The following is a 144,179-nucleotide window of genomic DNA, read 5'->3' as shown; positions in this document are numbered from 1 at the left end:
GAGAGAGAGAGAGAGAGAGAGAGAGAGAGAGGGAGAATACAATCGGAGATGATTGTGATGAGGAGAGGATATCCTCCCAATCAAAGCCTCTTTTGAAAATATTCTTAAGCAGTTACTTAAGAGTTCCTCTCCACTGAATCTGACAAAAGTGCAGCGTTTTTGTTTTTAAAATGTAATCAAAGGACTTTGAAGAGCTTTGATTGGCCGAGCATTAAAACCCACGCTGAGCCTCCTCTCTCTCTGTCAAAGCAGAAAGCGAACGTTAAACTGCATGAAAAGTACACCTTAAACTTCTCATCCAAAAGCAGCAGGAAAAGAGGAGAACTGATTTACATCTGAGCACATGTTCAATTATTTTTTTTGGGGGGGTTAGGGGGGTTATCATCATCATCATCATCATCTGAAAAGTTATAAATGAGGAGAGGAAGGAATACATTGACCAAGCTATTAGCAGCAGTTGTAAATCATTTTCCTGAACTCGTTAAATCTGACAGCAGCTCATCAGAGGATTACAGTAGACGACTTCGATTTGACCTCGATAAACTTAAAGGCAGGGTCGGTAATTTTCTCCAGATACGCTTTTTTAAGATTTAAGATTTTAGTAACTCATGTGCTCTGAAAAAATAACAAAGACAATCTTTCATCTGTAGCAGTTGTAAACCTGTTAAAACTTCGGCCAATAACTGCCACGAGGTACCAATCTGATGAACCAATCAGACGCCTCCCTGTCTCCCTGCTCGCTCTCTACCTCTTGCGTGCTCTAGCTCACACTCAAAGCTCGTCACCGATGACTTTAGGAGTTTATACTGAGAGTTTACTGACCGCTGAATGAGACATGAGACGACGTCGTTTCTACACAATGCAAGAGATGAGCTGAGGTCCGCTTCTGCATATAAGTGAGGGGGCGTGGCTTAAGAGGGAGTACAGAGGGGAGGGGGGTGGATGCAGACGGAGCACTGAGGGAATGCTACTTTCCAAAATCATGCTAGTTTTCAAACATTACCAACCCTGCTTTAATGGAGAGTGAATTAAAAGTGTTTGTGTGATCTCCCTTCAGAGCTCCAGTCACCAGCTAACAAACAGATCCAGTGCGCTGCCTGCTCGTATTTTATTTCCTGTCAGATCTGGAAGATCTGAGGATCTGGAAGGCAGATATGTTGGGCAAAAAAAAACTTTATTCCTCTCCTCTTTTCTCTTCGTCCTCTGTTTCACTTTCCTTTAATCCACTTTGGAATAAGATGCACAAAAGCAAAAAAAGTGTCATCTCTTTTGCGTCTTTGTTGTCGTAAATCTCCTCATTATTATGATGACAAAATGCCTGGACTCGCCCCTCATATGTTGGAAAATGATTCCCTTGAGATTAGGTATTATTAACCCAAACACGCTGATGACTATTTAGCTCTCGTTAGCTGCATCACTAAAAGCTGTAAACATCACTAAAGCAGGTCTGGGCTCTGTGCCATACGGCCCCTAAAACCTGTGACACACTGGCTGATATTTAGGATTTATTACATTCTCCTCTTAATGGAAGTAAATTAGCAGCATGAACAAGTGAGGAAGCAAAAAGCAGCCACAAACAGAAAGTTGTTTGTTGTGTGTAAACGAGGGCTCAGTGGGAGTAGAGGCGTAGATAATTCTTTCAGGTACAAGCTTTTTGGGTTCAGTATTTTTTATTTTTCCTCATTCAAATTCCAGACGAGACGCTCAGACTGTGTGAAATGTTTGATGATTACACAAAGAGCTGAGAGAGTCTCACTCATACAGCCAATGGGAATGTGAGCGAGACCAGTCCAGCTTTGATGATGGGAGGAATGGTCGGACGCAGACAACCCACAATCCTCTGCTCTGTTCCATTGAGCTGCAGTCAGCACTTGGCTGGCTTTCACATAAATACATAAACATCATTGAACCAAATCATTTAGTACTGGTCATTAATGTGTACACATGGAGAGGTTGAGGGGGGGGGGGGGGGGGGGGGGCTCAGTGCATCAAGAGAAGACCCCTGGCATTTTGAGCATATAGCAGGGTACAAATGAGGCCTTAACTAACTCCAACATCCAGGTCTACACTCCCTCCCGCCCAATGAAAGGCGTCTGATCCAACCTTCACAACAGGGCACTAAGTCTCTAACTAGACTCTTCTCCTCTGTCGCCCCCCGGTGGTGGAATAAACTACCAAACTCCATTCGATTTGCAGTTACTTTGCACCTTTAAGAACAAGCTTAATGCTGCATTCAGGTGCTGCTCGGGTGGTCCAAGTTTCCGGGTTTGGAACTCGTTCTTCCGACGTGATTTCAGTTCAGAAAGTCAGAATGATGTAACAACAACAACAAAAAAGCGTTGATGCTACGAAGAAGATCAGTGAAATGGAACTGTTAAAAGTTATTTTTGAGCAAAAAGTTGATGTGCAATACGTGAATTAATAAAAAGTATGTTAACATTAACAAAACATATTGCGCCCCTCATGTGATGACGATTCTGACGTCAAATCAGAAAGCCGGGCACCTAATTATCTTCCGAGTTTCCGAGTTGTTGTTCCCACTTGAGCAGGCGTTCATGAGCATTTTACATCTCGGAAACTAGTTTTTTTTTAACACCTTCGCGCTGAATGAAATTGAGGATGATAATGTTTTTGGGATGGTTTTGATGCTGATTAGAGCTCTCAAGAACAGCTGTCGATGTTGTGCTTTTCTTCTGGTCACTTCCTGTCAGCACCTGTGTGTCCAATCAGACTTAAAGATGTTCGTTTTCACATTGTCACATTGTCTCCTCTTTTCTAGATTTGTGCTTGTGTTGTACTTACTCTCTGATGTACGTTGCTTTGGATAAAAGCGTCTGCTAGTCAATTGTAGAATTGTAGATCTATGATTTAAAAAATGACTCTGTATAGTCGAGTCAGTTTTCAAAATACATGTCGGTATTGAAAGCTTGACTGGCATGACTTAAGTACAGGTTGAGAGGTGGATGGCTTTAAAATAAGAGCAACAACACCTTCTGAAAATGAAAACACTTCAACCAAGCCTGATGACTTGAATTAAAAAAAGGAAACTCTGCTCAAGGATACAAACTTGTGTTTTGCGTTTCTTGTATCCAAGAAGTTATTTGAGCCCTCTTTTCCTTGTTCGAATTAGCACATTGCTGCTTTCCTAGAGGCTCTGAGTTCATATGAGGCCAGAGTTAATTTTGAAATCACCTAAATTAGTTTCTAAGCACTCTGAACAGCCTCCATTTAATCACAATTTACATTTTAAAACTGCTAAATATCAACATAATAGTGTCAGGATCCATTTGTCTGATTAAGAGTGCACTATAAAAAAAAGAAAAAAGAAAAGAGGACAGTTTTTCTCTCGGGTTGTGTCGGGGCATTACGTTATTCTGCAGTGACGAAGAAGGAATTTTAAGCAGCTTATGTGAGTTGGCAGAACATAAATGAGAGGAATAAATGACCCGTCTTTTTAACACCTTTGAGGAGAATTAAAATGTGTCAGCAGGTCGACCTTCAGAGACAGACGGAGCAGATTAACATAGATAAGAAAAAAGAAAAGGAGCAGTTACACACCCGGTATGGTTTTATTTCATCTCCTCCTCCAATCAGAAATGAACCTTTGAATCATCTCCTTCTGTTTTTTTTTCTCTCTCTCAACACATTACCGTATTACCCCGTTATTTGCCTTCCTGGCCCTAAAGGAGAAATAGCCCATTAACCTTTTGAACCGGCAGCCACCGAAGCACAAACAGCTCCGCTCTGATTCAGTCGAGTCATTAGCGTCTCCATTAATTCCACAGATCCAGCAGACAGACAGTTTAAACAGCCTGTGGACTGAATAAGGAGGACTTCAGTTACAGAGAAGAAAAGTTCATCACAGCGCAGAGTATCAGTTACTTCTAAAATATTCAACTGAGAGAAAATGTCACAATTCAAATCTGGCTGTGCAGGTCAAACGTTTAGACACTGAACCAACAGATAGTCGGTGACATTTTGAAGGTGAGCGCCGAGACGGTCCTGAGCTCCCTCTGAGGAATGTTTCAGCTCGCAGATATGAAAAAAATGATAAATTGTCGTATGATTGCTCGACCTTTTCGTCGCCAAGTGCTGATGGGAAATGAGGTGTTTAACGTGTTCTGTGTCAGTCTCGGGATTAGTGACAGTTTGGATTGATTTGACCTTTTGACAGGACGGAACAAGGCTGAGAAATAAAACACGGCTGACAGATTTAAGTTCAGGTGTTGATGTTTAAAGGGCATCATGTTCTTCAATAGGAAAAGCTGCAGTGTGTGTTTTTTTTCAGCTGAACTGAAGGTTTCATTCAATCATTTAAGTTTGATGTCACTGCTGATGTGAAATATGTTTACGACAGAGAAACTAAAAGTTGACCCTGAAAAAGCAGCAGAGCCACAGATAAACTTTCATCTACTGGTACGATACATCAGATGTACTGCACCTCAAATTTTGCCATTTTTAGTCAAGTGAAATAAACAGACTAAGAGGAACGCAGAGGCATCTCAAAGACAAACAAACACTGGGGTATTATAAATCTAAAGAACCCATATTATTCTCATTTTCACCTTTCATGTTGTCAGTCTGTGATTGTGTTGAATTGAATCTTTATTTGTAAAGCGGCAATTTATAAAAAGTGTTATCTGGAGGCGCTTTACAAAAGAGCAGGTAAAATATCTTACTCTTTGTTAAGAGAGATGGGATAATATGCAGGGAGGATTTCTCCTTTGTATTCCTCGCGTTCCTGTTGTCCACACTTGTCTCTGAGGTGGAGGTCGGAGCAGGCCGTGCAGGGCGGTGGTTGTGGGGACATGTTGTAGTACTGGAAATCTTGGTCTCAAAACTGGTCTCAAGACCACTTTTTGAAGGTCTCTGTCTGGTCTCGGAATCAAAAACCATTTTTACTGTGTCTCGGCTCGGTCTCATACCACCAATGAAAAGCCAATTGTTCCATGTCATTACTGTGAGTGGAAGGTGGAAGTAAAAGATGACATTTTCAATTTATATTTATGTTTATGGTCTTTGTCTTGACTTGGTCTGGATCCCTAAATGTCTTGGTCTTGTCTCGGTCTCGGAGCACTCTGGTCTCAGGTATGTCTTGGTCTCAGTTTTGTGTAGTCTTGACTACAACACTATTCTGTGAAACCTAGAGAAGCTTTGCAGGATTTGCAGCTCAAAGAACTCATTGATCTTATACTGGCGTCTGTAAAAACCCTAATTTCAGCCTCTTCCTGTTTGTTTCAGTTGCTGTCTCTTTAAGGCCTGGTTTATCATGTGGGGATTTAGTATATGTCCAATGTATCTTATGTCCAAGGTCTGCATGCTTTTGCTTTGTTGTGTCATTCTGACTTCTTTTGGCAAACAAATCAAACTGAATTTTATTAAGGGTGTCTTTTTCTTATTTTTTTGGACTTCATGACATGGGTTATTAAAGCCTGCAGATAAATGTGATATCTCAATCAAATCAATAATGAAGATAAACTATTTGCTGTAAATTGTAATTCACTCGTGGAAAGCTGCTGTTGGAGCTCTGAGGTTTGTAATGGAAGCTGACTGCTGTACAGAGACGTCCTCACCTGTTGTTGAATTAAGGTCAAAGCTCTCACAGGGATGATTCTGTCAGTCAGTGCAACATTTCCTATTTCATCTTACCCCTCTCTCTCTCTCTCTCTCTCTCTCTCTCTCGGTGGTCAGTAATGGATGTTTACATGGGAGGAGAAATAGTTTGCTCAGATCAGGGCGGCCGCTGTCAGCAGGAGATTGGTGTCGGAGAAACAAGTGTCAGCTGTGACAGCAGGAAGACACCCCGGAGAGCAAAATGGTCGGCACTGACAGGAAGAAAGACGGAGCAGATGGAGAGAGAGGTTTAAACTCAGTGAGGCAGGGGGGCAAGCGGAGGAGGAAATAACATGTGTGAAAAAGAAAATTGATCTAAATGCAGAGTATAGCCGGAGGCAGCGCTAAATGCATTAAGAGTAAGTGAAGAGCAGGAAATGATGTTATTACGGAGCAGTGTGAAGCAGGTTATTAGAAATGAATAATTGTCCAAAACGTATATACGGCCAATGTCCTTTTTTATAGATTTAACCCTGAAACCAGAACAGCAAAGAAAATGAGTCCAACCAACAAACCAGTGATACAAAACCCTCTGCACAGTTATTTACCTGTCTCCAGATGGCAAAATCAGGATCTCTGACATTGGGATATAATGTTTACATGTACAGCTCAAAAACAGGATATATATAAAACACAACTCAAGTCCATTTAAGCGTGCTCGTACGTTCCTTAAATTAAGGAAAGAAACGCAATTAATTGATTGAGCATGTGGGCAGTACATAATTGGAATGTGCATATTTTTTTTAACGCTTTGACGAGTTCTTCATGTCCTATAGTGTTGTAGTATTCGGTCCAAGACCACTTTTTGATGGTCTCACTCTCGTCTAGTAATCAAAAGCATTTTTACTCTTGGTCTTGGTCAGAGTGATCTTGATTACAACACTAACCTGCTGACGATCTTCCCCTCTGTGGAGTTTTTGGGCCGTCAGTGCCTGAGTATTGCAAGATGAGACCTCCTGTCACTCATTTTGTTTTTCCAGATTTCTCTCAGTCGACAGAGCTGGAGCTTTTTCCTGCCTGGCTGTATTAATTAAATCCCTGCTTTCCTACCATCTTCTTTCCTTCGGCCTGCTATCCTCTTCTCTGCTCCAGGTGACTCTGACATCTCTGCTGCAGGGTTTATTTTAGACCTCTCCATGCAGCACGTTCATCTATGCAGCACATTAATTCTTTTATGAAAAAGCATTGAGTGTTGTGAAAATTACTGCTGTTTCTCACAAATTACAAAGCAATCAGCTCGGCCTGTGCAGGAGCTCCTCCAGAGAGAAAAGCCTATTATAATTTTTAATAAAGGAAACCGACAAAAAAAAAAAAAATCTGTTTGCATTAAAATGAAAATGGAATTACAAACCAGGGAGCATGAATTATGTGCTTCAACTTTATAACCTCCCCTAAAGTTGTAAACATTGGAAAAACAAACATTTACCACACAGTGAATGTAAATGCTTTTTGGAAACATGCCACAGTAATTTTTTCCTTTTCAAGGTGCCACTCTTTATTCAGGATTCCCACCTATTGCACGGCAAACACACGAGACATGGAATACCATCTGTCACAGCTTTCCTGCAGATAAATCTCCGTAGCAGCACAGTTGTTGTGTTTGACAGCTCAGATGGCAGCTCCAGGATCTCCTCGTTCGTTTTTTTCCCCCGCTCAAAGTCGCCTGAATTTCCGCTCAGGAACTCCTCAAAGATGTCTCTGCTGACGGTCTTTTAAGCGGCTGGAGTTAAAGAGTGCCGCAAGGTTTGGATGGCATCTGGCAACATGTTGCATCTCACAGTGAAGAGCAACTTTCACTCACACATTAAAAAAATGTGAGCCTCGGGTTCTTCAGTGGAGGATCAGGAGAGAACGTCTCTACCCTCAGGTGCTACAACGTCCTTTTGTGAAGACGCTGTGGAGGATTTAGAAAAACAGCAACATGCAACCCTGAGACATTTTGGCTTTCCGGCTGTTTCAGTAATTTTGCAGGATATTCAGTAACGGCATGTGTTACTCAAAACAACAATTAAAGCAAGTTATCAGTGTAGGATGGCTTGTGTCTATGCTGGTCATTTACAGCAGGAAGTATGTGTGCATTTCTGGGACAAAGTCTGATTATGTAATGCCAATGAAAGAGTTTAAAAAGGCATATCTGAACCCAAACTTGCAGTAGGTCCACAAAACAGGCCAACCATGGCTCTGAATAATCAACCTGTTGAGATGGAGATGTTATCAACTTGCTTCTCTGCACAGAGGTGTAGAATCCAAACTCTTGCTGCCCTTTAAGGGGGTCTCAGATGGGATGCAGTGGGCGCTGTCATTGTGGATGTGTTGTGCTGCTTAACTGAGCCGCACTGAGCTGACTGCAGAATGAGGTCTCCTCTCCTTTCACCAGAGTAAAGAAATGCATTTGTCATGTTTCTCTTAATCTACCTCACTTGAAGGCATTGTTCATTTAGTTAACAAAAAATATGATGATAATTCATTTTCAACGACCGGTTTTCCACACGTTGACTAGCTAAAGATAGATCTCTGATTTAAAAAAAAAAAGAAAGTCTGACGACACTTTTTCTTAATGAGACAAAATGGGACTAAAGTGTTAGTAGTGACTTTATAGAAACAGTGTTCTGGTTCCTGTATAAAGGCTAAATGAAATTACATGTTTTTATTTCAAACTAAAACTGGACTTAGATGTTTTGAGTTGTTGTGGACTAAAACTGTAAAGGGTAAACATGAATAAAATGTGACTAATATTAATATGCATTTTCTTCTAAATACACTGAGTAAATCTAAAAAAAAAAAAAGCCAAAATGAACACTGCTTGATAGATTACAGAACAAGGCCAAACGTATGAACTTACAGCATTGTGTCCGTCTGAATGTGGTCTTTGTTGAGAAGGTTTTTGAGAGACGCCTTTTGCTTCTTATGAACAGATCTTTCTATGGTTCTAATCTCTTCTGTCACATTACTGAAAGTCTCTCCTGGACTCCCTGCTGAACCGATCCACGTTGCTCAACAGGATGGCTTCAGGCTTTTGGAAAGGGCTTTGTATGTACACAAACTTTCTTTGCTTGCTTGCTTTTAAAAAGGCTGCCAACGATCTCGCAGACCAGCAAATCCAACACAGAGGCTTTGATTTCAGCTGTATTGATGTGTATGTTTAACATGTATAGCTACATGCTGCTGTTGAACAGTGAGAATCATTCTATATAGAAAAAAACATGTGTCTGACTTTGTTGTCAAATCACCTTCATCCATTCTAATTCAACTCAAGTTCAATCTTTTGAAGTAAAGTTCTGAAGTGTTCCTCGACTGAAAAGCTTTTCATCATCATCATGTTTATCTTCCTGCATCTGAGAGCTTGAAGCTGCGTCTCCGCCTGCGACTAATTAAACAGGAACAGCTGTCTTTAAAAATTAAGGACATGAAGGACACTCGAACATTTCACAACTTTTGGATGTGATGCTTCACTGTTGAAGTCTCAGATATCTGGCATTGGGTGTATTTCAACACTTCTCTAAGCAGCATATTCTGTTGGACAGTCAATCACAGTGCTGACATGTAGAGACAGACAACCAATCACATTCACACCTACAGACGAGTTAGAGTCACCAGTTAACCCAACCAGCATGTCTTTGGACTGTGTGAGGAAGCTGGAGTACGTGAAGGGAACCTACACATTCACAGGGAGAACATGCAGACTCCACACAGAGAGACTCCTGAAGGACGGGGATTTGAACCAGGAACCTCCTTGCTGTGAGGAAACAGTGCTAACCACTGCAAGTAATTTAGTCATTTACCTCATAACAGTCCTCATGAAAATCTTATGTCCAAAAATAACAAGCGGGGGAAAAGGAAGGCCTGGAATACACATTTTAAGTAAAAATAAAAGTTCCTTAAAATGCCTGCTGGAGGTCCAAGCTTGAGGAAGCAAAGAAATCACATCCTCTCCTTATTGAAAACAACTGAGAAAAGACACTGGCACTCAGGAAAAAAGACCCAGGTTGACACGGGGCCAAATACCTGAATAAATAAATGGAATACCCACATTGAGGGATTAGTGTTGCATTTCTAATACGTCGGACGCTGTGTCCAAACCTTTTCTCCTGATCTGAGATAAACAGTTATTGTATATCTTTCATATATCTGACAGAGCTTTAGAGGAGCTCTCTTATCTTAAAAGAGACCTCTGAGGCTGTTGGTATATCACAGACATAAAGCAAACAGCACTTTAAAGTTCAGACAGTATTTTGATGGGTATATTTTGCTGCTGTCTGACATGTGTGAATGAACTGATCCGAACAAGTGAATGGAGGTCTGAAGAACGACTATGATGAAGACAGAAAAGAACATTTCCATTTCTAAAGGCTGTTCAAATACTTCAGATACAATCCAAACTCATTTTTCTGCCTGTATTCAGATGTTTCGCTGCTGTGAACTCTGACTCGTGTGGATGGATTTAATAACCATTTAAGAAAAGAAAACCCTCCTGGAAGTTTGAGTCTTTCTTACAGTATAGTTTCTCTTTGTGTTTCATTGTTAGGATAGAAATGTAAAGACAAAATCAAGGGTCACAAGATGCACGAGTGATAATCTGTACCTGTGGGAGAACTGTGCAGACAGTGTTACAACCAGCCTAAGGGAAACCAGACATAGTATAAAAATTAAAAAAATCGGATATCGGACTGACGCATTTCCATTTGAAAACTTGCGGCATCATCTCTCGCCCAATCACGGACTGGCAGCACAAAGAGATACACGCACCACCAAGAAAACAGCACCAATCCCAGAGAGGCAGAGCAATCTAGTAATAATAACAGTAAAAAAATAAAAACGCAGACATTAACATCACAATAAAGTCGATATGAGTCACTGTCATAACATGCTGTTTTTAATCACTTAACCCCTGTGTGGTGTTTGGGTCTGTTGGAACTGATTTCAATGTTTACCAAAAGAAAAATGGTGCAGTTAATTATTTTTTCAATCACAAACTCATCGGCCTTGACTCATTTTCTGTATATTCAAAAGAACCAGTTTTCATTTACTGCACATTGGGTTATAAAAGTGTGGACATTTTGTGCACCTTGCAGGAGGAAAAATAAATATTTTGTCCTGGCAATATTGACTCCTCTGTTTGGGTCTAATTGCCCTACTATGGGACATTAAAACTTCTGGAGAACCAGATGAAGATGGTCCCTGAGTTTCAGCAGGTTTAATTAGTCTGCTCCTGGATTTTTTAGTTGAGTTTTAACTTAAAGCTCTGGATCAGCTGGTGCTGCAAGTCGTCCCTGGCATCATCCACTGCTTTATTCTCCCCCCTGCAGGCTGCCCCTGCAGTCACCCAGCTGCTCTGACAAAGCTAGTTAGTCACCTTGCTTCCTCATTATCCAGCTGCTCTGCTCTCCTCTCAAGTTAGCCTCTTTGTACTTTTTATTTCATGCATTTAAATTAGTGTCACAACGAGACCCCTGCAAACTGCATTCCAATAATAATTCTCCAGAATGATTAAATCTTCCCCTGACTCTGCTGGCTGACCATCAGTCCGTCCTTCGGTTTGTTTGGCTTTTTTTTATTTTTTTTTATCTTCCTGCCTCGTGACAACCCTTTCAGCCATCCAACCTTCAGAGAGCCGTTTGGAAACATCTTCTTCTTCTTCTTTTAATGAAGTGCACAATGCTAACTGTGACTTCAACGAGCAAACAGAAGCACATTCAACAGCATCACATGAACACAAAAAAAGACCCTCAAAGTGAATCCATATTAAACTGTCAGGCCTGAGTAATTCATGAACGTTATGATTAATTTCTTCACCAGGATTGGGCAGATGATTTGGACTCAAATTTCCTCTAAAAAAACATGTTTAATGAAGGAGGTGAATTAAAAATGCTATTTTCAGGTTTAATGAAACTTTTTTTTTTTCCCTTTAATGAGCCCATTAATGCACCAAAATATAAATACTCTAGTGGAATCCATTCACCCTCCAGGTACATACAGAGCTCTGATTGAGGAGTTAATATGTTACATTTCAGCAAGATTAAAAATACTTAAGATTAAAGGACTGAGCTCCCTGGACTTCCATATTTAGATTACAACCTAAATATAAAGACGGACATAAAAAAAATAAAAATAATTGGGGGGCTTTTTCTAACTTTATTTAGAGATAGGAACGTGGATAGAGTCAGAAATCAGAGAGAGAGAGTGGGGAACGACATGCGAGAAAGAAGCCACAGGTTGGATTCAAACCAAGGCCACCCGCTTGAAGGACTACAGCCTCCGTACATGCAGGCGTACGCACTAACCACAAGAATACAGCCACCCCAAGATGTACATTTTTAAGTTTATTTTCATCTGTGTTCCAGTAACCTGCACAGACATGATCAGTAGATTAGCAGAGAGGAGGAGCTCATCTTCCAGAAGGAGCGGTATGTGTGAACGCAAACAGACACGTTTTCCCCCCCGGAGTTTCTCCTGCCCGACCCCTTTTATCGCAGCAAGTCCAAGAGGGCTGATGTGAGAACACAGCAGGATATACTCCGGAGAATTCACCTCAAGCCAATGGGAGGTGGTGGTGACGTTTATATCCTGTAACTGGAGTCAGTGCATAGACTGTCTGCACGGGACCGCTAAGATCTCATCAGTATGTTGTTTTCCGCTCTTTTGTTGATAGTGTGAGTCTGTCGAACAACACAAAGCATTAATATGAAGGCAAATATACTCATTATAGCATCTTTTAGCGGACTCTGTTGCTTCATTTGCTACTTTTCTATCGTCCTTTTTATGTCACATCTTACCTCAGGAGACCCCCGCCTCCTGTCCCATCTGACAGGGATAGCTGTGAGGTGCTTATGTGAACATCCAGGTCATGATTAATGGGTCTCTAAAAATTGAATATAATACAGGCTTCAGTATTTGTTATTGCAGACTTTGCAACATTGAGGACAGTTTATTTGCTGCAGAATATTGACTTAATTACTCCTTTTCATTGAAACAATCTTGATGTTGAATTGATAAAATGTACTGTTTTATTGCTAAGACTTAATTTTCATTTAGCTGAGATATTCTGAAGTTTGTTGACCTTTTAGGGGGCAGCGTTTGTAGGGCACTTCTGCTGTGTGTGTTTCTGTGTAATCCAGCAGTAAGCTCGTTATTTTCTGGCATACTCGAGCTGCAGTGAACCAATGCATCGACGGTGTGAAGCTTCCAGGAGGCTGCTGCCAGTCTGATCTGCTTTGTTCTAAAACAACAACAAAAAACCCGAGTTTCCCTGCAGGAGAAACCAACAGGATTAGTAGGAGCTGCTGTCTGTAGCCGTCGAACATCCGCGTTTCAAGGATAAAAGCGAGGAAAAGTTCTGCTCGGCTAACTTTTAATGCCATTTGGATCTCCTTTGTTCTCTGACCTGCCTTCATAAATCCTGGATTATAAAACACCTTGAGGCTGTTTTGTAAGAGTTAGTGAGACAGTGGAGCTGTGTAAAACATTCATATTTATAGCATTAGAGAGGGGGGAGTAGCTACAAGGTGAGGGAAGGACGGCTAAGATAACTCATCTACACTCCAAGATCTGCTCAGGTTCACCTCCATCTAGTCATCTGATCCTGGGCACAAGAGTCTCTACGAAGGAATCACATCTTTTAATGGATGGAGGTTTATATCACAAATGTCCAAGGGGCAAAGAGGACAAAATATTTTGCACCAATATATGCTTATGATGCTGATTAATTTCAATGTAGTGAGTTATAAAGTCAAAGAGATCATATCACAGCAGCTCATCAATCCTGTGTGCTATTGCCCTTTTTTTTAAATACTACGAGGTTTACCAAACTCCTGCAAGCCAAAGATGTCCGCTTGAGGGAAACCCGGCTGCAGAGTGGTTCTGTTTCTTCCAGGGATTCTTTTTCCTTGTTCAGCTGTGTCAATGTCAAATTGAATCTCTGTCAAAACAAACAAAGGTTTTGGCTTCTTATGCCTTTATTTGAGATATAGAACAGTGCATAGAGTCAGAAATCAGTGTGTGTGTGTGTGTGTGTGTGTGTGTGAGAGAGAGAGAGAGAGAGAGAGAGTGGGGAATAATGTGGGAAAGGAGCCACATGTCTGATTTGAACCTGGGTTGCCCACTTGCAGGTCTATGGCCACCGCATGTGGGGCGTGTGCACTAACCACTAGGCTACCAGCGCCCCCAATCAAGTTAATTAAAGTTAATTCAACTTTTTTTCTTGTCCTATGTTTATGTTAGAAATGTGTGCAGAGAAAGCAGCAACCTGTGATGTTACAAAATGCAGAAGAACAAACAAACTGCAGTTCTCAGTGTGGCCACTTGAGGCCTAATCCGAAAACCAAGGAATCCCCTTTAGACTTCATATTAAAGTGTTCATTTTTGTTCACAGCGTGCATCATGAAATGGTTTTGTTCTCTACTAGCTCTTTTTTTCATTGGTAAAAACTGAACAATTTGTATTGAAATAAGGATAAGAGTTTTGCATAATTCTGAATAATGAGGGGCGAGGCTAATCTGACTGACAGATGGGCGTTTTGTAGCTGTCTACCAGGAGGTTTAAAGCCATCTCAGCTCCACCTTTGTCTGTTTCTTTATTGAAGGAAAGTTAGGTAGGTGGAGTTAGCATCTCCAATATAGCGACCCCAATCTTTGGGCTTCATAACACCTCTACAAAAAACCATTGGGTGGCATCACTGAGATTATGTTCATGTTTTATACAGACTATGGTGCAGAGGCAATATTGGCTGGATATATTTGATATTGCACATATTACTTTCTTATTTTCTTGTGTCCGGCTTTGCACAAACTTTTAAAAATGATTGTGAAATTCAGAATAGTACTTCACAAGGACTTTTTGCCACTGACTTCCTGTTTCACTCACCAACTGCAGCCAACTACCAAACAATTCAGATTGCCATCAATTTACCAACCCAGTGATCTGTGAATGACCGACTCTTTCTCCTGAGCCACAGCTGCAGCCTGAGCTTAAACAATAGAAAAAGTCAACTCAGGATACACCAGAAAAGTTACTCCTCAAATACTGGCTTCCAAATGTACAGATGTGACGAGGGGCCAGCAGTGATCAAGACTTGTAGCTACAGACAGACAAGAAGCTGTCAGCTTTACAAACCTCATGTCTCTCTTCTTCAAAATTGGATGAAGAGCAGCTCACCTGTAGTCCAGCCAGCAGGGACAGAAAGGGCCTCTCTGTGGAAACCCGCTGCTGTCTAATCACCTGACTGGCAGCCTGCAGGCGCTTCACACCATCTGTCAGGTAAGGATTAAACGGAGCAGAACTATCAGCACCGGAGGCTTTCTAACTCAGTCGAACAATCTCCATTTTTTACACGAAATAACAGCGTTCTGAGTCGAGTTTGCCGGGGAGTTTTATGCACTTGTTAAAGATTTCTGCTGCGTCATTAATTAATCAGAACTCTTCATTAAATCCAGACGGCAGAGGTAATTATACGAGTTGTTAAAGTGCGTGGCTCGTAGGTGTTTATGTCGATCCCTGATGAGTATTACACATTTTCAGATTTCATCTCTTCAGACAGATACTTGATTAATTAGGATCGCTTTGACCGGCATGAAGATGCTTCTAATGCAGGTTGATAAAAAAAAATTACTTTTCAATATCACTCTTTTAAACAATGCAAACGCTATTATTTAAATGAACATTCGGGGGAAAAAGAGGCTTAAAAATAGTTATAGTAGTTCTTATAACTATTCATATAATGTTTACATCAGCAGTGGACCAAACCACCGTGAGGGGAGGGGGAACCTGACATTGTTTTTCGTTAATATTTGGCTTTCAATGCAAATTCTTATACGACTCAAAATTCTATGTTTACAATGATATGAATACTTGGGGGGATAATTCTCTATTTCTCTATCATTTGGGGTCGGGGGGGGGGGGCGTTAATTCTGAATATGGTCAGATCTTAAACATGAATGAAAGAGAGAGAGCACTATCTAAAATGCACAAATCCATTGGCTGTGTTTCAGAACTGAAAAGTTGAAATATATCTGTGATATTTACAAGGTGTGCAGGAGTTTGCCTGGTCGAGTTTCGGTTGGAAAAAACAAGATGTTATCCCATAATAAGTGCCTAGGACTTGTGTTTTTGTTGCCGTGGCATCGAAACAGCTCTGGATATTATTTGTTGTTCACTAGAAACATAAGATAGATCTAGTGTGGGATCAGGTCTTAGAGTTTGTTTCATCACATCGTTTCTTTGGCTCTAATTGCACAATGTTAACAATTATGATTAGCTTATATCAAAGTTCAAAACCTTTGAGGTGATCGTAAGCTTGTCTTCTTTTGTCTATTTTAATTTATTTTATCTTATCATGATCTTACATTAATTCTTCTACATGAATCCAGCACAAATGGATATTTTGCTTATACTGCATGTTGTAACACCTGTGACCCATTTCTTAAACCCTCTGAGACCAACTCCACTTTTTTTCCCCTTATTTTCAGACACAGTGAACTAAAAATTGGCACAGGTTGAAAAGTTGAACAATACAACCAAGATCTTATTGCTGACCTTGTTTACTTGAAATGTAGATACAAGTTGTCCCTGTGAAACCTAAGAAACTCTTATTTGTAGAAGCCAGCAGAGAAAATGTAAAACATGAAATTCCCTCTGTAAACATTTTTTGTCAGCATATCATTCTTACGCTGTTGGTTGTTGCCACTGATACCTTGTTCCAATGAATTGATTAATGTGATATTATAAATCAGCTAACTTTTTAACACTTTTAGATTACTCACATTAGGCATGTTAGGCTCGTACCATTCCCGAGCACGATTGCTTCCCCCTCCCCTCTCCCCCCGCTGGTTTGAGTTCACAGTAGTTACATTGGTCCATATCCGAGTACACATGAGTTTGTACACAGTCCAAAACAGCAGGAGGCAGTATTCACATAATTGGTTTGCAAATCCGCCACACAGCAGAAAGAAGTTGCAACCATGGCAAACACTCGTGGGGTAAGTCCATCCTGCTAAGTGTGGATGTTTTTATTAATTCTGAGGCGCCAACTACGACCCTCTTTCTACTTCCACATGTACCGTGCAGCTCAGAAGACGAAATGGCCCCAAGCTGCGTGGATACAACGTTTTTGAAGCGACAGAAGCCGTTTAGAATTACGTCATCAACTTCCTTGTTTGAGCACGGTTGAATTCAACCACACCGGGACGGCTGTGGCTCAGTTGGTAGCGTTGGTTGTCTCTTAACCAAAAGGTTGGAGGTTTGATCCCCAGTTCTTGCAGCGACATGTCCGATGTGTCCTTGGGTAAGACGCTTAACCCCAAGTTGCTCCCTCTGCAATGTATGAATGTGTGGGATTAGTTAATTCTGATGGTGACTTTGCAAAGCAGCTTCTGACATCAGTGTGTGAATGTGTAGGTGAGACCTGCAGTGTAGAAGTGCTTTGTAGTGCTACACAAGCTCAAGTCCATTTACCAAGTCCAAATCCATTCATCTCCCACAGACTGTATTCAAGTACACATGAATCATGCCTGAAAAAAATAAATTTAAAGAGACATCAAACTGGAAACAGGAAACAAACTGTCCAAAGTGCCAACAGTTATATTTAGCTAAAATGGATCTTTAATGTACAGCAGACAGAAGGACAACCCTCTTTTCTTGACCTTTCTTGTTCCTTCCTTCAGTGTACAGTGTACTTCTTCCTAAAACTCATTGATTTCTCTCCCTGTTTCTGGCTTCCAGCAGCTTGATCTCTGCTCTCAAAGAAACTCTGAGTGTCTTTTCTGCTTCAGCCAACTGGCCGGCCGGCCGGTCGGGCAGCAGGCCTCCAACCGCCTGCAGCTGCTGCAGTGAATATAAAGCAGAGTCAGAATGCATCCATCACCAGCTCGCTCCATCTGTTCATTTACATAAAGTGTGAACAAAAAGAAGGAGCAGCAGCTCAGACACAAATCACATCATTCAGCAGCAAACTCACTCATATCAGAAACTTTGAGCCTTAAACGCTTCAGTTTCTCCATCATCTGCTAAAGCTCCACTGACAGGGTAATGTGACGTTCAACCCCTTACAGTAAATCGTTTCTGGATTGTTGTATTTCATTTCACTTCTTTTTTTTAGACTATTTATTGTCAGAGATGATTAGATAAAAGTGGATGATGCAAAACAGCGAAGAAGCTACAGAAACATTCTCAAATTGGGCAACAGAGTACACCTAAATTAGAGATTGGTATTTCCATCAGCCATCTCAGCTCAATTTTTAATTTCCAAAAGAAACAATTTACAACTGATGGCCAATAATTCTCCAGATGCTCTAACCCAGGGGTTCTCTACCTTTTTTTGGCTTGTCTACCCCCTTTCAGAATTTCTTTTAGCGAAAAACATTTTTCAGGAAATTATTTGGGAAAAGAATATGAATGAATCAATGTATGTAATGAATCTTCATACATTCATACATAATGCAAGCTATATTATAAATGAATATCCTCAAGTTGGAAATAGTGCCTTATTTGATGTTGCTTAGAGAACATATTCTGTTAAAAACGTTTTTTAACGACATTTGTCAGTTACCCCTTGCAGTACTCCCATGTACCCCTAGGGGCACACGTACCCCCATTTGAGTAACACTGCTCTAACCTACGAGAGCAACGTAACATTTTGACTGCTTCACTGACCAGGATGGCCGAGTGGTTAAGGCGTTGGACTTAAGATCCAATGGGCACAAGCCCTCGTGGGTTCGAACCCCACTCCTGGTAGAGTGGTACCTTTAATCAAAGAAAGATTCATTGATGTTTGTATGCAACATTATCAATGGTACATAAAGTTTGATTGTGTGTCACATGAGTTGCAGCCATCTTTCTGCTTTACCAAAATGCCTCAATGAAACTCTAACTTGCCGAATATTAATAAAATAGTAGTTATTTTCCCGACCTGAGTACAGCTACAGGGGAAATTGTCCAAACATAAAAGGAGCAGATTCATCTACCAGAGGAAATGTGCTCATATGTGATCCAAAGAAAATGTTTGTATTGATTTCTAGAATGTGAGTGAGTCTGCTGATGCTGTTAACTCCAATTGTTTTCATCATAATTTTTACAGTTTGAAATGATTCAATGGTTACTCTGCTTTCAGGATGATTATTAGGTGAATGGATGATCATGTGGCTAATGTAAAAACACCCTCAGTTTTGTTTGTTTTTTCACACCAAAGCAACACATCTCTCCTTCTCGGCTCACTCTCATGCTGCTCTCTTCTCTGTTTTTTTACAAGTCGAAGATGATTCGGTGCAGAAGTAACATGTTGCCTCCCCTCAGGGATCACTTCTTCAAAATATAATATCAACAGCTCTGACAGGCTAACATGGCAGGACAGAAATACCCCTGTGAACTGTTTTTGACAGAAGAGGGAAGATAGTTTAAAAGTGATGGACCCTCTGAGAGGCCATGGCTGACTGAGTGCTTAATCAAATAAAAAACCTGTTCCTGTGGAAGAATATCGACGACTAAACTTTTGAGAGAGATCAAAACAAATGTGAGAGCCACTCAGTCTGCAAGTGGACCTTTGAGTGCACAGGACACAGGATATGAGAGAGCAGAGTGAGATGAAACAATGATTTGAGTGTGAAAGGGAAAACCATAAACACATTTGAGGAAGCAGTGGGAATTTTCACGCTTGTGATTGTGATTTTCAAAGCTGCTCGCACTCATTTTTGGCAGTCTGTATCTTAAGTGTAAAGTTGAACCGAGAGCAGAGCTGCACCTGTTTAGAGCCCAGATCCGTGGGTTGCCAGATATTGTATTAAACCAGTCACCTGAACATATTCAAAATTGTCTGCTTGGTATTTTCTCAATCCTCTGCTGTGGAGAGGCAATAACTCTCCATGCCAGCAGGTGTCGGTAGTCTGTAATCGTCATTCCAAAAAGGACGAGGAAGAACGTGGATAAATAAACCAGGAATAATGTCTGATAAAAAGTTGAAAATGGCATTGGCGTTGTCATCCTTTGATCTTTTAATAGTGGAACAAGAATAGAAGAGGCACTGGCTCTCCTTTTTTCTCTTAGCTGAACAGCCAATAAGAGAGATTCCTACCCCCAACCGCGATGCAACATTTGAAATCGGCCAAAAAAAGGCAAACTGGGGCCAATGGGTAGCGACGGAGCTCGACACACCACAAAAACAAGGTCAACGGCCGCTCACCGACGGTCTCCTTGGTGTGTCAGGGCCTTAACAACTGCTACAGATGATGGATTTTCTACGTTCCTTTTTCAGAGCACTTGAGTTATTAATTTCTGTCAGGACCTAAAGACAATTTCAACCAAAATCTTTAAAAGTGTGTCTGGAGGAAATTACCAACCCTGCCTTTAAATTACACCGTTAAACAATCTGTTCAGTACTCAAGCATGACCAAGATCAGAACTGTTAAATGATGTCTTTTTAAGGGTCGTGTGGAAACTCGAACACTGAATGATCAGCTCATGTGACAGTGCCCATGTAGATTTTTAGCAGGTGTTGACATTGGATATTCAGGTGTGTCTTGTGTTTGGGAATGTCATTATGACAAAAAAATCAAACAAGGCTGACCGCCACTTTGACTCGTGGAAATATTTCCTCTGATGCTCCCAGACGACAGCACAGAAAAATCCAGGCTGTCATAAAAAATCTTTGGTTTGATTTCCCATCGCTGCCAAAAATCTTCAAACTGACAAGACAAGATGTTTTACTGTCCAATGAATTAGCTCCATCCCGACCGTCCAACTTCAGAAAGAGTAACTTTCTGTGAACAGAAGACAGTCTGTGCTCGTAAATGATGGATGCTGAGTGGGGACCATGAGTAAGTTCTTGGCCACATCTACTCTGTCATGCCGCCTTCAGCTCTACAGTTTTATTAATACAGTCTCTGTCTTCTTTCTTTAACTTGTGCAGTAAAAACCTGCTCATATTTTCTGAAATGTCTGCAAAGCACAAGTCATCCTACTCAGTTGTGGGGGCCATTTGGGGCCAAGTGGTCTCTCTAATTCTCACACAGCACATGCGTCGGCGTCTTCGCTCACTGGTGGGAAGCGCTACCAAAACTTTTTACTTTCTATCAAGTTTGAACTTGCACCTTGGTTTTACTTTTCTGGCTGTTTTTAAGTATTTATTTAACATAGTTCATCGTTTTTAGCTCTTGGGTGTTTGGATCTTATTGGTAATCACTGAAGCCTGCGACTGGAAGACTGCTGCTTGCTGAAACCGTCTGTAACATCTGGAGCTAGCCATGTCTGTGTGTAAGAACTGCAAACATCAGTACTCACAGTTAAAGGACGATATCCAACGCCTCAAGTCCAAACTTCAGAATAAACACCAGCTGGTTGAAGGCTTTGTTTCTGATGCCGCTGCAAATTCAAAATACTTATCTTATATCAAAGCATCAAAGCTGGTGTCGGCCTCTACCGCCACTCTTCCCTGGCTGACCTTGCACTTCAGCCTCGCATGGGCCTACCCAGAGAGCACCGGTAGCCCAAAGAAGCGGGCACTGGGGGAGAGCTCGGTGCAGGGGCCTCGGGCACCGATGACGCTGGGACAGAGGCTCTGGGCAGCGCACTCAACCATGCTGGACCAGGACGCCACAACACCGGCCCCGTCTGTGACTCTGAGGGCGCACTGGGAAAGAGTCGTTGAGCACATAGGCACAACGACTCTTTTATATAATGAGAATATTTGGAATTATATAAATGCTTTGGGTAGTTTGACACATGAACAATCAATCAATCAAACTTTATTTGAAAAGCACTTTTCATACAACAAATGTATCACAAAGTGCTTAACATCAACATAAATCAAACAGCAACATCATGACTCCCTCCCCCACCCCTATCCCACAATCCAAAAACTAAGGTAAAAATAACTACTACTGAGGAAACGCTATCATTTATTCTAAATGAGGAAACACACGAGGTTCAAAGTGTAATAAAACTAGATGAAATGAGATTCAGTTAAAAAGCTCCACTAAAAAGGTAGGTCTTGTGTTTACTTTTAAATATCAACAAAAAACTCCAGATTAAGTCAGAGTAAAAGAATTCAGCCTGTTTGCGTTCTGAAATTCAGCTCACCCCGATGTGTTCTTCTCTCAGGTTGTATTTTTTAAATCTTCTTTGCAACCAGAGACCTGCTGTTTCCTCTGCTGTGTTTTATGTAGCTCATGTTCACATTTAAATCTGTCACTCGTCTGATTTGAACATTAAACAGCCGGCTGGTGTCTCAGTGTGAGGTGTGTCCACGGGCCACAGGGGGTGTGTGACGCTCATGTTGGGAGCGTGCGTTGAGCTTTTTGTGATCCCTTGTTTCTCAGGGGCTCTGGCTTCAGTGTTATCTAATTCCCATGCTGTGTTTGCTCTTAACAGGTTTTTTATCTTCTGATTCCCCTGCTGCCTATCCTCTCTCTAGGTTTTCATTATCGGACTCCCCCACCGACTGTCTCTGCAGGCCTTCTCCTCTACTCTCTGTTTTCAGGCCTTTTTCTTGACCGTCTGTTGAATGCAGCTCTCTCTCTCTCTCTCTCTCTCTCTCTCTCTCTCTCTCTCTCTCTCTCTCTCTGAGACTCCTGCTGTGTATTGATTTGCTGCTGCTATAACCCACCTGTTGTAATGAAAAGCAGTGACACTTTCACTCTTTATTTGATCAAAGCCTCTCCTGAAATAGAGCACAGTTGTTTTTACATAATATAAAGACAGGGGAAAATAAACCTTTGCAGAAAAAGAGGGTGCGACTATATTACAATTTTTAATGTGAAACTTAATGAAAGCCCTAAATAGTCTGTGCTTTCCCTTAATAATAATAATGATCAGGAATGGTTATCATAAACAAAGCATTAACAAGCCCAACTTGTTAAAAATTCTTTGGTCCTATCTCAAAAAGACAACTGTGGCAAAAAACGTCAGCACTCGCAATAAAATTAAATCCCGTGGACCGAGAGGACCGCGCCCTTCGAAGGCTGCAGCCGCTGGAATGGGACACAGTTATATTGTCCTTCAATGAGGTTACCCTGGAGGTATAGCTTTATAATGTGACAGAAATGCTCATTTGTTTCACTTCACTAATCTGTTTAATTAGTGAAGAGCATTCAGTAATCGACTTTTTTTAATTGCTGATGATAACGAGAAGTAACAGCAGCTATTTGGAGGTGTAGCACGAGGCCACTCAGGAGGCTCTTTGACAGGAAGTATCCCAAGAGTCCGCTTTGTATTGGTTTATAAATATATTGAATCAGGTGATGCAGGATATCTGAAAACAACTAAAAAAAAAAAAAAAAAAATCCTTAGCTCGATTGGAGATTTATCAGTTTAATAAAGGGTGCTCACCCGTGTTATCATTACAAAACAACGCTTTAAATACATTTTTTTGGGAAATACAATGTATTTTAGTGTTCCTCTCTCGTGTCTTCATCTATACTTTCTTCTTGTCTGCTTCACCTTGCAGCATGTGATGTTCCTCAGACATTTATCTAAGAGAAAAAGGAGAGAGAAAGACATTCAGACAGATGGAAGAAAATGTACGTTTGTGTCATTAGGTCTAACATAAAATAGAACATATCAATAACAACATCACATTTCTTGCATGTTTATCATCTTTCCCATGAAGCAGACTAGCCTGAGCTTGAGAGGTTGCAAATGTTTCTTATCGATCATAGCTGGATGATAGCTGCATGATAAAGACATATATTCCCTTGGCTCCATAGTGGGCTCCTATATTATTAACCACAACACACACATTATCATTTTCAACTTACTCTGTGGGATGTCAGGAGTTTCCTTCATCATGTTGCATAACTCGATTTCTTTTAGCTTGATTGAGAGCTCACATATTTCTTCTGCGTTGCTGCATGAGGCCGATCGTGGACCTTCTGCAGTCCTGACAAAGACGTCCAGAGGTTGGTAATCTGGCGCAGCCAAACAGGCCAGTTTCTTCGATAGTCCTGTATCTTCAACATGCTGAGACGAAAAACTGTTTTGGAAAGCATCGAGTCTGCAGCCCTTTCCGGTAGAACTGCTGGTAAAAGACTCATACAGAGTCCAGATGTTCCTGTTTTCTGGTGAATTGTCGTGGATGGAGGGAAAATAGCCGACAGCTGCCATTTTGATCTGATTGTGCATCATTTTTGTTTGGATTCAAATTACATGTGCATCCTCACAACTCTGGAATGAGAACCAGGAAGGGTTGCAGGTCCATAGGGCTCAACAGTGTGGTTCCGGAAGTAAAAATCCCATTAATTTTCTCCATAGTGGATTTGATTATTAGCCGTAATGTCATAACCATCCGAGTAGACCACAAGCTACCCGAGTGTAAAACGATGGTTAACCTTGTCATGCCGCAGTTATATATATACTTTATATATATACTTTATATATATACTTTATATTTTCCTCAACACAAACTACATGATAGTACAACACTTGCATTAACAGTATAAACACTACACCAACAACAAAAGTTACTTTTAATGGATTGTGGGATGGGTAGTTCCTTAACTCCGGCCGAAAATTATGTCCACAGTCTTGTACCTTTGCCTTTTTTTCTGTTTAATAACGCTGCTTTGGTGCCGAATTAAATGTACTATGGTCACGAGTATTGGGGTAGCTGATTGTCTTGGTTCCAGTCACCAATCTCTTGATATAAGGATTTTGTGAAAAATCAAGGGAGGATTTGAATGGGCAAATGTACTTCTAAAACCAGAGCCAACAAAAAAGCGGGCGTTCACTGTTGAGCTCTATAGACCATGTGCCTACAACGGCCATGTTCCTGTGATGTCACTCTCAGTTTGGGAAGCCCAAATGTTGTTTTCATATCGCACTGTTGTGCTCCAGGTCTCAATCATGTTAACATTGTAAATCTTAGCTACTGTTTTCGCTTGAAAGCTTCCTGGTTGACAAGAAAGTATCCAGACAAATTGATCCTGAAAATCTGGAGACATAAAAAAGCCATTTTATGAGCATTTAGGCTCCTCGTGTTGAGCGTGATGACAAGACAACATGGCCCGTGGGAATAGCCTTTTCTCTATGGCAATATAGTCTGCTATGTATTAGCCATGTGATTGTTTCGCTGGAAAATCACCACTGCCATCTTTTTGATAAATAAGCACAAACATTAACCTATTATATTATCTTACGGTGGCTTAGCTAAGTTATTTTCGGCTGTGTGCGGTGACCTCCAGAAGCGTATCCCATTGCTGTTTTGTAATTTCAAACTTATGTATTTTGTAGAGTCTTTGTCTTTTTTAAATGGCACTAAAAAACAACTTCTTAGGTAAAAAAAGAAAGAAAGTAGTTCTCACTTAATATCTTCACCTTTACACTTTCAGGCGGATGATGTGTTGCTAGCTAGCTGACCCAACTGATTAATCTGATGTTAGCTCTTTGATACATTAACCTTTTTGAGTGAAAAGTAAAAAACATAAAGTGGATGATGGATATTATTTGGTGAAGTAGCCTCAAGATATATAAACTCGATACAAAAAGGTGTTTATTAGCAGCCTAATTTAAACCAGTATGATTTTGTATTTAATCTACAAAAGTAACGCATAGCCTGTAGGCGGCTAACTCCTATCACAAAACGACGCCACTTTAGCTTAAAGTCCCTGTCAAGTAAAATCAGCAATACATCTTCAAGCACGCTAAATATGTTGCAAGAAGATAGCTTTAAACATGAAGGCATCGTGTGAAAATAAACGCCATGTGTTTCCCATTAATTCTCAAACTTTATGAATATTACCCGCTCTAAAACACGTTTCCTCATCATGTCTGTTCTGCTTTAAATAACTTTCTTTTATTTTCCTTAAAACTGAATTGTTTTGAAGTTATGCCAGCTAGCCGAGCTTGTGATGCTACAATAACTATCAGTTCAATCAATCAATCAATCAATCAATCAATCAATCAATCAATCAATCAATCAATCAATTTTTATTTGTATAGCGTCAACTCATAAGAAGTATTATCTCGAGACACTTTACAAAAAGCAGGTAAAATACCTTACTTATTGTCTGCAGTTAACATAGCTAATTTATTTTGATTGGACAGTGCTTGAGATGTCGCCTAGCAACCAATCTACACACAAGACAGATTGACCAATAAGGTCTTAGCTTTAACAAGCTGTGGTTGGTGATAATTCAGAGCTTATTAATGCACTTTTCAACTTTTACTAAAGACTACTTGAAGGCTAAAACGAAGTAGGACTAATTAAATGTGAGGATTCAAATATTCTTTAGCATTCAACGCGTAAATCTGTGTTTGTTTGCGACTAGAGAACTGTGACCTGCAGTCTGCCTTTTGAGAATTTCCTGCCCTGTTTGTCTCTGTGAATGTGGTCAATAGGCCTTTAATTGTTGGCAGCACACGCAGTGGATGACGGGGAAACTGGAGGACCCAGTTTGGCATTGCAGAGGGTTTTGGAAAGCGCTTTTGTTGTGCACAGAGACTAAAGGGGAGCTTTGAGGAGAGGAGGAGGCGCAGTGAAGTTGGAGCTGTGACCGCGTAGTAAAACCAACCCTCTCTCCATCCTCTCTCTCTCCCTCTCTCCATCCTCTCTCTCTCCCTCTCTCTCTCTCTCTCTCTCTTACTCTCCCTCTCCTCTCTTCCTCCAGTCGTGTGTGGGGAGATCTCTCTTGGAGCTGGAGAGGAGAGGTCGGACGTCTCTCTCCTCCAGCAGCAGCAGCCGGGTGTCTCTGCTTTCAGCCTTTTCTCCGCTCCATCATGGATCTGTGGACTAAAAGTGTCGCTGGGATTATCGCTCAGGTCGCGCTGCTGCTTCTCTCCAGCTCGCACAGGACAACCGGAGAAGGTGAGCAGGCTGTGCGCTTTTTTTCCCCACTTTTCACTCCCCCGGAGGAGACGGAGTGAGTCCGGGCAGCGCAGACCCCCGAGGGGCTGCTTTAACGGGGCTTCATCCCTGTGTCATTCCTCAGGGGATACATGAAGAGCTTTGTTCTTGGAACGATATCCATGCATGTGTATAGTTTACCTAATTTACTTAGCCTAATATTTTGATCTGATAATGGCACGAGTTTTTTTTTTTTTTATTTAGTTGGATTTTGCGCGTGTCCGTTGCGCATCAGTGCTCGTTTGTAAAATGGATTTAATGACAGTTAAATTGAATGATCACATTTCACAATAAGAGTAATATCGTTGTAATAAGAGTAGCTTTTTGAAAGAACATGTCCTCTGCGCATTTCTAGAAGGCAACTTTTATGCGTATGTCCGTTTTTTCCTCCTTATTTGAACGAGGTGTTTTCTGGTTTTATCTCCATTTGACCACGTTCTGCAGAGAATGACTTTAAATTGTAACGCATAGAGCTGAATGTTTGGCAGGATCAAGGTCCCAGCTGTGATGAGTCGACTATAGGCTGAAAGGAGCATTGTTGCCCACTATTGGTCGCCTAGTCATCCACTGCTTGTGTGCATTAAACAATGTTTTTTGTTTTTCTTTCTGTTTAATTTGGTGCTCAGAGCAGCATGATGAGCACCTGGGGGACTGAGCCACTTTGTACGCAGCAGCCAGGGTGTGAAGGTGCATGAGTGTGTGAGAGGAAGAAGGTTGTTTTTTGGTGGGTTGGAGACTGAGCTGAGAGGCTGCTGGGTAGTTTATTTGGTTTCTGCAACAGGGGGGGATAGTACATCTCCATCCCCTTAAAGTTGCACATGCAGTAGAGTCTTTTTGGACACCAACAGTTTTCAGGGCTGAGGCTGTGTCAGTGTGTGAGTAAAGCGGGGCGTTGCTCTTATCCTTCACAACCTGAGAGAGACAAGTAGAGAGAGAGAGGAAAGGGAGGGAATTCCAGGAGGAGAGAAGCAGGTCGAGTGGAGGAGTGAGAGAGGGCGGTGATGTATGCCTCTGAGTAATCCAAACAGATGGTGAAAAAAGTCATCCATCCCTCCACTGTTTTTCTCTGCTCTTCCACAACACAATGATCTCTTCTCCTCCTGTTTCTTTCTTCTAATGCTCTACTCTTTCTCTGCTTTTCTTATCTATGCTGTTTAGTTTGACATTAACTCAAACGTTGTATGTTCCATACTGTTATCATCTCCTTCTTCCTTATCTACCTGGTTTCTTATCTCGTCCTTTACAGTTTCTAGTATGTCTTTCACTAATTCATATACCCCTCCTTACAACCAGCTGTGTTGTCATTTAGCTCCTTATCTCAACAGTAACTAAAGAGTCAAACTTTCTAAAACTATTCTAGGAAATCCAAAGTAACTTTATATTTAAAAAAAATGCTTATTTGAAAGTAAATTAAATAATATGTAAAACATATTTTCATTTAACAAGACGGGATTACCATAAAACATCTGTGGTTTACATACTTTGATAAAAAAGCTTCTGGAGAAAAACACGTACTGCACCATCCCTGGTGAACGCCCATCCTGTTTCCTGCCTATCTATATCTCCACCTCTATCAAAATAAAAGCATGAATAAATACTGAAATATCCTCAATATTAGCACTAATAACAACAAATAAATAAACGATTAAGTGCAAATGATCTAATCATACAAAACATTGTGAGTAGCTTGACGTTAAAGTTGTATCAAATTAAAATAGAGGGTAGAGTATTTAGTATTTTTTTTTTTTAAGTATTTAGAAATGACAATATTTAGCCAAATGAACATCTTAAAAATATCTGATAGATCTGAAATTCTGCTCTTTCATTCTTCAGTGTAATGTTTAAAAAGTTGGCTCTGAGAGAGAGATGATGAGAGGGACAGATATAGGCAGGAGAGAGGACAGATGAGGACAATATAGTTTGTTCTCTCTCACTTCTGTATTTTCACCAAAATAAAGATTTCCGCTCCCTATTCTGTTTTCTCTTCGTTCCCACTCGTCTCTCTGCTTCTTTTTGTCTTCGCTTCCTGTTGTTTCCCGTCAGCTTCTTTCTTCATCTTTGTCCTCGCAGCACATTTGTTCCGATTTCTTTTTTTAACCTGCTTGCCTTTATCTTTCTTTTTCTCCACCTGGATTACCGCTCACCTGCTGTAACTAAAAACTGTGAGCTGATTCTGTGTCACTCGCTCGTTCCTCTCCTTGTTCTCATCCCTTCATCTTCCTCTCTCTCTCTCTATTTGTGCTCTCTCTCCGGCTGAGTTCTCCTGTCTCACTGTAACTTTATTATTATGATCTGAGGGTTGATCATTTTTAATATAGTTCATGGTGTTTGACTCTTCTTTATGTATCAAACAAGGTGGAAGGTGGGTGGAGCTACATGAGGTCACCTGGTTTAAAGTATCTACAAGAATAATTGAGATGTTATTACTCCAATCATTGCACCTGCAACACGCCCAACATAGGATTCATGATTATGAAAACGAGGTAATTAGCAAATGTCAGTGTTTACTATTTAAATGATGATAACTGTGTTTGGAGGATGATGACTATTTGATCAAGGATTTAATGAACAGGATTATCACTCTGGCCAGAAATGTGAAAACAAGCTTCCAGTAAAAGCCATTTGTGGCATCTGTGTTTGATAAAATCCTCCTAATAGGAGTTTAATTAGATCCTTTTAATGCTGCTGATGTTGTCAGGATTTGGTTAACAAGTCCTTAAATGCATTGTTTGTCATGTCCTCTGGAACATCAAAATTATGTTTTTTTCTAATATGATTCCTTCAATTTGAGTCAACATTAAATATCTGCTCCTGCCAAAAATAAACCAACAAACTATAAGTACTTGTCTAAGCCTTGAGTACAATAAGGTCAAAGTTAACTCTTTTAGGGGGTTTCACAGGTGCTAGTTTTCTGGACAAGGTATCAATAATAACATTCTTGAATGAGTGGGTTTGTAACTTCCCGGGTTTTTGCAGCCGGACTCAAGCGGGCACTTAAAGAACTTCTGCACTGGCTTCATTTTGAACATCGATGGTTGCCATGTGGTGTATTTGCAGAATGATAACTCCGGCTTTAGTGCCAATTCACAACAAGTGTTATCTCGAGAAGCTTCACAAAAAGAGCATATGGAACGAGATGCAGGAAAGATTTCTCCTTTGTATTCCTCACGTTCCTGTTGTCCACACTTCCTTTCTGCTGAGGTGGAGGTCGGAGCAGGCCGTGCATGACTGAGGACGCCGGTGGTTGTATGGACGACACAGTCGGATGGTGGAGGCTGGTCGTCAGGTGTTGGTTGGGACGCCACAGTCTGAGGGTAGTAACTTAAAATGTTCTTATAGTTAAGTCCTGATTGATGCAGGTTTTTAGTGTATCCAACTTCACAGGAGAGGTCGACCTGTCAAACCTTTTCAACGACAGAAAAAAACAAATAGATGTATATTTTTTCTCATTCTGTTCTCATATAGTAATGTCATGCATATCTTATCTAAGTCGTATATTAGACTAATGTACCATTTGTCTTGTGGTGCAATCAATATTTTATCTTTGGCTTTGGTTTGTCTTTCTTTCCCTTGGTCTCTTTTCTCTCTCTCTCTCTCATTTTCCTCTCTCTCTCTGTATTTGTCTTTCCCTTTCTTTATCTCGCCTGATCTGCCCCAGTATCACACTCATCATGCACAGACCATAAACCACAGCAGCATAATAAGTTTAGACTGCAGAGATGGAGGGATGCCAGCTGCAGGATTCAGGGCTGAGCTGCACATCTCCCTGCACACCCCTTCAGGCAGTTCACCGTTCATTATGGGGGTGGCACTAAAATGACATCAGAGTACAAATACATATTTCCACAGCCACAGGTGGTGCCCTGATGACTTGTTAGCCGGAGCAGGAATCGATGTGTCACAAACGGTGAGATTCAAGGATGTCGGCGCGTGAAACGGCTGCCCTGCAGGGCCGTTAAGTCACTGTGCGTTTAATCGCCTTCCATTATATCAACATGAGACAGTCTCTGTGTGTTTAGCAGCTCAAAGACCGGCAACCGAACCACTTATATGTAACAAACGTGTGCCTCTGAGCCGCCTCAAACTGCAATTTGCTATTTAAATGATTTGTGCTGCAGGTTACAGTCGGTGTAAAAGTTAAAAAAGGAGATGTGTTTTTACACTTCTTTTCTTTCATTCAAAGGATGACTCTGGTTAAGATTGGAAGAAGTCGTTGTACACTTCAAATGTGTGTTAGGATCTTTTTCTGTGTCTAGCAGATACTTTATTGTGAGTGAGGTAAATTGAAGAATAAGCCTTTTAGCTGTAGGAAAAAACCATTAGTCATCATCTTTCACAAATTTTGAAGTGTCATTGAGCAAGACTGAACGTTCATTTGCCTCTAAAAAGTACAAGCACTTAACCAGGAGAATACAATATCCTGCAGAGTACAAAAATGTATTCTATTTATTTTATAGCTTCCCCTCTTAAAGGTAACTTAAAGGTGAGCGGACTCATATTTTCTTGGTTGAATTTCTGCACTTTGTCTTTCAACCGCAATATAATCCAAAGCGTAATGCAGGCAGCAGAAACAGTATGACAGTCTAAACTCAAAGTTGGGTTGCACTAATGACCCCTGAGTCTTCATTGTTGACTACATTTTTACAAAGAGCCAAATTATACAAAACTCTGAATAAAGCAGTCTCATGTCAAAAACACTTCAAGGGCCTCAGAGTCTACTCTCTCTGCAATCTCTTGCAATCTGTGTGTCATGATGTATGTCTACCCCCTGAATCTGAACCTGAACCTGCAACAAAGAGATGCTTCCTCTAACCTCTATGGTTTCTCTGATTACTTAAAATCCAAACATAGATTGCAAACTGAAATACTTCACCTGGCTAAATCACCTTTCAGAAGCGACAGTGACATGACTTTTAACACCTAAGAAAAAAGGCAGCATCTGTTGGTGTTGAAAAAATGAAGCCATTAAAAAAGTGAAGAAAAAACTGCAGTTCTTTGATTGTCCACTTGAGGCTGGCAACCAAGACAAGGAATCCCCATTAAGCCCAACATTAAAAGACCCTTTACATGTTGACAGCCTCGGACAAAAGGATTTTGGTGTCTACATGTCATTTCTTTATTTATGTTTAAAAACTGACAGAGGATGGGGGTTATATAAATCATCAGTTTTTATTATATTACAGCTAAGCGGTTTGTTTAATCGGCTTTATGGGCATGGCTGATGTTGTTGCCGTTTGCCAGGAGGCTAGGCTTCCACTCACTGATCTTAAACTGTTGGCTTTGTTGGTGTTGTTTTTGTCGTTTTGGAATATGCCAATATTCCAATCAGTAAGGTCTTACTGGTCAAACACAAGACTCCTGATATACACGGATAGATTAACGGTTGCAATTAGTTTCCACAAGTAGCACTTAGGGGGCGTTACAAGTTCGCCCACGTTGACTAAGCCATCGACTACAGCACCACAGGGGGATCTCATTACGGCCATGGACTCTGCTAGGTCCTAGCACAGACCCAACACGGTACGGGCAAGGAAGTAGGGGAAATTTGTGGTGGCTTCATCTGTAAGAATTATGTGTTGAACACACAGAGCTCCTTATTGAAAACCAAATCTGATCTGACTCGCACAATTCTGAGTCGTGGAAAGTCTGAGCTGTCCTTGGTGATGAAACATAGAGAGCACTCGTGTAGTCTACCGTTGTGGACATTATAAAAGTCTTCTGTCAGATGAACCCACTCATCTTAAAAAGTGAAATGTAATCTTTCCTGTCCTTTCCTGTTACACTTCCTGCCTGATTAACTACTCTCATTGTGCTTTTAAAACCAGCCTTGTGCCTCTAAATGTTTAAGAGATGTCGACAGATACGACCTGAAGTGTGGCATTGAATCAAAATCACTGCGGAAAAAGTTTTGAGCAAACCTTCCCTGAACAACAACACCAACACCACTTGAGGTTTTCTTTCATTCCTCTTTGCTCGGAGCCGAGGGAAGCTGGTAATGTTTCTTCTTTCTTTACTGTTTATTGGTTTGCTGCTCGGCTCTAATTGTGCCCACAGAAAGTTGTGTTTTCTCATGACTTGTTTTGTTTAGATTTATTTCACACTTCCTCTGAGCACTGCTGTACTTTATATGTTGCCCATTTTTAATTACTGGATGTAATTAGCATTGCTGTATTGGTAGCTGGAGTTTTCCTCTGATGCATTTAGAAATCCTCCATGGTCCTTTTATTAGTGTGTTTGTGTGGTTTTTGATTTGAACTGCTTCTGAAGTTACAAACTCTGTCAGGTCCAAACACGACTGCCTTGAGGATTTTTGTTGTTGAGTTGTTTTGAAAAGTTTGTGTTAATAAATGATTTCATTCTCTTCAATTACACCAGCGATCTACAATGGGAAAGATTATAGGTTCTGGAAATTAACATAACTCAGACTGACTGCCTGAAGTTGAATCTGATTGGTCAGATTTTGCTGATCGTCAAATGTCTTTTTTTTCCCCCACTCATTGATCCATATTCTCATTTGCAACACAAGATGTAAACCCTGTAATTGAACTTTTTGTCTTTTGGTTGATAAATATCTGAAATTCCGGTTGTAATTTTTCATGGCGGAGTTCATGGAGTCGAAGGCCAGACCAGATGAGAACCACTGGTCTTGCCTCAGGGCCCAACACCAACTCCTTCACTCTTAACATCTGATGCTCAAATTGGTCTACTTATGGAAATGGTAAATGGACTTCTGACTACTCAAAGTGCTTTTATACCGCAGGTCACACCTACACATTCACACACTGACGGTAGAGGCTGCTGTGTAGTGAGAACATCAGAAATAACTAATCCATTCATATGCCGCCGACGAAGCAACGGGACCAATACAGGGTTAAGCGTCTTGCCCAAGGACACATCGGACATGTTGCTGCAGGAGCTGGGGATCGAACCCTTGACCTCCCGGTTGAGAGACGACCAACTCTACCAACTGTAGAACAGAATCCTAAACACAGAAACATAACTCTTGCTATTTCCTCAAGGGCTCGATGATCAAATTACCAATTTTTCCTTTAAATTCTCTCTTCTAGATAAGAAAAGAACAGAATTACTTATGTTATATCAAATCCATCATCGAACATAAATTGTACAAGTGTTGAGTCAAAGGCCGTGCACTTCGTCTCCCAGAATTCCTCTGACAGATTAGTCTCAGCAGCTTGTTCTCTGGTGTACAGTTCCTGTGTGGGTGGATGGATTGACTGTGATGGAGTAATGAGCTTCCAGTGGAGACAAAGTGAGATTATAGAGGGCGAACATTGTCACAGCGAGCTGTCACAGCCGTTCAGAGTATAATAAGCCTTTTGAAGTGAAGAAATTGGTCTCCCACATCTATTGTAATGAATTTCTCAGTGTATGATTGCTGAATGTTGGTACAAAGTGGAGACTCTTAAAAGACGCTCATGCTGTTTAAATGTGCACAGCTGCAAAATAATGTGGCTTTAACTTTTTCGTTGATCACTCAGTAATCAGTTTTTTACAGAATTATAATCGAAGAAACTAAGAGAATAAATAAATAGAACACAGAAACAATAATTAGGACATGGGGCGTCTTTCCAATCAGATACAGCTAGAGGAGATAGAGGTGTGGCCTGCAGAGAGCGTGCACACCTGCAGGCAACAACTCTAGCTCCAATGGATGATTTCCTACTGGTTGTCCCCCACTGTGCTCCTTTCATCTGTTAAACTTCCTGATGAAGGCTTGGCTCAGTGGTAGAGTCGGTCCACTCTCAACCAGAAGGCCAGGGGTTCAATCCCCAGCTCCTGCAACCACATGTCTGATGTCTCCTTCAGCAAGACACTTCACCCCAAGTTGTTCCTGCTGCTTTGTCTGTGATGTATGAATGTGTATGAATGGGATTAGTTAATACTGATGGTCAGTGGTTACATAGCAACCTCAGTCAGTGTGTGAATGGAAATCTTTCTGTAGCCTTGCAGATGCTTCCACATTGCTCTCTCTATTCTGCCAGTGCCCATAAAATCGTCACTCAGTTAAATGGAGCAGTGACATTCAAGGATAGAGTTGTTGAAACAAAGGACATCACAAACTGAAACAAAACAGTAAAGTTGGAGGTCAGAACACTAGAATTTGAATAGAGCTGCAGGAGAGCTTTAGAAACATACATTTGTTTTTCTACAGGTTAGACCCTGTAATCAACTATTTTTGCATTACATAGATATTTAACATATATTTATATGCAATTATTTTTAGTTCAGGCTGCGGTGGTGCAGTGGTTGCCTCACAGCGAGGAGGTTCTTGTTTAAAATCTCTGTCTGACAGGAGCCTGTGTGGAGTCTGCATGTTCTCCCCGTGCATGTGTAGGTTCCCTTCAGGTACTCCTGCTTCCTCCCACAGTCCAAAGACATGCTCGTTAGGTTAACTCGTGACTCTAAGTTGCTCGTAGGTGTGAATGTGAGTGTGGCTGGTTGTCTGGTCTCTACATGTCAGCTCTGTGATTGACCGACTGAAAGTCCAGGGTGTACCCCGCCTCTCGCCCAATGACAGCTGGGATCTACTCCAGACTCCCAAAACCCCGAACTGGATGGGTGGATGGATAGATAGATAGATAGATAGATAGATAGATGGGTGGGTGGGTGGATGGATGGATGGATGGGTGGATGGATGGATAGATAGATGGGTGGGTGGGTGGATGGATGGATGGATGGATGGATGGGTGGGTGGATGGATGGATAGATAGATAGATAGATAGATAGATAGATAGATAGATAGATAGGTGGAGTTTTAGTTCAGCCTAAAACAAAACACTTCCTCTGCAGGCCTTCTTCTCAGAGGAGAAGAAAATAAAACAGGAAACATTTGATTTACTTCATCGATCTACACAGTGACGCCACGTTTATCAATAGACATTATTTCATGGTATCAACTTAAATTGGAGAGTTCAATACAGAGGTTACATTTGACCCTGTACGATTCGTATAAGCATCCTAAGGGTAATGTAATTAAAGAGCTGCACATAGAAACTGTAGCTGTTATTGACCAAGGAGGATTCAGGACGGATCGATTGGGAGACGGCTCGCGTGCTCCCCGAGAGAAAGAACGAAAGACGGAGATGAGAGAAAATGAAACTTTAATGGGGGATATGGGTCACTGCAGCTGGGAAAGGAAAACAAATCAACACAGAGACAGAATCTAATGGATAAAAATGTAACAAGTCCAAAAGATACTCCTCACTCATCCTTCACTCTTGAATTACTTGTATAAGAAGAGGAAGGACTGTGGGGGGGAAATGCTGCGTTGATCTTTGGGCTATTGCTGTCTTTATTGGACAGGACAGGTGAAGAGAGACAGGACATGTTGGGAGGAGAGAGTGAGGGAAGGTCCCAGGTTGAATTTGAACCCAAGGCTGCTGCAAAGAGAACGATAATCTCTATGCATTGGGCACAAGACTTAACCACTGGGCTATCCATGAATTGCAATTGAACATAATATTTTTGGAGAAGGAGCAGGGTCAGAAAAGCACTCAGTAGTGTTTAATGGTTGGGCTACTTTTACAGGCGGCTGAATTAAGGATGAATCGACAATAAGAGAAGTAGGAACCTCTTTGAAGTACAAGCCAATGAACAGACACTACAGATCAGTGTTTCTCAACTGGTGGGTCGGGAACCAAAAGTGGGTCGTGGAGCCCACTCGTGGAGTGTTTGCATGAAGCGTTTATGCGCTGAGAAGAAAAGCTCTGCACGTCTGTCCTGTCTCTATGACAACAGTCTGTTGACAACGGGCGCTGTATGACCGACACTGCTCTGTTACTTTTTACTGCATGTTTTATATTTGAGATCGTTTTTTGTGCCTGATCAGACAAAGAGCAAAGAGGTCGCTTTTTTTGAACAAGTTTGTTTTATTCAGTTTATTTGTTCTATCACGTTTTGTACTGCCTGAGGTCCAAACTGCACAATTTGTCTTTAAATAAATCTAATTGGTTAAAAAATATAAGAAATTTGGGTCATGATTTGTCATGAAGAAGTAGTTGGTAGGTCCTGAACCACTGCTCTAGATGATTGACAGAAGTTTGATAATGTGTAAAAAGCAATTACCGGTACTGTTTAGGGTTTTAGATTAAGAGAAAAAAGACTCTTCAGAGCCAAATTAAAACCTTGATAGAAAAGCCCTTGGGACCTTTGAGGGTATCTGCCATTTAAAAGCCAAAAATCAAACAAAAAGAGCTACGACTCCCTGAATCTATTAAGGCGTCCTTCAGCCGTTCATTCCCCAAAGAGCCCACCTATAGCACGTCGCTCACTTCATAATCACCCACAGCGACCGCTCCCTCCACATTTTCATTTGCTTCAGCACTCAGCCGCTGCCAACAGGCAAGGTCTGGCCCAAGCAGTTCATCAGAGGGAATTAACGGAGCTCAAATAAGTCCAGAGAGATGTGATATTTGTGTTTCTTCACTCACAATAATTCAGCCTTTTGAGTAGTGGGACTTGGTTACCTCTGTGGAGCTGCTTTTTATTCCTTTTTAATGAAGGAGTCACTTTATATTCTGCTGAAGTCCTCGTATTGAGTTTTTGTAATTTTAAGAAGCAATAAGGTAAGACTATTAAGGATGGGAGTCACCAGAGGCCCCCCGATACGATATTATAACGATACTTGAATCACGATACAATATTATTGTGATTTTAAACATTTTGCGATACAATATATTGCGATTAAGCTTTTTTTTAACTGTATATCATGTCCACAAAATTAAACTAAAACGAGAACTGTTTTGTCAAAAAAGAACAAAATTTTCAGTATATTCATTTCACTTCAGTCTCTTTTTATTTCTACCCAATGGGAGTCAAGCCCTCAGACTGATAAAAGTCAAACCCTGTTAAAGTCTGCACCTCACAATCTGAACTGTTGGTATTTCAGTCTAATCGAACTTGAATATGAATTTTTAACAGTGCAATTTGTTCAAAATGAATTGTGCAGCAATTAAAAAAATAAGCATATTTGCTATTGAAATAAAAAAAATATTGATACTTGCCGGCCATGAATCGTATGATATCATCACACAAAATATCACAATACTATGCTGAATCAATTTTTCCTCCTGCCTCTAAAAACCAGATACTAAAATGTCACTTTTTTTGTCGTATTTCTCTCCTATAGGCTTTTCCTGTGAAATAGATGTGCAAAAAACTTTTTCTACAATAGAGCACAGTCAGATATCTGAAAAATAATTATATTTAAATGAAACCCCAATATTCAAATTGGCCTTTTCCCAAAGTATTCTTTCTTTCTCTCTCCGTCTTGCCCCACAGGGTTTTTTTTTTTATCTCCCCTCTGCGTCGATTTAGAACCACTGGAGTGTGTATAATAACCATAGCCCTAATGACAGATAATCTGAAGAACACTAAATGATGTTAATCCTCATCTAATGACAGATAATACCGCCACATTCCTGCTGTGTGTTTGTGTGCTGATCCCTGGTGCTTTGAAATGATGTTGAATCTCTGGTTCCAATGAGTCACCGCGTTCCCACTGAAGCCTTCGGTTTGACATTCTTCGACTAATAACATCTGAACTTCAGGAGTCAGGAATCGAGTCCTGCCTGAAGGCCTTATTTGAGAAGCTGTTTTTCAGTCATAATCTGTTGAGGAAGGAGAGAGGTGATAATCATTGATATTCATTCAGTTTCTTCCCTGTGGTGCTGTGAAAAAGCCTCAACATGATTGACTGATAACCGTATTTACTCTGCCTTGACCTTGGCTACCAGTTGTCTCGGCTAATTAGTCTATAAAATTTGCATGGTGTGGTTATTCACATTCCTCGTTTTTGAAGGAAAGCTTTGATTATTCAGCTGCTGTGGGCTGTGGAGGGATTTAATATGAGTTACAGTAAATTATTGAGATGCTGGAGGCTGTATGGCAAATTTAAAGGTGTTATTACTCACCCCAATGAAGGCTGTTGGAGTGCCTGAAGAAAGAGTTGGTTATTTAGGCAGTGGAGGCTCCGGGAGGGGATATTAGAAGTGTTTGATTAAATCTCTGAGCTCATGAAGTGTCGCTCACATGTTCCAGGATTAATGTGGGAAAGAGTAAACCGGAGCTTATATCAGGTGTTCCTCTGTGGAAATATATTGCTTTTTTAGTGAGCTGGTTGTTTACAACGAGAAGAGTAACGCCGTTTTAATTTGGTGTGATTATGGAGACATAAGTGAGAGGAACGCTACAGGAAGATTCAGGACCAGTAGCTGAGGATCTCATGTACGTCCCTCCTGTCTAGATGCTTGATTTTTGGGGGCGGCAGTAGCTAAGTTTGTAGGCACTTGGGTTGGGAACCGGAAGGACCATAATATGGAAGTTGGTCTGGTAGCTGGAGAGGTGCGAGGGCACTTTCCCAAGCACTGCAGCGGTGTACTTGAGCAAGGCACCGAACCCCCAACCGCTCTGGTGTGCTCCCAGTGTGTCGCAGCCTCACTCTGACATCTCTGCACTGATGCATGTCCACAGGTCCTGTTTGTGCAGGTGTGTGATTGAGGCCTGTGTGTGAGAAAACCAGAATTTCCCTCAGGGATTAATAAAGTAAAAATAAAAAAAGAGATACTTTCTAGTGTTGTATAAACGCCAAGATGTACATGGCTTTGGACAAGCATCAAAAGCAAAATTAAACTGTAACATCAGAAATCCCTTTCATATTTATTTTAGTTGTTATTGATGGAAACGTGCACAGGCAAAGTGGAGCTATGAATGGGATCCAGTGAAGTCAAGGACATACGTGACTGTAATGAATGAAGAGTCATCAAACCAAGAACAGGTACAGCAGCTATCATACGATACACACAATCTGCCTCACACCTCCTTTTTCTCACATCTTACTACAGCAGCTTCTCTCTGATTTTATCCTTGCTGGTCTCTGAGAGCCTCGTCATAGTATAAGGTGTACGTATAGGGCAAAAGTATAGGAATCAGGTCTTAATGTGTTGCTGTGTGTGTGTGGGGGTCCTCATAGCACTTTTGGTCTCAGCTTCACAAGATCATTTAATTTGATCAGTATAGCTCAGGGAATGTTGATTTTGATGTTATTTCATGTAGCTAAGCTCATTATTATTATTTTTTTAGCTCAAAGTACGGTTGTTTCATCTGATTTTGTCTGAGTCACTACTACTAACAGTATTTTTACATTGAAACAACACTTTGAGTTAAAAAATGTAGCCAGAACATGCAAGTGTCACTTTATGTCTCACAAACATGTTTTCTGTCAATGGTATATTGTGTTTTATTTATATTGAGGACCGCTGTAGGACTGTCTCTCCATTTCTATAACAGGACCTGTTGGACTGCTGTGTTCCTCCAAAGGCAACCTCGGAACAAGCCTGGCTCCTTAACAAAAAAAAATGAAGCCATTTATCACATGGAGCCGTCTAGATTGAGGATGACTTGTTGTCGCTTCAAATATCAGTTTTCATCTGCTAAGGTTATGATCCTCCTTCACCGTGGCTCAATGGACTCCAGTGATAAACGGATTTCACACTTACAACTCTATTTGCAGCAGCAGACACATTAGTTATGACCCGTCGTAATTGGATATTTTACCGGGGACATTAAACTTACCCACTGTAACTGCATTAGTTATCAAGGTCAGCGTGCTCCTCCTGTCTCTCACACAGCCGCCGCTGACTGCAGACAGTGTTTTTAACACAGAGGAATGTGTGTGCTGCAAATACAATATATTAAGAAGAATGACACGTCGGTGGAATAATCAAAACGTCAGCTATACTGTAAGTGTAACAGAAAGCTGCTCAAGCATTTATAATGTTAGGTAAAGTGAACAGGACGAGCTGTGATTCTATCGACTTGGATAATCTGAGTGTGTTTATATCACACTGTCAGTTAGATCGCTTTTATGCAAAGGTGAAACCTCGGTCTGAAGGTGGAGCTACAGGAAAACTCTGCAGGTTTTATCAACATCAGAGAGAAGGATCTCTGGGCGATCCTTTAGAGTGTCGTGGAAGGGAGAAGTGTCCAATGCGTACAGCTTATCCACAGGGGTACCTCAAAGATCAGTGCTTGGTCTCCTTCTCTTCTCCATATACACAAGCTCAGCGTTTTTTCCGGGCTGAAAAGCGCTGGCTGTACGCTCGGGAGTGTTTGCATGAAGCGTTTATGCGCTGAGAAGAAAAGCTCTGCACGTCTGTCCTGTCTCTATGACAACAGTCTGTTGACAACGGGCGCTGTATGACCGACACTGCTCTGTTACTTTTTACTGCATGTTTTATATCAGACAAAGAGCAAAGAGGATGTGAGTACAAGGCACGTAAGCGGCAAAACTACAGGGAATATCATACATTTGGAAAAGAGCACCGGTGACGTCAACATCACCTTTCTGAAAAGTTGAAAGATTTTCAAATTGAGTGCAAACCTCGGAAAGAAAAGACGCTGGCGCTGCGCTTTTTCTCCAGGCGTCTGCTTTATGCTATGAACGCTCTTTACTCATTGAAAACAATTGAAAAAAGACACTGGCTGCAGAAAAAAAGAATCCTAGGTGGACATGGGGCCTGACATCATTTTAACAAAAGACAACAAACTACAAGAAGAAGAGGAAAATAAGAATCTACCCTGAAACAGAGCATGGTCAGAGAATGCTACAGGTCTTTAAATCATAGCTGGTGTTCACTCAGACGGCTGCATCGTTGTATTAGATCTTTTTTTTCTTGTGTCAGAGAAATGTATGGAAAGACTTGTTGGGTCATAAAGGTCAGTATTTTTCATCTTCTGTATCTTACCTTTCCTGTATAATTTCAAAACATCTAATAGAAATTTTTATGAATCCTTTTGAGAAAATTGACATGGACTGAAATCAATCTCACCTGGAAGCCTTTCTCGGAGCTTCTCTTACTGTACTCAGGAAACTAGATAGAAGATGAGCCATGAAAGAAAAGACGAGTGCTTCTCATTGCAAACACTGCTCTTTCCTCACTTCACACACCTTGCCACTGAATGTATGAAGGTGGTGTAGATGTCAAATCATTTGGCATCAGTTTGACATTGATTAGGTGTTGAGGGAGATGGTTTCTGAGGCTGTCCAAAAAAAGTAGTTCACTGTCTCCGCACTCCAAAGTGATTCTCAGACGCATCAGAAATTGGACCAAACTTCTGTTCCTCTTAGAAAAAAGTTTCCCTCCAAAGTTCCTCATATGAAACCGAGTTTTGTGAGCAGTGACTGCAGCCGGCTCTGTAGTTTCAGCGAGCTAAACATGTGCTTAGTGTGACTGTTTTTCTATGCATTCATCTGTTCTTTTCTAAGCTATTTTCTTGTCGCATTAACAGGTGAGCTTCCGTCTGTTTATACACCACAGTCTCCGTTCTGAGGTGTCCTTTTTTCACACTGAGACGGATGCAGGTCACAGTTTATCCTGCTATTTGTTGTGTATTTGTATTATCCCGGTGACAGCAGCTCTGCAGACTGCTGATGAGAGGAAGCAGGGCCGGTCAGTTTGCATCACAGAGGAGCACAGAGCTGAGTCAGTGGCCATTAAAGACGGGAGGGTAAGGCTGAATTTCAAACACGACAAGACAGAGTTTAATCAGAGCTAAGCACTAATGAGAGGAATCCTCACATTAGTGCTTTCTTCCTTGACGGAGGAGGAGGAGGAGGAGGAGGAGGAGGGAAAGTTTGGGAAAGAAGGATAGAAGAAAATAAAAAGTCAGAGAGGATAAAGTTCATGTGTCAGTGCAGGGTGTCTGGTTGTTGTATTCCCTTTGTGTTTCTCACAACTGCCGTGACATTTTCTGCTGGCTTTCCCATTTCATCCCTCAACGACTCTGCTGTTTGTGTGTACTCGCCACCATCTGCTTTCTGGATGCACCGACTCACATCTTTGAGATGATTTGACTTCATAAGACAAAACAGGAGGAGTTGTGGTAAGCAGGGCAGCAGGTATGAAGGACAGCGAGGAAGGTTTACGGGGACAGAAATGAGCCAGAGAGGAAGAAAAGTATGGGAGGAAAAGTGGTAAAAAACACAAGGAGCAAAGAACAAAGAAGAGCTAGAGGAAAAGTAAGGGTGGAGAAGTAATGAGAAAGAGCTTTACAAAGAGGGATAATGGCAAAGTATGTGCAGCTTATAGTTTCCCAGTCGGCGCTCTCTCAGCTGCCTCCACAGTTTCACCCACGCTGACTGTAAGGGGAGTGTGTGGGTCAGTGTGTTTGTGCGTTTGTGTGTGTTCATGTACAGCTCTCCGCAAAATTGGAAGTTTTAAGGAAGAGCGTGACAGTACATGTTGAACCTAACCTGTGCCAGGGGTAAAACGACTTTAAAGAGCCCATATTCTGCCCTTCTTGGGGTTCGTATATTTAATCTATGTACCTACTTTTGTACGTTCACAATAGCTAAAGTCCAAAAAAAGTGTCTGTTTTCATGTACTGCTCCTCCTTGCTCCCTCTCCGCTCTGAGTCCGTCAGCTACGCTCTGTTGAGCCCACACTGTTAGACCCCACGTGGGCCAAGTCTGCTCTGATTGGTCTGCCGATCCGCTCTGTCGTTATTGGTCAGTTGCTCAGCACGCTTCTCGGAAATTTCAACATGAGCTGCTGGGCTTGCCACAACGAGCCAATGGGCTTAGATCAGTGATCTCACACTGACAATGACGTCGCACTGACAAATTTTTATTGAGGGGGGCTAGAACCGAGCGTTACATGCAGCTAATGCTACAGCTAACAGGAGGACGTAGGAGAAGGTGTGTTTCCGCAGACTTTGAATTTTTGCACATAGATGTTCCTAAACATGCACAGGACACATGGAAAACACACTAAAGAGCATAGAAAACCAGAAAAAGAAGAATATGGGACCTTTAAACATTTTGAATAGATTGGCCATGTCAGCTACACAAGCCTTCATTCTCTTTTGTTACAACATATTCCTACGGATTACAACGGCATCAAAATAACCTTTAAGCGCCTCCTGTGGACAAATCAGTACTTTTAATCTCTTCTGATCAGAAAAAAACTCATCCTCCTGTCTTTTAACAAATCTATTACTCATTGTGAAAGTGTTCAGAAAGTTGGTTTCTGCAGAGTGCTGTTAATCACTTCGTCTGACACTTGCCCTGCAGCAGAGGAATCAGACTTTAAACATTAGAGGCTGTGTCAGTGTTGTTGCTTGTGATCTTTTTTTTGGCTTTCAAGATTCATCAGTATTTCAGTCTGTTTCATAACCAGCTGAAAAACTACTCACAGGAACTAGGCCTGCCCAATTAATGTCATTTTAACTGCGATCAACATTATGTCCTCCCCTCGGTCAAAGAAACTGGATTGATGGTGGTTATCTAAAATAAGTGGCCAGCCCAATAAAAATCCCAATGAGGCTCTTTATTGAAAATATATTTTTTTAAATGTGACCACATTGAAACTTTGTTTGGTCAAATATAATGTAAAAAAGCCAGGAACTGTTTTTTTTTGTCCCAGTCCAGCCATGGCAACAGGTGAGCAGAAGGATGTATAGATTTTTAAAATAAACAATATTGTACGTAAAATTCATAAATAATCGTGATTAATGAGCATGATCCTAACAGATGAATAAAGTTATTTTAATTGAATTGAATTAATAATCGTCATTTCGGCCAAAATTGTGCAGCACAAAGTGCAGGGCATTTCAGCGGCGTTTAAAATAGCCGTCAATTTGGTTACTGATGAATGTGACGAACTGTTTCAAAAAGTCGACTAGTCTGAATTAAAATGTTCATCTAAACGTAAGGCCAAAAAGTTCCCTAGTATCATCCCTAATATAGAGAGTAGTGACTGAGTTTACGGGGAACACTCCTTCTGTATCTTCAGTGTTTTAATGAAAACAGGTCATATCGAAGGTGTGGGTCCTCAGGGAGCGGAGAGAAGCTACAGGAGCGTCTCAGGTCATAACATAACACTGTGATAGATTCTAACTCAATGAACCGCACAGCAAAAAACTGAATTTGTGTGAAGTACATTATGAACTTTGAGAACATATTGACCTCAAGCTTCAGATAAAATAAAATTAAAGACAGGCAGAGAACAAATGTGTTTAATACTGGTGTGGAGCAATGCCACCTATAAGCCTAAAGTCTCCATAACAGCACCGCCATCCACACCAGCATCTTCATAAACACCAACATTGTGCTCACATGAAGTGGAGTGCATTCTTGTTTGGTGTATCAGTTTATGATAAAGGTCTAAAGGTGATGTTCTAAATCAGTGTTTTTCAAAGTGGGGTTCCAGACACCCTGGAGGGTCGCCAGAGAGTGCATGGGAGGGTTACAGAAACTTGGAGAGAAGGAGTGAAATGGAACAAAAATAAAAAAAACATTTTATGTGACAAAAAATTGTAATGTTACTTTTTACATGTTATGAATCTCTGCATGTTGAAATATCAGTTATTTTTTTAATGAAAATCCTGCAATGCAAAAAAAAGTAACACCACTCTAGCCAATCAGAATCGAGCAGCTGCTGTGAGTGACTTTGATGCATCAGAAAATTGTGGCACCACTGAAAACTAGCTACCTGCCTCCTTGTTATATGACTAAAAGAATAGACCGCCGCTTGTCATTATGAGCCAGCACACATAAAGTATGGTTTTAATATTTTAAAGAGGACATATTATCCCCCTTTTCCACCTTTTCAAACAGTCCCCCTGTGGTCTAAATGAAACATCTGTGCTGTGCTTTGGTCAAAATATAACACGAATCAAGCACCAGAGGAGGTTTGTGACCCTGTATAAACCAGCTCTCTCAGAACGCTCCGTTTTGGTGTGTGTCTCTTTAAATGCAATGAGCCCCCCCCCCTGAGTTTCCCCCGTAGAAATCACTCCTCTCTAGCAAGAATAAAAATGTCGGACCTGCACAAAAGTTTTGTTCTAGGCTGGGGATGGAGTCCATGGGTGGAGATATCAAGGGGAGCAAATTTTGCATTTAGCATTTTGCTCTGTGTTGTAAGACTTATGCAGACCACAAACAAAGGACTGGATGGGTTTATTTCACATTTTGTGGGTCGGTAGACACTCAGGTTACCCAAATATATGTTTAAAAACACTGTACAAGTGAATTTTTAAGTAGAAGTAAGAATTTCAGTGAAGTGACCAAATGTGTTCTTGGTCTTGAGGTTGATATTTTTTTCATCGTAATGTCCAATGAATTTAAGAAATGTTGTAAAAGGGGTTCCCCGCATATGAGGGTCTTTGGCATGGCAAAGTTTGGGAACCCCTGTTCTAAATGACTTCTATGCGTCTTCAGCCTGTTCTATTCAAGATGTTTGTTTTGTAAAACGTTTTTCTTTTCATCCAAAAGACATTCATAATCTTTTGCTCTAAAGTTTCGATGTCCATCACACTTTCTGAGGCCAATCCACACAGAAGGTTGTGACCAAAGTGCTTTAACAGGAGGGATTCTCCACCATCTCCTACTTCTCTGAGCGCTTCCTTTAATTGGAGTCTGTCTGAGTTTTCACTCCAGCTATCACCAATTACACCGTCCTGTAAAAGTAAGGCAGCTCGGCCTTAAAGTTCTGCATCAACGCTTGTCTCCATGACTTCTGTGAAGGACAGAAACTCGTCTCTTAGTTAAAGAGATCTATGAAACCTTTGTGTTTGCAGCCTCAGGAAAAGCAGAGCTCTGTTCGAGTGTTAGAGAGGCAGAGGAGAAGATGGAGAACATCAAATTATCTGCAGAGAAAAGTTTTTTTTTTAAAGGAAGCACTTATCTTCTAATGCGTCCTGAGGGAGGATGGCGCCGAAGTAAACCAAAGTACATGCTGTGACTGCAGCTGCTGTTGTGTTTTAGCTAAGGTGTAAAAAACTCTCTCACACATACACACACACACGTACACACACAGAGCCCCATAGATGCTTTTGCTCATGACATCCAATTTCTCTCCTCGGAGCCGATGTAAAAATGTGTGTTATTGCAGTGTCAGTGCAGTTTTCTCGTCTCCAAAGACCAGCTGTTATAGCGAGGGTGTAAAGGGTCTGTCTCTCTGCAGCTATCCTCGGGAAAAAATGTTTCCCCCTCACCTCAACAGCATTACCCAGATAGATCTCTTCCTCCAGCCAGACCAGCTCCCTCGTGGACTGAAACTGTGTTTTATAGATGAGTGATGCATCTGCAAAGCCCTTTAAATAAACGATGGAAGGAATTGCAGCAGCCTTGTGGTGGTTTAAGCTTAAAGTCGAGACCTGCTGCTGGGCTGCCCAGTGTTGTACAGACACAGTGCACACAATGAAGATATAAAACTAGGTCAGAGGATCTGCTCTTTGATAAAGTGAATATAGCATTTGACGATATTTTAAAGGTACAGTTGGTCAGGGTTAGAGAAAGACGAATTCTCTATTGAGAATTCGCCTATGGGATGTTTGCATTGGATTTTGGACAAACGCACGTTTCTGAAGCGTAGGCGTTTTATTCAGCAGGATAATCTACACAGATGAACGCAATTTTTATGATGTTTGAAGCGTTAATGCAGCCGACAGAAGTAAAAAGTTAACGTCACGCTACAAGCTAACTACACCACGGTGGGATGATTGTGACGTCACTAGCGTTATGCTTCAGACGATCTCCGATAAACTAATCCACATAGCTTAATAAATAGTTTACTAACATAATATTCACCTGAACCTAAAGATTAAACCTACCGGAGACATCTCCGTCTAGTGAGAGAGTTCCCGCCCTCTGTGTCCGGCGTGATGATGTTTAATGTCCCCGACAAACACTGTAGTCACATTTAGCCACTTGTTAGCAACCGTCTTTTTAAAGACGAGTAAAAACTTCAAACTTCAGCTGTGGGGGTATTACCTAACGTAGTTTATGTGGTCTAACAAAACGCCAAAATCTCTTGTGTTAACCACAGACCTTATTTCAGGAGTCTAACCACAAACCCATTCATAATCCCCATTGACTTTTAGATGTTAGACCCAATGGCGCTCAAATGCTAACTTACTTCCGTGTTTCAGGACTCATTCCTGTGGCGCTCTATAGGCGTCTGGAAGAGGTGGCCAACCAGTCCTCTTTCATAGCTAGCGGTTAGCAATATTAAACTTCCACCAGAGACTTACCTTTTTCATGAGGGCCATTGTTTACAATCCGGCTCACAAGTGATACCGGAGATGAAGTTTAGAGGCGTTTATGTAAGAGCAGATGTATCCTGCATCTTTTGGTCTCCACATGGACTGTTTCCAGCATACAGTCAGAGGTAGCTGCAATACCAGTGGATACAGTTACACTGGGACCACAAACACAAACCAGAAGGATTCTAAAATCTTGTCATATGATAAAAAAAAGAGATGAGTGTGTAGGAAATCACCTTCTAGGTCTTCTTCAGTGGATCATTTTTGAACAACGGTTTAGATTATAGACGGTTTCACCTTTGGACATTATTTGACCTCAAAACCAAAATCGGCAAACGGACCATAATTTGCATCAAACATTTAGATTGTGAAAGCATCTTTTGTAGAATGTATTATATAAGGCTAAACCTCTTGAGATGTTTAATTTGTGTGGGTGAAATTAACCTAACAAGCTCAGGGGAAAGACCACTCAGCAGTGAAACAATAACCCAAATATCAGACAATGCTGTGTCTAAACACAATATAGACATAGCAGCGATGCACTGGCCTGCTTTAACGCTGCTCTTATTTAAATATTTGAGCAGTGTACTGTCACTCTAAAAAAAAGATAAAAGGTACAGTATGCTTCTCTGGCTCTCATTTGCATAGAAATAGTTGGTGCTTACAAGCTTTTTCTACTGGTGCAATGCAGAGTTTTCAATTTCATGAATCCCCAGAGTCCACTCCGGTGTTTCATTTTGTGAAATAAATTAGATTTGTGCAGGTGCTCGGATGCTGTGAATATCCTTGTGCCGTGTGTTTTATTTGAATGACAGAACAAAATTAAATTCTGCGCTAAACAGAGTTTTTTTTTCTCCCCACAGATACTTGTTGTTGGTCTACTGCTCCCCATTAAGAGATATTTACAAGCAAATATATTCAAATTATTTACTTAGTGCAGCTGCTGCATTAGTAGATATTTTATTATACATGTCTCCTCCTGGAGCCATTAGTAGGAAACGATGCAGCCTGCAGCATTCCCTCGAAAATCTGCATAATTCTGCCGTTATAATTCACACTGAATGTTTTCTGGGTTGCAGCAGCGTTTGACTTGATAAAAAAAAAACTGAAGAAATTCTTGTTTTCTCAGCAGCTTCTTTTACCTCCGCCTGTGTTGATCCTGGCAGTTTAAAGATAAAGACTATTTAAATGCTGCTGTGAGGTGGCTCGCCGCTGTTTTGATCACTTCATTTGGTTGATGTCTTGTCTCCCACACAGACCCACACCGCCGCTCAGAGTGACGAGCCTCAGTGAGAAGATTGTTTCATGCTTTCAAAGGCAGCGGTGGATCAGTGTAACGCTGAGCGCTACGTGCATCAGGGGGGATGTTTGCGTGGACGTGTGGGCTGTGATCTTAGCACATACAGAGCGTGCTGTATAATGAGCTTATTATGTGGTTTTTTCCAGCTGGCTTACAGGTCGGAGGCCAGAAGGAATGAACATCTTGCAAGGAGTGTGTTTGACAGCTCGCTGAAGAAATGGAGATGCAGAACAAATATCCCTGTTGTTGCTCTATATAAATAAAAGATGCTGAGCTGCTCATTTTGGAGGCTGTCTGAGTGTTTTTCACACAAAGGTGCCTCCTGAGAAGAAGAGTGGCAACTCTTCGAAGTACTGGCAGAAAACACAAGAACTCAGTAAACACAAATCATGTATACAACAGCAAGATATCTAGATCCAAAAACATCTTTGTAGGAGGTCTGGAGGTCTCTCACCCAGAACATCTTCAGCAACAGAAATGTCTTTCCCTCAATTTGATCAATATATATGCACAATTTGAAGGTTTTCCTCACCACTTTGAAATTAAGATTTAGTTATGTGTCCTCTTTTTATGTTCATCAGGAACATTTTCACACAGTGATGCATTCATTTAAAAACATGTAGACTTCAAGTTCTTGTGTTTCTGTTCTATTTTAGCCCTGCGGAGTTCCTACAGCTGGAGCTTCATACAGGCTCTGCAGCCTTTGTTGTTTTTTATGACATCATTGGACTAACTTTAGTTTAGTTTATATATAATCAAACATAATACAGAATGTGTTCATTCTGTGACACATGATCAAAGTAAGTTTTACTGACCGAAGAGTTTAATTCATAAAGGGGGCGGGACATTGTTGATTGACAGACAGACAGTCACCATAGTTACTCACTCTCACCTGCCTGCTGCTTTGTAACGTTGTTTAGTGTAATCCCTATAGGTTCCGTTATCACAACAGGTGAGTTTCGGGTGGAGAAGCTTGATAGTAACTTTTAAAAACTGAGAGAGAACAGAAAACACCGACAGCAACATTTCAAACACCGGGGTTATATTTCCCCTCACTGTCTGTCTGAGCTCCTCTCTGTCTGACTCTCTGCAGACTGTTAGCGTCTCTCCGGCTCCTTAAACGGTTTCGCTCTCCGAGATGTCAACTTAACTGTGCACACTATGCAGAGAAGTTAACTGTTGCTCACAACGTGTCGGTTTGGAAAAATATCAGTGGAAATATCATATAAAGTGTTTTTTTCGGACTTAAGTTTTAAGTTTTGTTTTTGTTTTCACCACTGCGGAGCAAAAGAGAGGGAGACGCGTCTGTGTCGGAGCTTAAACTGCAGCATGAGAGAATAAACACATTAGCCCGGTTATACGATCTCTCTGCTTTGGCAGATCGTCAGCACGTTAAAATCCTTCACGATCTAAGATCGTTATATCGCCCACCACTACCTTGAAATTCAGGATTTCAGTGTCTTACAGTCTTATTGTTTATTATTAGTTCTTTGTTTTAGAGGAGCGACATGAAAAATGTTTTCAATACGTGTTGCTGAGTTGGAATGCAACTTTTCTAATTTTTAAGAGCTCAATGACAGAAATCAAAAAACTGTGTGAGGAAGTTAAAGAAAACATATAATGGGATGCATCTGTGTTGTGTTCTTTTGCGTTTTGTTTTTCTGTATCCATTGAGAAACAGGCTCGATCTCCTTTGGGTCAAACTGGAGGTAGAAGTTGTGCAGATTAGTCAAATGAACATTGACGTTTTGTTGCTCGAGGATGATTGTTAGAGCTCTAGAGCAAAAACAAACCATGTCTGCAGCCTCATTATCCCCGCTCACCGCTACATGCTCTGAATGGATAAACAAGTCTCCGCTCTGCTGGTACTGAGAGACTCTGAAGTCTGGGTTTGCGGGGCTTTTAGAGCTCTGAGGAGCAGGACCTTGTGTTCACTGCTGTTTGTTGAGGTGATGGATGGAGCTCATCGCTATTCAGGGTCTTTTCTATGCACAGGAATCGTAAAGAAGTGGACTATCCAGGTGAATGAGGCATGCTTGGACCCTCTGAGCCTCTGGTTATAGTCTGCAATGCAGGTCAGCTTTTGAACACCTGCGAATCCAGATCTGTGCAAATACTCATTTACAGCTTTTGCATTGCTGTCAAACTCATCATTTATCATTTTTTTGGCAGTGATTGAGTGAATGACTTGGCCGGAGAGTGAGTGATGGCTGTCCAGGAGGATATTGGATTGAAATGGAAAGATATTTCCCATCACTCAAATGTTACCATAACAGGCTCCGAGAGTTTTGTGACGCTCCCCTTCTTTTATTGGTTTTACCTCAGGCGGAAACTTTGTTTTGGGAGCCGTTATTAGATCACTTAATTCTGTTACTCGGAAACTTCAGCCGAGAAACGGCCGCACAGTCACTCCATAAATTCTGTTACAGATTTTTAAAATATCCTCTCTTCAGTTTTCTCTTCCCAAAATGACATTTCTTTCCACACATATTTTCTGCCTGACTGGTTTGAAGTGCTCGTGTCTCGGAGTAAAAAGTATGGGGTTGATTCTGTTCATTTAGATTTTTTTAGGTCGAAAATGGCAGAAGAGGAAGTGTGTTTTTCTAAGTTTGTTGTTTGAACTGACGGAAAGAGAAAAGGAGGTGTGTTTGTTTCTGTGCCGAGCAGGAAGGTGCCGCTGTTTAATATTCAGGAAAAGCTCTCTGTTTCGACACAGCCGGGGTCAGTGTCGAGGTTCGGTGGCTGTCGAGTCCAGCAGGTATTCAACATTTAGCTCCATTTTTCCTCTGAGCTGTCTGCTGTGCTCCACTGGTCACACTTTCAGGGACGTCGCCTCTTAAATGCCAAAGCTGCGCCGAGGAGAAGCGACCCTGTGTGTTTTTTTTTTTTAAAACTCCTCCGCTCTCTCTCTCTGAGTGTTTCCTCAGCAAGTCGCTTCTCTCACCACACATTATCTCCTCAGGGATTACAGCTCTCGGCGATGGAGAGGCGTCCCTCTCATTTCGTCTCTTCAGACTGCTGTAATTCACCTGCTTCTTCACGCTGAGGGCTCCTCCACCTCCCACAGTAACAAGTGTTTGTCAGGGCCGAGGCCTGCGGGGGTTCAGATCATCAGGAGGAGATCAGAGGAGCACAGAGCTGGAGGCCGCAGGATGATTGTTTGAGTAGACAGACCGCATTTATGAATTCAAAATGAATGACGATCAAAGCCACTCGATCCTCTTATTAAAGCCTCACTCTAGTATGTAATGTGACTGCACATCATTTTGATAATAACTGCTGTAACAATCTGAGTTCAAAAGACTTTAAATCGCTTCATTATGAAAAAGAAACTTTCTCTCTTTGTAGTTGTGGGTCACTTGGAGTAGCAATCCCACCTCATCTCCAACAAAACAAATGTTTGGGCATTTTTTTATGTTTACCCCTCAGCACTCTGTAGAAGGAAGAGTGCCTAGCTGTGGGAGTGTCACCCACCTGGGGGAGGGGTTACTGCCCTTTGTGATGTCACAAAGGGAAAATCTCCAAACGGCCTGTTTGAGCACATATTTTATTTGAAAGTTGAGCAGGTAAAAGATGGAGAGGATGGACTTTTCTCATAATTGGGGTTTTTGTAGATGGACTAGGGACACATATTAGTGTTAGAGAAACATGTTGAAGTGTATTTTATATAATATGTGACCTTTAATACGGATAAATGATCAAATTCTGTTGTTAAAGGCTTTATATGAGATTTTTTGATCCAGCAGATGTCGCCCTTGAGTACCAGCATGAAATCAAAACAACTAGCGCTGCATTGTTGTGTTAGCATGCTAATGCTAGCGATCTTTATTATGCTCGTATCTTCACACTGCATGTAAATTTACCTGAAATGAGCGTGATCTAGAAACACAGTTAAGCAGTGAGTACAGTATGTTATTCTTCTTTTCTCTAGTCCCTCAATTAAACAACTTTTATACACGAGGGGAGGAGTCAGCCGGCCGTCCCAACGATGTAAACAAAGTGAAGATAGGACTCTGAAAACTCTGAAAACATCGCAGACAGTGGGACTCGGGTGTTACACCCATTGTAGACAGTCATGACTCACAGAGTTATTTTCAGAGGATATACTTGATTTATATTATATTTAAGTGTGAAAAATATATAAAGCCTTTAAATCTGTCTTATTTACTTGTGAAACATTTTGTTAGAATGAGAGTAATATTCCTCATTAAAGAGCAGAGTCATCATCAGCCTGTGTTGGATAGAGACAGATGAAGACGCTGGTGTTGACAGAGTAATCGAAGCTAAAGCCTCGTCAGTTGTGGGTCGGATCGACCGCGGCGTGAATCATTGTAATTGGCTCTTGTCTCAGCGCTGGAGAACAACATCCATTAACAGAGAGGCTTTAGATGGAAGCAGTGTTAGTTTGACTTTAGACTACACTTCTGGAAAGATATGAATATTTACTGAGCTGATGTTTAGGAAGCCTTTTTGTATTTGTGTGAGATGGAAACACAACTCTCGTAAAATAAATCTTCAATCCATCCAAGTGTTCCTTTTATGTTTCAGCACATAATTTCTCCATGTTATGTAGTTTTAACGAGAGCCCGACTGATGTGGGATTTTTGGGGCAGATACCGATAATGATATTAGTGAGAGAAAAAAATCCAATACCGATTTATCGCCGATATCTTTCTTACATCTTTCTTCGATCTGTAGAGATAAATATAGACATACACACTTATTGTGCTGATCCCTCAAATGCAGTTATCAAACACTTGTGGAAAAGATAAATGAAAAAGACAGGATGGTCACTCAACTGGAAAGTAGCTGCGTAAGTATGTGCGTCACCGCTTGACACTCTGGAGAGTGATGATGCTTGTTGTAATCCATATAGCGCCCTCTGCTGGTGAAAAAGAACTGGGAGTTGTAATACAATGAAACTCAAATGAAAAGTTATTTCACTAGTAAATAAATCTCGTCATATCGGCGCATATCTGCAATAAAAGTGGCCGATACTGATAATTGATAAAAAAAAATTAGGCTCGATATGAAATCTTCATACAAAGTGTTAAAAAAGAAAAAAAAAGAAAAAAAGGTTGCCGGGTGGATCGCACCGCCTCGAGTCGCAGCAGGGATCGACTGAGGCCTCAGTGAAGTTGATCCATCGAAGGAAGGAGTGTCCACGTCGGCTAATATAAGCTAATATCGGCCGATTAATCGGTCGGGTTCCAGTTTGAACAAATTTAAGAAATGGCTGCTACACAACACACATCATTAAATAAATAATGAGACTAATAGAGACTGGCAGAGGAGAGTATTAAAACAAGCTTAATTAACATAGACGATTAGACGATTATGTGGAACATATGACGTTCGTATTGCAGCCAATCATCCATGAACCATTAAAGTGTGAACGGTGTGAAGGTTTCTCACACAGCTGATTTGTTTCCATCATCGTTCAGTCTGTAATGAGCCGGTTAGGACGCCATTCATCTCCACAACAGGACATGATTACACCGTTCACTTATCCAAGTGGACATTAATACACTGTTCATTTGTCTAATAAGCTGAAAGACTTGTTTCCACCTGGGGGACATTAAACCTGCTTCTCCGTTATTAAGTCCCCCCCCCGTCACTGCTCATGGTCTGATATTCACAGACTCGACAGGTTTTTATCAAATGTGTCAAAAAAGACTTTAGAACATGTGGATGATTGTCTCTTTCTCGTTGTTGTTTATTGAAGCTGATCATTTTAGAGGCATTTTTTTCATCTCGCAGCATGAGTGATCTCTCGACGTGCAGCTTTAAACATTTTTACAGTTTTTCCCGCTCAGGCTAAAAGACCTCCGCTCTCTGAACCTCTCAGCTGTGTTGGATCCACTTGTTTCATGATTTCAAAACAATGAAATGATTCATATTCACGCTACAAGAGGAGACATCCCATGTGTCGAGCTGCTGTTTTTTAATACTCAGTGAGAGACAGGAGCACAAAGTCAAAGGCCTGTTTCCACTCGGCTGACATTAAACCCTGCAGCTCCAAAATAAAACAGCACTCCTCTTCAGCTGCTAAATGGAGTCTATCCAGGCGAGAAGAAGAAGTGATGCTCTGGCTTAGTTACCTCTCATATTCTGCTTTTAAGAGCCTGTAAGTGACATTTTAGTACAAGTGTTTCAAGGGTATTTCTGTGAATCCAAATCCCACTTTTGATCTTCACTCTTGGATTTTCCTACACAAACATTTCTGTTCTTTTGTTGTGACAGTCAGCACAACCTCTTAGCACTTTTCATGTCAGCGGTTTATTTGCTAAAAAGTGTTTTTGTTTTACTCAGAGCACGTCTCTCTTTGGGAAACCAAGATTCAACATTGATGTTTCATTTCAGCCTGATCCAGGATCTGATCTTGAACATTACCAGGAATGTTTGTTTCCTAAACCAAACAAACCTGCAAAAGCCTCGTACCATTTTTTGTGTAGTTGTTCATTCAAGCGAAAAAGCCTACTTTTAGATATCGCAGTGTTTCTGCAACCCACTGACATCACTAACATTCTTCTTAGAAGAGAGTCTTTTTACATCCACACATCGGCACTCTGTCACCGAGAGGTCTCAACATGCAATTTCATTTAAAAGCTTTTCTGTGATTGGTCTGTGACCCCATTATGTGATGGACCAATTGAAAAGGTCGAGTTATCTTTGCTTTTACTGCTGTTTTTTGATGTCTATATTTATGTTGTTATTTTGATGTACTTTGGATGGTCTTTTCTCCTTGGACTGACCTTTGTTTAACTTTTGCTCCTATGAGAATATCTGTCTAATTTTGTAAAATATTGTACAATTTGTACAATATCTTCTCTATTAGATAGTCTGTCCGTCTCACTAAACCTCTGAGAGGACAACCCTTTGTTCAGAATATGTTTTCGCCACATGGTTAACTACCAAATCGTTTTTGAAATTGTGTATTATTTTTTTTACAATTGTGTATTTTGACAGTTTTTCCACTTCCTGGAGTATATGTCACCCTCTTGTGGCTCTCCCTGTTTTGTCTGTTCAACAGGTCATACTGATTGTTTTGCTGGTTGCCAAACTTTAGAAAAGACTGATTGTCTCCTGCCACATTTGCCTGAAGTAGATCCTTTGGATGGAAACGTTGCCATAAACAAAGTTGCTCATTGGGAGCTGAACAGTGTGCGGACCTTTCTCTTTTTTCTAGTATTTAACTAAACTTTTCTTCTTTGTGATTGGTTAACAGAGGTGTGTGACGGCGCGTTGGTGTCCAATCTGCCTCCATCGACCTTCAGAAGCTCCTCTCAGCTGTCCAGCAGTCACGCTCCGGGCTTTGCCAAACTCAACAGGAGAGAAGGTGAGGAAAGGTTTGACACAGTAAGACTGCTGCTGCATTTAGACAAGATATCTGAGAAAGAACAACCAAATGAATACAGAAGTAAATCATACGGCTGTAAATATTATTGTTATTAGGGCGAGATATATCCTTTACATGGATGGTTAATTGAGCAGATCTGCCACTGACTGTTTACTTTTACAGTAGCACCTTCACTCTGTGAAGTGAAGCGTGAATCACAGGCAAGCGGCAACCTCCGGTGATGAAGCCAATGCAGCGGTGTAAAATCCTGCAGTTAATTAAGTGTCACCTTTTAGGCTGTAATGTGTTTTTACAGCTCTCAGCCTGTCGTTAGGTTGACTGGAAGTTAGGTTGAGACAGGATTTCCAGCATGGCTACTGCTGCTGATGAATCCCCTGCAGGAACAGATGGCTGACGTCACTCAGGCTTCATCCATTAATATTTAGAGTTGATAGTACTCAGGCAGCCGAAGACGTTGAGCTTTTGTTCAATCAGAAGTTAGAATCACTGGGCTGGTCATGCAAACTAAACATGACTTTCAACATCAATAAAAATGGCTGATGACTTATAAGTAAAACTATTGCAAGCCACAAGATTATTTGTCAAGATTATGATGAAACGTGTCGCTCCTCCGCAGGTTTGTTTGACATTTTAATTGATGTGCACAAAAATACATTCATCTGTTCAAATGTTTGTTGTTGTTGAAATATATAATCTATATGCCAAAAAGAAAAGGGATCACAGTGTCATTGTTCAGCCCTAATTGATATTGTTTGAGGGGTATGTTTCTCCGTTCGTCCAGTGAAATGTGTTGTTTATCTGAGTCTAACAAAGACATCAGAGAGGAAGTAGCAGAGCCAAATCTCTCATTTGTTCCTCACAAACTGCTCCGACTCAGTTGGGGCTCAGTGGAGAAGAGATTAGGTTCAACAAAACACAACAAACGGAAGCTTTAACTGTACTCACAGACACTCACAGGTAAGTCATCTGTGACTAGTTAAGAGGAAGACTCAGGATTGAAGAGACGCCTGAGGGAAAAAGGACGTGCAATCTGACAGTGAGAGCAGCTCCTCTCTGTCCGATCTTTGTATTCTCTGTGAATTGTATTTGTTTTGAAGGCTTTATGCCACAAAGACCCTTGTGAGTGGTGTTTGTCTGACCCTGCAGGGAGTCCTGTGGTGGATGCTGATGTGAGGCTTTGACAAAAGTGAAGATCACGCTTTATTTCTTTTCACTTTCTGCTTTCTGCAGGGAGCGAGCTTTTGCTGATTTATCCTCCCATCAAAGTTCAGGATCAGCTTGGGGGGGGGGGGGTGAGAGGAGTTTCATCCGGATCTGAATGGTTTCCACCACCTGGGAAAACCAAACGAAGCGAAGCCTGCAGAACACAGCTCAGTCCTCCGTTTGCTTTGGTTGAAGCCAGCAGCCTTTTTGTTGCCAGTCGGCTGTCTTTGTTTGCTGCTCTGATGAGGATCTCTAACTTCTTTGTGTAGCCTGATCCAGCACACTGATATATATATCTTTTAAAGTTAAGCTTTTAAAGAGTCTGCAGTCTGACTCACCTCCAACACGGCTCCCATTACTATCTTAATAAGGAGGAAGTAGAGGTTGAATTGATCCATCAGGTCAGTTAACACAGACTGTAAGAGCTTGTTTTCATCGTTGCTCTTTGCTTGCACTTGATGGTCTTAAACCAGTCCAGTATAAATGCTTCTGACATTTCTCTTTGGGAACTCTTACATGAGGCAGATGAGCCGAGGATGTCGGATATACAGAAATATCGCAGCTGCAGTTAATCTAAATCACAAGACAATTTGTTTCCTCTACTATTGAGCTGAGACTCAACAGATGAACAGGCGCTACTCCAGGGTGTTTTAGAATCAAATTACGGCTTTTACGCTGCATGGAAAAGCAAGTCTTGCCTGGAAGTTATTTGCCACTGACTGCTGGCTTCACAGGAAGTAAGAAGAAATGCACATGCGTTGCATTCAGAGATTTTCCAAACAGTAGTTGACACATTTTCATTGTTGTGTCCAATCAGCTCGGCTTCTCTTGCTTGTGTTCTCAGTTTATATTTACAAGCTTTGGTCGTGCAGACAGCAAGCTAACCTTTCTGTAACATCAGAATGTAAAGTGTCATTACAGCTCAGTTATTTAAATATGTTTGATTTAAACACAAATAGATAGTTTATATTTGTGATCCACCATCTTTATGTTTGCTTCAACAGCAGTTTAACAGCTAATCCAACAACACTGGTTATATCCACGCATTACCCGTATCTGCTGTAGCATGTAGCATGCAGATTAGAATATCAGTGTTTGTTGCATTTCATGCTCAGCAGCATTCACGCTGCTGGATCCCAGAGAGCAACTCCAGCTGCTCGCTGAGGAATTCAATGAATAAAATGAGTGTCTCCCTCTCATTTCCATATCCTGCTGCTGCTGCTTACACTCCGCCTCCTCTAGGTTTTCTCTAAGGAGTTACTTCATTCTCAATTCATTTACACGCTAAGTGAACAGAGATTATCAGAATCTAGGAAACCACCTACGCAGCAGCTCTACGAGGGTTTTGATCAGTCAGGCTCACAGCTGGAATCTGAAGGACTTCTCACATATGTGTTTGCATGAATAGGTAGGGATGTACCAATTTGTAATTACAACACTGTTCATTACAGAAAACATTTTTTGCATTGCACATGTATGGAACCTGAATGTAATTTTAGCAGACAACTCCCTTTTGTAAAAATTTGAAATATTTATTGCAGAACATTGTTTGTGTTTGGCGTCTAAGCTCCGACCTCATCACTTCTCACAGATTTATTTCACATGCAGAAATGTGAGGAGTAATGAGGTAGTATCTTAAACCCCCAGTCAGAGCCTGCAGGTTGCTGTTGGGGTGTTGGGGGTAGGAAGTAAAGAGCGCAGTACTGGAGCAGGACAGAGCTGGAAATGACATGAGAGACCAGAAAATGTTCAGCTTGTATAGAACGTCAATTTGGGTGGATGTGTTTTTTTTTCAAGTGATTGTGGAGAAAAAACGCATGTCAGTGTAAAAGCTAGGGTGGAACGATATCTAGTGTTACCATCAACGTAGTCATATCGCAGGACTAGTGATGTCAGTCAAGTGAACTGAAGCACGTCATGCTGACTCTTAATGTTGTTTGATGCGAGCAAAAAAAACACCAGTTTTCTTGTTTACTATGAACAATTTGCTATAAAAGTATCTGATATCAACATCATTAGTTAGAGAACTGACGACTGTGCATGCAGTCTGTGTATCTCCTGGATGTTAAAATGTCCAGGCTACAGGTGACTCTGCTGCTGTCACAGATTCATCGTGCATGACGCCTGAGGCAGACGCTCCATCACAGATTTGAAATGAAAGAATTCACAATTATTGCAATATCTTCAATTCCGTGATATCTATTAGGATGTGAAAAGGGATAGGAAGTTATACCAATAAACATTCTTTTTATGTAAATATAACCAATTGATACTGAACAATCATTTGAAGGGGCTTTAAGTTTCCCTTCAGTTTAAACCACTGTATGTTCAGTCCGAGGTGACTTTGGCAGCAGCATGGAAAAGTAATCTTGTTGTTCAGTTTTGCAAATGGCAGTGGATAAACAAAATATGGTTCAGCCAAAGATAACAAATCACTTATGAAGTAGATAAGAATGTCAATAGTTTTGCAGGTATTGGGTCATAAAGAAAAGTATTGTGTAGATTAAATCTGATAGTAGTGCTTGACAAAATGTCAGAAGATCAACGAAGTTATTACGATCAATCATGAGGAGGGAATGGTTGTATGAACCAAATTTTAAAGCAATCCCTCAGATGTTTAGTGGTACAAGATCATGCTGACAGAAGACGAATGGAACCAGTAGGCTTTACCAAATTTGATGGGAATCTATCCAATGGTTGTTGGGAAATTTGAATCTTAACTGAAGTGGTCGACCAACCAATCAAATCAACGACTGACAGGCGGACAGAACTTTCACAAGAAATGTACCCGCTCCCCTAACAAGTCAATGGCCTTGAAGAGAGAGAGGGGAACATTTCTTTTTTTACATAGTCAGTATTCAAATGAACAATGAAAAGATTGTAAAAATGACTTTTTTTTAAAGATCACATTTCTGCTATAGGGAAACACCATCCTATTGTTCGAATAGACTCAGCAGCAGTGTCTCTCTTTTGTGTGTGGGGGGGGGGGGACCTGACATTGTTCTTCAGACTTTGACCTGATGTAGCTGATCCCAGTGGAGGCCTAGTCTCTGAATCCGACACCACAAGTGGATAAAAAGCCCTGATAGTGTATCGATCGGAGGAGAATGGCCTTTTATCACAAACCTGGATGATAAATCATTCAACTATTTCAGTCTTTTCATCTGCTGATTCTTCTGATTCATTTTTTATTTTCCCTTTTCTTACATTTTTTACGTCTTTATTCCTCCTGCCACCTTCTTCATTTCAAATAGTCTCATATTTCTTTCTATTTCCATCAGTCTTCCTTCCCTTTCTCCACCTTCATCTGAGCCGTCCCTGTCCATCTTCTGCTCTTCTGTTCAGCCTCCGTTCTGTTGTAATCATTGGTTTCAATCTGTCTCCAGTCACAATGTTCATTTTTCTTCCTGCAAACTAATTTAGCCCAGCTCTGTCTTCGTGCCAAATGTTAATAGCATACTTCCTGTTTAAACATTTTCTGTCTCCACAGCCGGCTGACAGTTATCAGTGACACCATTGCAATTATGTTGGAATAGACTTTAAAAGAAATATTGTGCCACTGTATTCATTTCCCCCAAAGACTTAGATCTGAAGGAGGAGGGACACTTTTAATTTGAACCTATAAATTGGGTCTGACTGTGTAACAATGGCCAGCCAATATGAATATTACACGTCTACATGTTGTGCTGTCCTCCGTGGCGTTTGAAAGCTCCATTGTTACTCTTGTTTTGACTCTATGTACCACTTTCTAATCAGTAGAATTTTGCCTCGGTTGCTTTCTTAGAGACTCCTGTCAAAACAAATACAAAACAAATACCATAAATACCACACATTGAACCCTAACTGATACCAAAAATGTTTCTGATCACTTAACAGTCATTGGAAAGAAACAATCAGGTCAGTATATACTTCTCAACTTTAGGTTATATCCCACCATCCTGATCAGCAAACTCACTTTCTCTCATTTGTAGAGATTTATAGTTTGATTTTCAAATTTCCTGGAAACATTTTTCATATTGGCTTATAAATCCAGATTTAAAATGTATTATTTACCCTGAAGACAAGTCTTAGCTTGGTTTGCTCCCCTCGGGTATACGGAGTGCTTCAGTGTCTTTCAGATCATCCCATCTACCTGGCAGTAAGGCTGTTCCTGGCAACCAACTTCAAAGTCGATTAAACACAACTACAATTCAGACGTAGTCGACTAGTTGCAGTTAAGAACCGGTCAGAAAACTTTAAAATTCAGCACAATCTATTAACGTTGGCTATGCAAAGAATCACAGTGTCTCCAGGGAAACAACGTTAAATTGGTTAGCCAAGTGTGGCAAATGTTAGCAGTCCTACATGTAGCACCACCAGCATTCGGTCCTCCTTGCAGGTTAACATCCATATTCCTTTGCTGGTTATGCATTGCTGGGGTCCAGTGGTTATATACCAGTTTAACCTGACGCAGCCTACATACAACTTTTTTTACATTTTCTAGATCAAAATACCGCCAAACTGCTCCGCGTAGTGTAATGAAATGCTATCCATTCACTGTGCTGGTTTACATCTGGGTAGTAGACCATTATGGAAATATGGCAGACTTTTCTCAGTACATGTCATTTTGTAGAGGGAAGGTGAGTTATCCTGATTTCTTAGCTGTGTTCATAGTGCCTTCATGTACATGGCTTGGCCTAGCTCCACTGTTTTCTCAGCCATATATGCTGGTTTTTTAATCTTTCCTTGGCCACATTATGTAGAAGATAACCTCGTAGTATACCATCATTTGCACTGGTGTGCTTTGGATATTTTATGTCTGCCCATAGTTAGTGTGAAATTCAAGGGAAGGCAGAGAAATACCAGATAGTCCACAGTTCCCCCTGGCAACCATCTGTCACTGAGCAGGTCAAATATCGCTGTTGATGAGGGCAACAAAACTGATTTTGAAGCTCAGAGAACATCACTTTAGGTATGTTTAAAACTATCCATCTAACTTTGTTGGATAGAGATTGGTTTAAAATGTGTGAACAATCCCTTTAACTAGTGAATTTAAATAAGATAGTTGTGGTGCTGTTGGATCTCAATACAAATGTGTCTAACATAATTATATGTGTCTTGAATTTGAGAAAAATAAGATGAAATCATCCTACAAATAAGATCCTGACTTCCTTGTTTATATCGTCTATATCTGTCCTGCTGCACCTGCTGTCGCTGTCAGAGCAACAGCGAGACCATTACCTCCATGTTGGACTCTGTCTGACTGACACGTTATCAGGCTGCTGAAATTACCCTCCAGAGTTCGTATTCTCATGCAAATGACCAGCACTCATTCTGGTTCTGGAGGTTATAACAGTCTGTAACATGACTTTCCAGCTGCCTGCCTCTCTGTCCTACTTCCTGTATGCGGATAGATGGAAAATCAAAACATTATTGGGAGTGAAGCAGTCATTTATTATAAATCAATTAATCTGAATCTTACAGTGAAATGACCAGAAGCAGTCATGCTTACTGTACTTGGCTAAACCTCATATCCCCCAATGACTCTACACAGAGACTACATCAACAGAAACATCTGCTCTGCTCTTGAATATCTCTTTCTGGCCTCTGAGTCTATTTTTCACACTTCATGATGACCGCTTTACTCTCTTTGCTAAATTTAAACTCCTAGGAAAACTGACCCAGAGTCTGACCTGGTTTTAGGTCATTCAACAAGCCACTTTTTATTCCAACTTTTCCAAGGAACCAAACCAGGAGTTCGTTTTCACATTTCGATAAGGCCCTAACTTAACAGTGAACATGTATGCATGCTCAGTGAGAAAGCATTACTTGTTTCAAAAAACAACTAGTCCTTATAAATTCAGACTTTTGCAATGTGTTTATTGCAAATCGTGATGATGAGGAAATTAAAATTAACTGTGCAGCCCTATTGTCTGAATGCTGGAGTGTTTTAGTAAGACACTGAACTCCAATCAGCTTGGACTACTTCTGTAAAAAGACCCTTTTCTTAGCCGATGTTTGCAGTTCTAAAAGAAGTTAAAGAAAGGGGGGAATAATAAAAGGTTCGATAAGGCAATTGAAGCAGAAACAGCTTATTAGCTTAATTTTAACCCCAGAGCTTGCAGCTTTATTTGTGCAATATTTTCAGGTTTTAGTAGACTCACTAGTAAAAAATCCAAAGTAGAAGGAGGCGTAGTTGGCCTTGCGGTTGGTGCGGGCGCCCCATGTGCTGAGGCTATAGGTCCTCCAGGTGGGCTCAGGTTCAGGTCTGACCTGTGGCTCCTTTCCCGCATGTCATTCCCCCTCTCTCTCTCTTCCTGGTTTCTGACTCTTTCCACTGTCCTATCTCTAAATTAAGAAATAAAAAGCCAATAAATAAACCTTTTAAAAAACAAGATATCCAGAGTATATCTATTTAGAACTATTTATGTCAAATGTTGAATCCTGATAACTGACTTGGTGCAGAACACTCAAGAGCAAACTTTTCTACACTTCTACAATTAAATACAAACTAATCACAGCAGAGAGTAATAACAAACATTCCCATGTAGACTGTGTCAGTGTGTCCTCATCTGTAAGGCTCCTGTGATGACTCCAGCCTTTGTTTGACCATCAGAGCAGACGCATCAACCTCCTGACCTCCGTTTTTATTCTTCCCTTTCCTCAAACGCTGCTCTACTCAAAGACCGGTGCCTTGAGAAACATAACGGGAGAGAATCCAGGGAGCTCTCTTTGATTTAAAGTGACAGCTGTGACAGAAAGTGTTCACACCATCACCCATCAGTTCACCTCAATTATATTAGTTTCAGTTTGACTGTCAGGGTGGACACAGAGGATCCGTCTGATCTCTTCCTCTTTCTCTCTGCAGTGTTTTGCTCGTGAGTAAAGGTCAGAGCGTCTGCTTCTTTTCTGTTCTTCTGTCAGTGGACACGTCTGTTAGTCGAGTGCTTATTAGCTCTGGCCTTTAGCTCTTCAAAGATCAGACTCCAGCAGCCACCAGACCGACACTGATTCATTTTCACTGCTGAGCTTTTTCTCCTTGACCTGCCAGCACACATTGTTCACAGACATTTTTTAACTGGAACGAAGGCTTTCACAGGTCAAACTTTTACCCTTCATGACTCTAAGGATGCTCAGAATGGGAACTAATAATTTACAATTATACAATTCTTTAAACAGATGCTTTTGTGCAAAGCGACGTACATCAGAGTAAGTACAAGCAAGGATCTAGAGAGGAGGACACAACGTCAGTGAGTGCTAATGAACAGCTTTAAGTCCAATTGTACACTCAGGTGCTGACAGGAAGTGCACAGAGGCAGAGCACAAAAAATTATGTTATATAAAGTACTGTTAGGTCACCACTGTTATGAGCAGCTCATTGAGACCAAAACAGGAAAGAGAGGTCAACACAGTAAACTTGCTTTTAAGTTCTAATTTTATTCACACACAAACCTAAACAATGGCTGAACATTGTGCATGTTGGCTGACCAGAGAGAGAAAGCTGAGAAAGCTGAGTCAGCCTGGCTTTGTATGCACCTATAGGTAGGTAGGCGGGGTCTTCAAACCACAGCCGACCACCAGAGGAAGCCAAAACTCTGAAATACAACCGGAACAACAGAACCAGGATAAACCTTCATTTAAAACCCACCTGTTTAACTCAGCTGTTTTGTTTGTGTACTCTGATGTAAAGCATCCTTGGGTCCCTTATAAGGCGTTGTAATAGAATAAAATAGTCACATGACTTTGAGGATGAGGCTACAAGTGTGTTTGTTTGCTTAACGTTTCACTCTGACTTACAGTTTGTATGTATGAAGAGCAGATGAGGGACAAAATACTCTCTTACTGCTCTGTTGATTTGTTCTTTGTAGAGCTTTCTGTGTGTGTGTGTGTGTGTGTGTGTGTGTGTGTGTGTGTGTGTGTGTGTGTGTGTGTGTGTTTGTGTTTGTGTGTGTGTGCTCTGTGGGACACCAGTCGGCAGCTTCCTCTTACAGATCCCGTCCATCTGCTGTTTGAGCTCCGAGTCGTTGTTTTGGCCGGATAAAGAATTTTTTCCTCGATTTACACACAAACAAACAAACACACACCTGAGCACAGGTTTGTCCGTTAAGACTCCGCGGTTTACAAGCTCAAGTCCATTTACCAGATCCCAGTTCACAGAGAGATAAAGTTTTGTTTCTGCACGACTGTGATGCTACATAAAAGAGGGAGGTTAAATGTAGTGCACTTAAAAAACAGCTGAGTTGGGAGATGTAGTTTAATGTTGCCACTGTTGGTCAGGTGTGTGATTTGAAATGTCTTAAGTATGACTCTGCTTACGTCTTCTCCTCCCAACAATCACTTCTACACTCTGATTTCTCTCTGCAGGAGCCGGAGGCTGGTCTCCCCTCACCTCAGACCGGTATCAGTGGTTGGAGGTCGACCTGGGCGAGCGGACCAAAATCACTGCTGTCGCTACGCAGGGTCGCTACGGCAGCTCCGATTGGCTGACGTCCTACCTGCTGATGTTCAGCGACACGGGACACAACTGGAAACAGTACAGACAGGAGGACAGCATAGGGGTGAGTAAACTGTTCCCTTCACAACAGCGGGGGCTTTTATTTTATTTCCATCGTTTCTATTAAGAATCTTCATTTTAAAGTCTCTGTATTTGATCTTCGGTCTCTTAGTCGCTCCTCAGGGATCAATAACAAACATCAACATTTAGTTTCTTGTAATTCTTACGAAGTGATGTATCATCGAGCGGCTCCATCCTTTTTCCTGAGCAGATAAACTCAGACTTCATGACTTTATCTCTTCATCTATTATGGATGAACCGACGCTGAAGTTTTGCTGACTCTGCAGGTGTGTGCGGCTGCTGATCACAAACAGAGAGGCAGTCGAGTGGCACAATTTAGTTTTATTTGTGTCTCTGAGTCTGTATCATCTCTGTCTCTTTCTGTGACTGTCTTTGTAAAGAGAACGTATGTGTACTTAGAAAGTTGAAAAGACACAAAGATTTTTTATTTTTTTATTTTATTTAACCAGGAAAAAGTCTCATTGAGATTAAAAATGTAATTTACAAGAGCGTCCTGGCCAAGACAGGCAGCAGCACAATTACAGGGTTTCAGACATAAAACACTTCACAACAATGAACATAAATAAAGGAATCACAGAATTAACCATTCATTAAAATCTGTCATAAGTCATCAGCAACAAGGCAATCAAAAAGGGCAATAAGAGTTAGTTAAAACATCTACAGTCAGATGTTTCTGCCTCCAGATCATTAAGACGACCTTTAAAAACATTCAAGGAAACCAGCTCTCGAAGATTTAAAGTATCTTGCAACCGATTCCCAGAAGAGGGAGCAGTATAATGGAACGCCCTTTTACCCAATTCAGTACGAGCTTTAGGGATGGTCAGAAGGTGTAAATCCTGTAACCCAAGAAGGTAACTTCCAGTGCTTTTTGTAGTATGTAGCTCCTAATAGTTAAGATACACTATAGTGAAATAATTCTCCTACAGCTTGTAAGTAATGGTCTGAAACGTGAACTGTAAGGCTGAGAGATGCTTTTTTTATTCATTAAAACACACAGCAGAAGATATACAGTAGAGCAGAACAGAATATATTTATTAAAACATTTTAGAAATACAAAATTAAATCAAATATCTCAGTGGGTCGACAGTGTGCAGCGGGTAACACAGAGTTTCCTTATAGTCTCTGTGCCTGGCTGAGTTTTCTCCAGGTAACAGGTCTATACATGCTGGTTAGGTTCATCTTGGAACCAATCAGCGATCTTCATCTATCTTCATCTGATACATGATGTATGCCTCTTTGAATGCCAGTTCCTCAGTAATTCCAGTGTACTCCCCAGTTGTTTTCTTGGTTTTCTTGGCAGGGACAGATGAAGTACACATGGAGAACCAATTTTCCAATGCACTGCACCAAAGCTTTTATAGCTAATTCTAATTACCAACGCCTGTCCCTGAACAATATGAAAATAGCTTAGCAAAGATCTTGACAACATTTAGGGAAAGAAATTACCAAGAACATTGGCTTGTAAATGCAGAGAACAAGGTGGATTCAAAGAGCAGAGAGGCTTATATGCCCACTAAGAAATCTTTTAAATCCAAGCCACACCTCGTCTACTGCACTACATTTACCCCTAAAAACAAAAACATCAAATATATCATTTTAAAACACTGGTCCACAATTACAAAGTTTTTTTAACGACCCACCTATGGTGACAAAATAGTCCGGGCATATGAACCCTCTGAAAACCGTAATGATAAACTTCTGTTTAGTCCCCTCCAAGGTAATTTTAAGTGTGACACCTGCATTAACTGCCAATATACCAAAAATCTCAAATATTTGAATCACCCTATCAATGGAAAAACTATTAATATTAAGGATTTTATTACATGCAAATCAAAAAGTGTGGTGTATATGATTCAATGTCCTTGTGATAAAACATATGTAGGTGAAACTTCCCACTCTCTTAAAGAACGGATCACCGAACACAGGAGTGTTACAGAAGCAACTTAAAAGAGACAATCACAAATCTAAAGACAAACACAGCAAAATTCAGACTTATAGTTAAAATAGTACCAACTTTAAAGAGCCACTGACAATGTAGGTAAAAACAATCAAACAGTTAAGTTAACAGATGTACACCGGAGCTCTGATCCAATCATCTGTCCGCTGAAGGCAGGATTTTAAATTCAATTTGAAGATGTGAGACCGCACTGCAAAGTCAACTACTGAGTGTTTACTCGTGATGGTCAGAATTCCAGGAGCAATCAAGTCCAGGAAATCTCACAATCAATATACGTTTACTTTAAAAAATCACTGCACTAATGCCTTCAGTATACTGATGGTGTTTCTACAATTAGAGGTAAATGTAGAGCTTTTTCCACCATCGATCATGAGCGACAAAATGGCACAACACAACCCTCAAGTTTCAAAAAGCTCAGCTGCTCTCTGGACTTCACTTCTGTGTTCCTGCTAGACACAGCACTCCCCTTCAGCGTTGTTCCTCGGCCCACAAGTGTCATGTTGGGCTTGTTGTTTGTCCTACAGTGGTGATGCTACATGATTCTGTGTTCAGCCACAGGAATACTAAACAGTTTTGGTTTGCCGTTTGAAGACATCAAACACAGTGACAAATTCAGTCGGTGCAGAGAGCCGGTTCCAAATGTTGGAGTGTCTCTCCTGCACGCTCCTAGTGAGTGTTAAAGGAAAGCAAATAGTGTTACAAATATAGAGAACGTGATATTTCCCTGCTTTTTGCGCTGACATTTAAAGGCTTTATATGTGATTATTCACACTTAAATGTAATATAAATCAAGTATATCCTCTGAAAATAACTCTGTGAGTCATGACTGTCTACAATGGGTGTAACACCCGAGTCCCACTGTCTGTGATGTTTTCAGAGTTTTCAGAGTCCTATCTTCACTTTGTTTACATCGCCTGGACTGCTGGCTGACTCCTCCCCTCGTGTATAAAAGTTGTTTAATTGAGGGACTAGAGAAAAGAAGAATAACATACTGTACTCACTGCTTAACTGTGTTTCTAGATCACGCTCATTTCAGGTAAATTTACATGCAGTGTGAAGATACGAGCATAATAAAGATCGCTAGCATTAGCATGCTAACACAACAATGCAGCGCGAGTTGTTTTGGTTTCATGCTGGTGCTCAAGGGCGACATCTGCTGGATCAAAAAATCGCATATAAAGCTTTTAACGAGAGTAAAAATATGCATTTCACAGCGATGCAGAGAGGAGCTTTTTTTGTTGTTCGAAGTCGAGCCGAGGCATGTGGAGGGAATCCAGCTAATCTGAGAGAGCAGAGAGCGGCGCCTCACAGCTTCAAAAACATGTTGATCTGACACTCTACATTAACTGAACACAATCCCAGTCACATTTCAAAGTGTGTCTCAACTCCTGTTACGAGTCGGTCCAGCTTTTATAGCCTGTCAAGAGGAGAAATTTGATGGCACATCTGAAGGATCCGCGTCTTCTTCTGGGCTTCTGATTGTAGCTTAAAGGCCTGAAGACCACAGAGGAAATATGCTGTTTTTGTCTTTCTCTCCCCCTTTCTCTCTCTCTGTGGCCTTTGGGTTCTGGAAAATATAGCAATCCATCTTTTCTTTATTGTCTCTCTCCTCTTTATCGCTTTGTTTCCTCTTGCCTGGAGGGCTTAGGATGAGGACATGAGTGGTGCCCTTTTTTTTTCCTGTTCTTCTTAAATTTTCCTCTTTCCTTTCATTTCCTCTTCTCATTTTCTGCTTATCGCCCTCTTACTCCCACCGTGTGATTTTCTTTCCCTTTCATTTTGTCCTCCTGTCGTTTCCTTTTTATACTCTTTCCTTCATCCTCGCCCTGCTTTTCTTCATAGTTTTTTTTATTCCTTTCTTCTCTCTTGTCCTTGACTTTCATATTTAATCTCTCTCTCACTACGTCTTTTTCACTGCCTGCGTCAAAGTTCCTCTTTAAGAATATTTTCTTAAAGAAGTGAATTTAATTCTGTACTTTACTCATTGTCATTGGTAGGATGAAGGCTGAGCTGTGTGGCTCAAAGATTTGAGGAGATAATACACATACAATCTTTTCTTATTGGTTTTCAATAGTAATCTATCACACGGCAGGTTTTAGGACACATTAACATGAATATGAAGGAGTAGTAAAGTGTCATGGTGAACGACTAACACAGATGTCTGCTCTAATCTACATCATGGATTTCATGGACATCAGTCTGAACAAAAAGAAGGACGTACATGTAGACAATCAGACAGATTTGATAAACAAGATGTCGAATTTTGAATTATGTCGACAATGTTTACACTAAAATATCTAAATGAATTAAAAATTGACTGAACCTATTTTGTATCTTTTTTTGTTGTTGAGTACTTACATTACCTTAATTATTTCCAACAGTTATCAAAGGAAATCCTTCATTTTATATTTGTAAGCCGCCATGACAGGACCAACATGATCTTAAGTCAAATACTGCCACATTTTTATGTATCACATTTGCATGTATGCAACCTGAAGGTATCTGAAATGCCATGAATTCTTTGCAGACTGGAAAATGACTGTTTCCACTTCGATGCATCTTTTCAAAGATGTTCTCAGCGCTCAGAAAAAACATAGTAAGTTTCTTACAATAACATCAACGCGAGTATTTCCACAAGGTCCTCACCAAACCACTTTCAAAGTTTCTTTTAGTAAGATATAAGGTGCATCCTCATCACACGAGGAGATCTAACTCCTCTCCTTCATGATGAAAAGAGGAGTGAATTTGTTAATCATGTGTGTAAGCTCTCATTCAGCAGTGGGAGAGCCAGTTAACCTGCATGTCAACTTGAAGGCAGAGATGTAATGAGGATAGATTGCCAGATGGAAGAGAGGGAAAGAGATGAAGAGAGCGATTCATCAGATGAGTCAGGGAAAAAAAGAGAGGATAATTTTTCAGTTTTTCTGCAGAAAGAAGAGTTTAAAATAAAGCAGGTAAAATAACACTAATCTGTATTGAGACAAAGTTTCTGAAGCCTTCGGTTAGAGCTGATCTCATTCTCCATGTGTTCATCAGAAACAGACCTAAAAGTACCCAGCATACTCTGCTTCCTGACTAAAGAAATGTAATGAAAAGTCATGGCAGCTATGACACACATTAACTGAATGTCCTTGTGATGCATTCACCTCTTTATCGTGTACTGTTGGACTAAAAAAAACAGGAAGTGAGAGGCCGCTCTGCTAAAGGAGGTCAAAGGCGACATGAACAAACCAGGATTCATTTTCAAAAAATGAAATATGAAGTAGATTTCTCTACTAAGCATTCTGTATTAATGCTTCATTTTCTGTCAATTTATACTGTTTCTTTCAATTAATGGAGGCTGGGCGTCAGGAAGGTGGTTGGGATGACAAGGTCCAATGGTGGAGGCTGGGCGTCTGGCGGTGGTTGAGGGACGACATGGTTGGATGATGGAGGCTGGGCGTCAGGAAGGTGGTTGAGGCACGACATGGTCCGATGATGGAGGCTGGGCGTCTGGCGGTGGTTGAGGGACGACATGGTTGGATGATGGAGGCTGGGCGTCTGGCGGTGGTTGAGGGACGACATGGTTGGATGATGGAGGCTGGGCGTCTGGCGGTGGTTGAGGAACGACATGGTTGGATGATGGAGGCTGGGCGTCTGGCGGTGGTTGAGGCACGACATGGTTGGATGATGGAGGCTGGGCGTCTGGCGGTGGTTGAGGGACGACATGGTTGGATGATGGAGGCTGGGCATCTGGCGGTGGTTGAGGGACGACATGGTTGGATGATGGAGGCTGGGCGTCTGGCGGTGGTTGAGGGACGACATGGTTGGATGATGGAGGCTGGGCGTCTGGCGGTGGTTGAGGCACGACATGGTTGGATGATGGAGGCTGGGCGTCTGGCGGTGGTTGAAGGCCAACACAGTCCGATGGTGGAGGCTGGGTGTCAAGTGGTGGTTGAGGGACGTCTGGGTGGGCGTCTGGGACGTTGGTGGTAGTAGTGCAAGATCACTTTGCTAAAGGTCTGGGGAGCTCCATCTCGCTTTCACATGGGCTTAATGAAAACATCCATCCACTATCTTTACCTATCTTTTCCTGTTCGGGTTTACGGCAGGCTGGAGCAGATCTCAGCTGTCATTGGGCGAGAGGCGAGGTTCAGTGTTTATACATTTTAAATGTATTATATTTAAGTCTTCATTGTGTTTTTGTTTTCTTCAGTCTTTTCCAGGTAACAGTAATGCCGACAGTGTGGTTCAGTACAAACTGCAGCAGCCCGTGATCGCTCGCTTCCTCCGTCTCATTCCTCTGGACTGGAACCCCAGCGGGAGGATCGGACTCCGGCTGGAGGCCTCCGGATGTCCTTACAGTGAGTCTTTCATCGTCGTCATTGGTCTGACTTATCGCTCCAGAGGTGTCATCAAACTGAAATACTACTGTACACTGGTTTTATCTTAATGAGGTCATTAAGATAAAACCCAGCTTATTGTCTGGGTTTGTTTACCGCCCTCCTGGGAAAAAGAGCGAGCATGGAGGATTTAAAATGCAAATCACTGCAGCTGAATGACTGGAGAATCTCACCAATCAATAAAACACGGGTTTCATTTGTTTCAAAAGAACGGAAACACACGTTCAACTATCACAGCAGGTTAGTTGTTAGTGTTTAAAGATACAGAGAAAGAACCGGAGCTCCTTTTTCTGGAGCTATGTTCATGTTTCACAGTTGATTTTCACTCTCACGCCTGTTTCTCTACAGTACAAACAAGTTTCACACAAACATATGTTAAAACCAGCTTCCTTTGTCTTTAATCTCTGAGATCACACAACATATTAACACACTGCCAGCTTCTTTCACCCAGGATTCAACATCTTATAGTCTCCCCCTAAAGTAACACTGCAGTTTATTTTTTGTTTTTTTTCAACGATGGCTTCATCCACCCTGGCAAAAAAATAAATAAAAATTCAATAATTGAATATCAAGTATCCTATCAACTAAATATCACCAGATACATAAAAAAAAAAAAATCAAATGTGACCCCATCACTGCTCTTTTCCTCCTTCAGCATTCGGGTTGTTTGTATCTCATAAGCATGTAGGGCGAGCATGACATTATAAACATTATACACATTTGTTATGGCTTCAAACAAAAAACTTTCAGGTAACCCACAGCTGGGCGGGTTTAACACGCTATCGAAAGAAAACACAAGGCTGCTGGGGATCCAAGTCAACTTATAGGCTACATTTATTATTGGAAAACTTTTCAGCGAAAACTAAACTTGAAGAAATAAAATAAACAAATCAGATCGCTATGGCGTCTATCCTAAGCGGCCGTTTGCAGTCGAAAAACTGATCCACTTCCCCACTCTCACCCCAGGTGTCCGAAATCAATTTAAATAACTCCAACATAGCTCCAAAGAGGGAGAAATAACACACAAATACCCCCAAATCAATCAACAAAAGCTAAAACCAAAATAATCTAATAAAAATATTTCTAATTTATTAATGTTTGGCTCTTATCTATTTTGAAACCATAAATAATTCATATTGCCATTTGGCCCCAACAACAACATTACATATTCACCCTTCATCTCTTATGTGAAAACGTTTTAAGAAACAGAATCAGGTTTTTGTTTACAAAGTCATGTTTACATTAGGAGCAGTTTGTCTCTGTGCGTACAGTTAAAATGAAGACAGATAGAGGAGTAAAGAACACAAACATTTGAATTAGACTTTTCAGAATACTTCATATAAATAACAAATTATATACAATTAAAATAAAACATCTAAAATATCTGTTTCAGAGTGAACAACATCAGCAGTTGTGAAAGAATTAATGAGCAGAGAGTGTAAAGCAGGTGTTTGTTTTATTTTGTACTCTCAGCATGAATCCCCCGCTGTGTCTCTGCCCTGGTTTCTAAAACACGACATATTCATGAATACCACAAACAACTGAACATATCTGCATACATGCTCAAACACACGTATCCAACAGTAAACATCAGTGTGCAAACAGGATTACCATACATACATACTGCGTGTCTGATGTTCTATCTAAAGCTATTAGTGTTTGAATAAATATAAATGACTTCAGCAGACACACTGGGTGCTGTGTAAATATTATAAAACTTTCTTTAAATGTTTTCTTTTTATAAAACATGAGTTAGTTAGTCAGGATAGTAAAATGCTGTTTTTTCACTCACCACCTTTTTTTAAAGATATTTTTGGGGCAGGATAGGACAGCTGAAGAGAGAGGGAAATGTTTATAGGAGAGATAGGGGGACGACATATAAGAAAAGGGCCGAGGTCAGATTCAAACCCACAGCCACTGCAATGGGGTCTTTAGCCTCCGTATATGGGGGGAGACATAACCGCTGAGGCTACCTGGCGCTCCCACTCACTACCCTTTTAAGGTGAAAAGGCTTTGATATGTATCTTCTGTCAGAAACCAACATCTCTAAGTAATTCCAGTAATTTAAATATTTGTTTCTTTAAGCTTGTGTCCAGTTTGAATTATTAGTAACTGGGTGGGAAGCCTCATTGTTCTTAATGTAGAAGTTTTACAAATTTAAAAGTAAGATCTTTTCCCCCTTTAGCTTCTTTAATATTGACAAAATATGAACACAACAGCAGATCCAAAAGCACAACTCCACAGGGACAGAGTCAAATCAGGTAGGGTTTATTTCAGTGTGGTTTGGTTCACAGGAAGTCAAATCAAACAGGTAAACACATCCAGAGGAGCAGACAACACCAAATGTTTGGTCCAAAGCTTGATTCCACTGAAGACTTTTTCAAAAAACTTTGAAGTTGCAGAACTGAACACAAAGTAAAGGCACTACCACTGACTGTAACGTCTCTATATGACAGGCTGTAAGGGCATGTTGATGCACTCGCTATGAGCTGCACAGATAATGAGATGCCAACAAGCACCAATCTGTTCTTTCCCTACTTAAAGAGTTCGCTTGTACTCAGATCAAACACAATAATCAGGTACTTAATTGGTGCATTGAGTTTGTGTACGGTGTATAGATCCTTACATGCAGACGATGACTCTGGAGTTATCTCTCGGCTCTGTAATCAGCAGGAAATATATACTGTACAATCCAATAATGGCATTACTGCAAACCCAGGGGTTGTGTGAGTCAAAGAGAGTCAAAGACCGGCCAAGTTCATTAAAAAAAAAACACTCAGCAAGAGAAAGTAGTGCTGAGAAGGAAATAGATGCTGAACTCAGCTGATGGGCTTTGTTTTAAACAACTCAGATTTAGTCGTTCCCAGCATTCACACATCACACTGTTTCCCTCACCTCACCTGAACCCAGCTTCACCCAAATTCAAAGAAAGCCAGTAAGACTCAGGTGATGTTTATCAGTGGAAAGTGGTGAAGTGAACGCAGATTAAGATGATCCCTGTGCTGCTGCAACACCATACTGTTTCACGACCTGGATGTAGAATCAGGTGAGAAAAGTGAAGCCAATTTCATGTTCTCCAAAAACTAAATTTCTCCTTCTTTCCAGCAGGGGGCGACTCCACTCGTTGCATGTAAATAGCATAGCATATGTTGCATAGAAGTAAACCACCTTATTTGAATATAATAAACAACCACAGTTAAGATGTTCCTAACAAGTTAATGATATCAATCACTGTGTTCAAGGTTTCTTTAGCACATTATGTTGCTGGTTTAATAACTTACGGTCCCATTGAAGTGAAATACCTGATAGAGAAGAGTATTATTTTGGGTTGTATGTGATTTTTCTGTAAGCAGGTTTTGTTTAAAGTCTTCTCTTGCTGGCTTAAATTAGCACAACATTTAATTTCACAGTGAATCGTGAGATGCACTCTGCTAACCAAACTAGCCAGTGTAAGCTAATAATTCATTTTTTTTCCCTCTTCACTAAATATGGTCACATTGGCTCAAACATTAAAAAATAATAAATGGTTATAGCCAAAATACAGAAACTCAAGGCAAATACTTAAAAGGTGAGAATCATCAGGTGGCTACGCTCATGTATTTCTTACAGTGTATAGCTGCAGCCACGATATCAAAGCAAAAGGCAGAGTTTGTGTCCAGATCTACTTAATTTTTTTTGTTTAGTTTGTAGCAGAGATACATTAAAGGACCTTGTTGAAATCTGAATTATATTCAGGAAAAAAAACAATCACAGCAACTCTTGTTTTACTGTTTTTGATGATCATGGTGTCTTGTCTCTGATTTGTCTTTCAGCGTCTGATGTCATGAGTCTGGACGGCGTCAGCAGCAGTCTGGTGTTCAGGTTGAGTCCCGGGCTGAGACAAACGTCCAGAGATGTCATGTCTCTTCAGTTTAAAACCCTGAGGAATTCTGGGACGCTGTTGCACGTAGAGGGAGAGGGAGGACTCGGCCTCAGTCTGGAGTTAGAGAGAGGAAAGCTGCTGCTGCTGCTGCTGCTCAGAACAGGTTAAACACACCTGATACATACAAATACACTGAAACTTTCAGATCCTAACAACCAGTCATACATACTGATACAGTACAGTGGGGGAAAATAAAAGTTATTTGACCCTAAACTGTCTCAACCAATACTTCAAAAAGTAAAATTTAAAGCTGACCTATTATGACCCACCCATACTCAAAGTTTCAGATCATTAGGTAAATGTATGTAGGAGTATTCCCAGTATTAGTCTGCAGAGGGCGCTAAATGGCTTGTTCTGCTTATCACGCTTATCCCAGTTCTCTGATATGAAACAAAGTATTAAGTCACTTTGTGTAAGTAATGATAAATTGGAAGAGAAAATAAACCGCTCTGAGAAAACTTAAGCCTGGCTGCGGTCGGGTGGAGACAGAGGACATGCACGCTGCTGCCTCGTTGGTTTAAATCGTATCTCTTGCTACAGCCGTGATGGATGGTCCCCGCTCACTGTGTCATGTGTTAGGTAAGCCGAAAACTGATGTTGAAAAAACTGGTGTTGAAAAATGAAGCCAATGTGGAAAAAGTGTGAAACACTGCAGTACCTTGAGTGTCCACTTGAGGCTGGCTCCAAGAGACCTTGAAGTCACATACACACCCTATTCTAAAATGCCTGTTTTTACAGCAGAAATTAACATGTTTACAGCCTGGTACAAAAAAACTATTTTGATTTGATTGGTCATTGTCTTCAGGCGCACACACTGTTAGGTTCATTTCCAGCATGGTTACCACCAATAACAGGTTTTCAAAGCACCCTGCAGTAACAGATGGGTGACGTCGCTCAGTTGTCAATACATATTTACAATCTATGTTGTTAGGGCCGGACTCTGCAGGAGTTGATGCATGGCTTACAGTCTTGTACAGAGGTGTGTGTGTGTGCGTGTGTGTGTGTGGGTTCATATCTGTTTGTGTAAACAGGGTTAAACCAGAGGTTGTCAGGCTGCCATGCTGAATCATCACCACATGGCTCACCTCTCCACAGGAACCCCATCTGGCTGCTGAAATACTTTCTCCATCCATCCCTTCATTTCTTTGGCGTCTCTCCATTTCACACCTCCCAGAAGCCCCCTCCCCCTCCCATCCGCTCTTTCTTTTTTTCTAAATCCCGGAATCCCTTTTCCCCCCTTCATATCTTCCTCTTCTTACGTCTCTATCTCACCTTTCAAACATCTGTCAAACACTTCCCGCTCTTCTTTTTATCTTTTATCAAAGTTTCAAGATCTTTTTAAGTTTCCAAAATGATCACTGGCACATCCTTGGAGAAAATCCCTTTTTTTTAAAGAAAGTTTACACTGACTATACGTCTATGTAGTAGACACCGAGCGCAGGAAAATAATCTGTGCATCAACTTCACAAAAGACCCAGACACCCAAGAAGAGTTTTAAACCACAAAAAAACAAAGGAATCACCTTGAAAATGTGTCTCCTTATAAAGACAGACGGTGACACATTCTAGAGATCTGGTTCCTCTGTTACACCTAAATTACCTGTGATTTAAGTGAAGATGTCCCCCCCCGTCCCCCCCGTCCCACCCCCAAACACACTCCATGCCATCTTATATAATGGCCACTCTAACTTAAGGACCGTGTCATGATAAAGAACGTCTGTGTCACTGTAAAAGGCGACTGCAGCCCCAGAGGACGAGATTAAAACCATCCATTGAAATGATGGAGGAGAGAATCACAGGAGCGCCGCTTCTGCAGCGACAGATTGAAACTGAAAGCAACAAACAAGCCAGACTTCTTCTCTTCTTCTTCTCCTCTTTTATTTTTGGCCGCTCTTCCTCTTTGTGTTTCATTGCTTTGTTCTCCTTCATCTCTGGTCTAATTAGTCTTGTTTGTCTCCACAGATCTCTGGTTGTTATATTTTTGCACATCACAAGACACCACTCGCCTTTTTCTTTTTTGGTTGTACAATCTCCATTTTTGTCTCCTCCTTGTCCCTGACACACTTAAACAGCCCTTTGATATTTCACTTCAACCCTCTGTTCTGCCTTCTATCTTTCTCCTTCATTATTGTTTACAGTGTCGGGGTAACGGGTTACAAAGTAATCTGTTGGAGGACTCGGATTACTTGTGTTGTAATTTATAATTAAACATGTTAGCTCTGCAGTTTAAATAATTCATAACTTTTTCATAAATGTAATCCATTACGGGAAATAAAATTGTAAATTTCCCTTTTGTTATAATGACAATCCCTAAAACAATCCCGAAAACAATCCCTAAAGCATCTGCACTGTTTCTGTTTCTCTCCTAAATCTCGGCAGGTAGCAGCAAACCAGCTGAAGGTAAAACTGCAGGTGTGTCAGAGTGGATGTCAAGTCAAGTCACATTTATTTATAAAGCACATTTAAGAACGGCAACAGCTGACCAAAGTGCGGTACAGTGCATTTAAAAAATATATATATTTAACCTTTATTTATCCAGGAAAGTCCCATTGAGATTAAAAACCTCTTTCTCAAGGGAGTCCTGGTCAAGAGTCACACTCACAACATACAGAAAACATTAAGGAAACAACATGAGATCACAACATCTACAGGAAAGAGATATGTAGACATATATAAATAAAAAATAAAAATAAAGAAAGCAACAAAATCAAGAAAGCAACAAAGGAACCTGAAAGAAACGGTCTATTCAGGACCAGAGGACTCAAATGCTAACATGTAAAAATATGTCTTGAGACAGGACTTAAAAGTCACCAGAGGGTTTCAGACATGATGGGATGAGGGAGTGATGGGATGTGTAGTTAGCTAAGTCAAATAGTGGAGACGGCAGAGAGGAGAGCTTTTACTTTGTGGAAATGTCTCTGTTGAGCAACATCATGGTGAAATGTAAATCCAAAAGCCTGTGTTGTGTTGTCCTCATTCAAACAGCTGAGTGTAACACTGTATACCTCTGTTCTGTTTGTTGTCAGATTGTTAAGATGATAAGAGCTGTAAAGGTGATCATGTCAGTTTTTAAGGCTGCAGAGTTACAGATTATGGGCGGGTTATGGGTTAACTAGCATGCAAAAAGTCCATTTAGCAACGTTAACACCAGCACTTGTTTGGTAACATCTGCTACTGCATCGATGTCATGTTAACAAAAGTTACAGCGTCGCACAAAGATCGTGTATTGTATGTCTTTTGCTGTTTTTCTGTGCGTTGACCCTGAGTACACACATGCTCAGATCTGCTTCGTTAAGAGAGTCAAATGAAATATGTAACTGAAAGATGTTGAACTACTCGGCTCTCATCTCTCATGACTGACTCCTGCTCTCTCTCTCTCCCATCCTTCACGCAGCAATAAACTTATCCATCCAGTAAAGCATTGGATCATAAAACCCCACTTCTCTCTCCTCTACCCCCTGACGGCGTAATAATTGTCCAATTAATCAATGCCATTAAATACACTGATTTGTTTTTAAGTCTCGCCGCGCTTCCTGTCATATTGATTTTGACTGTCTCCCTCCACTCGTCCAGACTTTAATCAAGTAACTCATCACAATAAAATCTGTCGACGGGGCTTTATTCCAACTTGTTGTTTTTTCTCCTCCAAGCTGCAGACAAATACATCATCATCTCACAGAACAGGCTGAAAGAGACGTTTGTCTATCATCTTCCCAACTGTGTCTTTGTCTCTCTTTGAACGTCTCCCTATAGAATATCTGATACATTTTTAATGGCCGACTGGATTCAGCTCTTTCTTGCCGCTGCTCCTTCTCTCAGCAGAATCACAAAGTTTCTCTTGCAGTACTTTGTGGAGGGTGGGGGGGGGGGGGGTGGGGTGGGGGCGATGGATCCACTTATTCTGAGCGGCTCATCTATCATTAATGATGTCTCGCTTTGTTTCCTCTGCACTTCTTTCCCCACCCTCCCCCCCAAGTAAAGCATTATCACATATTTGGCTGCGGCTCTCTGTGAACATATGCAGATATCCTGTAGTCCCTAACGAGAGGAGAGAGAGAGAGAGAGAGAGAGAGAGAGAGAGAGAGAGGACGACCTCGCCGTCGTCCTCTCTGCGGGATCGCGGAGAAAAGTGAAACATTTAGACACAATATGGAGGCTGGCGCGTTGTAGCTGTCAGGATTAGGGCTGGCGTTCCCCTGACAGATTTTTCAGATTGTAGGGAAACAGACTCGCAGCTCATATGATAAGAAACAAACAAACAAAGTGTGGAAAAAAAAACCAGACAGTCAGTTCAGGTATCATGAGTGTGAAAAGGAGAAAAACATCCCGACAGATACAATAAAAAAAGTCTGTCAGGAGCAGAGAAGGAAAGTACAGCTGACAATTCTTTAGAAAATCAACAGCTCACTTGTCAAATCCCTTCTGTAAATCCAATGAATGTTTCATTTTATCTCGTCTTCTTTCTTTTGTAATGCGGAGTTCAGACTTTGCAAATTAAACACTGCTGATGTTTTGATTAACAAACGTCTCCGTCTCTGTAATTTCTTTTTCTCATTCCTATGATTAGACTTCAATAACAGTCTTTGTCTCCGTCTGCTTTGTCATCCTCCGCCTCCGCTCCTTTTTTTCTTATTTTTGTGCTCTCTCTCCGTCAGCTCACTTTCGAAATGAATTATTGTTTCCATCTTCTCGTTGCTTCCTCATTCCTCCCCTTGTCTCTATCCACCTTTAGTTCCCAACTGTTCCTGCCTCTTCTTTTTTGCCCTTTCTTCCCCTGACTTCTTGTCGTCTCCTTTTCTCCTCCTCCTCCTCACTCATCAACTTCCCCTTCCACACCTCATCATCTCTCGTCCCTCCCTTTTCCATCTCTGCCTTCTTGTCCTAACAACCTTGTTTTTTTTTCCCTTTCTCCTGACCTGCTCCTCTCACTCTCTGGTTCTCCTTCATTTCTCATCCTTCTTCTTCTCCTCCTCTTTATCGTCTCCTCCAGGTAGGACTCCATCCTCTGAGCCCCGGCGGCTGGCTTCCCTCGGCAGCTTGTTAGATGATCAGCACTGGCACCATTTGGCGTTCGAGCGACGCAGCTCTCACCTCAACCTCACGGTGGACAAACACACAGAGAGGGTTCAAATCCCTGCAGAGTTCAGCCACTGGGACATCAAGCAGGTGGGATAAAACACACCTCTCTGACATCAATAAAAAAGTTCTTGGATTTGATATCAGCATGTGCGTGTGTTTCTCTGCCACAGTCGAGCGTCGGTGCAGTCCAGGATGTCGGCTCTCAGAAACCAGTTGTCTCCAAGAGGAACTTTCGAGGCTGCCTGGAAAACCTTCAGTACAATGGCCGCAACTTGATAGAGCTAGCTAAACACAAAGACCACCAAGTTACAGTTGTGGTAAGTCAAATTTACAGTGAACATCACAATAAGAAGCTAAAAACAATCATTACCTGCTTTCTGACTTCACATGAAACAAAAGCAGGTTGTTGTTTCTATAAACTGTTATCAAAATGTTAAGAGGTAAAACACAATAATGCCAACTTGATGCGTCATCCTTATGGCGGCTTGGGCTCAGTGGTAGAGTCGGTCGTCTCTAAACTGTAATGTTAGGATTTCGATCCCCAGCTCCTGCAGCCACATGTCCGATGTGTCTTTGGGCAAGACGCTTAACCCCAAGTTGCTCCTACTGCTTCAGCGGTGTATGAATGTGTACGAATGGGATTAGTTAACACTGATGGTCACTTTACACAGCAGCCTCTGCCATCAGTGTGTGAATGTGTAGGTGTGACCTGCGGTTTATTTAATTTTTAATTTTTTATTTTTTTATTAGGTGCAATAGAGTGACAAACTGGTGATATATACATAACAAATGAGGCACAAAAAAAAACAAACAGACAAGGTCAGAACAACAACTCCAAAATACTGTAAAAAATAAAACAAAACAAATAAAGACAGCAAAATACGAAGACATCAATAGACACACATCAGACTACAACCAACAAAACTATATGAAATACCTAAGAAGGGATACAAGAAGTGAAAGAAGCAATAGAGAGAAAGAGAGAAGGGGAGGGAGAGCTTTGTGAGGGGGACTTGAGAGGTAGAAGAGAGTTGAGGAGTTGAGCAGTGTGTATGGTATGTGTTGAATATGTTGATGTTAAACAATGTTGTGGTGTGAGAGGTGAGAGTTTGTGTAATGATTATGTTTTAACGGAAGCTGACTGCAGCCGGGGTTTTGGGTTTGGTTTGAGCGTTTGATGGCCTGTGGTTCAAAAGCGCTTTGAGTAGCGATATGCAAACTTAAGTCCATTTACCTCACCAAAATAAAAGCCTCCCTGGGACACAAGTTGTACTAAAAGTTACGCTGTTTATATTGAAGATCAAATATCTTTGAAGTGACATTTTCAAATTGAAGTAGCAAAGTCAGAGAGCAGGCAAACACTTTTTATATCTTCTGAGCTTTTTTATTACAATGTTTTTGTTGTTGTTGTTTTTTGAGGAACAAGCTATTTTTCCACAGTCCCATCAGTCTGATAAACTTGTTGCACTAATTAAGTGTTAGCTCTGTAAACTTACAAGGTACTGCATGACCATTACCCGGACAATGTTAGCAGCTAGCTAAACAGGGAGGAGACATTTAGCAGCTTAACAGTCTGATGTCATCCTTCAGAAGTTGGTGGAGACCAAAGCAGAGCATTAAAAAGCACAGGCAGCTAATTTGGCTGCTACACTAAACCAATGTCAAACCTTATTGACTGCAAAACATACACAAAGATCAATCTGTATTATGTTACATTACTTTTGTTGCATAAGTCGGCTCCAAGGCTTACTCTCAAGCTTCACCTTTTCACCTTTTCTTCAGCATCATTATCGCCTAAAACGCTCTTATTTTCACTCTCCTTCACCAATCTTTCACTTCATTTTCACTTGAAGATCAGAGCCTGAATGACTAAACTAATGAGCCCACTTATCTTCAGCATGAAGAGGTGTTGATTGGTTACATGTTGGAAAAACAACTCAACCGACTTGATGCATGGGAATCTCCATCCAGCTGTGACTTCTTTGTAGAGCCGCACAGAGTTGTTTTTGGTTCCTCTGACGTGACGGCGACAGATCACATAAATCATTCGGGGAAAGCGCAGAGCTTTGATGTTCTGTTCCTCCAAACTCGCTGAGCGCTGATCTTTCTGCCTGAGAGAGAATACAGAATCACCAGCCAGAGATGCACTTCCTAAAATAAAATCTGCAGGCTGCATTCGGCCCTCCATGAAATTATTTTGTGCCATGAATAGCGGATAATGTGACTAATTCATTAAAAGACACGCGAGCAAGCACCAGGGACACACAGCTTAGACTCCACTGAAGCTTTTCCAATGCTAATCAGTCCTTTGCATGCATAGAGGAGTAAATGACATCTATGCTAACGTCAGGTGTGTCTGTGCATGTTGACATGCGTATAGCACCACTGGGAAATCATCCAGATGCTGTTGATGCTGCTAATTAGCCGCTAGCTGGTTAATGAAGCTGATAAAGGCTTATTGAGGTGCCGATGGTTAGACTTCCAGCTCTTCTTTTCCGTCGTTCACAGGGACCTTTAGATGTTTCAACAACGAGTATTAGTGGATCAAAGTCAGTTTGAACAGTTTCTAAAGAATTGTCCCTTAATACTTTAAAGGACGTCTATGGAGAGAGAGAGCAAAGAAAGCAAAACTCCTTTAAAGAGGACATATTATCCCCCTTTTCCCCCTTTTCAAACAGTCCCCCTGTGGTCTAAATGAAACATCTGTGCTGTGCTTTGGTCAAAATATAACGTGAATCAAGCACCAGAGGAGGTTTGTGACTCTGTATAAACCAGCTCTCTCAGAACGCTCCATTTTGGTGTGTGTGTCTCTTTAAATGCAATGAGCCACTCCTCCTGAGTTTTCCCGGTAGACATCACTCCTCTGTAGCGAGAATAAAAATTGCGGACCTGCGCAGAAGTTTTGCTCTAGGAGTCCATGGGTGGAGATACCAGGGGAGGGGAGGGGATTTTTCTATTTACCAGAATCCCACTGTGACATCACAAGGAGAGAAATTTTGAAAGGAGCATTTTACTCTGTGTTGTAAGACTTATGCAGACCACAAACAAAGGACTGGATGGGTTTATTTCACATTTTGTGGGTCAGTAGACACTCAGGTTACCCAAATATATGTTCAACAACACTGTAAGTTTTTCATAATATGTCCCCTTTAAGAGAACTGTGCATGGCTGAAGTTCTAATAGAGGCTGTTTTAAATTTGTTCTCCATCTTTCCTCGTAATAAAGTTGTAATAAAGTTATAGAAAATTTAAATTTCAAGGCAACTTTTGGATGTTTTTTTACGGCATGAATTGAAATTGAAGCACAGCCTGTAATGATATGTGTAGGTGTGTTTGGTAGATTTTTAGCTGTGAATTGCTATTTTGGGGACTTTTATTGCTCACCTTTTACTTTATTCTTTGCAGTCCTGCTACAACCTTCCCCATTGTGCCTCTATATATATATATATCACTTTAACAGCTCTATAAAGGGCTTTTAGATGTCATCTGTGTTTCCGGAGCATTATAAAGATAGCTGACTGATATTCCCAGCAGAGAGCCGGGACTGTAATTTATTACTGCTGCAGCCTTAGCAATGAACCTGGTGTCATTACCACCACTCAAAACAATGGGCCGAGACAGGAGTGTAGATATAGAGCTGTCACATACATACCCACCTCTAAGCTCCATGACTTTGGTATCTACAGTTTGCTTGGTGTGTAATCTCAAGGAGACTCGCTGATGAGATCATCATGACACGGGGTCACATCGACACGCCCTCTGCAGCTGATTAATATTCATGTTTGACGTTGTTTGTAGTAATCAGTCTTTCTGTCCCTCCTCCCTCTCTCTCTCTCTCTCTCTCTCTGTTTGTTTCTCTCTCAGGGCAATGTGACCTTTTCATGTGCTGAGCCGGTTTCTGTTGCCGTGACGTTTCCCGGCCCGCAGAGCTTCCTCCAGCTGCCGGCGGCCACAGCGTCCTCCTCTGGGGGCGTGTCCATTGGGTTTCAGTTCAGGACGTGGAACAAGGCGGGGCTTCTGCTCACCTTTGACCTGGCTCAGGAAGGGGGCATGGTCTGGCTGTACCTGAGTGAGGCCAGACTCCGAATGCAGATCCATAAGACTGGCAGAGCGCTCCTCGAGCTCAGCGCAGGTCGGACTTTACAGCTTATAGAACTTATAACTTCTGTCTTGAAAATGATGTTCAAAATGTATATCTCAGCCCAATGGTTTCCATCTTTTTTCATCTGAGAGCTACTTGCATCACATCGCTTACAATTACTCACAAGTTTGATCCAGCTGATTTAAGATACTTCTTGTGTATGTCAACACAACAAGCTGACAAAGCCTCTCCATGCCACTGTGTTAGCACCAAACTGTACCTCAGCAGACATCATTTCAGTCTTACTTTTATTGTCCCTGAATATCCCTAACCACCCATTGGCCATTGGTGAAGGGCTTCATGTGCTTTGTTACAATGTGCACCACTTTAAGTCATGCCATCGTTGCCCCTTCATTGGTTGGGTGAATGGAGATTCCTGTTTTTTAAGTGTTGCTTCAGTTCGTTCACTCACAGTTTGTAGCACGTTGTCGGCAGGAGTGTCCTGTGCAAAGTCACCATGGACCTGTGCGTAGTGGCGCTCCATGTTGCTTCTTTTTCCAATTGAAACGATGGCTCAGTATATGAAACACACACACTTGTCCTCCACATTTGTAAAAAATTAATATAAACTTCAAAAGTCTCTTTCTCACCCTATGTGGAAATAGTATGTTATGATACCTTCGTTGGCCTTTATAAATCTGGCCAAATGGCTGCTGTCTGTAAAGCTGCTGAAATCCAGAGCAATGTGTTGGAGACTCATGTCATTGCCCTTTTAGATAAACACACTACCTTTATTGTAAAACCCAAAATTTTTCATCTTTAATGTTATCTTTAATACTCCAATATGTCGTCCCTCAGCCCTCGTAGATATGCAAACCAGTTCTCAAAGCATTCTCACCCCAAGTCTCCACTTAATAATGTATTTTTTTAAAGCCGTTTGGTATGTCATTTAGATTCACAAAGTCTCCCTTAGTGTCTCATTAGGGCTTTCACAGTCGACTCTGTTGAATGTCAACAACATTTACTACTAAGCATTTTTTTCCTTCTTGTCTAACATGTGGTGAACATCAAATACTCAGGTTTGTCAAAAAACAACATGTTAGTCAAGAAAAAAACCTAGTTTAAAAAGTAACACAACGTTTTCAAATGGTACTTGACATCAATGTTTAGGTTGGAGATTTAATGTTGTTGCAACGCAGAAAGGTTTGCAGACCGAGGCAGAGCTGGCTAAACACTGAAGCTTCAGTGTCCATGAAATGGCAACTAGAGTGAGCATTGACTCTTGGGAGGAGGGGGCGGGGGAGACAGCTCTCTCAAATGCTCTCTCAAATGTTTTAAATTTGGACTGCAGTACCCGGTTTAAACGCTAGGTGTCTGAGTTACGTACATTTTGCTCATTTAATAAAAATACATGTGATTATTGTCATGACGAGTTCAACTTGTTTTCTCAGGCTCTGCTCTGAATGACGGTCAGTGGCACTCAGTGGAGCTGATCTCCAGACGAGGTCGTCTGACAGTCTTTGTCGATAAAGAAGAAGGAGGTGTTGCTCATGCCGGCTACTCCGTCATCACAGGAAGTAAACTCTTCTTTGGTGGTAAGAATACATGCTCTTAAAGTCAATCTAAATGGGGACGCCAGTCACCGAGCTCACAGTCAAAATCCACCAAACTAAAAAAACAAGCAAACATATCTTATAGAACATGATATCAGACATGTTTTCACTTTACTTTGAATTATTTTTTAAATAAAAATTTAAACAGATCTGAGTTGAACTTTCATTAGCATCTAAGAGGATTACGGCTGCACATAATTTATGTTGTGATTCAGCTAAATTTGAAAATAGCTCTGCTAAGCTAAGCTTTTTTTTTATTACCTTTTCTCCCTTTAAGGAGTTTGACTTTAATTATTAATTGAGTTTTCATTTTTAAATTAATTATTCTATTGCTGCATTTTTTAAATCACGGTTAGCTCCTGCCTTTCACTGTTTCACCTTGAAAGAAAATACATTTAATACATCATGAATGATTGACAAAGTTATCATAACCACTGTCCTTCCTTTTCTGTTGTGCCGTGGATTAGACCGGTCATATTTGACCTGAACGATGTGCATTAATATTAGACTTTTTTATGTATGTTGTGTGTTACAGTTGTCTACCGTCCTCTCATTTCTGTCTTTTCTCTGTCCTCCTATCCTTCCTTCCTTCCTTCTTCTACTATTTTTGTCTTTCCTCTGTCCTCCTACCCTTCCTTCTTCTCTCTCTAATTTCTCTCTCTCTGTTCTTTCCTCTCTTCCTTCTCTGGAATCTTTTCTCCTTAAATCTTTGTTCAACCAATATTGCAGTCGTGGCGTGTTCTCTAACTGCCTCAGGCTTTTTATGGCCTCCCTCATACACTCTAATACATGTGCACAATCCCTATCTCCTTTTTCCACATTAAGCCAGCTGCTAAGAATATAATATATATTTTCATTTGATCAAGGCTTGGCCTACATTTGCGTAACTGCAGCCACTTTAAGATCTAAAAAAAACGAAAAAAACACCACAGCTCAACTCTCTTGGTGGCAGGACATATTTACCACAGTGTAACAGAATAGTTATCTTTAGTTAGTCACAAAGGGTTTTGATATTGTCCACTCTGCTGTCATGTCTCTCTCTTCATTGTGGGTTTTATTGACTCTGTTGTCTTTACTCTCTGGTTCAGGTTGTCCAGCAGAAGAAAACAGTCAGGAATGCAAAAATCCCTTTAACATCTTTCAAGGCTGCATGCGTCTCCTCAGCGTGGACAACCAGCCAGTGGACCTGATAATGGTGCAGCAAAGACTGCTGGGAAATTACAGTCAACTGCAGATCGACATGTGTGGCATCATTGACAGGTAAGAACCACCGAAACTCCTCTCACTGGTCCAACAAGCGCCACCATTTTACACTCTCCGCCGTTACTGACACACCCTGACACCAACGCTGATATCACAATGTTAGTCTCTTTTCATCGATCACTTTGTGTTTGAACTATCTAAGAATTGATCCTCCTTGGAATATAATTGTGGGAAACAATTGAGTGTCCAGGATAAAACTTTTGGAACAAATTTGCATATATAACAACAGAACTGCAAAAGAAGCACGGCTCTGACCTTATTATACCTTCATTTCTAAGCCCAACAAATCCATCACATCCTGGGATTCTAATCACAAAACATCCTCAGGCGAAGGAGCTCCCACCTGACTGTGTTAGAAGAAAGTAAACTAAAATAATTGGTGCGTCTGTCCTAACATTAGGACTCCTCAGGTTTTGTTCTGTTAGGAATTCACAAAGGATTAGAGCTGTAAAACGAGCTCCGAAATCTGAGAGGTAGTCTGCAAAACTTTTGCACTCAGTGTGCTGCTGCAGGCAATGTGTCTCAACATAACGGGATTTTTGATGGTGGCTATTTAGTTTAAGTCAATCCGCCAATAAGTTAATTATTCAATCTGCGTGCCGATACATCAATAAGAACAACAAACTTCAAGGTTGATATTTTCCTGCATTTCATGTAGAATCCTTAGTGACGCATGATTTATTTTCTCACATATTAGGTTCAGGATAAAGTTTGGATTGATGAAGTCCTTAAAGACTATTTCATACCAGGAGAGGGGTTCGAACCCACGAGGACTACTGTCCATTGGAACTTAAGTCCAACGCCTTAACCACTCGGCCATCCTGGTCACTGTGATTTGCTGTTTTACCTATGGTTCCTCATTGGCGATAAACCCCCATGAAGCACACCTACAGAGTACAATTTGAAGCCAGGATAGCATGTGGCAGTTACATCGTCCTGGTTTGTTCCCATATTTGACTTATGACAAATGACTCACTAACATATCTATAGTATGTGATTTTCTGTCCCACAATCAGTTTTCCTAAAATGTGAACACACAGTGAATCATCCTGTGTTATATATGCACCCCTAAAAATGTCTAGAAAGTCTTGGCTGGCCTGAAGTCTTCCTGACTTGCCTGTTCACATATACGCCAAACAGCAGGAGACTTCACTGTCACACTTAAGTTCATCAAAGGAACATCAGCACTTCAAATGGTCGGTCTTGAAGGATCTTCAGAATAATTAAATGTGGCACAGTAAACAACATCAAATTGGTTGCAGAAGGTCGCATCACTGCATGGGTACTTACGATCTGTAGATCCACTTCAGGAAACCCACTTTTTACCAAATCTAACTTCTAATGCAGAAAGTTAGCAATCAATAAAGACTTGTATGACTCTGATCATGCTTAACATTTTCACAAATTGTCCAGTCAATCAGTGTAAAGCTACAAATGTTTACCAGGAGTGGGGTTTGAACCCACGTGGGCTCTTGCCCATTGGATCTTAAGTCCAACGCCTTAAGCACTCGGCCATCCTGGTGGTATTACATATCTCTTTCGTCAAACAAAAAGGACCTTTTGTCTATGGCATCTTGTTGACCTGTAACCAAGTAAAATGAAACGTCTTTCTCCATGAATATGTCCTTCAAAAGAAACCATTATAAAAAAAGAGTTCAGTATAAGCCTGCTCTTGTTTAACTTGTTCCTGAGATTACATTTGTTGTGATTCAGAACTACATCATTGGCAAGTGTGGGCAACGATAACATGATTATAGGACTTTGATGTTTAGATTTTTCATGAAAAACTTTTTTTTTTCCTTTGACAAAAGTAACTGTGGATCTAGACAGCAACTTCGCCTATAAGTTGGTGAGACATATCAGTGTTTGAGTATATAATCAAGTCATCCTGTAGATAATGCTTTACTGAGAAGACTAAACAGGAGTTATATCAGCTGGTCATCCACCAATACTTTACCAGGAGTGGGGTTTGAACCCACGAGGACATTTGTTCATTGGATCTTAAGTCCACTCGGCCACTTGGCCATCCTGGTACCAGTCAGTGATATTCAGTACATTAAATTTCTGCAAAGTGCCAAACAGAGTTTAAGAAAACATTTGGTGCCTGTTTCCTACCAAAATGTAAAATTGAAAAAATGGGATCTGAACTCATTTCATCTTAGGGAAACATCTTTCCACTCCCATGGTTGGAGGGTAATATTACCAGGAGTGGGATTTTAACCCACGAGGACTTATGATGTCCATTGAATCTTGAGTGCAACGCCTTAACCACTCGGCCATCCTGGTCACAATTGACACATTCATAACCAACACTTGCAGCTCTGATAAATGTATTCAACCAAAACCCACACCTTCATTTCCCCAATAAGTTATCTTGAACTGTCCTACTTAGTGGGACATCAAAACAATGAATTTATCATTAGAATCATTAATTAACACTAATTCCCGTTGGTTTTTGGGGGTTTTAAAGCATTCAGATATCCCGTGTGCTCCACACATTTTCTTTATCCATCTTTGATACCAAAACAATTTATGGCATTGGATGTTTGAAATCAAACTGACATCACTACAAATTCACATTCATTAGACAAATAAGCAGCTAAACGAGGCTTACTAGATGTTCAACAATACATTGATGGGCCGGATACAGACAGAACCAATAGCTATTCTGTCTGTCAGAAGTTCCTTGATGTTTTGTTTTAGTTCTGAGTTGCTTCAATAGTTTTGTCATCCAAGTTGAAATGAGACAAAACTTTTGAGGAAGTGAAATGTAATCTTTTTTTCTTCTTTGATTTTTTTGGCAGAGTAGTTTTTTTGTGAGTTGAAGAGGTATGGAGTGTCAGATCCAGGAAAGGAACAAACAAACACAAAGAATGAAAAAGCATGCACTCACAGTCACAGCGTTTCCTTTCCAATAAGGAATAGAGAATTATTGCTCAGTGGCCTGAGGTGTGAAATAACCACTGACAGCCCTGTTTGCTTTATTTCCCCCTCATATCTGACGAATCAACATGCCTGCCTGTGTTTTCTCTCATCTCTCACCTGTTTCTCACCAGAATAATAAGTGTTGTGCTCACCTTGGTATCTGCCTTTCGTTTTGAATTAATCAGCTTTGATTGAGCCTTCTTCAATTAGCACTACGATGAAACGAGAAGTGACACTTTCAATGCAAATAGCAATCATAAAGGAGACTGTTTGATTTAGCAGAATTTATTACAAGGGCCTGTTAAACATAAACTAACAAAACCAAGAGAGAATATCAGAATTTCATTTTACTGAAATTAAAAAGGACTTCATCAAAAACTAAGTACAGGACAATATCTCATTACAGTCTGATGTTGGTGCATGGAGTCACAGAGTCACTAACACAAACACAATTTAATCTGAGGTAAACATTAATGTCTTAACCAAATGTTGTGGAAATCCATTCAATATTAGCGTAGACATTTCAAATAAGATTACAAATGTCTATGTAGAGGAAGAGAGCGAGTCAGCGAAGTCAAACAACGTCCCCAAATAGAAGCCCAAACTTTTAGTCTTTGAGAAGAGTTTGAGGGTTTTTTGAAAGGGCAGCTAAACCAAACCCATTTGGATTCATTACCTGTGGAAAGTACATTTCTAGACAAAATTAAAAGCCAATCCATCCAATAGTGGTCAAGATGGTATGTTTGTACCAAAATTATCGTCAAACCAAATTATATACTGGAATTTTCCAATAGCCAGCCATAGTGCTAACATGACAGATGGTGAAAAAAGACATTAGTAAAAAGATTAAAGGAAGCATTTTTGTCAATTCATATGATTGAGTGCTGTAAAAAAAAAAGAGCATCATCATCATAATGCATTTCATGAACTCCATTTTCACCTCTGTATGAGTACTTAACAGTTTTCTCACATCAGGAGAAAATGTTACATTGAGCAGAACTAATTACCCACTGTCAGTTTGACGCTCAAAACACATCGCAATTAAAGCAGCAATCATAACAGCCAAAAACTCTACTCTACACAGCAACCAGCAGACACACTCCAATACATTTAAAACCTTTTTATACTTTATGTATAAATAAAGCTGCACACAAGCCTAATTTTCAGCTCAGAAGGAGAATCTGCTCGAGTGGGTTTAATCAAATATCTCCCCGTTTTTACATTTATTTGAATATTGTTCAGCAGAATTCACAGATCAGACTCTCTCACTGGAACAGAACAAGATAGAAGATGATGGCTCCCACTATACTTTCCCCCAATGTAGCTCTGCTGATTAAATTTGAGATTCATGGGATATAAAGCTTAAAGGGAAAATGGAGTTTAAGACACAGCTTCCACGCACTCTTCTTAGAGCAGAGTGTTGCGTCTGTATTAGTGTGTCTGTGTGCAGACTTAATAACAGGTCCACCCAATGCAATGAGTACCAAACAGAAGCAGCCATGCATTTAATAGACTTGACCTATCAGTCATATAACCGGGCTCAGACTGATTCAGATCTAATTTACTTCAGTCCTAAGCCACAATGCAAGCAACATGGTCAGGGAGTCAACAGAAGGCAGTCTATTTCCTGTTGGGTGAACAACCCAGGGAATAAAGGCAACAACTACCTCCTCAGCCAGTCAGAGCTTTTTAGTTCTCTATGTTTTATATATACAAATAGCTGGAAATGAGGCCAATAAATCAGAGCATTGAGTTAAACAATGGGAAAACAAAACCTAGTTATTAAGGACATTTTAAATGGCTTTTATCCAACAGTTCCAGCGCTTTCATGTCATCCAATTTATTGTCACAATTTGAAAAGAAAACTCTAAACAACATTAACTGTAGATCTAGACGGCAACTTCTCCTATCAGTTGGGGAGACATATGAGTATATTATCAACTCATCCTGTATTAACTGTAAGTGATTAACTGAGAGAAGTAAGCAGAAGTTATGATAATCTGGAGTAGAGGGAAGTGGCTGTACCAGTAGTTCACCAATACTATACCAGGAGTGGGGTTTGAACCCACGAGGGCATTTGCCCATTGGATCTTAAGTCCAACGCCTTAACCACTCGGCCATCCTGGTGGAATTTGGTGTTTCATCTTTGATGTTAACTCGAAAGCACTCGTGTCCATAGCGTTGATTAATTATTTCTTGGCACATTTTCCCACCTGGTTGAGTTCCTGTAACCTGGAAAGTTCAGTCTAGACCTGCTCTTGTGGAAGAGTTTCCTGAGGTTACTTTTGTTATGATTTTAACACTATATCGATATAAATTGATTGATTTACAAGTGTGGCTCCAAAGCATAGGTCAAGGTTAAATTATTCAACAGGACACAAGCGACATTTAGATTTATTTCACCCAAGCAACAACCTCTATTGTTGAAAAATGATGCCAACACAGAAATGCAAAGAAAATGCAGTCCCCTCAGTGTCCGCTTGAGGCCACATAAGCCCAGGATGTACCGTACACACACCATATTGAAATGTCAATTTTCACAGGTTTTGTAATTGATTGTCTTTTAGCACACAATGAGCAGGGGGTGAATTGTTTTAAATAATGCCACCATGAAAAAAACCTCAGCTTAAGCTCTGTGGTTGTTTTCCAATATGGCAACCACTTTGGAAAGGCATCAAAACCACCCTTTATGTGGGACATCACACAGACTTAGACCATATTTACATATAGTGTGTTGTTTTACCGTGATTATTGATTCAACTTATTATCATGCTCTGTTAATTTCATCAGATTGTGAATATTTACACTAATGCATTTAGGAAATTTAAATAGGCTCAGGAGAGAAAAGGTATTGATGAGGATCTTGAAGGATGAAGCTTCACGTCATCCCAGGAGTGGGGTTTGAAGATGTGAGGACACCTGCCTGTTGGATCTTAAGTCCAATGCCTTAACCACTCAGCCATCCTGGGACCAGACAATGGTATTCAGTACATAAAAATTCTGCATAGTGCTAAACAGGGTGTTGAGAAAATATTTGGTGCCCGTTTCCTACCAAAATGTAAAATTAAAGAAAAATTAAATCTGAGCTCATGAAAGCTTTTACCAATTGCATCTCAGGGGAAATATATTTTTGTTACCAATCTCATGGTTTGATGAATATTTTGAATCTCTTTATAGCAGGAAACACAACCCACCAAGAGAGCACTTGGTGGGTTGTGTTAAAGGTCAAGCAGAGGGTAATATTACCAGGAGTGGGATTTGAACCCACGAGGACTTACGTCCATTGCATCTTGAGTGCAACGCCTTAACCACTCGGCCATCCTGGTCATGTTTAAATTATAATCCTAACCAACAGATACAGCTTTGATAATTTGATTCAACCACAACCCACGCCTTCATTTCCCCAATAAGTGATCCCTCATTTCTCAGCTGTCACTGTTAACCATATTTCCACCTGTGGCCAAAAGGATGTGCTTGTTTGGCCAACATAGACATTTATGCATTATGTTATAAAATGTGGACCTAATTCTTTACAATATATGAGATAATGTTTCTGTTTGACTGCAGAGTTGACAAACTGGACATCTAACAAAGCAGTAAAATGACTGACCAAATAAATGTCCTGTGATGGTAATAAACTTTGTTTTATTTCACATACTTCCCTGGAACCTTTGGCTCCAATGTAATTTTGAAAAGAGCTATAGTCACCATCACTTGCAGTATATTCATTAGATTAGTCACAAGCAATATACATATTTTTTGTTTCTTTGTAGTGTTTAGTTGAGGTTTGTTTTATTCTTTCCAAAACTTGAAGCTCATCAACACACAAAGACAGAATAATCAATTCCTTAATTTGGGAAAGCAGATCTTCCATGAGGCATATCAATGCAGCTTTACTGTCTCAAATTACTGCATTTGTTAATTGATAATAGCTTGTCCTCACCTCCATTGAGTTGACATTGATGTTATTGGAAGTAAATGGTGTGGAAGAGCCAGTTAGTCATAGTATCTGCCCATTGGATTTTAAGTCCAACACCTTAACCACTCAGCCATCCTGGTGGATGGTGCTTCTAAGCAGTCAATTGGAGTAACTTGGAATTGGAGTTATTTTTAATGAACTCTCCCTGAACCCTTTACTTCTTACAGCAATGGTAAAATCAAAGAAATGGGATTTCAACCCATGAGGAATAGTATCCATTGAATCTTAAGTACAACACCTTAACCACTTGGCCCTCTCGATTATTTCCAGCCTGTCCACACCTGGAACATTTAATCGGTTATTTGTCCGTACACAACCCACCATGAAACGTTCCTGTCGAGGGAACTTGTGACGTTTTGGAAATACATGAATGATTTTTGGCTGAAGTCATGTGAGGATGTTAAACTGCCATCAAAGTCTTACATAAGGCAATAGTGAAGCATTTCCACCCAAAATACAAGACCACACTAGTTTCCTTGTCCACAAACAGACTCTGTCAGTCTGATCAGAACCATCTTCAAAAGCAGTACACATTAGAGTCGGAGTTTGATAGTTTGACCAATCAGACACGGAATGCCGGCTGTTCATCAGAAGGACCTTGACTTTGGCCGTGACTATTTTCTTCTTCTCATACATGGTAGATTAAACCTTCAGAAACAGAAAAATTCAATACCAGGAGTCGGATTGCTTCTTTAGTGCTAACCGCTCTACCACCTTATGATACTATGACTTAGTCATTGACTCATTGACACTGGCTACTTATTTAGACCATAGGATGGATATTTAATGCTTAAAGCTAAATCCAAAGTTGCCCCTTCATTTTTAAGTAGGTCAATTAATTAAAAAACAGATATTTTGGAAAAACTGAAAATTGAAACAACCTTGTACCATATTACCAGTCACATAAATGCTGTTGAAACCTCTAAAGAACCGTAAGATTTCACCACTTCCAGTCTGAGTTTAATTACAGTACATCCCTGTCTCTGCCAAACTATCTCACTGAGAAACTCTAAATATATAGGAACAAAAGAAACCAAGAAGTGTGGTAATGTGAATTTAAAGTGAAAGCCAAGTGCTTTATCTGCAAGGCTCCAGCTTACGCTTAGATTAAAGCAGTATAGAGATAAATGGGGGTAAAAACTCACAGTGTAGCAGGCTGGCAGGCTGCTGAGTCAGGACTTTTATCTAAATAAAAGGGAGGCTGCAGATTCTGTTCAGTCATCTGTTTTTTTCCCTCAACACTCCCACCTGGGTTTGGAAAAACACACAAACTACTCTGTCACAAACTGTTAAATATGTGAACTCCAACAAAGGTATGTGGTGGTGTAACGAGCATTTTCAAAATTCAGGGACATGAAAAAACACATTTACATACCCTCATGCTCTGAGAAGACCAATCATGCAAATGTGCATGTGTTAAGGTGTGTGTCTGTGTGTGTGTGTGTGTGTGTGTGTGTGTGTGTGTGTGTGTGTAGGTGTGTGTGTCTCAGACGTCCTGGAGGTGCCAGCCGGTCTTGCAACAGATGGAAAGCAGGCAGAGAGGATAATAAAAACAGTATTACTCATCATGTCCTGTTGTCCTCAGCAGAATGAGGTCACATGTTGTCTGAATGTATTTTACCAGAGACACAGGGTGTTAGCGTGTCGGCCTTGTTATTTCCAAGTGTCACTCTGACATATTTCCCCCCCAATTCAGTTGTCCTTTCTAAAAATATCAACACTGAATTATCGAGAGAATAAATCAGACTAATGAACTGTAAGATGGTTGAAAGGTTGTATTATTCTAATTCCTGTCATAGAGTGCACAGTTTGTCGTCTACATCTGTAACCCTTTCTTCTGACTGTGTTACATGTCGGTGATTCATCTTTTTGGACTTTTTATGTGTTGTGTCAAAAGCTTTTTACTAATACTTTGTTGCATCACTGTGGATGTGAGTTACAAAGGAACATATATATCGCAATTTATAAAGCTTGATAAAGTCAAGTCACAGCTCCAATAGTGGAGTAGCTGGGTTCAGAGGTCACTGACTAGTGTGCTGATATCATGCCTATCCTACTTTAACTTCACCTTACCTTTGTAAAGTAACACACAAAGAAACAGCTGAAATGTATCATGAATCCAAACTATCTGTTTATTCTCTTGTGTACATTTTTCAACGCCTCATAACCATTCAACATGTCAGCCCTCCTGTAAATTCTCTCCATGTTTCCCATCTGTTGTTTCTTGGCACATGACCCCTCCCGAACATGTCTTTAAATGTTCAGGGACGAGCTGCATGTGTGAACGCAAACAGACACATGTTTCACCCTGACTTTAGCAGGACTGTTTCCTGTTAACACCCTTTGTAAAATGTCTGTGTGATGATGCACACCAATAGCAATGAAGTATAGTTCAACAATACAACAATATAAGTTCAAAATGAGTAAAAATGTTTTAGAAAATTAACAAAAATATTGATATTTAAAATAATAGGTGTGTTTTTAGTTAACATTTAAAAGTATGAATATTTCCTCTTAGATCCCATCGTCTCGGAGCGTAGTGACTGAAAGCTGCTTCACCAAAAGTTTTAGTTCTACTCTGTTGAACAGCTAAAAGAGAAGAGCCCGAGGATCTGAGGCGCCCTCCTGGTTCTTAAACTAAAAGATTTTAAAACTGGTGTTTGGTGAGCTCTCCTGCTGGTCTTCGTTAGCCCTCGAGCTGCTGCATTGCAACGCAGCAGATCAAAGACAGGAAAGCTCACGGCGAGCACGTCGGCGAGTTGACGATGTTTATATCACACGACTGGGGCTCAACAGGTCTGAGCTTCGTGCACTAAATAAAGCTGCTTCATACTCTTTTTTTGTTTTTCTTCACTAGTATGTTCCCCTTCCACCTGCTAGATGGAAATGTGATCACATCCAATAACAATGCACATTCAAATTAAGGCATAAAACTGTCATATAGTTTTGGACTTTTTTGCTTCACCTGCCAGTTTGGATTTTCTTGTGGAATTGCACGTCATGTGCCCTCTGAGGGACACATGTGAAAAACAAACTCAGGAAGATTTCAGGGTGAAGGCTGACCTGAAATCTTCTAGACATTTCGACGGGTGGTGTTTGTGTAAACAGCTTGTACAGTGCACCACTTCTTTGTTTTCCCCTTTTTCTAATGTCAACATTTTAAATATCAGTGTCACACTTACACACTAATGACTGGCTGGGTACCCTCCTTCAGTCCCCTACACCCCTCCCCTCCCCTCCCACACAGCACTGATGTCATGATGCGGTGATAACAGCGGTGTGATGTTTATCTATAAATAACTCACAGAGCTTCAGTGATGTCTCCTGGGAGCTGGTTTCATTTAAAGAGCTTCTTCAAACAGCACTTTGGAGGAGCAGCTCGCTTCAATCAGCAGAGATCTGCTGCTGCTGCTGCTGAGGGGAAGTGAAAGGATAGCTTCTACTCAGCAGAAAGCTTTTCCTTTTCATCTGTGAAGTAGTGAAATTATTCTTTTGATCTGAAAAGGTAAAGGTTTTTTTTATAATAAATATTCTGCAGGAGTTGTCTTTTCACTCGACATCAGGACGTTGAATTTCTAAAACATACAACCGCCCACAACGTCACCGGAAACATATTCTACTGAACAATGTTTTATTTGACTTTCTATTCCTCCTACACTTCTCTGCAGCACCTTCTAGCTCTGTATTTAATCACACTGATGGTAACCTAATTTATAACCTTGAAGAGCTCCAGCTGAAAGGATTTTTCTTTTGTGTAAATGCAGCAGCAATTTGTGAGAGGTCCTTTTTAATTTACATAAACAGTGATTTGTTTTTAGAAGGCCGTGTGGTGGGATGTTGAAAGCATGGTGCCCTTCATCCTCCATATTTTTTAAGATAGATTGGAGAGAGATGATCTGTAGCCTTGGAAGTTAAATGACAATTAGAGATGTTGAATGCTTACTTAGACTTTGTTATTACCTATTTTTTCTGAAAGATTTTCTCAAACATTATTCCTCTGTTACACTGTAAGTCTCAGAAAACAGATAGGCTCAGGCTGTGGCTCAGTGGTCGAGTTGGTTCTCTCTCTCAACCGTAAGGTCCGGGGCTCGATCCCCGACTCCTTCAGCAACATGTCCGATGTGTCCTTGTTTTTATTTCACTCTTTTTTTCTTCTAGTCCACATCCTGCGCCATAACAGAGGACTACAAGAAGTAGAAACAGAAAACTTAATGAGGATGAAAATCTTAATAAACAATTAAAAAGAACAAAAGACAACACCACAGGCCGAGTGTCAGAGATAATCACAGCAGTGATGATATTCAGTAAAACATCTCAACCTGGAGTGTGATATTACTTTTATATATTTCAGCTCTACGACAGGAATTAAGAAGAAAACAGCAAAAAACATATATAATTATGTTTTCATCCAACAATTCAATTAGTTCCACATCTTAACTGAAACTGGACTGTCGCCAAGCAACCCACATATTCTACGGAAGTCTCTCACTTTGTTTTTCTCCATGGTAACCAGGGACCAGTTCCTTTGTTTTATGTACATTCATTCACATTTATCAAAATAAGAGTCTGATTTGTGACCTATCAGGTTGATCAATAAGACTGACGGTACTCAGAACACCTGACTGAGGCGGAGTCATACACCTGTGATGTTGTTCTAATGGAAAGCCTCTTGTCCAATCAGAATACTCGGTCTGAACTAATTGTTGTGTTAAGATCATTTAAAAGAAGTATTCGACTATAAGAGGTCACTTTAAAGTCAAGGGGTCCTGATGGAAACAGCAGGGTCACCTTAGTCGTACCATACGGCTCCACTGGTTCCAACGACGGAGAGCGTCTCAACGCTTTCTATTCATTGTCTATGGAGAGCCGGAGAGGCAGTCGCGCAATGCACTATAGGATCTTTGCGGCCCGTTTCGAGATGGGCTCCGGCGCGCTCGCCAGACAAAAAAAGACCTGAAGTCTATTCTATGCAAATTAGTCCAGCAACCGCCCCGACCTGCCGCGAGTCTATCCAATCAGGTGCATTCATTCAGGCTACTTCACCTGTTGGGTAACCTACAGCCAAAAGGAGGGAAAACAAAATAAAAGAATATACCAACCGCCATAAAACAGGTAAACGCCCATCAAGCAGCGAGTTGAGTGCTCCAGCGCCATCCCTAGCGTCCTCGCCTGAAGCAGTGGAGCTGTACTGTTACTCTCTTTAAAAATGTACTCAGCTTCTCTCTCTCTCTCTCTCTCTCTCTCTCTCTCTCTCTCTCTCTCTCTCTCTCTCTCTCTCAGGTGTTCTCCGAGTCGCTGTGAGCACGGCGGTCTCTGCAGTCAGTCCTGGACCATGTTTCACTGTAACTGCTCTGACAGCGGATACAGTGGAGCCACCTGCCACAGCTGTAAGTCACCCGTCAGTCAAACATCAGCACGTGAACAGCAAACCTAACGAGCACAGACACTGACAGAGAGACAGAGATAGAGCTCAGATGAGACGAGATGTAAAACTAATTAGGAACGAGGCAGAGTGTCAAACAGACTGATGAAGTTTGTCCCTCGCCTGCTGCATAATTAAACTCAAGAGGGAAGAGAGAAGATTAAACGAGAGCAAACATTTCAAAATGCATTTATGTTTTTACTTCTATAACAAAGAAGATAAAACTAAGATGATAAAAGTCAAGTGTATTCGTGTTCCAACTTTAAAAAGGTAATTCAAAAGCGCTTCATTTATAATGCAGTAAAAGAAGTAAACAGGAATCACAGTAAAGTGATAAAAACAGACACTGACCAAACAAAACTTTACAGTCTATTGATTATATGTTGAAACCTTTAGTGTTTTTAAGGGTTATAATAATAATATCACTTCCTTTTTATTTGGATCAGTATAATTTTTTGTTGCAGCTTGTAAACACAACATCACAACTGGGCTCATCGGCCCCAGAAGCACACACTCACTGCAGGTTGTAGTGTGTGCGTTTACTGCTTGTTCCTACACTGCAAGCTACCGCAAGCTAGCACAAGCTAACCGCTAGTGTTTGGAACCCGTCCAACAGAGAGCAGGACAACTCAACATCCACTGGGGTGGAAGCCAACACAGGGTTCACCCTCGTTTTGGAAACCGCTTTACCCGCTTGGGCGTGATTATGTTTTCTCTTCTTTGCCCACATGTGTCCACTTCCATCATATTCGCTGGTTTGAACGGCGTCCTATCACTGAATTGAATCTACTGCTAAGCTCAACTGGGCGCTGTCATTGGAAGTTGAATTCAATTGAATTGAAAATCCAGGCAGAGGACAGAGTCTCTGCAGACACAGACTTACACATCTATGGAGGCCCAGAAGTGATGATTGAGCAGCATCACGCATCAAGTCTATTTTTTATTTTTGGAGAAAGGGACTCCATCTTTAACAGGTTGATAGAGCAGGAAACACATGCAGAAAGTCAGACAAGTTATAATAAACAAGTAAAATAAGTCATGCCCATAGCCGGGTTTACATTTGACCTTTTGACCTTACCACATACTAAGAAGTGTTTGTAGCTACGATGACATCACCCTCTGGTTTTTAGAGCACCGTGTTGAAGCCTCGAGTTTGGCACAGTAGCCGAGAACTTTTTGGAGCCATAAGTGAGGACGTTGGGACAGCAGATTAGCTGCACCTCGTCCTGATTGAAAACCCCCCATGGTTGAAAACGTTTTTTTTATATATCAGGTATTAGGTATTATTTACACAAAATAAATCCAACATTCTCACCACCAGAATCAGCCATTAAAGAGACCTCCTGCTGTGAGCTATACATTTGATCCTGTCCTTCCCGTGGAGGAGGTTACAGTTATGATGGAGAGGTTGACGAGCCATGTAGCCGTGACTAAACTGCCGAACACTGAATGAATAAATGAAAAACGGCAACAGCAGTGAGGTGAATTTATAGGTGAGATATTTCCTGCTTCTGTACTCGTTCCCCTCGAGCCGAAAATCCTGGAAAACAGAAGAGCAGAGTTTCCCACACAGTTCACCTCGGGCTTTATTTTCATGCTGATGTTTGTGAGGGAATGTGAGGAATGAAAGACCGGTGGCTGTGCAAGAAGGAGAGAGATAAAACAGGTGAGCATGAGTGTGAGAACCTTTTGGATGGATTTACCTGAGAGGGCTCCGCTCTTTGACTGCACAGGATGCATGTGAGAGGGGGAAGGGGGGGGGGGGGATGCAGGACTCATAAAGCTCTGAAGATTTATCTATGGAACTCTTTGTGCTCCCATCATTCATTACTGTCCACTCCATCTGTATTTATCTTAAAATTATTGAACACCCCTGCAGGAATAAAAGTTAAGAGTGTTTCCCGCGGTGATTCCGTTGTTATGTTTTGGGTGATTCAGCACCTGCAGTGTCGCGCGCAGTGTGTGATCCCCCTCACAGCTGATGTGTTGATGGTTGACGGTGGATTCACGCTGCAGCTGATCTCATTATTTTTCCTCACCAGCTGTGTACGAGCAGTCCTGTGAGGCGTACAAACACAACGGCAACACGTCGGGACATTTTCACATCGATGTGGACGGCAGCGGACCGATCAAACCGCAGCTGGTCTACTGCAACATGACAGGTGACACACACTCTCACACACACACACACACACACACACACACACACACACACACACTCACACTTCCTCTCATGATCACTTTTATGATGATTATTTCCATAATTGTAAACGATGCTCCACTTTCTCTCTCTTCTTCTCATGTCACATCATTTGCGTACTCGTATAAATATGAACAATGATGATGAGCTTTCATATTTTCTGTCTTAACTGCTTCATGTAATTTGTATCCGTGCATAAATCTGATTGGTGATAACAATCCGTGCTCTGTTTTTGATTAATCTTTCTGGTTATCTTCAGGTTCAGAGTTGTTGTGGTTATTTACAGTTCCTGAGTTTGTCATTTCAAACTCTGTTGGTCAGCGACTTCAGAGCTCCAGGTTCCTGTGTGCTCGTTGATCTGATTACTTTACAGTAATCGTTCTCCATTATCGACAGAGCCGACACAATCCTCAATTAGTGTAGTGTAGTGTTAAACTGTAACGACTGTGGGTGGATTTCACCACCACAGCAAACCCCACATGGTTTTTCCAGGGCACCTTAGGGCTATGACCGAAAACACAGACAGAGCAAACAGTGAGCTTAAATCAATTTACATCGAGGCAAATCCTGCAGGTGACTCTGTGTCATTCAAGAAGATTAGAAGCTGATGACTTCAGAGCAATAAAACTCTGAAAGGCGCGCAGAGCAAAAAACATCACCAACTCTGCGGTTATTTAAAAGTTTTCACCAAAAGTCATATTCATGAATAAATATAAATATAAATAATGTGAACATATTTTCATATTTCATCTTCTCTGTGTTTGCTTAAGTGATTTTAATGTTCCTATTTCCCTTTGTCTCGATGATTTTCATGTCTTTCACGCACTTTGAATCACCTCGTTGCTGAAATGTGCTCTATTAATAAATTTGCCTTGCCTAGAAATGAACTTGACTTGACTTAAACAGTAACACTGAGAAATAAAAAGACATGAGGAGACTTTAAATAACAGAATTACATAGTCCTACGATGAAAGCCCTTAACCTGCAGGTCAGTGTAGGTCACATTCAACTTAACATAAAAATACTTTTTATAATGCTGATGTCTCCTCCTTCTTTTGAGAGTGAAATGCAAAGTTATTATCCTAGTTAGAGTTAGAGCCTAGCTGTAATTATTAACATAGAATAAATACTTCTACTTTGGTTCTATTGAAGGTTAAAAATACAGCTACCAAAACTTTATAGCTCACATGAGCCTTAAAGTGGTGCGCGGTGGGCAGGTGGTTAGAGTGCTCGCCCCATGGAGGCCATGTTATAATCCTCAATGCGGGCGGCCTGAGCTCTAATCCGACCTGTGGCTCCTTTCCCGCACTATTTCGGACTCTGACTGCTGTCCTGTCTTTACAATATTGGCATAACAAACAAAAAAAGCCATGAAGTGTGCTTATAAATTTCAATTTTCATGCAGATCTAAATCTACACTCTGTACAGTATTTGAGTCCAGCTGTTTCAGTCTGCTTCCACTCTTTTAGCAAAACTCGCACTTTTAGCAAAACTTAATTTCTAACATCAATTTTAACCCTAACCCAAATAATTAACAATTTCAGATGAATTCATTGTGATCCAGTCTCAGTAATCAGCACTGTGAATCTGTTCGTTCCCTCCCAACAGAGGAGACCACGTGGATGGTGATCCAGCACAACAACACAGAGATGACCAGAGTCCGACCGTCTGCAGGTGTGAACCAGCGTTCAGTCCACTTTGACTACTCCACGAGAGAGGAGCAGTTATCAGCAGCCATCGGCCAATCAGAGCACTGTGAACAGGAGCTGTCCTACCACTGCAGGAAGTCCCGCCTCCTCAACACTCCAGGTAAAGCATCCAAGAAGGTTTGTCAGTAAGATCCCCACGTGGTCATTTCTATAATGTCAGGATTTACTTGTACAACTAGGATGTTTCGAAACAGTGATTCATTTAGAATTTTATGATTTTGAGAATCAACAAAGATAATTGGTGGTCTGTTTGTTGTGTGGAGAAAGCCGTCCATAATTGTAAAAGATGTTTCAGGTTTAGTTGGTCAATGTGCTAACTTTAAAATGTTAGCATGCTAACTTGCTAATCTAAGTTGGTGAACATGGTAAACATTTTGCCTCCCAAACATCATCCAGTGAGGATTGTTATTGTTTTGATGTTCGCATGCTGACGTTAGCTCTTCGCTCAACACTTCCTCAAAGTTTCTCCTCCCTCAGGAAACTTTCACAGACTACCTCAGAGATAAATTTGACAGGTGAAGCAACTTTTCTTTTCTTTTTTTTTTTTCTTTTGGCAAGAGATCAGATGATGGATGAAAATAGTGAAAGAGGTAGAAAAAGAAGAATGGGTGGACAAATAGAAGTTCCATTATAAACTCATGGCTGCACTCTGGGAAAAAACAAAGAAGCGCTGACTCAACAGGGACTCTTCCGATCAGCTCCTCTCACTCCTCTCCTCCTACACACTCACACGGTGTGAATTACATTTCTACTATCACCTCCCTCCGTCCATAAACACACCTTATATATTTAGTGTTAGGTGTAGGAGCTGGCTGTCGTCCCTCTGCTTCAAACACTGGATTCCTTCTGGGCGGCTGAGTGATGGGGAGAGCACTTGGTTATTTTCTCCACTTTATGACACATTACGGCTCCCAGTGTTGATCGAGGGAGGAAACCTGTGCAAGCTTTGAGTCCTGAAAGCATCTTTTTTTTTGTTTCTTGCGGACAGATACTTTGCTGTTGTAAGCAGTTTGCTGAGCTGTGTGATCACAAAGGTTAATGTAAACAGTGAGAAGCAGTAAAACAGCATTTTTTGTTTTCTATCATAATCACAAAGTAACCCCATGGGGGGGAAACTACTGCTGCATCATTCTAGAGAGGTAACTGAAAAACACTCAGACTAGATTTTTACGTAAGGGAGGGGGGGGGGGGGGGTGCTGTCCTAACAGCTTGCATAGCAACAAGCATCAGGGACAAAATAGGCTTGAGACAATAATTTACTGTTAAAAGGGCCTTACTGCCAGCGTGCGTCCATTTATACTCCAATGCCCGATTTCTATTTTCCTCTCTGACGCTCAAGTAGACAGACGAGGAATGAGGTAGGAGGGGGCTCTACACTCGCTTTTCTCACTCAACAGAGCTTGTTAGCCTGTTTTACAAAGTGGTGATAACAGTGCATTAATAATATCCACATCGTCATTGAAAAGTTGTGCTTTTTTTTGCTTTTTTTTTAAAGTTGTTGTTAGTTCTGCTTTATTTCCTTGTCAATTGTTTAGCACCAATACACCAAGTCAAATACCTTGTATGTGTAAATTTACTTGGCAATAAACCCCGATTCTGATCTGATTCTGATTCTTTGACTTGTGTCAACACTGGAGAAAAGCTTTATTCAGCTCACTGCGAGCTGTTCATCCAAACAAGCAGTGCAGCACTAAGTTAAATAATGCATCTCAAAGTCGAGATCATGAGGTACATTTGTTTGAATTTATTTGATTCTCAGATCAAGGCACTGTTAAGAATTGCTTCATGTTGTTAATATGGATTTAAAATCAGTTTCTCAATTAAAAATTATTAAATACTAAACATGCAGTTACAAAGGCGAGTAATGGCGGTTAACTATTTAAATTCAGCGATTAATCACAATTCTAAATAAATAATCTTTGGACAGTTATAATCCCTAAAATAATCTAGATTGAAAATGAAGCCACTTTTTTTGACTTTCCTCACAAGAGAGAAGTTTATGCCTTAGCTCTGTGAGAAAAAACATTTCATGTCCTGTTCCTTACAAAGAAGACAGTTCATGTTCTTGTTGTTTAAGGCAGACGTTAACTGAACCAGATGGAACAAGAGAATGCTATAAAGCCTGTTCAGAGCAATAAAAGGTTGTTTTTGTTTCCCGTGTGTGTTTTCAGAGGGCTCTCCGTTCAGCTGGTGGTTCGGTGGTCCTGGTCCCGGTACTCTCCAGACTTATTGGGGTGGAGCTCAGCCAGGCAGCCAGCAGTGTGCCTGCGGCCTGCAGGGCGTCTGTGTGGACCCACAGCACTACTGCAACTGTGACGCAGACCGCATAGAGTGGTACTGAAACTTAAACATATACAAACATTACTAAAGGGATAGTTTGCTATTTGAGTATTTTAGCACAGGTCAGCTCGTTCCCTTTAAGAGGAGACCGTTAGGACAGTCAAACCATTTCATCCTTTAGGTCATAATGAATCCAGTGACAATAGATGTTGTTGTCTGGAAGTGTATTATTTTGGTGGACCAACTTATTTTGGTTGTGGTTTTATGTTGCATTCATTACTATCTTCAACTGGAATGATGATTTTTGAAAACATGGGGGCCTTGAAAGCGAGAGCCGATCCTCACATATCAGTGATTAAACCCCACCCACTTCCACTTCTGGAAAGAAGAAAATTGTCATGTTACAGTCTGTGTCTGTCGCTCCTTTTTGAATAAAGCTGTCACAGAGATCGTCAGAGATGAAGTGTTACACATTAGTGTGCCAATGGGAACGTCTGGCTCACCATTTAAAAGTCTGCCTAAACAAATTGTCCAACCTGCAGCAGTACTTGTGATTATGCGGTAGAGTTTTTTTATTTTGTTTTGTACGAGAAGTTATGTTTTTTTTGGTTTTTTTTAATTACATTGTCCTACTTAATGTAAAACCTGTTACTCTTAAACTCTCACAGCTTCTTAATCGCCTTCTCCCTCGCTTCTTTTATCTTTTCTTCTTTAAAGCATTTTTCTTCTTTGGTAATTTATCTTCTGACCTTCCTTTCCAATTAATCTCCTCGCTCTCTTTTCTCCTTTTGTTATAATTCTCCTCTCCTACACTTGTACTATTCTTTCTCCTCCGCCTTCCTGTTGTTCTTTTTCCTCCCCTTATGTTCTCTTCTCATTATTATCCTTCTCTTCTTTCTATCCCCTCCCCCCTTGCTCCGTCTTTATCCCATCTTCTACTTCTTTTCTATCTTAAGAATCGAATTTTACATCCATCACCTCCTTTTTTTCCGTCTCCTCTTTATCTCAACCCTCTCTTCCTCCTCCCGCTGCAGGACTGAAGATTCTGGTCTTCTCACCCAAACGGAGACCCTCCCTGTCAGGTCTCTGGTGCTGGGTGACGTCCAGAGGCCGGGCTCAGAGGCCGCCTACAGGGTGGGGCCGCTGCGTTGTCATGGAGACAGTAAGTCCAGCTCTGGTTGCCTGGTTACACATGATGGAAGGACGACAGGAATCATTCTATTATGGGAAATACTGATGTTCAGTGAAGACTAAAGGGGGGTTTCATATCTAGGAGCCCGAGCCTGGATCGGAGAACACTTGACCCCAAAGTCCGGTTCATTTGATCAGTTTGAAGAAACATAGCATACTCGTACTGAACTCGGGAACTGTGCCCGAGTCCACTTGAAGAGGTGGTCTCGGGGGACAATTCATGTGTACTTGAGTAAAATCTGCAGGAGATGTGAACGCAACTGTGCTGAAACAAGGAAAATTTGCCGTATCAGCACAGCACGGGCCCATTTCATCCTCTGAGCCGCACGGTACATGATGTGGAAGTAGAAAGAGGGTCGTTGTTGGCATCTCAGAAATGACAAAAAACATCCACAGTTAGCAGGATGGACTCAGTCTGCGATTGGTTGCCATGGTTGCTTCTTCTTCTTTTTGCAAACCGACTATGTGCATTCTGCCACCTGTTGTATCGGACTGTGCATATGCAGGTGTACTCAGGTACCAAACAATGTTACTGATGTGAACGGAGACCAGCAGGGGGACGGGGAGGGGGGGGCGCAATCGTGTTCAGGCATGGTACAAAACAATCGAGCCTTATGTGAAAACACCACAAAAAAATATTTGAAAGATTTTTGATGAACTCTATACATTTAATTTCAAACAATTAGACTTTTTTTTGTTTATTTTATTTTTATCAATCAGCAGCTTAAAATAATAAAGATAAAAGATAAACTTTATTGATCCCCCGTGGGGGAAATTTGTGCATTACAGCAGCTCCAGAAAACAGGGGACGGAATATACTTATAAAAAATAAAAATGGAAAGTTAAGAAACAGATCAAACATATTTACATCATTTAAATAAAAAAAATACAATAATGTAAAAAATATATAACTTTTTATTTCAAAGAGCGAGCACATCGCTCTTATTCTGAAAGGGACTTTTTATTTACAGCCATCAGTACCACACAACCATCACCCAAACAATATAAAGAATGAAAACGATAAAATACACACTGAAGGGCAGTGACAATGAAACATTTTTTACATTTATCACACGAGTTGTTTTAAAAAGCCAAAAGAAACTGATCCTTTCAAACTTGGGTTTTCTGATGTGGTAATACAGGAGTGTTGTTTAACATTTCATTCCATCGCTTCATTATGTGATAAATGAACTCTTCTTGGTTCAGAAGCTCAACGTCTTGGAAGTGAATCATCATTAGCAGAGAGATATCTGAAGCACGTTTTCTCTCTTAAGATTTCACACCTTGCTCCTCATTAGAAGCATTAGAAGGTAAATCAAAGTATCACACTGCTGTCCTCCTTTCAATTATTTTTCATTACAGCCGAGCTCGATCCTTCTGAGTAGACATAACTGAATGTTTGGCCTGATTAATTAAAAAGAGCTTGTAACAGCTATCATGCCCTCGTGCATTGTTTTAATTTGTTTGCAGCTTGTTTTACATTTAACGATCCTGAAGGTGACGGTGTCGTTTTTTGCTTCTCAGAGAATTTCTGGAATGCTGCTTTCTTCGACAAAGAGACGTCGTACCTCCACTTCCCCACCTTCCACGCCGAGCTGAGCGCAGACGTGTCCTTCCTGTTTAAGACCACGGCCGCCTCCGGAGTGTTCCTGGAAAACCTGGGCATCAAAGACTTCATCCGGATCGAACTGAGCTGTGAGTGAGAGCTGGAGGGTGACGAGCTAATTCGGGTTAGAGTGATGTGTCTGTGAAAGTCTTAACTTGGAGCTGTGCAAATTTTTTTTTTAAAAAGACCAGAGGTGACAAACTTAATCTGTATCAAATTATCCTTCAAGAGCGTCATTCTGTATTTTAAGTTCAGCTCGGATTTCTCGACCCTCCTGTCCTCACTTTAAATTAAAGTTAATCAGCTTAGTCTCGCACTTTTACACCTTAACCACCTGAGTCTTCAACATGTCACCCAGATGTGAATGTGGCACATTTCAAAGTCTGCTGCTGGAGCATGCTTCACTCTTATGTAAACCTTTACACGCTTTGAAGTCAGCAAAAGGTATACAAGAGAGCCGAGGTCAGTTGAGACTGAAATTCAACAAAAAATGCAGAAAAAAAGCAACTCATTAAGTTGACATGATTCATCTTTGACATAGAATACTAAATTTCTTTTTCTTTTTTTTAAGATTTAGTTTTGGGCTTTTTGTGCCTTTACTGGAGAGATAGGACAGTGGATAGAGATGGAAATCAGAGAGAGAGAGAGAGGAATGAAATGTGGGAAAGGAGCCACAGGCTGGATTTGAACCTGGGCCGCCCGCTTGGAAGACCACAGCCTCCATACATGGAGCGCACACACTAACCACTGCTCCACCAGCGCCCCAGAATACTCCTTATCAAGTTGATAATGAGAGTGATACATCCTTAATCATTCCTCAGCTAGATATCGAGAGGGTCGAGAGGTGAAGGAAAGGAGGTAGGGGTCGAGAGGTGAAGGAAAGGAGGTAGGGGGCGAGAGGTGAAGGAAAGTAGGCAACTGTCTAGGGATGAAGAGATGAAAGCTAGGGTTGAGAGGTGAAGGAAAGGAGGTAAGGGTCGATGGGTGAAGAGTAAGAGAGGAGGGTTGAATGAATAGAGGTAAGGGTCGAGGAATGAAGAGATGAAGGACAGGAGGTAAGGGTCGAGAGATGAAGGAAAGGAGATAAGGGTTGAGAGGTGAAGGAAAGGAGATAAAGGTCGAGAGATGAAGGAAAGGAGGTAAGGGTTGAGAGGTGAAGGAAAGGAGATAAGGGTGGAGGGGTGAAGGAAAGGAGGTAAGGGTCGAGAGATGAAGGAAAGGAGATAAGGGTCGAGAGGCCTTATTTGTTTCAGCAAAACTTTGTTGGCCTGGTGCTTTCAGTGGTTTCCATCTGGCAGTACCAAGAGAACAAGGCAGGAGAAGCTGTGTAATATTTGCTTCCACACTACCTGGGACATTATTTTAAATGATTTAAGAGTCTGAGGTGGAAGAAGCTGCTCCCCAGTCTGCTGGTGTGAGCTTCTGGAGTCCTGTACCTCTGACCTGAGGGCAGCTGTGAGGGTGTTCTGAGTCCTTGATGACCTTCAGGGATTTCCTGTGGCACCGCTGAGCTTACAGCTCCTGCAGGCTGTGCAGCTTACACCCAGTGATGTGATAGACCTTCTCCACTGCCTTACGGTCCATTCTGGTGCAGCTGAGATACCAGGTGGTGAAGCAGCCTGTCAGGAGGCTCTCTATGGTTCCCCAGGTGAAAGTCTCTGAGGATTTAGGGGCCGCGGGCCAAACTTCTTCAGGCGCCTGAGGCCTGTACTACCTCAGAATAATGACTGACACGGAGGAAAACTACTTTTGCTACTTAGTCCAAATTTTAAACATAAGTCTAAAGCAGTGGTTCTCAACTGGTGGGTCGGGACCCAGAGGTGTGTCGCGGAGATATTTTCAATGTGTCTGGGAAAAGCTCTTTTTAAACACATTTCTTTTGTTCAGTTTCTTACTTCGGTCATGTGTTTTGTACCGACCGAGGTACAAACTGCACAATGTTTCTGTAAATGAACCTGATTGGTTGAAAAATATCAGAAATGTAGGGGTTGGTGGTGAGTCCTGAGACCAGACGAGTTGAGAATCACTGCTCTAGTGTGTTCCTGTTGTTATCCTGAAGTCAATATTTCTGTTTCTGTGTAATGTTTTCTGCATAGCTTCCTAGCTATTACCCTCAGGATATATTATGTAGAAATGTCAACAATAACTTCGATGGTATTTCTTTTTTTTTTTTACTTTATGGGCCCAACAACGCCGTGGCTGTGTATGAGGTATTACGCCTTTGCAGACCTTTAGCTGTGTGGTCATTTAAAATGTGGCATAAATACGCACAAGGGTGTCCTTTCCTACCCTTATGGTAGTGCATCTATGTATGAGGTACGTGTTTATGGGCAGACATGTTTAGTAAGACTTATAATAATGCCTTGAATCAGTAATAAGGGTCATTTTCTGTTTGAGAAATGGGATATGGAGAAACACATATTCTAACGCTGGGACACTGCTGCACCATCAGCGGGTTTTTTTTCCTCTGGGAAATCATTGTCAGTGAGCTTGTTCCAGCTCTGTTCTCAGATCGCTCCGTAAGTCTCATTTAGAGAACAATCTCTAAATGAAGTTAGCGTCTGATGCTGGGATATTGCTTCATGTTGTTTTGCTTCTTCTCCCTCCAACAACAAAGGCTGAGCGATGAGAAGTGTGTGCTCCCCCCAAAAAGCAGCTCCTTTTGTTCCCCGTGAATACGACAGGATGTCTGTGAGCTGAGCAGACAGCTTATAAGAGTGAAACAAAAGAAAGGCAGAGTGAAACCAAGCTCTGGTTTTTATCCAGAAGAGAGTAAGAGTACATGTACCTTGAGGTGTGTAATCAGATTTACCGCAGGATAATGATGTCAAAACTGAAATTAAGGAACTTCCTTGAGACCAGAGAGAGATTGAAAAGCAAAAAGGTTTATACATCAGTCAGGGAATGAGTGAGAAGCTGAAGACATTTCTCCTGAAAGCATGTATCTCAGAGATTCCTTTTACTTGTTTATGTCATTTAAAATGTTGTGAAATATTCAAAATAATTCTTGTCTGTTTATTTCTTTCCTTTCTTCCTCTTTTTGTGCCTTGCTTTCCATAAATTCCACCTTCACCTCTCACTACTCTTCCCGTCTCGTCCCTCTCAGCCTCCACTCAGGTGGTCTTCTCCTTCGACGTGGGTAACGGGCCGCTGGAGGTTCGCGTGGAGTCGAGCGAGCCGCTGAACGACAACCGGTGGCATCGAGTGCGAGCCGAGCGCAATGTCAAGGAGGCGTCCCTACGATTGGACGGACTCCCTGTGGCCACTCAGGAAGCTCCAGCTGACGGACACTTCCACCTGCAGCTCAACAGCCAGCTCTTCATAGGTGAGGCTGAGGCACATCTGCACTCTTTTTTTAAACATTTATTCTTCTTTTAAGATGAAATTTGGTGAGCTGCTCTGGTCATTTTTCCCCCCTCAACTATATTCAGAATATTTTCCTGGCAGCTCCCTGATAAAAAGCGAATTCAGAAAGTAATAGTCAGGAAAATTCGACATTACTTATTGGGCATGGCGATTTGATTCTGCGACTGCTGGGAAACCGCTGTGATCTTGCACATTCCCTTGCACTTCTCTCGCCTCCCCCTTTTTTTTTTTGTCGCTCTCTCTTCAGACTTTTCTCCGTCTATCTCCATTTTTCTCCTGTGTTCTCTTTGCAGTTCTTCTTAATGTGTAATGTTGGCACCAGGAATTGTTGCATTAATTGTTGTGGGGGATCATTAGGGGCCATGTGGTAGAGTAGGTAGTGTCAGCATTGTCACTACCCGGAGCTTGCATGAACAGAGTCTGAGTCTGTTGAGAGGGGCAATGCTGTTTTGGCTGTGATGGCCATGTGGTAGAGTAGGTCAGATATAGAAGTTCTACGTGTTGGTGTGTGGGGGGCGTTGAGAGCTAGAATGGGGGCGACCGACTCTGGGACGTCGGAGCTCACCCCAACTTTCCAGAGGTGTCATGGGACTTGCTCGATGAAACACAGCTGAAGAGAGGATTTGAAAAAAACACAGTGATGTCCTGACTCTGGCTTCCTATTGGTCTACACAGTTGAGTTGTGGGTGTGAGAAGGGGCCACGTGGTAAGGTAGGAAGCATCAACGTTGTCGCCACCCGGTATAAACAGAGCCGGGGTCTTTTAAAGATGGCAATGCTGTTTTGGTTGTGATGGCAACTAATGACCAGAGAGTAGCTGAATGGGGACGAGGGGTTTCTTCACTAAGCGTTTATCCTTTCATTAGGGCATGAGTACCTTTTCTTTTTCAAAGGGGGTCTAACACTACCCACCTCCCACACACAGCTCCACCTATAAAGCAGGTTTAACATCAGTAACATGCAGTGCACGGTGTAATCCTGCACATTGTTTCCTCCTTTCTCTCTCATGCTAATCTGTTATTGGCTTCATCCTCTTGTCTGATCAGCAGTATTGGATGTAAAAAAAGTTGCTGAGTCTGCACATCTATCCAACAAGGGTTTCTGATACCTTTCAATCCAAAGCTCTACAGTGTGAACCCCGATAGACTTTAATCCAAAACAAGTTGTTCGCTGTTCGTCCTCTGCAGGGTCATAAGTACAGTGAAATGAAAATAAACTGTGATGAATGACAGCGGTCTAAATGCCATTAGCTCGTCAGCACTATTGAATAGGAAAGTGCTGAGTGCATTGTTTCTGACCACTGACCAATAATCCTGTTAATAAATAGCGCATGCATCAGTGAGCACTAATAGACAGGGTAGTGTGTGATGTAAGTTATTGCAGTGAGGGTTTTTAAATAATGTGTAAGTGATCATTTAGACTTCTTTAATTAACCACCAGCTTTCTGAAAATCTCCGATATGAACTTCATCAAGTCAGCAGCCTTGCTCACCTCAACTCGATCCGTTCAGTTCTACTAATAAACTTCTCTACTTGACCTCTCACTCCCTGCAAACCTGAAGAAAAAAAATCATCATTAGATTTTGAGCATTCTGCAAATATTATGTATGTCCCTTTCATATCGGTAAACTCACAGTGTGGAGGGAAAACAAACCAACAAACATCGAGGAGATTGGACGCCGGAGCGGCAGCATCAGCAGCAGGGACATTGAGCTGAATATTGATTTGCTGAATACGTTTATCTGATAATCTGCTCTGAGGTCACCACCATCTGCCTGCTCCTGTATTATATTACCTCTGAACTACCAGGACAATACACTGGGACCAGTCTGATAGATGAATGTGATGGCAAAGGAACGTTCTGGTGTTGATTCCCTGACTGGTTTGGTAATGGAGGTTTGTAGTATAGTGTGTAAATATGTTTTTTTTTTATATAGTGTCCTTGAGTGAGGCACTGAATCCTGAATGTACCAGCTTAGCGTTAGTTAAATGTATGAGATCTGAAAAGAAGGCGAGGTTATACAGACAGTGTGAGTGGATAAAACAAGATACACTATAAGCACAACAACGCTGGTTTGCTTAAATTAGATATATTTCATGTAATTGCAAATGAGGCTTCTAAATGAATAACAACATGCTATCTTAGTTTCATTTAAAACCAATCTAAAAAAAAAACAAGGCAACAACTTTATACTGTAATTAAAAGTATAAAAACACTCAAACTTAAAACATATAATTGTATTCAATTCAGTTGTAGTTGACCTTTTATGCTGGACCACATTTTAAAACTCACATACCGTTTTCACACTAGCAGAAAAACATGGGCAAAGTTTCAGCTCATGAGGGTGACGTGTGTTCGAGTAATCCCATGATTAGTCTGCAAATCACGTGATAGTTCCCCGATATTAAAGCACGAGTTTCACGCCTCTACGATGGCCATTGAAGCTGTGTATGTGAAGCACTGGAGAGCAGCCCTCCCCTGGTAGCCCTGCAGCGTCCAGAGATCCGGCCAATCAGAAGAAAGTGGGCACGTAAGAAGGGGGGTCTTAAAGAGACAGCAGCTGAAACAAACTCAATGATTATGTTTTTTTATTTTCTGGAAAAGTCAACCAGAGTATAACGTAAATAAATTACGTTTCAGTTAAGGCAGCTAAACATCCTCTGTGAGTCCCCTGATTAACATCACTATGTACACTGTTTACACTAGCTTTTTTTCCTTTATGTGCAAATGTAAAAAGAGTACAAACGCAAAATTATACAAAACAAGACTAAAGCAAGGAGACAAAAATTCTTGCAAAATACTGACAAATCAACTCATATAGACTTCAGCAAACAAACCCTAAAAAAACAAGAAACAGAAAAAAAAAGAGAAACGGAACAAACAAGGATAAGAAGAGCGGGAGAAGGAGGGGAAGGGGAGATGGTACTTTTCATATGGTGGCCCTTGAGAGGGACTCAAGCTTTTTTACAAACTTGACGCAACTCTCCCCCTGGAATCACAGAAGATATGTTTTTATTTTTGGCAATTTTCCCTTCATCATTATAACAGGAAATCTGTAAATGAGGTAAGACATTTAGGAAGGGAAGAGTAGGAGTGACATGCAGCAAACAGCAAATATTCAAAGGTAAGTTTAGGGTCATTGCAGCATTATGCATGGAATGTGGACTCTACCTACAGAGTCCAGTTCCCTCAAAGAAGTTCACTTCATGGATATTAAAGAGACTTATAAGCACGTCTTCCTTTTTGTGTTTGGGAGCTCTGTGCGTTACTGTGAGCTCTGCAGGATTACAATGTACTTACCCGTTAGCTCACTGTGTGCACTTCATCATGAACACACAACCCCTCCCGTCATAAAAGTATGTGAGGCAAAAATATTGACTTATTTGGATTCAGCAGCCGTAGTATTGTCCTGTTTAATTCATAAAGCATCTTACCCCACGCATTGTGTTCCCCGAGTCTTTGATTTCCCATTGTTTGAAATCTAAGCCGCCGTGTTTGTTTGTGGAAATTCATGAGCCGCATTTCAGTGTACACTTATGCTTGTGAGCCATAATTCCAGCCTGCTTTATAAGACAGTGGGTTCCATTGTTTGGATTAATAAACCGTGTTATTGCCTTGCATGGAGTTGTAATCTACAGCTTTGTTCATTTTCCAAATCCTCTAATGCAGTTGGCTTTTTATGTGCTAAAAAAAATCCATACACAGCACTTTCAAGAGAGTACAAATATACCTTCCTTCCTTTGTGAAGGTTTGCAAGCAATTATTTTCCCCTGTTAGATAGTTAAGCTTCTGTTTATTTGTGGTGAAATGCTGTAAATGAAATTATTTGCTCAACACAGAGATGATTTCTCTGCTGATTGGTGGAGTGAAAGAATCCTCCGAGATGAGGATTTTGTGGAATCCTTTTCTCCTTCACTGTTTCTCCAAATGCACAAAGATTGATGTCACATTATTCTGTTAGGTTTGATGTAAGATGTTTACTGATGAGTCACAGTTAGCTGCTAATGTGTGTTTTGTACTTCTTGTCCTCTTTGCATGAAACACATTTTAGTCTCGTATCAGTTTGAAGACGCACTCTGTTGAGGGATAATTTTGCACAAAATCATCGTATGACACTGTGTGACATTTCTTTAAATTGATCATAAACCTGGAGAGAAAAGAAAGAAAAGTAAGCCTAAAGAAAAAAGTTAGTAACAACAACAATGGAGAAAGACTCAGTAAAACCTTGGAAAGCCCCAAAAGAGCGGGTTGCACTGTGGTGCCGTTGTTACCGCTGTAGCCTTACAGCGAGAAGGTTCCTGGTTTCTAGCCCCCGTCGAACAGGAGCCTCTCTGTGTGGAGTTTCCTCCCACAGTCCAAACACATTCTGGTTTTGTTCATTGGTGACTCTAAATTGCCCGTAGGTGTGAATGTGAGTGTGACTGGTTGTCTGTCTCTGTATGTCAGCCCTGTGATTCACTGGTGAACTGTCCAGGATGTAGGTACCCCGTCACTCACCCAATGACAGCTGGGATCGACTCCAGCCCCCCCCCCCCGACCCTGAGTGGGTTAAACAGTGGATGGATATGTCTAAATAAATAAACCCACCTAGGGTAGCATCACTCAACTGAGAAAATGAATATTTTCAAATGTTCTATTTTCAAATCAGGAGATTTTTTATTCAACTTGTGGTCCATTTTATTTTGCATCATTTTGTATTGTTTCCTCTTTTTATTTTAGTACACTACGGGCTGTACCAACTATCACATGTAGTTCTAAATAACAAAAGATGGATCAAACTGTAACTTACACTGCTGTCAGTTCTCAATACATTTAAGAAACCTACAATTTTGCATCAGGGACTTTTTGTTCTTTTTTTTCCTGTTGAACCGAACTCGTACCAAACTGTGACACAAAAACCAAACCGTGACCTCTGTGAGCCGTTACCCCCCTTAAAAACATATAAGCATGCTGCCATGGGGAATCTTATGATGACAACAGATCCATCAAACAACAATGGAATGGACATGATGTAAAACAATAAAAAATTGATTAATGCATAAATATGTTCTTCTCGTGTGTGCAGAATAAGCCGAGCACACAGTACTGTACACACACTGCCTTTGATGGTTTGTTTGATCTGCATGATCTCACTGCTGTAAATCCTCCTTTACACACTGTGTTGATCTGTTTTTTCAGAAAATATCTCAACTTCACGTTTAGACTTTAATTCTCCTTTACCAGCCAATAAGAATTACTGTCTGATACGTTGTTCAGTCTCATGCAGCTCCTGTGGATCAGAATCATTCTGTGTTTTGGAGCTCTGCACCTGCACCTGCACGCCTTTGATGTTTACTCTCATCTCCATCTCACTGATTGTTCTCCACTCTTGTGTGCTTTCGTACACACTATGCAGATCTTAGTGTAGAGACATAAGAGTTAGCTCTACTTGATGTCAGGTTGAAAGTCTCTTGAAGGTCCCCCTGATGGCTTATTTTCCTTTGGTCGGAGGTGGAGTTTATCTGCATTTGATTTTCTTTGATGTTGCCTTTGATCTCCTCGTCACAAACCCCTCATTATGCTCTTTTCAGTGTCTCGTGTAAGCAGGGTCTGTATTTGATGTTGAGAGAGCGTAATCCATGTTGGATCTGAAGAACTGCAGGATGACTGGAGTTCAAACCTTCACCCATCTGATCACATCGCTGTGAGGAGAGTTTGTTGAACGATCATATTTCCCTTGTCTCTGTGTCGTTGCTTTGATCCGAGGTGGTGATCCTCAGGGATCTGTCCCTGGGTCCCTGCTGGGATCACATCATTAAGAATACTGCCATGTCAACATTTCAGCAAATGCCAAGGTTTCTTCAGTTGTTGCAAAGAAGGATATATTTCAGATTTTGAGGGAATCTTTTAAGTAAAAGTTCACTCCCTATTGTATGTTGCTTCGCTTGATCAGCTTTACATCAAAACAGGCACCAAATGAAAAGCAAATCAACCTCTGTAAGACAAAGTAACATGTTGTTCTCTTTATTCCTGTGTGATCTCGTAGTTCCCCTGTGAACTATCTGCGAGTCCAGCTGGTCATAGCTTTGCTAGCTTCAGAAACGGACCCAGCGGGTTAGGATGTGTGCCGTTGGACGGAGCCAAACCTTGGTAGAGACAGAACACTGCACACATGGATCCTGTGGAAACCACTAGTAAACAACATTGAAGCCCTCTGAAAACTATCATCAGATATGAAGTCGATTAGTGCTTAGATTGCAAGGGTATCAAAAGTCTACACTTTAAGGACTTGAGCTATCTTTGTTAGGAATGTAACACTCTGTTAGAAACTGTGTGACGACATGAAAACATTTTGAAATGTATGCAGAAAGCAGGATGTAATAATTGTGTTACACTCGATGTGGTAATCAAGGTCATGTCTTTAGTTTGCATGTGAGGGCATCTGTGTGTCATCTCCTTTCAGTATATTATAACGATTACAAACAAGAAACGTTTGTCATTTCTTTATTGCAGTCATTAATGTTTTCCTAAATCTTAAAAGCTAACGTTGAACAATAATTAACGTTTAATGTAGAAAGGATGAAAAATGACTTTGCTTGGTGTTGTGTCAGAGGAAATGTTGAGGCAACTTTCATATCCTCTGTTGCTCAGCTGGTTCAATAATTCATACTCATGAAACCAGAGCGGAGAGAGGAGGCCTAGAGGAGAGAGAGAGGGAGGAACAGAGCGCAGTGATTTATCGGTGTGAAAGCTGCGACTGCTGCTGAACAATAGGAAGTTGTTAGCTTTAGACTCTGAGAGCAAAGAGCTGCCAAGTTTGCGCTCTGAGCAACAATATAGAAGTTTGAATCTGTGATCTTAGCAGAAATAGGAAGCTGTCATGTTTGAACTTTGCAAACAATAGGTGGCTGTGTTCCACCTTAGAAACAATTTACAAAGTTGAAAAAAGAGTTTCTTCTTTTGCAGCTTTGAAGAATAAAGGGAGAACACGCAGCATGTCCTGATAGGCATGGCAGACACTTTAACACGGAGCAGGCAGGATGGCATCAGGAAGAAGGACTGATGATGAAAGTTGTGTTGTCAAAAACTGTTTTCCACCTTCAGATCGTTGCCTGAGATCTGTTTCATGGGTTGTGTCACTCCATACAGAGAGTGTTGACAGTTTGGAGCTTGTAGGGGAGCAGAGGTGACACGAGGATCTGCTGCAGCTGACAGGAGGAGGAGGAATCTAAAAAATTAGAGAGAAAGAAAACATAGAGACTTGTCAACACGGAAAGAAATGAGGCAGGAAGACAAGTTCTGTAGATCTAAAGACAGAGATAGTTGCCACCTCTCTGGCCTGAGAGGTCTTGCATCTGACAGAAAGAAATGTAAATGTGATGCTAATGTCATGCATTGTTTTTTTGTGTGTGTTGTCAGGAGGCACAGCGTCCAGGCAGAAGGGCTTCCGGGGCTGCATTCGCTCCCTGCAGCTGAACGGGGTCACTCTGGACCTGGAGGAGAGGGCGAAGATCACACCCGGGGTTCGACCCGGCTGCCCGGGTCACTGCAGCAGCTACGGCTCGCTCTGCCAGAACCAGGGCCGCTGTGTGGAGAGAGCCAACGGCTTCCACTGTGACTGCAGCCTGTCGGCATACACAGGAGTCTTCTGCAACACAGGTACACACGTCTACAAGACACAAATATCCTGAATTTATTAACTTCGCTGGCTGCTTTGAGTTAAAAGCTTTTTATCTTTTTGTGATTTCTTTAGGGAGCATTCATTTTTATGCCACTTGAGGACAGAAGAGCTTCATAACAAGCTAACAGACAAAAGCCCTAATAAGGTTGTCAATGCAAATGTGTACGTTATCAGCTGTTGACTATTCCATGATCCACAGAGGCTTAAAGGTCACATATTATTCTCATTTTTTAATAAGTTTAAATAAGTCTCAAAGCTCCCCAAAACATTTCTGTGAAGTTTCTTGTTCTAAATCCACTCTGATCCTGTATTTGATCATGTCTATAAACCCCTCTGTCAGCCCTGCTCAGAACAGGCTGTTTCTGTGTCTGTACCTTTGAATATGTAAATGAGCTGTGTCTGACCACGCCCCCTCTCTGGATGGCTCAGGCTTTCTTGCACCATGCCCTATTGTTTACAGTTAGAAGGCAGAAAGGGCAGAACAAACCCCTAGCTGTGGGAGTGTCACCCACCTGGGGGAGGGGTTACTGCCCTTTGTGATGTCATGAAGGGAAAATCTCCAAACAGCCTGTTTGAGCACACCGGAGCTGCCACTGATAGCTGCCGTACTGTTGCTGTATGTGCTGTATTTCACTCGTTCGTCTTGACTGTGGTCAACTAGGTCAGTTCGTTTTCATCGGGGGTGGGGTCAAGTAGCAGAGAGAATCACTCCCATGATTCCCCGCCAACCTCAACGTCATCTTTTGTTATTGTTTTAATTGAGAGCCCCCTGGTGGTGTAATTTACAAACTGCTCCTTTAATTCTTTAAATGAATAATCTCAGCTAAAAATGTTCATTGAAATCTTTAAGGATTACTTTGAACAACTCTTTTAAAGCATAAAGACAGTCAACAAGGTTTAATCCCTGAAGCTCACATTTAAATAAAGTATGAGTAATGATAAACAGCCACATATAGTCCACCTGCTGGTGTGGAAAGTTTAAACATCTATATTGTTTCAGAGAACATTTGGACTGCTTTGAAATCCTCGACTACCATAAGACATCAAAGGTTCTTCATAACGGTGTCCGTTTGATGTAAACTCTGCAATAATGAGTCATCATATTGACATTTTATTCCTTTCATGAGTTCAGTATCATAAGAGGGTTCAGTTGGTTTCTGCTTTCATAAAATGAACCCTCCGCTCCCTCCTCCCACTAAATATTGATATCTACTGAACCCACTCACCCGCTCGCCGTACTGAGTCAGAGACGGAGCGTTTGTTTTTGATGCCTCTGTGAGTCACAGTGACACACACCGGCTGCGTTTGATATTTTAAAAGTTCATCTGTGTTTGCCGCTGAAAAATTAAACCGAGGACCAAACGGTTCTGCAGATTAATCCTCGTAATGATTTCAGCTCTTTGTAGATATTTTGAGAACACCCTTTTTTCTTCTCTTGTCGGCCAATCAGACGGAAGAAGATGTTCTGACACCTCCGCAGAGGCTTAATTAAAGTTTGGAATCTGTTTTTTTACTATATATGTTCATCACCCTTCAAATAAAACAGCTTGGTCAGAAGCCCACTGCTTTAGTGATAAGATGCTGAAGGTTCTCCTCAAAGACTGAATTTACATGAACCTGAGCATCCTGGTTTTGAGCCTTATCCCAACTTTTACATGCACACAGAGAAACCTGGTTATTCATATGTCTGTATACATGATCAATACTAGTTACTCCACATGTACGTGTTGGGAAACCGGTGGGTAGCCCTTTCACCACAGACTTAAATTGTTCAGCATTTCAAACGTTCTCACATCTAAACTTCATCATATTCAATTCTCTCATTACCAAAAAGATAAAATTAAGTTTCTTTGTTGATTCAGAAGTAAGACGCTCTTGTTGCCACCGTCATGTTTTGTTATGTCACTTGGCCTGCGTGGGTAGTCAGCAGTTGTCAGAGACTGGGTTAAGGCGCAAACATATCACAGTATGTGTTCTTTCCGGAGTTCTCCAGGGAGCAAAATTGGGATTTCTAAATCTTTTCTGAAGCGAGCACCGATAGCCTAGCGGTTATATCATGCCCCTCATGTACGGAGGCTATAGTCCTCGTCGCAGCGGCCGTGGGTTTAAATCTGACCTCGGCCATTTGATACATGTCGACCCTCACTCTCTCCTCCCAACATTTCCTGTCTCTCTTCAGCTGTCCTGTCCAATAAAGGCAAAAAGGCCCAAAAAAATAACTTTAAAAAAAATATATATATATTATCGGAAAGTAAGGATATGATGTTTACAAGCACAACACATAGTTTGGATGAAAACGGTCAGTGAATGTTGACGAAACGACCAAATATACTCATTAATATTATGGTTGTTTTCTTTATTGATCACTCTTTAAGCCTCATAAATCACATTTCTAGAAAAGAGTAAGGTCTAAAACCTTTAAAACCTGAATTATTGTGCTGTCTAAGAGCTCAATATTGGCGCATGTGACGTGGTGGTTGGGGCCTGCACCCCATGTACGGAGGCTATAGTCCTCCAAGGGACCGGCCTGGGTTTGAATCCGGCTCCTTGGCTCCTTTCCCGCATGTCATTCCCCACTCTCTCTCTCTCCACTGTCCTATCTCTAAAATACAGTAACAAAAGGCCCTTGTTTACACATGCCTCTCCTGCTTCTCACAACACTACGTTGAATGTGAACAGTTGCACAACTTAAATCTGAAAGTCAACAAAAAAACCTCTCCTTCTCCCTCCAGAGGTGTCGGCCAGCTTCAAATCCGAGACCTCCGTCAGCTACACGTTCAAGGAGCTTTACGAGTTAAGAGGAAACAGCAGCGCTCTGCCGTCCTCCATCTACTCCGACACGACGCTGAGAGGAGAGAACGTCTCCCTGAACTTCAGGACCAATCAGAGTCCGGCTGTGCTGTTCTACGTCAGCTCCTACTACAGAGAGTACCTGGCCCTGCTCATCAACAAGCATGGTAAGGGTGTTGAGGGCTTTTATTTTGAAGGAGTCCTTTTGGCTGCCACTCAAGCTCATTGTGTTTTGATCTCTTTCCTGCATCCTTTTGAGTTTTAATACTTTTTACAGCAGATTTCATCATCGTAAAAAGTCCTTCCTTTAATTATCTTTCCCTCCTCGCTCCTTTTTTAACATCAATTTCACATCAATCATTTTGAGGTTGAACATGATTCATGAAAGGCTTCTTATGAGCTTCTTTTCCTGCCTGCCTCCTTCTCCCAACCATCCCTCCCCTTTTCCTTCATTATACCTTCTCAGTCTCTTTCTTGTTGTGGTTTTCTCCCTCTTCTTCTAAATTATTCTGATTATATTTTCAAAACCTTAAATCAAAACTCTGTCAAGACTTTTTCTTTTTTGACACATTTCATCCATTACTTTCTTCCTTTCCCCAGCCTCTCATTTTACCTCTCCTCCTCTCTTCCTCTCATCCTGTCTCCTGCTCCTGTCATCTCCTCCTGATATCAACCTCTCCTTATGTCCTCCTCCTTCCTCCTTCCTCCTTCCTCCTTCTCATCTCCTGCTCTGCTCTGCAGCTTTTAAAAGATCTATCAGGATCTGTCAGATCTCTCCTCTCTCTGATTCGCCCCGTCAGTCTCTACCTCCTTGTAATCCGTCCAGCAGGACCGGCTATTAAGTTTTGTCTCAGGCTGAAATAAGAAAAGAGTGTTCACTGGTTTTATCACTGAGACCTGAGGAGAGAAGCTGAGAGAGTAAACGTTAATGGGTGGCAGGTCACTGTGCTGCTGAATAAAACAGCAGAAAACTTGTTCATGTGTTTTTATCAACTTTAGTGTGAAATAATGATGTTGTGAGTTTGACTTTTAAGAGAAGTTGGAGCCACTTTGGATTTAAAATAATCACATTTTCAGCCTCCGGGAGTTTAATAAAATCAGCACTTTGCTGCTAGATTAGCTGCAAATTGACTTTTTTTTCTGGTGTTAATGAGTCAGAGAAAGCTGATGGACAGCGAGGCATTAAGGTTTTCATGCTGACCGAGGAGTCGTCAGGTAAATGCACTCAAACTGAAGAGTCCAATTAAATCCCTGAGAGCTTTCTCTTGTTTGCCTTGAGGTGCTTCATTTCATTTTACTCTCGACTGCCGTCACACCCCTTCAGCCCAAACAAAACCTTTTTACTTAATGCATCTTTCAGGAAGAAGATTGTTATTAGAGCAGCAGGTCGTTGCACAGGTTTATTAATAATTATATAGACTCCTCTCTAGATACTTTATATCATCTTAATTTTTAAATCTATAACTTCTTAAGATGGCTACACATTAGACGACTTTGGACCCGATTCGCGCCCTTCAGCGATTGGGTAGGGGGGGCGTGGTCCGAGTCAGTTATACATTGGAAACTAAGAATAAAAACATCACAAGGCTGTTCATGAAAGAAAAACGTTGCCTTGAATTTTGGAAAAACTATGTGTTATGATGAATACATCTCTCTCTTAAGTGTAACCCCATGGTGTGTGTGTGTTTGTGTGTGTGTGTGCGTGTGTGTGTGTGTGTGTGTGTGTGTGTGTGTGTGTGTGTGTGTACAGACATGCTGGAGGTGAGATACAAGCTGGACAGCAGCAGAGAGGCTGAAGTGTTGAGGAGCAGAGTGAGGAGTCTGGCTGACGGACAGCTTCACACCGTTTCCATCAGGAGACAGGCCGACTCTGTGACTGTGCAGGTAAGATCACCTCATCAGCTCATCACATTCTTCCTCCTAACACAGAAGCAGTTCTTTCCTACATAAACAGACACAGGAGGACACGAGAATCTGTTTTTGTTATTTCTGGCTTTTTGTCGAATGCAAACAAAGCGATTGTTCGCCGTATTCAGAGTCCGACAACTTATCTACTTTGAGCTTCTGTTCAACACCTTCCACTTTCTGCAGCAGCTCCTCTCTTAATCTGTCCGCCTGCCTCTGGCTGCTGGGAAAGCAGCGTAATCTCAGATTTTCTGAGCTACAAGGTTACAGTGTTAAAGTGTGTGAAGACGCAATGCAAAGCAAATTTTTATTAGCTCTGAAAGATGAGATAAAAATGTAATTAAAGGGTGCACACACAGCCCTGGATGTTAGGATTCTCTTGATTTAACTAAAATGTATTGTCACTAGTTGATGACTGACTGATGTTACACAACAATCAGTCAGTAAATCTTGTTTTTGTGTAGTTCAAAGCTGAAGTTATCTCAAGAAAGGGCAGATCTACCCTTACTCTTTGTTTTATTAGTGACAAAGACCCAACATTAAAGGTCACATATTCTCCTCCTCTTCAGTTTAAATAAGTCTCAGAGCTCCTCAAAACATGTCTGTGAAGTGTCTTGTTCTAAATCCACCCTGATCCTGTATTTGATCATGTCTATAAACCCCTCTATTTCAGCCCTGCTCAGAACAGGCTGTTTCTGTGTCTGTACCTTTAAATATGTAAATGAGCTGTGCCTGACCACGCCCCTCTCTGGAAGGGGACGTGGCTCTGGCTTTCTTGCACCATGTCTTTATGTTTACAGTGTGAAGGTAGACTCTGCTGTGGGAGTGTCACCCACCTGGGGGAGGGACTACTGCCCTTATGTCACGAAGGGAAAATCTCCAAACGGCCTGTTTGAGCACACATTTTCTGAAAAGTGGAGCAGGGAAAAGACGGAGAGGATGGACTTTTTCTCATCATTGGAGGGTTTGCAGACAAGCTAGGGACACATTTGAGTGTTAGAGGAACATGGTAAAGTGTATTTTGCACAATATGTGACCTTTAATCCACCATGAACACAGCACTTAGAGAAGTTACAGTGGCAAGAAGAAACATAATTTTAAGAGGCAGAAACCATGAGCAGAACCACACTCATGATGAACAGACATCTGCTGAAACTGTGTTGGGGTTGGGAGGGGACATACAGAGAGAGATGGATAGGACGACGCTGTGTTCATCGATTTAAAGTGACGGCGGCAAAGAGGCCACCAAAGATGGCACTCTTAAAAATGGCCCTTTTTATAGTTAAGTTTCTCTTTTTTGTATTCATTTAAGTGGTATACAAACAAGTATTAATCACAAGGTTTACAACTCACCATGCTGCAGGTGTACACAGAAATAAAGCTATTTGTGTGTTAATGGTTAAACATTTGTCAGCAAGTAAAACCTCTTTGTTACGACCAGCCGAGGGGGAAACCAGCCGTAGTGTAAAAGTGACCCTCTCCTTCCTCACACTCCCAAAGATTAATCACACCAAACAAAGAATTTGCAGTCCACAATGGTGCTATTTATTTAGCAATAAACACAGTGAACTAAACTTCAGGGAGAGCGCCCACAAAATAATAAACAGAATACCAAAGTCAAACCCACACTGCCTTCCAGGAAAGAAAATATGAATCAAAATAAAAAAAAGGCTACTCTCACCTACAAAATGAGAACTGCACAACACAACAATAATTATCTCAATTAACAACCAAACACGTCTCTCTCTTTGGAGGTGAGCGAGAAGGAGGGCCGCGTTCCACTTCCGCCTCTCTCTTTTAAAAACGGGCATCCTTAAGATTTCCTCCAATACGGACGCTGCACCAGCTTGAATCCAATCAGAGGCCGACACAGGACACAATCATAACAAAACATTTAAATATAATTATGACACTCTTATACAGACATCTCTCAGATTATAACGTCCTGCGTTTATATGAACCGCAGGTGCTAACAGCTTCGTCTAAGTGTGTTCTAAACCATTTATTGGATGTTTTTTTTTTTTTATGTGGTGGGGGGTGGGGGGCTTAATGTAAGCTGTGCATCCATACATTTGTGTTTAAAGTCTGCATTGTGCCGCTTCACGTTCACAGACTTGACGTTTTGCTGATGTGCTGTTTTCACTCCACAGACGTGTAAGGCTCCTGAACATGATTCTTTCTCCATGTTTTCTTAATGAGACACAAATCTCAAGGGCAAATGCAATGTCACACATACATAAAGCTGCACACAGGCAGTCCCTTCTCCTCTGTGTGTGTGGGTATTATGGGACAGTGTTTTTTATATTCCTGTATGGAATAAAAAACTCCAGTCAGCACTTCACTCAGAGTTCAGCCACCAGCAGCTGCTCCCCTGGACGCAGCTACGGCAGAGCAGCCGGGACAAACTACACATTAAAACAGCGGCAGATGATATATGACGCACCTTAACCGTATCGGGATCGGCTGAATCTTGCATCTTGCCAGATGATTTAGGAGGTGACTTTATCTAACCAGGAGTCGGCTGCGTGCGTGACTGAATAATTATCGACTACAAGGTCAACACGCAACCTCCAGATTAACTGAAGACGGAGGTGAATGTTGAGTCATTAGGCAAAGAGTAAAAGTTTAGGACGGAGACAAATATCCCAACAACTATTTACGGCACACTTTAAAAGAAAAAGGGAGTGTTTTAATCCTTTAAAGTCTATGTTTTTGGAGCTCATTTATGTTACCTTCGGTTGAACCTTTCCAATCTTAAACTCGGTCTGAACTTCTTTCCTTCATCTTTATTTATTTATAACACCAGCTGCTACTGAGTCACCAAAAGGTAGTTTTAAAAGCTACACTTAACACACAAACTTCTCTGAATTAATTCAAGAAATAATTTCTTTTTTCTCCGTTCAGATCGACCAAAACCCCAGAGAAGACTTCAACCTGACTTCTGACGGAGAATTCAACGCCATCAAGTCGCTGGTGTTGGGCAGAGTGCTCGGTAGGTGAAGAGGCAGTCAGAAGCAGAAGCAAGAGCACTTAGACTAAAACTCATCTGAATCACAGATTTACAGGAGTTTTAGCTTCTTCTGTTTTTACCAAATGGACGTTTTATTAGAGTTATCTGAAGGAAGAAAAAGCATATTGGCGTGCACTTTGCTTGGAAAGTGGGGTTTTAAAGTTTAGATCAGAAGAGTTCAGGCAGTGTTGTTGATGCTGCAGGAGCTGAACTCAGTTTCAAAGTTACTGTAAAGAAAGACGTGTGTGGGGCAACAGTGGACTGGTGGTTAGTTTGGTGGTTACTCAAGTCCTCTGTGAGACTGGCTGAATTTGTTGCTGATCCATTTGTCATTCTACTGAGTTAAAGAGCTAGCATTAGCACTGTGCAGGGAGTGACTGATTAGCCCAAATCAAAAATCTCAGAAGTTTAGAATCTCAAATCTTTACATAAATCGATTTTTTTTCCACCTCTGTTCCCCACTCTCTCTCTCTTTCTCTCTCTGATTTCCGACTCTGTCCACTGTCCTGTCTCAATAATGGCATTAAAAAGCCTCAAAATATAGTAAAGAAAAATAAAACGACAGTTGTTTTTTCCTGTTGATGCCTTAATAATAAAGATGAATCAGGGGGAAAAGAGGTCATTGACAAGTCGTCATTATTGCGGCAGCGTCTCCCAACAACATCTACATGTTTGAATGAGAGCTGTACTGAAAAGTGAACCATTTCCTATTCTTACACTACTCTCTATGTAACCTGACTTTTTACACTTACCATATGTAAAAGACAAGAAGAAGAACCTGTGGAGTTCTCAGCTGCTCTAATAGTCATGAAAAACTTCAATTAAAAACAAAGAAGGGTGGTGGGGGGGGGTGTATTTCTTTCTGTCTTCCCCGACTTTCTGCATATTTACTCGAGTTATTCTGGACCTGAGCTTTTTTCGGGTTAGCTGTCAGAATGAATCAAAACGGGCTAAATGCATAATTAAGAAGTTTGTTGTGAGGTGAACGTGTCGCAGCATCTTTCACTTCCGATCACAGCGAGGAGAGAGAAAAGGAGAGAATCATGTTAGACAGCCTGCAGAAGCCACGCGGAGTGCAGATATGTTTAGCACCAGTTAATGAGTCCTGGATTAAACCAGAAATGTTCTTTCCTCTATCGCACCTGAGCAGATTTGAGGCCTGTAAAAAAATGAAAACCTCCCCCTCTGGGAGGGTTTGAACCACATGGTCATGGAGCTGCGGTGTGTAGTCCTGGTCAGGGGCCTGTAACAGAGCCGGGGTGAGACTTTAATTGGCTCTGTCATGACTTATTCATGTTTCCTTTGAGCGGCTCCATCAGAGAGTGACTCAGATATAAGCTGTTAATAACACGAGGGGCTCAGAGGCCGCGGGCTGCAGCCACAGTGCCGTGATAAGACCGACACGCAGCAGCTGTACGCTCGCTTTGAAAGGAAACACACTCGCTGTGTGAAGTCGAAACTTGAGTCTGCTGTTTGAAGTCAAACTTTAAATAATTCACGCGTCCTGTTAAAACAATAACGACCCTCAGAACGTCATTGATACCATCCTGATAGAAAAAAAGATTAAATTAAATGAGTAGAAGGAAGGGTACGTTACACCACATCATGACAAAACAAAGTGACAGAGAACAATTTATTAATGACTAATAACATCACATTATGATAAGATATGTAATGATTAGAGACCCTCTATCTAGATCTCCCTATAATGCAAAACAATTCAATACACATGTTGGGAAAATTGGTCAAATTAGGGGTCAACATAGATATGAGCGAACAACAGGAACAATGGATAGAGTCAGAAATATTATTATTTTTACAGTCTATGGTCGGAAATGACATGCAGGAAAGGAACCACAGGTGGGATTTGAACCTGGGCCGCCCGCTTCAAGGACCATGGCCTCCATACTAGGGGCGTGCACACTAACCACTGCGCCCTGCGATTGATATGGTGCATGTTCGGTGTTGTATGAAAAATGACATCACAGCGATCCCTGAATTTATCTCTTATTGCCTGAAGACTATAATGTATGCAGTTTGCCTCTGGGATCAATGGCTGACTCGTCGGGCATCCCGGTGTAGTAAACAGAGTGATAAACGGCCTCCAGCAAAGATTTTCTTGCCCTCCATTTCTTTGCATGTTTACAATCCCATTAGCATCTTGTAATGAGGCTTTTTGTTCAGTTTGAGAGCAAAGTGGAATTCCTCCATCCAGACATTACAGAACTTTACATCCCTGTGATGAGTAAACTCAAATATTAAGTAACACAGAGGCTTCACTCTGGCTCACTTCGGGGATATGAACCTTTCCTTTTGATTCACTAACAATCAAATCAACTTTATTTATATAGCACTTCAAACACAACATAGTTGATCCAAAGTGCTGAACATTGCAGAAACAAAGCATTAAAAAGTAACTGACAAGAACAACAACAATAAAAAAAAGAAGAGAACAAGTGACAGTTAATTGCAGTGTAACACAAGAATAACAGATCTATGGGTTTTTTGTGCTTGATGTTTTACTGAACATTTTAAAGCAATTGAGTAAAAATATGTTTTAAGGCGAGTTTTAGAAACACCAATAGTGTGAGAGAGACGGATGTCTGGGGGCAAAGAGTTCCACAGTTTTTGTCCTGCAATAGAATAAAGCTCAATCCCCATTGCACCTTGTCCTGGATCTAGGCGGTGACAGAAGGTTTTGTGCTGATGACCTAAGATCTCTCACCGGTTTATATGGGGACAGGAGTTCTGAGAGGTAGGCGGGAGCAAATCCATTTAATGCAATGAGTCTACTATTGCAGCTTTGAAAGAAGTAAAAAGTCAAGCTTTGTTGGCTCCGCCCTCAAGAGGAGAAGGAAACAATTTTTAAAATGTTGGTTTGTTGAATGGCGGTCGGATCGATGGTTTGTGATGCATTCCAGGAAATCGGGAACTCTAAACGCTGATTGGCTTTTACAAGACAGCAACAAGTTGATTTACTGCTCATGTTGAAACTTTCGATCAACAGCACTTGCATGCAGATATCCGTTTATAGAGATAATTAAATCGTCATCAGGTTCCTGATGTTGAGTCAGGATGTCATACTGCTTGCTATTTTTTTCTCCATACAGACTGGTTTTCTGCTTACACTGAATCCTGCTGATGTGTGATTGGTTAATACTAAACCAGGCTACTAACGATCATCCAGTACAGTGTAGGTCAGCTCTGTGTGTTTTAACCCCGTCATGTCAGCATGTGACCGGTGCTCCCGTCTGTCAAACCAGAGGAGGCAGAGAGGCAGATCAGGACCAGAAAAGCTGCAGGAACGTGGATTTTCTGTCGTTTCCTGCCAACCCCATCATCCATCAGCCTAACTAATGGACCTGGAGGAAACACACAGATAGAGAGAGAGAGAGAGAGAGAGAGAGAGAGGTGATGGAGTGAGGCGTGTTTCTGCTGAGAGGCCGCTGTAATGTTTCCTGCCGCTCTCATCAACATGCAGATGTGTTCTGCTAAAACCACTGTCACCTCTCAGTCATCAGAGCAGACACTGATGCAGCTGTTTACGGCGCTGATGTCGCCTTTCACAGCTGCTGTTTACTCTGCTGTGAGGAGGAGGAGGAGGAGGAACGATGAAGGCATTACAGTCGATAAAATGAGCGGATAGAGGCCAGAGTGAAAATCTGTCTGGTGGAGTGATGGATGCAGACTGGAAGCTGAGTCACTGACAGCTTGTCTGCTGTAATGAGTGTGTGTGTGTGTGTGTGTGTGTGCGTGCGTGTGTGTGTGTGGTAATCATTGAAGTCGATATGCTGTGGCTATTGTTCCACTCAGATAACCAGGAAATGTGAAGTGGGGTCAATGAACCTGTCGGTGTGTGTCGTGAGTTATCAGGCGAGGTTCAAGATTCTTAGCAAAAGGTTAAAAGTTCAATTACCTGTACAGATGAACGACTTCTTTTATTTCTGAGGTCTTTCTAAAGAATTACAAAAACTGCCATGCTGAGAAAGTTTTTCATTTCACAATCTCAGTGTAACATCTGCCTTTAACAGGAAGAGTCTCCGTTTATTGTTCTTCATTATATATATTTATCATTGCGTGTAGGTGCCCTGATTAGTTTTCTGTGCCCTCATCATGATGGGAAACAACAGCAGAGCAGCAGTGTATCATGGATCTACACGTGTTACCTGTCAGTGGAAGTCAAAGCAAAATAATCCAGCAGATGAATCTGCTTTTGTAATAAAATAACAGTCTCTGGTTTATTAAACTATAGTGAAGTGAACTTAATCATAAAGCAACTATTGGCTCTCTCACAATTTAGCTTTTTTTTTGGTCCATAGGTTTTTGTGATTTAACAAATTAGATATAAATTGTGATTTAGTTAGATGCTTTTACAGTAGCTGCCTTCTCTACCTTCCCATGTGTTGAGGTTGTAGTCGTCGTCATAATATCGAATTTGACCTCGGCCCTTTGCTGCATGTCGTCCCTCTCTCTCCTCCCAACATCTCCAATCACTCTTCAGCTTTCCCATTGAAGGCATCAAGCCCCCCCCCCCAAAAAAAAAAAAAACCTGGAACTTTTGTTCTAAAAAGATACAGAGATACAGTGATTCTAGAAAATTATGGAAAGATCCAGTTTCCTTTGTATAGACTCGATAATACATGCTGAAACATACCTACAAATTCATTATCATTATTTTTTTAGATGGTTAGATGTGATTTTTGTTAAAGATTAGAAATAATGTCAGGACCTAGTTGCATCAGATTTTTAGACGCGTTTCAAGGTAAGAAAAAAAGTCGATTGAAATAATGGATTTAAAGAAAAAGTTCTTCTGCCTCCAGACTCTGATGATTTGGATCCAGACCTGGCCGGGGTGGCGTCTCTCGGTTTCACCGGCTGTCTGTCGGTGGTCCGCTTTAACTTCATCAGCCCTCTGAAATCCGCTCTGCTCCACCCAATCACCAGCCCCGTCACCGTCACCGGACCTTTAGTGCAGTCTAACTGTGGCTCCTCGGCTTCAGCCAATCCCTACGCCGCTGAGAACACACACCACCTGTCAGGTAAGAGGAAGGAGTCCGACATTTTTTGTTTAGATAGACAAACATTTGGGATAAACATATTTGATGATTTTGACGATATTTCTCATTTTAACATCTTCAACAACTTCTCTTCTCTTAACCCTTTCATATTCTTGGCGCTCTTTGTTCTTTCATGACCTCATCTCTCTTTATTTCCCTCTCTTTTTTCTTCCACCTTCCTACCTTTTATTATGTCTTCGCTCTGTCTCGGCTGTAGATCAGTCGGGTTCAGTGGGTTCAGGTGAACCGTTGGTCAATGCCGTGAGATCGGACTCCGCTCTGATTGGAGGTACTGAACCGATTCACAAGTTTCTCACTGTACTTGAACCTTTTTAATCCTTTTATTCTGTGTTTGTATTGAATTTATTTGAGCTATCAGTGGCGGAGATTTCATTTAATATTTCATTGATTAATGATATTAGAGTGGAAGGCGGTAAAGGAATTCCATCAGATATGTTTCTTTGCTGAACTTCAGCTCTCTTTTGCTCGGATATTTGATTGAAGAAGAAGATGAACTGCATCCCAAAAGCATGCAGATGAGTCATTTAAAGTTTAAAAGGGCAGCATAACTAATTACACCTGAACTGAAATAACTCTCTGATGGACTAAACTTTATTTAAAAGCAAACTGAAGTCCCACAGTGCAAGATACATTTTCGCTGTATTTCAGAACTGAGTGTAGATGAAACTCTTCTCTGAATGATGAAACGTGCCGAACACAAGAGTCCAGCTGAGTCGCCGATGTGTGAAATCCTGCCCACTGTGTGCTGAGGATCGATTAGTAGAACGAACAAACTGACGGGCACGAAACCCAGGAGAGACAGAGACGAGCAGAAATCCTTCACATCAGTTCCACAAAGCTCCACCGTCAGAAATGTTCTTTACAGAGAGTCAGCCTGTCAGTCAGCACGCTGCAGAGCTTTCCAGGACACAAAGACTTTACACGATGTTTGCCACATTTGATCGCTCTGTTGGTGTCTCAGTCCTGGTGTGTTTTTTAACTGTGTGTACTGCGGGATAAACAAAACAACGTCAGAACAGTTCAGAGTTGCACGAGTAAAAAGATGCTGAGCTCGTCTTAACATGCTTCAAAGCTACTTGCTCTAAAAAATGTTGGTAAAAAACACTCATGTATTTGATTTTACCAAGGTTTTGATATGTGGGAATTCATTTTCCTCGTCCTCACAGGTGTCATAGCGGTGGTGATCTTTGTGATCGTGAGCGGTCTGGCCATAATCGCCAGGTTGTTCTACAGGAGGAAAGAGACGTACCGAAACCAGGAAGTGAAGGGAGTCAAACAGGAGGACAGTCAGGACTTCTCCTTCAACAACCAGACTGACTCACAGAACGTCTCCTGTGAAAACCCAAAGGAGTATTTCATTTAACTGGAGGACAGACGACCTGAAGATGATGATGATGATGATGATGATGATGATGAAGTGGTGTGTTTCAAAAGCAGAGGTGTCAGACGGGTCGTGTCCTGCATCGCCTCAGGACTTTGAGCAGCACTCAGAGCCAATCAGAGACTTTGTTGAAGGTTGCGGCTCCACAGAATATAATAAGAAAGCAAAAAACAAGAACAATGTATTTATCTGTTTATAATGTTTATACTGAGAAAAAAAAGGTGTTGATATGCTTGTTTTAAAATCTGTAAATATTCAAAAGTGTAAATGTTGTGTCTTCAGCGATCTCTAATTAATGTCACTCTGTCACTCTTAAGGACATCTTGTTTTCATGGTTTCATTAAGAGTGTTCAAACTCGTTTATTTCTATATTTCACTGAATGTTTTGTGTGTTTGGATTCGTGGCTGGACTTACAGTATTTGTCTGATGCACTTTTTTTTATGAGTAAACTGAAAGGCTCTACTGGAAGTGGAAATGTTTGACCCGCGATCAAGCCCTCAAGAAGAGTACTTCCATAATTATAAGTGTTGGTGGTTTGTTTATGTGTGGTGCCTTCTTTTAGAGAGTGACTGTATGCATGATTAAGAGGCTGTTGATCTTTGAAAGCCCATTAAGGGGAACCTGTGTGAGTTCCTGCAGCCTGGCGCCCCCACACTAATTGGCAAAAATGAATCAGTGTGGACACTCTCATTTCAGATCTGATATTCAAAGAGGCGTTATCATGAAAGGCCCAAAGATGAAGCAACAAACCAGAGCAGCAGAACATGTCATGTAGTGTGTGGCTCAGGCTAGGGTTGAGCTGATAGGCTAGGTAGCTAAATCAAACATCCAGTTAAATTCAAAGATTTTGTTCATGAACCAACTCTAACTCAAGAGGTGATCTTATGTGATGTACAAAGACAATCCAGCAACTTTGTGCCAAGTGACACAAATCATTCAGATGACATGACATGTAGAGATCCTACTTTTTAGTTTAGTTTATTTGTTTTAACCAGAAGGAGAAATGTGCCTCAGACTGTGCAGCCAAAGCTCAAGCAAAGATCAAGAACACACCAGAAATGGTCAATTAAAACACTATTGATTAACTTTATGTAAAGTTTTAAAGGTCACATATTCTCCTTCTTTTCCACAAGTTTAAATAAGTCTCAGAGCTCCTCAAAACATGTGAGTGAAGTTTCTTGCTCTAAATCCACTATGATCCTGTATTTGATCATGTCTATAAACCCCTCTATTTCAGCCCTGCTCAGAACAGGCTGTTTCTGTGTCTGTACATTTAAATATGTAAATGAGCTGTTTCTGTGTCTGTACCTTTAAATGCAAATGAGCTGTGTCTGAGCACTTCCCCTCTCTGGAAGGGCTGGAAAAGCTTTCTTGCTCCATGTCCTATTGTTTACGGTGAGAAGGCAGACTCAGAGGACAGAACAAACACCTAGCTGTGGGAGTGTCACCCACCTGGGGGAGGGGCTACTGCCCTTTGTGATGTCACAAATGGAAAATCTCCAAATACAGACCCAGATGTAGTTAGGGAGTCCCATCAATGGCTGTCGTCATGCTGGAAATGCCGTCTCAACCTAACTTTCAGTCAAGCTAAGGACAGGCTGAGAGCTTTCGCTGAGGCGGGTTTTAAGCCTCTTGACATACCGCTACATCGCGCCCACCTGTCAATCAGATCAATCCTATCATGAATAATTCTTATCCATTATGAAATCCAAACAGATTAGTTATCAAATATGGGGATCTAATATGGGGAAGATTAGATTTGATCACTTAACCTGAACATCTGTCTGAATATGTGAAGTAAACAAACACATCTGTAAGAAGAAATAAAACATAAGCTTGCAGATTTGTCTGTTTCTCAGGCCATGCTCCCTGCATTCACTAAAATCCAGGACATTGTGCTACGATAGTCTAACTCGAGTCTGCTCATTATTTAAACATTTCCCAGAGTGATTCTCCTGCACACACATTTTGCACTCCGAATTTCTTTACAGCTAACAAGTGGATATTCAGAAGTCAACTCTGTGCATCCTGATGAGCACGCTGCAAATGTGCACAGTTAGAGTGATGGGACACGGCAGTCTGGCAGCCACTGTTAAAGGTATTATATTCCACTTTGGGTTTTTTTTTTCAGCTCTATTCAATTCTTTACTTCGGTCTCTCTTTTCTCTTCCTGGTCTCCAACATCTCATGGAAAAGCAGTGATCAAAACGTTTCTAGGTTCCTATAGCAAGCTTTTCAAGAAGATAGTCATGAAAGGCTCGCACAGGTTATTCAGTCACGAGTAAAAGTTTTCTCCTTCCTGCTGTGAGCTTCCTCTCTCTCTGCTCTCTAAATGTCTCTGTAGAGTAAAGCTTTTAATGCTGACAGCAGCACGGACTCCATAACAGTGAGGCTGTCTGTCACCTCGCTCACAGAGACAGTTAATGTGATTTTTTGTAAAATGCTAATCTCCTGCAGTCTGACAGGTGCATTGTGACTGGCTAAAAAGCAAAGAAATGATCAGAAGGAGATAGAAGATAATCCAAAGAAAGTGTCAGACAGACATGGATGTAATCTAAACCGAGAATGTAGCAGAATCTGTCATGTGTTAACTCTCCTCACGTGTCAAGAGAGAGCTGCTGATTGCTGACGGAGAGAGAACAGAGAGGCAGCTGTTTGTCTAACAAACACCCATCGTTTCTCTCTGAGATGTCAGAGCACGGCAGGGATTTTAATGACAAAAGTTGCAAAAACTTCAAAGTGCATTATTCATTCTTCTGTTTCCTTTTCTCCCCGACATCACAACAGCGGAGACAGCATGTTGTTTTTTTTTATTTCAGAGAAGTTTATTTTTTTGGTGAAGAAGTAGAAGTGCCCTTGGTCCTGCAGCAGTGCAGCGCTGTAATCGACGAGAGGCTCTCAACAGGTAACCTTGACTGGCTGATGGTTCTGCAGACTGAGTGCAGCTGGAGGACACTGAATAAGAATACAGTGAAATAAAATAACAACCTCGATTCAGGGGAGAAAAAACATTGGATTTTTGTTAGTCAGTGTCCACTGAGGAGGAAGATTTTAGGCAGTGAAGAAAAAGCTGCATTTCATTGAGCTGTCAAGTTCATTGTGAGCATTTGAAACGATGCACAAAAAATATAGAAGCATTTCCATTGAATGAATAAATGGTCAATGCAAAGTGTAATTTTCTCTTAGTTGGTGGTACAGTCCATTTTTTCCAAATGGCTGTAATGCCGCAGTAAACAGAAAGAAAAAGTACAGGTAGTTTTCTTGGCCATGGCTATCTAAGGTTGGTCATACACTGTGCAGATTGAGGCCATTTCTGTCCTGATTTCAGAGCAGCTGAAATTTCAGCACCATCTTGCATCATTTGTGTTCGGGAGTGCACAAGGGATGATCACAGCCCGATCAGCTGCTCCCGTCCAGTCGGATGAAATTCAGGCATGATTGAAATTTTGGACATAGGACTGCATACTCTGACACAGAGAAAGCAGAGGCACAAACTGATTCCATTTTTTTTTTCACTGATTGGGCCTGTAGAAACTGGCAGGCAGCGTCTGAAAGCATCCTGATGAGAGACCAGTGCCTCTGTTTTTGGAGGTTTCAGCACACAGTGTGGCACAGATCCCACAGGGCAGCACATTTCTGCTCTGTTAGCATTGTAGCAACCATCTCTCAGCTCGATGGCAAAACAAAAACTTCAACTTCCATCCTGATTTGAAAAGCAGACTGTGAGCACTCAGGTGGAGCTTCACAATGTGTTGGTCGTAAACAATTCCCTCGTACAGTGAAAGGATATTCCACCATGATGTTTATACAATGGTACATCATGGCCAAACCCATCAACACATTGGGTTACTCTGGCAGTTTGACTGGTACAGGCAGAAGACATTCAATAGTCATCAACTGTACATAAAATGTTATCCACTGATAGGAACCTAAGAGGGCACTTCTTCTTTCTCCACTACTCCAGGAGCCTCCATGAGGACAATTCAGCAGCTTTTTCCAAACATTTTTTGTGCAGGAAGGGCAAGTAACCATTTCTGAACCATTTCTATGTGTTATATTTGTTATATGACAGTCGATGACGTTATACCACCTTAAAGCCCAGAACAAAAGCATCATTTACTCCTGATTGCTCAAATTATCAGTGCTCAGCTGTTGAACAAAATGATGGGGAAAAAGTGAAAAAGTGAAAATTGTGACCTAATGTTTTGATCTGTGGCAGGACAGAGAGGTTAGGGGAGATACTGAATGTATGGTGGAACTGGTCACTTTATAAGAATTGTCAATAGTAGGAAACAGAACAGGTGATAAAGTTTTTTGTGGTGGTGAACTTTCCTTCTGAAAATGCTCGGGTTTCACTCTGTTTTAAGTTTGTTCAGTTTGGATGTTGTAGTTACTATCTGTGGATGATGTAAGTGTGAGTGACATGCCATAGAAATATACATATGCTCATATTCTGGTTGATTGGTTTTCAAGTGAATCCTGTGTGATGAAAATAAAGATGGTGTTTTCCATTGTAGCCGGAGGGTCTCTTCCGCCTTACAGATGATTCATCGATGAACAAATGTCGACAGGAGACACTGTTATTGAACCGATTTGTTCCTACATCCATATGTCTGAGGGACTCTAAAGGAAGCTGGAGAGTCTCTCAAACAAAATTAAAGATGATTTGCATTTGTTAAAGTCAGATTCTTTTCAGAGAACTGAAGCCCACACTGAGCTCTTTTGTTTCTTGGTGAAATGAAGCTGACACATGGCAATGACTTCTCCCTCAACAACAATTTGCATACATTTACATCTTTTATATTTGTTCTTCAGATCGCAGTGTGGGAGGATACACATCCATCAGCTCTGACATCTCTGATGGCTGTTAACATCCTGCAGACCCGAGATGAAGGGGGGGAAATGTGTAAAAGCTGTGCAGCACCCAGGAGGGTATCAAAGTGATTCTGTGTGAAGAGCCACTTAGCCTCTGTGCTCGTTTAAACACTCCAGATGATTCAGAGGCCTCAGATCACTGAGTCCTGTTTGACTCATTTAAATCTCATATTATTAGTTATGATTGGAGACAAGATGTGAAGCGGTAAACTGGCAGCAGCATCAGTGATATCAAAGAGGAAAACTCCCAACATCATGAGGAACAACTCATCCGCCGGCGACGTTAATTTATTTGTGATAAAAAGATTCAGTCTCGTCCTTGAGCAGTACAGTTAATGTGTTTAATGCAACAGGGACACAGCTTTATTAGTCCACAAGAAATCTTCTCTATGCATCAATCTAGGTTTTCCCATTCAGGGTCGCAGGGGGCTGGAGCCGATCCCTGTTGTCATTGGCCGAGAGGCGGGGTACACCCTGCTGGTCGCCAGTTGATCACAAAGCCGACATATAGAGACCGACAACCAGCTACACTCACATTCACACCTACACGGGCAATTTAGAGTCACCAGTTAACCCACGCATGCATGGGGAGAACAGGCAAAATGCACACAGCAGGGGGATTTCAACAGGGATTTGAACTAGGAACCTTCCTGCTGTGACAGCGCTAACCACTGTGCCAGTGTGCAGCACAGATAAAAATGAAAAAGCAATTAAAAATAGAAAAATAGAATATATAATTATCACAAAATGTACAAATGGTGCAAATGAGGAGCTGTTTAAGCTGTGCAGGTATGTGCATGATTTGCATGATTTTAATTTGCATAAAAATGTGAAAGCCAAATTATAAATGACTGCTGGAACACAAAAAAGAGTGAAGTTGAATATACTGCACCTCAGTTTAGAGATAATTGTACTTAATAGGAGTATTTAAATATTAAACTATACCCTATGTGCTAGCTTTTGTCTGAGGCAAAATCCCTTTAAAGGTATAATGTGGGACTATCAGAGAAAATGTCTAGTAGATGTCACACTTCATCACCAGTCTCTATAAAACCAAAACAAAGCTTTTCTCTGGCCATCCCTCCCTCCACTGTCCCTCGCGCTTCCTCTTCAGTGTCACAACTGAGTGCAGCAGTTCATATGACTGTCCTCTATTCAGATATGGAGCCTAAAGTCTATTCTGCTCTTATTTCTTTGAAGTGTTTTATACCAAACAAAGCCTTATCTTCAGGGTGGGTAGCAAGAGAACTCCCATGATTCCCCACTGGCCTCGATGTCATCTTTTGTTATTGTAGTATTGATTAAGAGCCCCCTGGCTGTGGAATTTACATATTGTACCTTTAAATATTTAAACCGTGGCATGCTGATAATTACTTTATTGTGAGTGAACAACACGTTTTGTCTGTAGCTTCTTCAGTTCGCCCAGATGAGACAGCTACAGGCGAAACAAGTTGTTCACTCTTGTATAAAGTGACAGTCAAGCAATTTTCAGTGTGTCACTGTTTATTTAATTATTTTGTCATTGTTTGTTCCTGCAACCGACTGGCACCTGAGAACTTAGGTTGGCTGTGCACGGGGTACTCTGAAGGTCACAAACTGTCTTTCATTTGGATTTCAACATGTGTTGTGTTTAAACAAAGTTGTTTGAACATGAGTTACATGGTGCAAGCAGATTTGGTTTGAATGTACAGTATATCTACTTGAATATTTGGAGGCTGTTTCAAAAATCCCTCGGTCAACCCTTAAATGTTACAAATAAAATAATATATAATATAATAAACAGAAGCTTTGAATTGATTAATTAATATTTACTAATCTGTTTTGCTTTAAATCAAATGAAATAGTAATTTCAATATTGGTCACTTAGACACAAATGTCAGCAGTGTTGAAACTTCCAGTATTCTTTCCAGAGAATACTTTTTCTTTATCAAGATTTGAGCGTCTTTTTAAGTTAATTGTGTGTATTTTCTTTTGAAAGTGAGCCGTGTTCATCAATGACAGAGATTTGACAGCAGGAGAGATTAGACAGAGAGATGTGCAACATAATTATAATCATTTGAAGCAGCTCATAGCTAGCACACATACAGCTGTTTGACAGTTTCATTATTGCACACGTTGATAAAATCATGTTTTTCATCAATGAAATCAATCAAGCCTTCACCTGTTTATCTACTCTTCTCAATCACAAATGACCAAATCTCTTCCTCCTCCCTGGTTGTGTTTTTTTTCCTCTCACCAATCTGACTCCTCTTATCCCCCTCCAATCTCCCCTTCTCTGCTTATCTCTTTCTTCTTTCTCCTCGTGGCTAGCAGCTCTCTATCACATTATGCAGATGATAGTGTTGTTTACCTTGCAGGAGAAAGTCAAGCCTCTCATCGGCGGCTTCCCACAGATGATGAAAGACTGACTGATACTCATCACTCGCCTTCCTGTGCCCGTAAGTTACCCAGGTTTTATTTATATACTGTGTGTGAAATGTGGAGAAATCCTTTATCAACGTATTGTCTGAGACGAGGAGAGTCATCTCTTTGAATTGTTAAATAGATAAACCCTCCAGGGCAGTTTCAATTCTTCCAATACATCTAAAGCTTGTCATTTAATCATATTTCATGGGATATGCAGAAAAATACTGAAAGATTAGGATCAAAAGCTGTTTTTTTTACCTCTGTACTGAGTAAATAAATCCCAAATTGTAATGTTTTTATTGCAACAGGTCTTGGTGGAACTAAATGAAAATGGAAATATATGTATATTTCCACACACAGTAAACTTAGTCTGAGTGCAGAGTCTGCTGTGCCTTCAGTACATCTTATAGCCCACTTTATTGTCCCTGTTGCCGTGGTATTACTGTAGAAAATGATCCTCCTCTATATCACAGTCAGGGCTGAAATGTCTAATATAATTCCTTGTCTGTCTGCCTCCTCTTTAAAGTCTCTGTGCTGAGTGTCTGACTGATTTAATCAAATCACACTCGAGGGTTCTTCACAGTGTAGGTGGGCTGAATAATCACCTCTGGGTAGACAAACTGACTCGTCCACTTAGAGAAAGAAAAGCCTGTACTTGGAAATAACTCCTGAAAGCCCTGCTGTGAATTAGGATGGGGAGTGGGGGATTGGATTCAGGTACTTCTTGTTTCCAAAAGTGAAAAGTTGTGTTCATAATCCCCTCCAACAAAGTTATGTGACAAACTGTGTCACAGCTGGAGCTCGTCTTCACTTTAAGTGGCAAGAAACTCGGCTGGCGGATTTTTTTAGGGACCAAATATAAACAAGCGTGTTAGCAAATTTCTAGTTCTTTCATTTAAACGGCGAAGGCATAAAATCTTAAGATCTGAAGAGGTACAACTCAAAAGACAAACTTATTTCTCTTTCTTGTGCAACTTTAGCAGTAAGCAGTAATGGCTGTTGGATGGGTGTGTAATTCTGAGGGGAAATTGATGACATTGTTGACATATGGTTGATAAGATAGAAGTCCAGGAGTCCTTGTCCACAAAATGAAGCATGACTTCTTGGACAGAAAGATGAGATATTAAATGGTGGCAAAACATTAAGTCTGTATATAAAGATTTGATGATCCAGGAGATTTACTGGTACTCCGCTGTTAGCTGTTTGTTGTCTTTATGCTAAGCTCTAGTTTAGCAATTAAAGGCGACCATTGAATTTTCTATCAGGAATATTGAAGATGGCTATCAGTTTCTAATGCTGTGTCAACTTGATGACGTTACCGGTGTGAGCTGGTTGGAAACTTCTGAATCTTCTCTCCCTCCTGGCAGGTCTTCCCACATGCACTTACACGTCCACTGCTCACAAAATTTTTTTACAACTCTGCTTCTTACAAAACAGTGACCTTTCGTCCAGGTCTACACTCCCTCACACCCACAACGCTCGGCCAATGAAACGTCTGATCCAACCTTCACAACAAGGCCTTAAGTCTCTAATTAGACTCTTCTCCTCTGTCGCCCCCCGGTGGTGGAACGAACTACCAAACTCCATTCGAACTGCAGACTCCCTTTGTACCTTTAAGAAAAAGCTAAAGACCCAGCTCTTTAATGATATCGCACTCACTTAATGATATTGGTAATGATGTTGTTTTTATTTGATAATGACGATGGCAATATTTAGGATGGTTTGGATGCAGATGAGATCTCTCAAGAACAGCTGTCGATGTTGAGCTTTGCCTCTGAGCACCTGTTTGTCCAGTCAGACTAAAAGCTGATCATTTGCACTTCCTGACATTGTTTCCTCCTCTCTGGATCTTTGCATGTGTTATCGATTCCTTTCATACCTCTTCGGAGATTTTGAAGTTTTACTTGACCTTTGTTGGATACCGCTCCGTCACAGCGTTGGTATCCCTCTATCTACTCCCAGTTCTGGTTATCAGTGGAACGGAGTGAAGTGACAAAAAGCTCACAGTGAGGAGTTTTCAGAGCTGAATGTAGTTCATGGAAACCTCGTGTTTCCTTTAGTCTCGGGAGAAGTGAAGACATTAGAGGACCTCATTACACAGCCGTAGAGTAATGGTGGAGTTTCTCTCTGTTTTGACTCAAAGCGCCTCAATTTTGTCACGACTGGGGGGAAAAGATCTGCTGGTAA

At 41.2% G+C, this 144,179-nt stretch overlaps 1 protein-coding gene and 6 non-coding genes across 7 annotated transcripts; 2 read left to right on the top strand and 5 right to left on the bottom strand.

The window, feature by feature from the left end:
* The first annotated feature begins 18,253 nt into the window (after positions 1-18,253).
* trnal-uaa (transfer RNA leucine (anticodon UAA)) lies at positions 18,254-18,336 on the top strand. Its single transcript has one exon. It is a non-coding gene; the product is annotated as a tRNA-Leu (tRNA).
* A 7,815-nt stretch (positions 18,337-26,151) lies between these two features.
* LOC109989878 (contactin-associated protein-like 4) lies at positions 26,152-139,227 on the top strand. Its single transcript, XM_065953644.1, has 24 exons — positions 26,152-26,392; positions 56,026-56,136; positions 65,704-65,897; positions 72,067-72,214; positions 76,066-76,278; positions 81,165-81,340; positions 81,424-81,570; positions 85,117-85,384; positions 86,785-86,928; positions 88,035-88,206; positions 100,394-100,500; positions 102,578-102,697; positions 104,344-104,544; positions 106,616-106,778; positions 107,759-107,886; positions 109,440-109,610; positions 112,628-112,846; positions 120,285-120,524; positions 123,279-123,503; positions 125,087-125,220; positions 128,146-128,233; positions 133,072-133,290; positions 133,526-133,597; positions 134,496-139,227. The coding sequence occupies exons 1-24, from the start codon at positions 26,305-26,307 to the stop codon at positions 134,690-134,692; spliced, it is 3,945 nt and encodes a 1,314-aa protein (XP_065809716.1). The 5' UTR covers positions 26,152-26,304; the 3' UTR covers positions 134,693-139,227.
* Positions 88,953-89,035, bottom strand: trnal-uaa (transfer RNA leucine (anticodon UAA)). Its single transcript has one exon. It is a non-coding gene; the product is annotated as a tRNA-Leu (tRNA).
* trnal-uaa (transfer RNA leucine (anticodon UAA)) lies at positions 89,649-89,731 on the bottom strand. Its single transcript has one exon. It is a non-coding gene; the product is annotated as a tRNA-Leu (tRNA).
* On the bottom strand, positions 90,410-90,495 carry trnal-caa (transfer RNA leucine (anticodon CAA)). Its single transcript has one exon. It is a non-coding gene; the product is annotated as a tRNA-Leu (tRNA).
* On the bottom strand, positions 93,179-93,261 carry trnal-uaa (transfer RNA leucine (anticodon UAA)). The gene has a single exon. It is a non-coding gene; the product is annotated as a tRNA-Leu (tRNA).
* Positions 94,378-94,460, bottom strand: trnal-caa (transfer RNA leucine (anticodon CAA)). The gene has a single exon. It is a non-coding gene; the product is annotated as a tRNA-Leu (tRNA).
* Positions 139,228-144,179: the final 4,952 nt, after the last annotated feature.

The sequence above is a fragment of the Labrus bergylta genome, chromosome 4, assembly GCF_963930695.1.
Source record: "Labrus bergylta chromosome 4, fLabBer1.1, whole genome shotgun sequence".
In the NCBI taxonomy this organism is placed as follows: Eukaryota; Metazoa; Chordata; class Actinopteri; order Labriformes; family Labridae; genus Labrus; species Labrus bergylta.
Note: the sequence above shows the minus strand (reverse complement) of the source record. Positions and strands in the feature narration are given on the sequence as shown.

Bases quoted from the DNA above. Each gene is read 5' to 3' on its own strand.
- LOC109989878 (XM_065953644.1), top strand. From the start codon at position 26,305: ATGGATCTGTGGACTAAAAGTGTCGCTGGGATTATCGCTCAGGTCGCG. The intron at 88,207-100,393 runs GTAAGAACCACC...TCTCTCTCTCAG, and splicing joins ATGTGTGGCATCATTGACAG to GTGTTCTCCGAGTCGCTGTG. The intron at 133,291-133,525 runs GTAAGAGGAAGG...TCTCGGCTGTAG, and splicing joins GAACACACACCACCTGTCAG to ATCAGTCGGGTTCAGTGGGT.